The sequence below is a fragment of the Pinus tabuliformis genome, chromosome X (assembly GCF_031772625.1).
Source record: "Pinus tabuliformis cultivar Carrire ecotype Pingquan chromosome X, CPIR1, whole genome shotgun sequence".
Lineage (NCBI taxonomy): Eukaryota > Viridiplantae > Streptophyta > Pinopsida > Pinales > Pinaceae > Pinus > Pinus tabuliformis.
The window spans coordinates 760,859,423-761,003,601 of NC_142308.1; the positions used below are offsets into that span (position 1 = coordinate 760,859,423).

At 37.5% G+C, this 144,179-nt stretch overlaps 1 protein-coding gene across 1 annotated transcript; it reads right to left on the reverse strand.

The window, feature by feature from the left end:
- Positions 1-53,764: 53,764 nt before the first annotated feature.
- On the reverse strand, positions 53,765-90,402 carry LOC149142084 (formate dehydrogenase 1, mitochondrial-like). Its single transcript, XM_089450122.1, has 3 exons — positions 90,259-90,402; positions 55,665-55,874; positions 53,765-54,098 (listed from the first exon to the last, which is right to left on the reverse strand). Exons 1-3 carry the CDS (start codon positions 90,385-90,387, stop codon positions 53,901-53,903), a joined length of 537 nt encoding a protein of 178 aa, XP_089306248.1. The 5' UTR covers positions 90,388-90,402; the 3' UTR covers positions 53,765-53,900.
- Positions 90,403-144,179: the final 53,777 nt, after the last annotated feature.

The window sequence follows — 144,179 nt, forward strand, 5'->3', positions numbered from 1 at the left end:
ACTGGCTATATTTGCTCAACTATGGAACAAAATGTTCTTGAAAGAATGGAATGCCTCTTCCTCCTAGTGGCATGTTATAACACAACCCAATAGCCTACTAATGGTTAAGCTTGACTACATCAAATCTTAACTAGAGTTAAAAAATAGAATCTTCTAGATTCTTTTACATCACAAACATGTGGCTAGTCTCTTTTCCATAACAATGGAGGCTGATGTGGCATCCTCCTTAACTATAGGTGTGAAAACATGAAGGTCAACTTTTGAGTGGCATAACTTTTGTATAATGACTCTAATTAACATACTTATTATGCTATTGTAAAGGTCTATGTGATCTGGATTTAAATAGGAACGCAAAAAATTACAGATATAACCATAAATATAGAGATTCAACATAAATAATACTTCATTTCATTAATGTAAAACACTGAAATATGCTTACAAACAGGAATGGAAATAAACTAGCTAGGGCGATGGTAGCTTATCTCTGAGAAGAGATGTGGTGGCTACATGCCTCTGAACTGTCTTACAGTGAGGCTTGAAGGCCTATTTATTGTTGAGAAATAATGGAAAACTCTAAACATCCAAAAACCTAACCCTAGGAGATGAAGCACCAAACTAGGGGCCCCGTTTTGGGTAAATTGGTACATCAACTACTCGGGGTCGTAACTTTGGCATACGATCTCCATTTGATGCGTACAATATATCGTTAGAAAGATCTATCCAAGGAATATAACTTTGGGAAAAGAAACATAATCTGTTGACCCAAGTTTTCCCAAAAAACATCGTTTAGGACCTCAAAATGGCTCCAAAATTTTAGGACCCGAAAAACTACTAAAAATAGTAAACTATGATACAATTAAGGAAATTGAAAAACTGAAAGAGACAGTTGTGAGAGTCCAAGTGGGATAGGTGTGTGGCCACCAATCATCCACCTAGATCATTTCTCCCCCCTTAGGAAGAAATGGTCCCCATTGCATTGAGTTCCTCCATGAGATGAGGAAACTTGTGCTGAACTTGGTCCTTGGTGAGCTGTTCTGCAACCTCTGATGTGTCCAGTAATGGTGGGAAGCATGGTCAATGACAATCCACATTGAACAATTGATGCAAGTGAAGGAATGGGAGCATTGTTTCCCACAACCTTGGTACTGGTGTACGGACCATATCAGAGTGGTCTGAACTTCTGATGGGCTCTTGTAAGGAGTTCTTTCTGTAGATGCAACCAAACTTTGTCACCCACTTGAAACTTGTGTGGTACCCAATGTTGATCATGTCGCTGCTTGTACTTGTCATTTTTCAGAATGGAGCGGTGATATATCAGCCTATTGGGTAGAGGTGCTCCAAAAGTCAAATCAGATGAATGTTTGACCTGACAGTGCAACGATACCCCTGTGGGTGAGGAGAAGATGTCCCTGTATTCTTTCATGACCCTATCCCTCTGCTACTGCTTCTGAGTGGAGGAATGCTTCACGAGGGTCATGGATGTGGAAACAATCTTCCCCTTACTTTGGGAGTGAACCAGACAGAAAATAAATGTCCTAGTTTGGGAGATGAGCTTGCTGCATTTCTTAGCTGTGATCAAAGAGGTGGCGGTAGGTGGGGATACCTTTGGTATCTTATACAATGAATTACCCAAAGAAATAATAATAGCGTAAGGCCTTGACTTATACACAGCATGTCACCTCCATATGTATGGTTGGCCTAATAGTACATCAAAAACATCAAGAGGTGCAACATCACACAATACCTCATCTGTGAAGGGTTTCATGCTATAGGGAAGGTGGCACTGCTGGCGGACTCGAAGATCTCGTCCTTAGTGAAGCCAATCAATATTGTATGACTGCAGGTGTGGTGTAGTTGGTAGTCCCAGCCACTTCATGACCTCTACTAAAATGAGGTTCTTTTGGCTCCCATTGTTAACAATGAATTGCAACGGCGAACCCCTCACCCACATCTGTGAGTGGAAAAGAAGCTTCCCCTCCTCTGGATCTTCAGGCTCATTCTTCTGGATCATGGCAGTGGCAATAATGGCACTGGGATTCACATCAATGATCTGATTCCCTTTTCCATTCCCCTTGTTGGTTTCTGACTCAGGGTCAAAACATGCATCTGAATCTGAAGCCTTCAACTCAACCACCAGTGACTTCTTAGTTCGACACTCACTTGTGTTGTGAGTGGGGCTCTTATGGAACTCACACCACTTCCATGTGTCCTTATTTGACTTCATGATGTTTTTCTTTTCTTGTAGATTCGACGGGTTGCCTTGGGTCACCCTGCCTTAGCTTTGTCTATTGTTCTTCAGATTCATAGATCCAAAGTCTCACTTTTATTTTTTAAACTTCTGCTCAATTTTGATAGCGTATCGGTACATCATGCCGAGAGAGGAGATGTTCAAGACCTCCATCTCATCCTGGATGTATTTGTGTAGGCAGCCACGGTATTTGAGTACCAAAAGCAGCTCAGAATCCTTGATACCCATCTGTGTGCGAAGGGTATGAAAAATGTTTGTGAACTCCAGCACATCTTGGTCCCTTCCCTGCCGCAGTGTGGTCCACTTTATGTATTTGTCCTCATAGCTTTTGACAGGGTAGTACTACTCCTTGATGGCATCCCAGAATGAATTCCTAGTGGGTGTGGCTGAAAATAGTGAGCCCATACTTTCATCCTTCTACACATAGTAGGTTTCCCACCAATCCTTGATGTGCGGGGTTGCTTTGAGAAGAGTGAAAATAATCTTTTCCCGACTAGAGAAATCATGAACAGAAAAATACCCTTCTATCATATTTAACCATTTATCTACGACATCTGCATTTATCTGACCCTCAAATATGGGTATTTCAAAGTTAACTTGTACCTTAAAAGGTGTGGCATTTCCAGAGTAGCTGTTAGAAGTCGATGCATCACCTCTAGGTAGCCGCTGAAGGATCTGAGCAAATTTTTCCATCATCATGTTCCTTTGTCGCTCGAGGGCTTCTTCGAGCAATATTTTGATAGGATCTCCCGCCCCTCGTCTTTCTTGTCTTCCGCCATGGGAGGTCATCGGGATTTGCAAGGCTGGTCTTACAAAGGTTCAACTAGTTCAAGCCCTAACTCCTTATATCCCAACCTCGTCGGAGATATGCAAAGAAAAAAAAAAAAGAGCAGACCCCTCTGATACCACTGATCCAGATTTAAACAGGAACACAACAAATTATAGATATAGCCATAAACACAGAGATGCGGTAGAAATAATACTTCATTTCATTAATGTAAAATATTGAAATATGCTTGCAAATAGAAATGGAAATAAACTAGCTAGGGCAATGGTAGCTTGTCTCTGAGAAGAGATGTGGTGGCTACATGCCTCTGAACTCTCTTATAATGAGGCTTGAAGGCTGATTTATTGTTGAGAAACAATGGAAAACCCTAAACATCCAAAAACCTAACCCTAGGAGATGAAGCACCAAACTAGGGGTCATGTTTTGGGTCAATTGGTACATCAATTACCCGGGGTCGTAACTTTGGCATATGATCTCCATTTGATGCATACACTATCTCGTTAGAAATATCTATTCGAGGAATACGACTTTTGGAAGAGCAACATGGGTCCATAGACCCATGTTGCTCCCAATTTTCCCAAAAAACATCGTTTAGGGCCTCAAAACAGCTTTGTAAGTTCAAGACTCGAAAAACTGCTAAAAATAGTAAATTGTGCAACACTTAAGGAAACTAAAAAACTGAAAGAGACAATTGTGGGGGTCCACATGGGATAGGTGAGTGGCCACCAATCATTCACCTGGATCACTATGCGTGTAGAATAGCATGAAAACATGCTACATTAAAGCATCAAATCTTTACCCCAAAAACATGTCGTTTGATGCCTCAAAATGCTACCAGAAGGTTTCAGACCTCATTTCGCCAAACTAGGTCATGTTGGTAAAAACATCCCCATAAGCTAATTCCTCCACTTTTTCCACTCCCAATGCATCAACATGGATGAAAAACAATATAATGGTCAAATTCAAATCAATCATCAAGATAATTCAGCAAAGAAGATCACAATGCAAACAAGGACATTGGAAATAAGCTCTAGGCCAAGGAAAAATCCCTCCACAAGGGAAAAACCCAAAAACTTCTATTCTTATAGAAATTCAAGGAATACTTCCAAGAGCTTTGATCAAGATAACTCACCAAGTAATAGTCCAACCAACTAAAAAATAATTCTTCTCTATATAACTCATTTTGCTTCTCTTCTCTAGCTCAAAATCTAAAGAAAGATAATTTTTTCCCATATGTACGAACTTTCCAAACAAATAATTGATGCTCATGACAAATAAATATATCTTCTTTCTTTCCTTACTAACCTTCACCTATTTATTTCTCTAAATTTTCCTTAGACTTATTGAAGACACCGAATTACTTGTGTGACTTAAAGGAGGTCCAATACCTCTCCATTGTTTAGAAATCTAGGGCATTATGTGAGTTAGATTCTTCAATTTGATTTCTCTTATCTTGACATTTACTTGTGAAATTATATGTTTATTATGTTAGCGTTCCTTTCATCAAATAAATGGCAACATGAATATCACAAAGATAAGAACACAATGTGTAGGCACACAAGTAGGGAAAAGCCCCTATGAAGGGGAAAGACCAATCAACTCTTTCTCTAGTAGATTAAATCACGTTGAGACACACTTGATCCTTTTACTAAAGAAATATACTTACTCCAACCACCAGACCAATTCCTGCTGCAATTGTCTCTATAATAATTGTTCTTGGATCGTTTTGTTTCAACTTTAAAATTTTGACCCTCCTTTTGCAATAGTCTCAACCCTCCTACTTCAAAAATCTCAACCCTCCTTTTGCAATAATGTTTGCAACCTGGAACTTTGGTCTCCCTATATTTTCTTTCCAATTCACATTTTTCAACTTCCTTTCTATAATAGTCTTCTAGGATTCTCAACTTCCTCTCCATTTCTCAGTCTTGTAATAGTTTCTCTTTCTCATTGAATGAATTCTTCACTTCTCTCCAAATGGTGAAATAGTAGGCTATTTATATTGATTGGTCACTATGCATTTGAGCCGACATGAACAATTTGACTTGAAGCCGACTTGAAGGTTGACTATATTATCTTATATTTGGAGGCCAGCTTTGAAGGATGCATGGAAATCCTTTTGGGAGAAAAATTTGATTTTGTGGAGGAGATATTTAGACACAAAAACATTTTTCCTTTCTTGTCCTTAAGGAGCCCAAGAAGAGTCTCTTACAAAAATGAATTTGACTTTGACTCAAAAAAAATCTTAGAAGCCTACAATTGAGGGTTGACCTATTGACCATTAACCCAAGCACGAAACCCATGCTTTAATAAGTCAATAAAAATAATTGTATTTTCTTTCTTACGACTCAAATAAAATTATGAATACCGACACTAGTTACATTCTTCAACACTCCCCCTTAACTAGGGATGTATTCATAATTTTTACATATAGGTACAAGGATGAACTCAAAATGAAATTATATACAAAGATAAAGAGTCATACATCGCCACAATGTTTTCAAATTAGATACTTGACTAGGGTATCTAAATGGGTGGGACTAAGGTTTGTTTCAAGCTTCAACCACTATAGGTACCACCAAGATTCCACTCTAACCAACCTTGGGATGTAGGTGCATATCCAAGGGCAAATCTCTATGACCAACACCACCCTCCCTACTTCAGGATCTAGACATCAATACATGGTCCAACTAGATGTCCTCCTAAGCATCAGGAACCTAGCCCCATATTTTTACATATCTCCCTATAAACTAGATATATATCCATTAGTCAAGCATGCTTCCAAAAATTCTCATTTTATCATGTAGATATCATGCACAAACACAACCCCAATTAGCAATAACATTTTGACACATATATATGTTAATACAAACCTGAGGGGCCTTCAATTATTCTGATGCTACTCATATATCTTGTTGCATTTTTCAAAAAAACATTCAAATTTTCTTCAACTTTATTATCAACATCTTATGAACTCATGTAGGGTAAACAAGCTCCCCCTTAACTCAATAATAGACTTTATCAGGTTCTTATTTTCATCATGCTCATCATTAAGTCATTTCCAAGATAGGTGAACATCTTCAACATTTTGAAGATTGTGTGCCTGCAAATCTAGTAACTGAATATGAATATACAGGAGTATGAGATCAATACAGGGTTTCCATATTAACATGAAGAGAGTACTAATCATAAGTAGTCAAACTTTCATAGCTTAAACTTGAATAATCTTTCATATCCAACTCGAGATATTCTACTAGTGTTTTTGACATAATCCCTAGATTCGAAAGTCAAATATTAGGTATTAACAACTTAATAGTGAAAGAAATTCTTTCAGTCCCAGAAACCAGACTCAATACCCAAAAAATAAAATATTGTACATTAAGGGTTTCATCAATATGCTTTTTAGAATTTCATGACAGAATTTACTATGTATTGTTATAAACCCTAGAACTAGCAAGTTTACATCTAGGGTTTCATTCATACTAATCTTTAACATGGATACAAACATTAAACCTTAGCAATTTTGACTAGGGTCTTAATAATTCACCAAAATTTAAAAGTTTTGGGTTTTATGACAACCCTAAAAGAGTAGGTTTTACCAAAGTATTACCAAAAAACCTAAATATTGTTAGATTTACAAACCCTAAGTAGCTTAGGGTTTCAATATTATCATCAATATATTAAAAGCATCAACAAGTTATAGTTTTATAGTGAACCCTAAAAAATAAGGTTTCCACAAAAATGAATAAACGAAAAGAGATATGACAGAGGTAGATTAAATCTAGTGATTTATATTCCTAACAATAATCTTTTACGATTCAAATAATAAACATAGAATAGTTAGTAATACAAGGAAATTTTAAAATAATTTTAATAAATAATTTTTTTCAAATAGACATACCTAGATTTGCTCCTTTTACAAAACTTGTATAGATTTTCCTTGGAGCGATCTCTCTCATGAATCACAACTTACACCTACAATATACTCAATGAAAATTACAACAAAGTAAACTATATGATACCAAAAACTATGAAGTCAATCTAGGGTTTCCTAGGCAATTAAAGTTTAAATTACAAACTTTGAAAATCAAAATATCTTTTACAAACCCTATGACTAGGGTTCTTCATGAGTTACCTAGGGTTTTACACTATTTTATAGAAACTACCAATATTAAATTTTCTAAACCCTAGGATGGCTCAAATCTTGATCATACCCTTGTTTCCCATTGCAAACTAAAGACAAGTTATTGGATAACCAAAACGTAAACAATAAAGGTAATACTTACCTGAGATAAGTGAGGTATTGGTTCCACATATGCTAGAGAGAATTCCTCATAACAGTTTCATGATCTACATCGCTTACTTGTAAAATTTTATCCTTCTAATTGTTTGGTCCATGGTGTTTTCTACCTATTTATATAAATACATAAGTTTTATTCATTACTGATTAGAATTGGACTTCATGAACATGACAGTAAGATGTATTCTTTGTCAGCATATCTTTACTACTACAGAACTTGACGTTTCCTCTCACCAAACAAAGGAAATAGTTCCTTCTTAGAGACTGTATATTTTTCTTTTATGATCGTGGGGATTGTTGCTAGGCTTGCTCCTACATGCCATGATCAGAAAATATGTCTTCAAGGGGTATAATATTAATGTCATGCGAAGAACTATAACTGTATAAATCCTTCCTATTTGGTTATGTGGTGTACATGCCTTAAGTTATCAACTACTTTCATAAAAAATTCTTTGTATATATCTTCGTGAGAGACACTTGTAGCTTTGCTTGGCTCAATGTCATGTATAGACTTGAGTTGTGTATACATATATACCAATCCTGGCATTGCAAATACGCATATAACTCATACTACAAATTTTATCATCTAAGGTGATTGTAGTTAGATGATAGGCCTAATGAGCCTTTGTTCTCAGTCTTCTTTATGCTCAGAAATAATGGTGAAAATCTAGGTTCCTGTGATTGAATCCTTTTAATATACTTATGCTTAGATGGTGGTGTTATGGTGACTAATGTCACTTCTTATAGTATTCAAAATAATACTATGTATATATATATGCCTAGAACAAAGGGTATTTACCACCAAATTTGATGTGACATACTACTATAATATCGGTGAAATACTTGCTCCAAGATGATGAAGTGAAGGGGAGTGATAGATCAGTTTAGAAGTCTTGACCTTGAGTTTCCTTTATGCATAGAATGTGTTTCTATCCTCTTGAAACAACATAGAACATGAATTTATGAAACAACACATAATTTATATATTTTGGAGTGATTTTCAAACCATGTCAAGTGTTGTGTGTGGAGCCTGATTATATTTTGTATTCAAAGGTATCGTCGCATTGGACCCCAACTTGTAATGGGGCAGCGGCGCAACCCGTAAAATATTTGCTGCAAGGGGGGTCTAGAGGGGGGGGCCAAAGCTAAAAATATACGTAAAATTTGCTTTTAAAATGTTGTAATTTCGTAGTCAATCTGGGTCATTCATTAGGTGGAGATTTGACTGTAGAAGATATGTTTAATTTAGGGTTTTTTTCCCTAGAAGGCAACCCCTCACTATATAAGAGGGAATTATATTGTGTCTATGTAGATCTATATTTTGAGTGAAGAAGAGGGAGGAGATTGAGAGCGAAGAGGGAATTACATCGATCTGCTATAGGTTGTATCTATTTAGTTTGCTGGATAAAACAAAAGGAAGGACTAGCTATTTCTCCATGGACATAGCCCAAACTGGGTGAACCATGTATATCTGTGTCTCTCTTGTTTTATGTGTTTTCTGTGTTTATATTTCTGCAATATTTTATGTGTTCCATTGCTCTGTAATATATAATTTTCTAACAACTGGAATCAGATTCAAAGGTCTAATTGGCTGATAAACTCATAGGAGAGAAGGGTTCCTGGTTCGAGCGGGAGCAATGGCAGAAGATGGTAGGTTTAGGATCGAAAAATTTAACAGCCAAAATTAACAACTATGGAAGATGCAGATGGAAGATTATCTGTATCACAGAGATCTATACCAACCATTAAGAGAAAAGGCAAAGAAGCCAATGAGTATGATAGACACAGAAAGGGATATTCTCGACAGAAAGGCACTTGGAACAATACGATTGTTCCTAGCATCATCGGTAGCATTTCATATTTCAACGGAAATGAAAACAAAGGGTTTAATGTTGACATTGGCCAAACTATATGAAAAACCCTCAGCCTCAAATAAGTTAGTTATTATGAAGCATTTATTTAATATGAAAACGTATGAAGGTGGATCTGTTGCTGAAGATTTAAATGAATTTAATACAGTTACCAGTCAGTTAAGTTCTGTAGGGGTAACTTTTGATGATGAAGTTAGGGCTCTGTTATTTTTGTGCTCATTGCCAGAAAGTTGGGATGGTTTAGTTATGGCCATTAGTAATTCTATCTCTGGATCTAGTACTTTAATGTTTGATGATGTTGTCGATGCAATCCTTAGCAAGGAAATGCGATGAAAAAGCTCTGGTGAGACATCAGGTAATTCTTTGACTATAGAGACTAGGGGAAGAAAAATGGAAAGAGGAAAGAGCCATGGATATCGAAGTAAGTCAAGGAAACATAGATCTAAGTCCAGATCGGGGATAGTGTGCTAGAAATGTGGGAAGAAAGGACACCTGAAGAAAGACTACAAGTCTTGGAAGGGAAAATAAGGAGACACGCAACAAGAAAATAATCATGAAGCGAATGTAACAGGTGATGTGTTGCAAGATGCTTTGATTCTTTCTTTAGAAAATATTATTGATGCCTAGGTGGTAGATTCAAGGGCCTCATTCGATGCCACACCTGATAGGAAACATTTTCATGATTATGTTCAAGGAGATTTTGGACAGGTTCGAGTGATGATAAACCTTATAAAATAATTGGAATGGGTACAGTTTTCATAAAATAGCAGAATGGAAATCAATGGCTATTGATGGAGGTAAGGCATGTTCCAGATCTGAAGAAAAATCCTATTTCAACAAGGAAGTTGGGAGGTGAAGGTTGTGTGACTACTTTTACAGATAAAACTTGGAAGGTCACTAAAGGATCCTTGGTAATAACAAAAAGAGAAAAGGTTGGTAAATTGTATTTATGCAATGGCATTTCTAATTCTATTAATACTTTAACCTCTACAGGAGAAGATACGACATTGTGGCATCATAGGCTCGAGCACATGAGTGAGAATGGGATGCAAATTATTCACTCAAGAAATTTGTTGCAAGGTTTGAAGCATGTTGATTTAAAATTCTGTGAGAATTGTGTTTGTGGAAAACATAAGAGAGTCAGATTCCTCAGAGTTGGGAAAGAAAAGAAGAACGAAAAATTAGAGCTTGTGCATACAAATGTATGGGGACTTGCTCAGGTATCATCTTGGTGGATCTCCTTATTTTGTTACTTTTATTGATGATGCAACCAAAAAAACCTGGATTTATTGTATTCGAAATAAATCTGATGTATTTGATACTTGCAAGAAATGGAAAGCTTTGGTTGAAAATGAGACATGAAAAAGGTTGAAGTGTCTCAGATCAGACAATGGAGGTGAATATTGCAGCAAAGAGTTTTATAGGTATTATTCAGAGAATGGAATTCTCAGAGAGAAGACAGTTACAGGAACACCGCAAGAAAATGGTGTCCTAGAAAGGATGAATAGGACAATCATGGAAAGTACAAGGTGCATGAGATTGCACGCATGATTGCCGTTACAATTTTGGGCAGATGTTGTAGATACTGTTGTTTATCTAATTAATAGGAGGGCCTTCAAGTTCCTTGGATGGTGGTATTCTAGAGGAGGCATGGAAAGGTAAAAAGGTAACTACTCATTTTTAAAAACTTTTGGTTGTGAAGCCTTTGTCCACATTAATAAAGAAAATAGAACAAAGCTTGAGGCAAATTCAAAGAAAAGTACCTTTATTGGATATGGTGTTAATGATTTTAATTATCTCTTTTATGATTATGAAAAACAAAAATCATTAGGAGAAAAAATGTCATATTCAATGAAAAGGTTTTGTATAAGGATCAACTGCAGGAAAAGCAACAAGAAAAAGAAAACGAAGAATACACAGTTCTTGACGAGATCACAGAAAAAGCAATGGTGCTTGAAAATCATAATGATCAACATCCAGAACAACAACCACAACAACCAAAATCACCTCAAACACCTGAAAGTGGTGTTAGAAGATCTACTAGGATAAGTAGACGCCCTGAACAATACTCTCCTTCATTATATTATGTATTGTCGATTGATTCTGCTGAACCAGAATGTTATGAAGAAGTAGTATAGGTAGAAACTAGGAAGAAGTGGGAGCTAGCCATGAAAGAAGAGATGGACTCATTAGCACATAACCAGACATGGGACTTAGTTAGGTTGCCTGCAGGTAAAACAACATTGCAAAATAAATGGGTTTACAAGTTGAAGGAAGAAGATGGAGGTAGAAAAAGGTATAAAGCTAGACTTGTGATGAAAGGGTTTGAACAGAAAAAGGGTATAGACTTTGATGAGATATTTTCTCATGTTGTTAAAATGACTTCAATTAGAACTTTTTAAATCTAGTAAAATTTGAAGATTTGCATCTTTAGCAGTTAGATGTAAAGACAACCTTTCTCCATGGGGATTTGGAGGGAGAGATATATATGCAACAACCACGAGGATAGGAGGTAAAAGGGAAGGAGAAGCTAGTGTGCAAGTTGAAGAAGAGCTTGTATGGCTTAAAACAAGCTCCAAGGTTGTGGTATCTAAAATTTGACAAATTTATATATGAACAAGGTTATACTAGATTTCACTCTAATCATTGTGTTTATCTCAAAAGGTAAAATGATTGCAGCTATATTATATCGTTATTGTATGTAGATGACATTCTTGTTGCAGGTTCTAACATGCAGGAAATAAATGTGCTCAAAAGAAAAATGGTGAGCTCACTTGCAATGAAGGATTTGGGTGTTGCAAAATAAATCCTTGGTATGAGAATAACTAGAGATGAGAAGGATCGCAAATTAATATTGTCTCAAAGTGAGTAATAGAAAAGGTGTTGAAAAGGTTTAATATGTAGAATGCAAAACTGGTTAGTATACCTTTGGCTAGCCATTTCAAATTAAGTAAGGAGGAGTGTCCCAAGACTCAGGCAGAAATAGCTCATATGCCTAAAGTTCCATATGCATCAGCAGTTGGAAGCTTAATGTATGCAATGTTCTGCACAAGGCCTGATATTGCACATGCAGTGGGAGTTGTAAGTAGGTACATGAACAATCCAGGAAAAGAACATTGGATGGCAGTGAAGTGGATTCTCAAGTATTTGAGAGGTACCACAAATCAATCATTATGATTTGGTGGTTCAAACATTGCTCTATAGCGATATTTTGATGCAGATATGGTGGGTGATGGAGATAACAGGATGAGCAAAATAGTGTATTTGTTTACTGTAGGTGGAACAACTATCAGTTGGGTCTCAAAACTGCAAAGTGTTTTTGTACTCTCAACAATAGAAGCAGAGTATGTTTTTGCTATAGAGGCTAGTAAAGAAATGATTTGGTTACAAAGGTTTCTGGATGAATTGGGTAAGAAGAAGGAGTTGGGCAGTTTATACAGTGATAGCCAGAGTGCCATACATCTTGCAAAGAACTATGCATTTCATTCCAAGACTAAACATATACATCTTAGGTACCATTTCATACGGTCAGCGTTGGAAGATCGACAGTTGAAGTTGGAAAAGATACACATTAGCCAGAATCCTGCAGATATGTTGACAAAAGTCGTAACTAGGGAGAAACTAAGAATCTGTTCAATTTCAATTGGTCTTCAAGTATGATGAAGATGAGAAATAGTCGGGTCCAAAGTGGAGTCATTGTCCAGTAAATGAAACAGTGGTGGAGTTGCTATAATCAGTCTCCAAGTGGGAGATTGTTGGGTGTGGAGCCTGATTATCTTCTATATTCAAAGGTATCACTGCATTGGACCCCAAGTTGTAATGGGGCGGAAAAACTGCCCGTAAAATATTCACTACAGGGGGGATCCAGAAGGGGCCCCCCGAAGCTAAAAATACATGTAAAATTGCCTTGTAAAATGTTGTAATTTCGTAGTAAATTTGGGTCGTTCATTAGGCGGAGATCTGACGGTAGAAGTTATGTTTAATTTAGGGTTTTTTTCCCTAGAAGGCAACCCCTCGCTATATATGAGGGAATTGTATTGCGTCTATGTAGATCTGTATTCTGAGTGAAGAAGAGAGAGGAGATTGAGAGCAAAGAGGGAATTACAACGGATCTTCTGTAGGTTGTATCTCTTCAGTTTATTGGATAATATAAAAGGAAGGACTAGTTGTTTCTCCGTGGACGTAGCCCAAACTAGGTGAACCACGTATATCTATGTCTTTCTTGTTTTATGCATTTTCTGTGTTTATATTTCTGCAATATTTTATGTGTTCCATTGCTCTTTAATATATAATTTTCTAACATCAAGTGTGCTCAGAACTTCGGTCTATAGCCTAGGAATTTCGATCTATAGAGAGATTATTTTCCACCTATTCAAATTATTCTAATGGATATTACACTAGGACCTTCGTTGTTCCACCTTAGGTTACCAAATTACCCTTTCAGTCCTCTAGAACATAAAATATATCTGTTATTTGTGCTAGTGTATGTGCCTAGAATAATTGAGCCTTTAGCCTCACAAATTCATTCTAGAGTAGTCCATTTCCTTGAGATGAAATGATGCCAAAACAATCATCTTTCTACCCTCTTCCCTCTTTTCAAAGACCTACATCTAATACCATGTTGAGAAATCTAGAGCAACATGTGAGTTAGATTCTTCAATTTTATTTCTTGTACCTTGACATTTACTTGTGAAATTATATGTTGATTATGTTAATGTTCCTTTCATTGAATAAATGCCAACATGAAGATCACAAAGACAAGAACACAAGATGTAGGCACACAAGATGTAGTATTTCTTATGACTCAAATACAATTATGAAGACCGACACTAGTTACATTCTTCAACATCCTTTATATAGTCTTTTGGTGGGGTTCAAGTGCCTCTTGTGGGGCTGACTTGATGGGTTGGCTGACCACACTCAGGGAAAACATTTTTCCCTTAAGAACACTAAGTTATGTGGGATCAACAAAGAACTAGAATAAAACCAACAATATAATATGTTTTAGTAGATGGTTTTTCTCACCTACTATACTTTTCATCCTTTGACAAGGGAGTTTATTTTTGAATTACTCAACCTCCTTCTAGAGCTAACTAACATAGTGACTCAAACTTCACTATGCTTTAATGGAATTTCAATAGTATTTCTATATAATGTTATTTCCCCATCCAAAAAAACTCCCATGGAGGTATCATCTATATGTAAAATATATAAGTCTAGAAATCTAACCCCTCACAAAAAAATTATATTTTCTAATTTCCTAAAATTAGTCATTATTAACCACCTATGTGGCATCCTTTCCTTTTTTTCAATGTAGTTTTTAACAAAGGATTACTCAATATTTGTATGTGTCACCCTTTTGAAATTTCAAAATAAATATTCTTCCTAATTACCAATTAAATAATAATATATTAATTTTCACTCCAAAAGTGGGTAATTTTTAAGTGAATTAATATCAACAAGTCCACTTACATTTGTACTAGTTTAAGTAGAATTTGGAAGGATTAGCATTAGGGAGTCGGGATTACACACCACTAATGCATGTCCTACACCATAAGTATGAAATAAGGACTCCATCCCCTTACTCCCATTATTTCTAAGGTGGAGGTATTCAACTCACATATTTTACAAATTCGGACTATTTCACTTGTTGGCCCATTATATTACTTGTCAACGTTGTCATTGTCAATCTCACAGTCAAATGAGTTAAGTCAAAGCAAGAAAATTATCATAGTAATTGTCATGTTAAGAAATCAATGTTGGGTCTATCAATTCATATTTGCATAGCACAATATTCTATATTACAACAAAGTCCAAAGCAAGGAAAATTTTAAGGATGGAAAATTTTCTTGAAGTTTAAAAACATTGGCGAATCTCACTAATCCCTAATATGCAAACTATAAATTTTTAATGATATATTTGAAAAATTATTCAAATTTATAATGATTTTATATATGGTATCTATATAATGTTGGCGATTTTTAAGGTAAAATAATTTTATATTCTAAAATTTGGGCGAATCATCTTTTATAAAAATTGGAAATTAGCGAATCGTTTTTTGGAAAAATCATGGAAAATTAGCCCACTGGGCGAACATTAGCCCCTAAAATTTTCCATGGTCCAAAGGTGTTGTTGCTTCATGCACTATGGTTGTGACATTAACACAAGATGATATCAATGTACAATTGTCCAAGACGTTGTCATGTGTGCATATCTATACTTAGAAACTAATTTTACAACTCATAAGGTCACTGTGTTAAGTTATCAATTGTCTTGAAGTTACTGTTTCTATGTCAAGTTTAATAGATTAAGGTCATTGTGCAATAAGTCAAAATATCAAGTAAATAGTAATGTATCACTATCATAAAGTGTCAAATTCAAACATATTATCATAGCATGCTCACTATGTCAACCAAGGTGTTGTTTGTAACATTGTTATATTACAATAATGAGCTAAGATATAAGATAAAACTGAGGTCTTAACAAGCTATAGGATAAGTAGGTTCGCTGAGATTAGAATACTAGTCAATAGACTGCATTGACAATTAGGACTCAAGGTCATATAGTTGTTTTATTAATATGTCAAGTCGTATGAGTCAAACTAACATGTCATGTCATTTTTTTCACTAGGAAAATACATCACTTTTTAAGTTTGTATATTACATCACATAAAAAATAATGTTCAAAGTTAATTATTGGGTTATTGTCTTTGGTTCTTGAAGTTATTCAAGTTATAAAAAATGAGATTGAGGCGTGAATCGTTGTCATATATTCACCACTTTTGGTGAAGATTATATTTTTTTCCAATGCATAAAAAGTATATATTTATTCTATTCTATTTATTTGCGTGTATTTTCTAATTATGATATGTTTTATTTTTTTTGGGAAAACTTACATGCATGGCACAATAAAATGTTGGCTTGTACTATGGTATAAGCCTATCCACTCTGCTATAGGAACACATACACAAATATCAACACTAGGTTCAATACACTCATTAGGATTATAGCTACTGTTACATCTATAGTTGTTATTGAATTTTACATTTGCAGGAGAGAAATAAACACAGGCATGCACCCATGGGCCATATATCAAAGACCTAATATAAAGTGGAAACCTATGGCAAGGAAAACCACACAAAGATATATTCATTACCCTTGGCCAATCCAGTGAACACCAGTCACTTGAGGCTGTTTACAATGGAGACAATATGATAGTTAAATGGGCCTCCTTCACATGAATATCATGTACCACTGTAAATCACTTACGATGAACTATCCCTTGATTGAAGTAAGGTTAACTTAAGAATCCCACATTTAAGTTTATCTGAGAACCTGGGATTGTTATAATAGCCCCCTTACTTATATCACCTAAATTCAAGTCTTACAACTTAATTCCATGACACATGACCCATTCCATGAAAAAAAAACTTGAAATTGAGGTCATATGTATTTGTTATAGAAGCCATAATTCTCAAAGAAGACATACCATATGAACTATATAAATAACTGATGCCAAGGTTGTATGCAGGCTTCCATCACATAACCAAACCAAAATTTATATTGGGGTCATATGGAACTATATAAATAATCGATGCCAAGATTGTATGCAAACTTCCATCATAGAGCCAAAACAAACTTTATATTGATATCAAAGGCATTTTGTATAGAATCCATAATTCTCATAGAAGATGAACCATACGAACTGTATAAATAATCAATGCCAATAGTGTATTATATATATATATATATATATATATATATATATATATATATATATATATATATATATATTCATATTCGATGGCACATGCTATTTTTCTTAAAAACATAGACCTCCATCAAATATTCGACAACACAAGCCGACCATCAAATATTCGACTCCATATCAATAGACGTGCTCGTTGGATAATTGATGCTAGAATCAAAGGACATAAGGTTTGGTGTTTAACACTCCTGTCAGCTAGAACTCTCATCTGTCGAATATATGATGTGTCATCGTTGGCTGGCGAGTATCAGAGTGTTAACACTCATGTCGTACAATTTAACTATACCGTCGATTACCTAATGCATAAAAGTTGGTTTTTTCCATCAAACAAAATGACCTATGCATCGAATATACAATGGAAGATTGGCGGGAGACCTATTGGATCTTCAATGTTTGGTCTGTCAGATATCTGATGATTTGTAGCATCGCTAAAATGACTTCAAAATGTCAGGTTTTTAATGACCATTTTGGAATTTTCTTATGTCATATCATCGACATCTATACCATTGTATATTCGACGATTACTAAAATGTCTACTATTCAACAAAATTCCAGCGATGATTTTATGAGCACGAATGTGTCAGATAACCAACACCAATAAGTCACATATTTGACTAATAGACATCCGATTTTGGCCCCATTTCTACTAGTGGCTAAAGGGTTAGGGCTTCCAGTGAGCATGTCGTGGGTTGCATATTCATGGTGTAATGGCATCCTTCAGGTATTGGCTTGAGAACTTGGGATTGGTGGATTCAATCTAGTGGTGGTTGGGCGATACTTATTAGGAGTGGTATCTTCTAGTAGGCAGTGGCCAACAAAGTCGAGGGAGTAGTGGTTGACTATAGGTGGTGGTATGAAAATTTCATACATGTTGTTTGGAGCGAGTAGTGGCTCGCATGATTAGTAAGTGGTGGCTTGCACATTGGTGGTGGCTAGTGAAATAGATGTAAAATAATTTTATGATAATAGAATAGATGATGACGAAGACTATTTGCCATGGTGGTTTTCACCCTTGTGTTTCCAACTTACATCTAGTGTCCCCTTGTGTGATGTGATTATTGATGTGTTGTTGTTATATGTCTTGATATTTATGGTTTATGCATTGTTGATATCATGATATATGTTTGTTAGTATTGCTGCTCATATGATCATGGTTATAGACATGTTAGTTGCTGCTAATACATTGTGATACACTGTTAATTTAGTGCATGATTCATTGGTTGAATAAAAGAGGTTTAAATTGGTATAAATTGGTCATATGTTACACTACCTATTCAACCCACCCTCTTAGTAGTTCTCATGGTTTCTAACAATTTTAATTTTATCTCTCCTCGGAGTACTAGAAGTTGTCCTTTCATCCTAGTATGCCAAAGGTCATATTGACCTTATCTTGTAATTGTAGACTTCTTCTGTAAAAGTGTGTCTTCTCCCAACTTTTTTGAGAGTTCAAAGATAAGTCCTCTATGGTAGGTAGGACATGCTCCTCCTTCTGATCCAACATGGGAGGGTTGTAGAGTCTAAAATTATCCACATTGACTATTATATAAATTTTCATGTATGTAAGTAGACTGAGTCTATATGGATTATCTTCCATGTTCTCCAATACTTCAAACATAGTATACCATATATTCTTCATCTTCTCACTAGGACCCTATCACCTTCCGTTATTCAACTCTAGCCAAGCTATGTCTCCTAGTTTGAAATATTTCTCTATTCTATGTTGATCACATCAAGCCTTGTACCTTTTCTGTGACTTTATCAATGTCTCCTATACTTGCGAATGGATCACCCTAATATTTTTAATAAACTTCCTTGCTAGTGTATATTTTCATAATTAGTCATATTGTTATAACAATATTTTAGGAATAAACTTTATCTGAAGCTTTGGAATTTCCAACATTTCAAGTGGACACTCCACCCACCATTAGGGACAAAAGAAGCTATAATGTTTGAAATAAGTATTAATAAGTGAATATAAATGTAAGGTTAAAAAGAGCACTGTTAAAGAAGCTAACATAGGTCAAAATATTGGGAGAAGATTTAATTGATAGAAAACTAGCCATGCAAAGAATAAAATAGATATTAAGAGAAAAAAAAAAGTTACAAAGGATTCCAAAATATGTTATGAAAAATAATATATAATTAGGATAATGGTTATGTAATTTATTATAAATTACAAATATTATCAAAGTATTATTAATATTAAACTAATATGTTATTAAAAATTTTAATATGAGATTAAAACTAATTTATTTATTAATGACTAAACCATTATGAAAATGAGTAGAGTTAAGCAGGGAACAAATAAAAATAAAATATAGGATTAAAATAGTGGAAGGACAAGCTAAGAAATGGATGCTAGGGTGTTACTGGGAATAGTGTCTATCCAGAACTGCTAATCCCACTAAGGCTGGTAGCTACCTTAGAAACAAACAAAGTAAAACTACTTTCGTTTTCCTTTATGAGAGATAGATGAGAGAAGAATAAAGGAGACCAACCTCTGTCTTGCGTTTGGTTCCTTGCTCGATTCCTCTCTCTTCTGATAGTCCTTTGCTACTTGCTTTCTTGTATACCCAGTTGCACAGAGTACCTGTAGAATCAAAGCATCATAACACTATACGAGAACATAGATATATTATCATAAACAATTTAGGATCAGATGTAAATTGACCATACAAATGCATAAAACATAAATCACACAAGAGTATGGAGGAAAACTTGAATAGCTTTATTGATAATCAAGAAAGAGCCAAGAGAGTTACAACCAATTGTTCTGACCCAGCATCATCCTCTCAGCAAGAAGCCCTTCTTCACCTCATGAAAAGCTTAGATCACCCAACACTATGATGTTGCGTCAAGAAACCAACAACAATTCCTTACAAGATGCAAAATTCCAGCCTCCTGGATCTCTGGGATGAGGGATCCATATATAGATGTCTGCAAGGGAGATGAGTCAGCTTGTGATTTGATTAGTGTCTCCCCTCTAATAGTTATTGATTCCAATTGGAGATTGATGATCTCTTACTCATCCCTAGTCGAATTCAGAGAGGCAAGTGTCACAGGAGAAGTTTCTGGAAGATTCCATGCTTCTCCACCTTGCAGATTGACCCTGCCATTTGTCCCTTCTTGCCCATCGCACCCCATATAAGGGCTTTTTGAAATGCAATGCACCTACTGTGTGTATTTAGGTGGGATGCAATGCACTTTGCCTATGGAGCAGGTGAAATGGTCCAGTTTTGACCAGTTCTGAGTAGTTTTTCATGGAGAACTTCTGGGAGAAGCTGTAATCAGTTGACGTTGTTCTTTTAGGGGTTGGAACAACACCTTTAGGGACTTAGGAGCCCTTAGTTGGTGGACATTTATGCTTCGGGTTGTAGTGCCCAAAAATGTCTATAACAGTTTCCCCTTAAAGCATGAGGTCGTTAATCTTTTTTATGTCGGGTGAAATGCTTTATCATGAGGATCCGAAGTTCTTTCAAGCTGGAAGGAGACCTATAATAAGATACAATACAATACATTATCTTCATAATATTTTCATGATCTAGCTGAGGTGGGCATTCCCATGCTCAGCTTTATAAATTCATTTTCATGTACATAGGAGAGACAATCATCTCAGTGTAGACTGATGATTCTGGTAGAGCCATCATCCCTTGGATTGGATGATTATCTGTGCAGCAATGATGTACATTTGATGTTTTTATTTTCTTGAATATATATCGCAGCCCGGATGGATGAAACTAGATTCGGGGTCTTCAATCTCGTTCGATCTTCACTCAAAGTACAAGTCGATCCATGTGAGAGATGTTCTGGAGTCGAACATGGAAAGACATCGCCTGATTACCAACCAATGATGTAAGTTGTTAACATGCGTGAGAGGAATCACCAATAATGATAATGATCCTCAAGGTACTATAGTATAATTCACATGGTGTGAATAAGGGACTTGGCATCGAACACCACGAAAAATATTTCGGTCGAAGGCCATTGATGTAAACCTATCGCCGGAAGTGAGAAACTTTCCATTGAGGCGTGCAAGCTTCAAAGTACTAAAAGGGGTGTTCCTAGATCGACTTCTTGGATAATGAGTTTATGTCGACAAGAAGCGATCCGTCATAGGAGGGCCTTAATGAATCCCACATCGATGACATGGAACAGAGCAAATGATTTTAATGGAGGTGAAAACGATCTAGTGATATATGGTTCAGGGTGGCGGTCATGAAAGAATGGAGCGTAAATGTATTGCAGTGGGTGAGACACAGGTGAATTCTCTGAGTGACTTCTCTTGAACATATCGGCGACATTAACATGATGGATTGGTAGCATTAACCCCAAATGTGGATGGTGTGATGGGACCATGGTGATGTGACCAGTGAATGGAACAACCCAACCCGACTTGGATGCGGAGAGAAAGTGTCATGTTCAAGAGCGACTTGCTACCAAAAAAGTTTGTTTAAGTTTTCTTCCCAATTTTTCCCCAGTCATTGCTGACCAATACCTCTTTATTTTTGTCAAGCTTGAGGAGGATAACATATGCTTATTCTATAATTTTCCCTTCGGGCAAACCCATCGCTATGTTTTAACGAGCCTAGCGATAGTGACACTCGTTCTTGTCTGTTATGGACAAGTTTATCGCTATTAGATTTTAACGAGTTTAACAAAAAAGATAACTACGTCCTTTTCAATTTTAGAGAGTCTGAAAAGGGACGCAAAGGAAACTCCAAAAATCCTTTTTCATCATCTAATCCCTTAGGTCCGAAAAAGTATAAAACAATACAAAAGGGATGAATTTTTGGTACTTTTAACGAGCCGAACAAAACAAGCGCTCGATCTTTTTGTGTAATAATCCCTCAGGTCCAAAAAGATTAAAATATAAAGGAGAGATAGCACTTCCGATCACTTTAATGAGCTGGAGAGGCCAATGGCTCGACAATCTTTTCATATTTTACAAGTCAGTTGAAAAGAGCTTAAAGGAGACTCGTCTTTGAGGAACGAGTGATAAATTCGGGTAGCAGCTGATTCCAGGTAAGGTTTGGAATTTCCCAATCACGGCAGTGTTACAAGGATGGCTAACAGAATCACTGTTCGCAACTGTTCCTCAAAAGGGGTAAACAATTAAGTGGAGGTGAATGATCGGCCAATACAAAGTGGAGGTGATGATGAGAACACGACCAAGGCTTCAAAGGTTGAAGTACTACATTCACGATGGTTATTTACTGGAAATTGGTTCATTTTTTAATGAGCTTAAACGCTGGGGGAAACATTTGCTCATTGCTTATGTTTATTTTTTAATGAGCATGAAGTCCGCGTTAAAACTGCTCGATGGCAGGTTTATTTTTTAACGAGCTTGAACCCTGCAGTAACACTGCTCATATTCAGTTTCAAGTTTTCACAAGCTTGAAACGAAAAACTATGCTTGTTATAAGTTTGCATGCCCCCAGTATAATAACACAAATCGATGGGGGAAACATTTGCTCATTGCTTATGTTTATTTTTTAACGAGCATGAAGTCCACGTTAAAACTTCTCGATGGCGGGTTTATTTTTTAACGAGCTTGAACCCTGCGGTAACACTGCTCATATTCAGTTTCATGTTTTCACAAGCTTGAAATGAAAAATTATGCTTGTTATAAGTTTGCATGCCCCCAGTATAATAACACAAATCGAGGTGCATGCCCCCCAAGCTTCATTGCATTCAACGAGGTGGTTGGAATGATGGTTCACCTTCAAGATCTTCGAAAGACTCGATTTGGAAAGGCAGTCGTTTCATTTTTTAATGAGTTTTTTACAGTAAAAGAACTATCCTCATAATCCACTGTATTTACAGTATTTGATAGAAAATCAAAAACTAAAGGATGATTAAGGTCACTGGAATAATCTTCGTGGTAATCCGGAAGATGGGAATGATGGTGGTAATCTTCCCATGGTGCCTCTCCTAACATCATTGACTGAATGATTCCTTTGTCTGTAGAATGTACATGCGACCAAGGATCTGAAGAGGTACCATATTCCTTAGACCTATCTATCCAAACACTTGATGAGCGTTGATTTCGGTTTTCCCCCCAGGCCAAGAAAATTGATTGCTACAATATTTCTATTAGGGCGATGATCCATGCTGACAAAATGTTCAGGAATCTTCTGAATCTAGAAGATATCATATTGCAGGTTCCCACCGTTGCCACTTCTGCCAGATTGTTTGGAGGCGGTAGGGCAAAAGTCCCCATCAATGTAGGGTCTTTTAGTAGGCCTACTCCAATATTTTGGAGTGAATTAGGGCTTCCGTGGATCATCGGAATGCTTCCCGTAACTTGTGAACTATTGGGGAGAAATGTTTGTTGGTCGACGATCGTAATTCCTCCTTGAAAGGGAAATGCAATCTTCCTGAAGTATGTCGACACAACTGCAGCCATAGCATAAATCCAGGGCCTTCCCAGTAGGATGTTGTAATCAAGGTTTTCATCGATAACCTCAACATCAATTTCTATTGTTTTGCCCCCCAGTTCAACTTGCAAGTTACTTAAAATCCCGTATGGAGTGTATGATCGTCCATCAAATGCTTTTAACGTCATTGACGATCTCGACAAGGGTGGTGAGCCTAAATTTTTCTAGCAACTCATCAACATAATACATGTAGATGCCCCCTCATCAATAATTGTTCGATGAATAGTTTTGTTGAGGGCTTTCACTTGAATAAGGAAAGCTATTTGAGCCGGTAATTGAGGGTCATATCCTTTATGATCAAAGGCCACAAGATTGGAATCCATTGGGTCAATCCCACCTATTGCTGATAATAAAGCTTGATTTTGGGAGGGGAAATTTTGCGGTACCTCAAGTGTCGACATAGGTGACGGCGATTGGGCCAAGTCCCCTACTATATTATAATACTGTGCTACTCCAGCATGAGGATTAAATGTCGATTTGTGTACTACTCCCTTTGGCGGCTTTATCGTTAGCTCAAGAATGATGGATGGCACAACTTCGGTCGAAGTTGTTGTCGAACTACTAGGTTGATCATTAGCCTTGTTGTTTGACAGTTGTGGATTCCCGTAATCTTTATTCTTTGTCGATATCAAAGAATCATTTTGGTGCTTTGAAACGGACAGCATAAGTACTTGGGATCGGGAAGCATTGTCCCTAGCAAACATATTTGTTCCTGGATTCGGAAACGGATCAATTAATACTGCAGAGGTTTTTGTATTCTTGAAGAATTTTCTAAGCTCAGCTTTATATGGACAATATGATGTCCAATGATCCTCATCGCATATAAAGCATGGATGATTTGGTTTCCTATTTCTAGAAGGGTTTACAGAAGATTTTTCAGGAGACGACTCCTCCTATTCCTTCTTCTTCCCTTTCTTCTTGACCCCTGGTTGCTTCAGTTGTTTGCCCTTGTTGGTCGACACGAAATTTACTTCCGAGGCGAGAAGTTCTTCTTTTTCATTTTGACTGGAAATCTTACGGGCCTTTTTAGATGTAGCCTTTGTCGATTTCGTGTCTGTCGCACCAATCACGCCATCGCTGACATGAGAGTCATTGTTTGATTTAGGAGGAGGAGGGACCGAGAATTCCAGCCTGGAAGCGTCAGGTATTTTATCGTAGAGCATGCCAGACTGAGTGTAAATCAAGTCTAAATATTCTGCATGAGCAATAACTTGCTCTTCGGTGATGACCCCCCCTTTTTCCACATCTTCTGTAATGGAAGGTAAAAAAGACTTAATAAACCATTCAGCTAAAAGTTGATCAGGAACATACATTTTTGCCATTCTACGATGACATCGCCACTCATGAATATGATCAGATATGTGAGTGGCCGTTGTTTTCTTGAAATTGGTAAGAAGTTCTGTTCCCATTTCGTACCTTATTGGTAACTGAAAATGGGTTAAAAAGGTTGTGGCTAGGGTACTGAAGTTGTCAAACGAAGCTCTGGGAAATTTGATATACCATTTTGCTGTTGGACCAGTTAACGTCCTCTGAAAAGGGCGAAGCCTAATCGAATCATCATTTAGGGTGTTTGATGAACACCATAGATGAAAGGTCATCACATGATTCGACGAATCTTCACCCGGATTTCCATTAAATTTAGGAATGTCTGACGGAAGTTTATGCGGAATTGCTGGCCACCAAGGGGCGTAGGCAATTGGATCGTTTGTTAACCGATTTATATCCGGTAACTCTAAAGTCGCCACGAAGGGTAACTATTGATTCAGGTTAGGTGAAGCATACCTAGGATAAGATGGAATCACCTGAGCAGTTGGTCTCTGCATACCAGCATAATGCATTTGATGTTGGTAACTTTGGTAAGGTTGATGGGCATAACCATTATAGAATGGTTGATTCTGACCATTTTGAATATACAGTTGCCCACTATTGGCAAAGATTTGTTGCTCAAATCCTTGGTATACCTGTTGGAATTGCGGTTGTTGGTATTGCACCAGACATGGTTGTGAAGCCATGTGCTGTTGCCCGACACTAACTGTTTGACCAAGATGAGGGGTAATTGTACCCGTTTGGGCCTGTGTCATTCCACCAGTCGGCGATTATGGTTGAGTCGCAGGGTCAAGAGGCTGTTGCATTACAACCTGAGAAACCTGAGGTTGACATACAATAAGCAGCGCTTGTACTTGCGACACTATCACAATAGCTGGCGTAGTTGGTATATTTGACATAGGTAAACATTATTGCATTGAATATACAACTCTTGGTTGTTGAGGCAGTATCGGCACCCAACCGCTAGATGTAATTCCAGCATAACCTGAATTTTGTTGTGACCCCGTATGGTTGTTGATCAGGTGCTCAAGTCCTAGGTGTTGTAAAAATGCTCAAAATTAAAAGTGCTCATAACTGGTTCATAGCTGAACGACTGGAAAGTGCTTTCCCTCCCGATTCCGGTGCCGCAAACGGTTCGGAAAACGGTCGCTGTATGAGGGAGATATGGCCAAAACAATATCTTGCCCAAAACATTAGAAAATTGATTTTTTTTTTTTAAATTTAAAAAGGAATATTCCGCAAAATATTCCAAGGAATATTCCAGAGAATATTCCCTCTGCAGCAGCCAATCACAGGCCAACACGTGGCAGGCCTGGAGGGCGCCACGTGGCCGCCAGATGACGTCAGCAAACAATGGCATATGTAAAATTGTTTTGGCCTCGGTCGGGTTCGAACACGAGACCTCCTACAAGTAAACGCACAGACTTACCGTTGCACCAATGCTGCCTCATTTAACATGTGAATGGCACAAAATTTATTTGAAGTTTAAAATGTGTTATGGGCGGGAAAGAAGGGGGCCAGCCCCGCCCTCCATGTGACTTTGGCCCGGGAACCGTGGGCTTAACCCAACCGCCAACACAAACTGCTGGCACGAAATCCGAGGCGGCCATTACCAAACATTTATTGTAACTGCAGTTTTGGCGGATTATTTGGCGGCGGCCCCATAATTGGCGGACTTATCTGGCCATAACTAAAGTTAGCTGGAGTTTTGTTAGGGGAAACGGGCAGTCTGGAGTAAATGGCCATAACTTTGGCCCAGAAAGTCGGTTTTGGACGAATTTTTTTTTGGATAATTTCGACCTTCTGAAGCCATTGGTGCAGGTCTTACAGCCATCAGAGGTCATTTGAATACGTTTTGGAGCCATGAAAGTTCTAGGAGCCACCAGGGGCCAGTATTGGGAAGACTGTACAGGGTTGCAGGTATCCATTGGAGGTGATCCAATAGTCAATCCTGAAGGATTCATGTGTTCTGAATCCATTTCTACCATCTATTTCTCCTGTAGATGCTTCTATTCAGCTGTATTTTCAATTTGAGCATTTAATAAAAACAAGGACAAGCCCATTTGGAGGCTTTGGACCCAGCAGACGTAGCCCTAGAGGGGGTGAACTGCTTTATCAACTTCTTTTGCATATGTGGTTGATTTATTTTGCAGAAAAAATTCGTTTTTATGTGTTAAACAGTAAAAGGAAATAATTCTGCTATGCTTAAATGGGTTGTATTCAGCTGAAAAGTTCATGTGTTTCATTTCTGCAAGACATGGGAAGCTTTTAAATATGTTTATTTCTGAATTGAATACCTTGCAAACGAATTTCAAGTAGTTTCATATTCAGATCAGTTGTCCTCCCGGAGGAGACAATGAAAGGGTATATTGCCCCCCATATGGTGGTAATCTGGTACTTAAAGGAATTGTTTTCCCTTGAGGACCGAACTGCCCAAATCGACACCCTAAAGGATCAATTTTTTGACACTCAACATAAGAGTTTCCGGATACTATTCTGGATGAACAAATAGGAACAGACCATACTGTCGAAATAGCCCCTGAGTGGGCCCCTTCTAGCGATTGAGAACTAGTTGAGACAAATGGTATACCAGCGAACATTGTTGGAGTGACGGCAGGAGGTTCTGTTGTCGTTGTGTCAGACGACACAGTCCTAGATGTCGACAGTTGTTCAGACATTTCTAGTCTATCCAAAAGATCGCCTAGCGATTCTACAGGAGCTTCCGCTGGTGGTTGACTAATTTCTAACGAAGAAGGATACAGAATGATCCCGACTCCAAATTGCAATGGATTACTAGATGTAGGATCCTCCACAATCTCTTCTATAGCAATCCGACCAGGTGGAAGAGGTAGACCGTCAGGTCCGTAAAATATTTCTAGTGCCGAAGAGGTATAGAATCTACAGTGACAGATGTTTGGGGAACAACACCTTCTGAATCAGCTATAGATGGAACTAGTTCAATAATACAAGTGTTTACCCTCAGACTAGGATCAGTGCTACTGTCCTTCGGTGGCTACTGAACTTCTTCTTTAAAGGCAGGGATACCAGAAATGTTTGGAGTAACCGCAGTCTCCGATGGTGTTGGAACACTTGTTCTAACTTTACCAGGGGATTTGGAACCGGTTAAACGAGTTCGCTTTGTCCGTAATAGTTTTGATTCCGGAGACAAAGATGGTTGACTCATAAGCCTCCGCGAATGACGGGGTTTCAATTGACTTTCTTCCACGATTGCGGATTACTCGATCAACTAGAAATCAAAGGGAAGTATGTTTCCGAATTAGATGAATTTTAGACGCTTTGACACAACTTGTTTTTTCAATTTTTAAGACTCGAGAAAAAACAAAAGATGACTCTAGTCGCCTTCGATTTTTAATGAGCCTGAAGTGACAAGTGCTCAGATGGACCCTTTCCATTAAGGAGTCTGAAAAGGAACGAAAGGGACTGCTCTGGAAATCTAGACAGAGGGATTACCAAACCAATTGCAAAACTGCAGAATACTTTTTACGGTACGGCAGTCAATCTTCCTGAATGTTGTGTTCAATGCATTGCGATCAATAAGGCGGCAGACACGGCTTCCTATGGATAAAGGATTAAGCCTATTGTGGTCTCCCAAAATATACTCGACGATACGTGGGAACACAAGTCCGTACTGGCACTTATCATCTCAAAGCGGAGGAATCACCCAACCAACAGTGAAAACAACAGTTACCAGGCTTTACGACGCCGGAATACGTCTCTAGCCTAGACTTCTAGATGTTGTGCGTTAGGTTCCAAAGCGTTGTTAGATTCATTAAATTTATTTTATAGTTGATCTTGCTTAAGAAATTTTCCTTTTAGGTTCACCACGTGATGTAGATGTACAATTACTAAAATGCAATCTTAGATGATAAACAACCGTTTTATCTTCTTTGTGCAATGAAAATCCTAGATACTAAGGAAAGAGAGACAGTATTCTTTCAACAAAGAGCAAAGAGCACACACTATATGCACTGTCCTAAATCAAACCAATCAAACAGTCTAAATGCAAATGCACTTGCATGTATTTTTTTTCAGCCTTCTTAATATGTGAATGATAAAAAGAAAGCTAATGCGCAAATCTGAATTATTTTTCAAAGCGACAATTACTAACAAGTTTCTTTTCAAAATCAAAATGAAGACAATGACAACACTTTGCGATTTGGAATTGAAAACTTGCTTTCGACATTAGAAAAACTACTAATTCAGATCAAATACAATAGTAACAGGGTAATCGACTATCAAGAGCAATCAGACTCTGTTCTATGACTGAAAACGACACTTGCGACACTTTCAAATCAAGGAACGACAGTACAATTACGCTACTTCTTTGTAAAGGAGAACTGAAAATGACTCAAAAAATACATAAAAACATTTACAGTTCTTTGCACAATGGAGGTGGAATAACAACAAGGAAAGGGGTTTCAAACAGAGGTGTACTGACTACAGGTAGCAAAACTCTTGAATAGATCTGAAAAGAGTGAACACAGAAACCAAAATTTAGGAACAATGCCTAGTCTGATCAGCACACCTGTAACACAGAGAAACTGAAATGCAACGCACCTACTACACTCGGGAAGTGCACTGAATTTGAGATTCACAGAACAGATAGTGTGCTAGACCAAAGACGAGACTTTGATTGGGTTCTGGGTCACAGTTTGCAGTTCAGTTCAGGGATTTTGGCCGAGCAAGTGGTAATCGGTAAATCAATCACAGGGGTAGATCTAAGGAGGTTACTAGAGCCACCACAAGCGCAATTAGAGAGCTTGTAAATCAATTGTTTAAATCATAAACAAAACCCAGAGATTGACTGAAGAAGCGTTGATCTACTTTGCACTTGCATAGAAAATGCAGTTTGAAGGCTAGCTGGCTTAACTTCAGGCTCTGTCTGTAAGTTTATAAAGTAAACAAATATAGGTGAACAAACAATCTACTCGCTCCCCAGCGGAGTCGCCATTTTGTTACCGGGAATAGTGTCTATGCAGAACTGCTAATCCCACTAAGGCTAGTAGCTGCCTTAGAAACAAACAAAGTAAAACTACTTTCGTTTTCCTTTATGATAGATAGATGAGAGAAGAATAAAGGAGACGAACCTCTGTCTTGTGTTTGGTTCCTTGCTTGATTCCTCTCTCTTCTGATAGTCCTTTGCTACTTGCTTTTTTGTATACCTAGCTTCACAGAGTACCTGTAGAATCAAAGAATCATAACACTATGCGAGAACATAGATCTATTATCATAAACAATTTAGGATCAGATGTAAATTGACCATACAAATGCATAAAACGTAAATCACACAAGAGTATGGAGGAAAACTTGAATAGCTTTATTGATAATCAAGAAAGAGCCAAGAGAGTTACAACCAATTGTTCTGACCCAGCATCATCCTCTCAGCAAGAAGCCCTTCTTCACCTCATGAAAAGCTTAGATCACCCAACACTATGATGTTGCCTCAAGAAACCAACAGCAATTCCTTACAGGATGCAAAATTCCAGCCTCCTGGATCTCTGGGATGAGGGATCCATATATAGATGTCTGCAAGGGAGATGAGTCAGCTTGTGATTTGATTAGTGTCTCCCCTCTGATAGTTCTTGATTCCACTTGGATATTGATGATCTCTTACTCATCCCTGGTCAAATTGAGAGAGCAAGTATCACAGGAGAAGTTTCTGGAAGATTCCATGCTTCTCCACCTTGCAGATTGACCCTACCATTTGTCCCTTCTCGCTCATCACACCCCATAGAAGGGATTTTTGAAATGCAATTCACCTACTGTGTGTATTTAGGTGGGATGCAACGCACTTTGCCTATGTAGCAGGTGAAATGGTCCTGTTTTGACCAGTTCTAAGTAGTTTTTCATGGAGAACTTCTAGGAGAAGTTGTAATCAGTTGACCTTGTTCTTTTAGGGGTTGGAACAACACCTTTAGGGACTTAGGAGCCCTTAGTTGATGGACATTTATGCTTGGGGTTGTAGTGCCCAAAAATGTCTATAACATAGGGGGTTATAAGGAATGATTTTTTTCCATTTTTTTTAATTAATAATTGTCAATGATCAAAGTGAAAGGCTAGAGAAAGAGAGGAGGGTGGATTTAAATTGAAAAAAAAATGTAAAGAAGATGGGTTTAATGGTTTAAGTGAAGAATAATAGGATTCCAAGATAGGCTAAGTTTATATCCATATTCTTGATTTAAATTATCATGGTGTTTTTCAATTTCCAGAGTTTCCCAAATAATGCATGAAGTGTAATAGGAACCAAAGGCCATGATTTTAGTTTGGTCGAATAAAATGAGATTTTTTTGTTGAAAAGAGTTTTCAACAATGCATCTAGAGATGTGGTTGTGGTTCGTGTTAGTGATATGTTTTTTGAGACAACCCTTATATAAACAATCAATTCGGCCATTGTATGATTTTCCAGTAAATTAAGGAATTTGGTAAACCCTTGATCCCAATATAGGGTTCGACTTATCGTTAAAATTTCACAATAATTGTGTAAGAGTTTTATAGAGTTTAAAGAGTATTTTGATATTCATTTTGGATAAAATTTTGAAGATAATATTGGTGGTGCCTTGGATATATGGAATAAAAGTGAGGGCCAAGGGTGGAGAGGAGGTGGAAATTTTAGAGTTAGGATTCTAGAAAACAAGAGAAGAATTGTTGATTTCAGAGATAGTGTAACCATTAGCTATAAGGGTTTTAGTCAAATGGGATTTTTGATCATCTAGGAATTGAGTAGAAATTCCAATAACCCATGTATTAATCTTTTAGAACAATGAATTTTTGAGCTAGGCATTGATGGGATTGAGCATGAAGGTATTGGTTTGTGTGGATAGTTTTTAAATAAACTTGGTGGGTGAGGTTGCCATAAAGAAGACGAAATGTGAGAACATCTAAAAAGGAGGGATTTTTCTTGATTTTTTCCATAGTAAATTGAATATAGGGGGAAATAATATTCATATAATTACGAAAAAGGATCATGGAGGAATAACCATGAGATAAAATGACAAAGGTATCATCTGCAAAATGATAACAAAATTTTCATTTTAGATGCCAAGATTTTAAGACCAATGCTTTCATGTGTTCCATTAAAATATAAGTGACCATGGGAGATAAGGAGGACCCATGGTTGTACCTTCTGTCCATTTACGACAAGTCCTTCTAATGGTAAATAAAGTATATGAAATATAGATTTTAATGAGGTTGAGGGTTTCAGGGTCAACCAATTTAGAGATCATTTCAATAGCTTCAGGAATTGGGATTTTGGTGAATAAAGACATAAAATTAAAACTAATCATAATGTATTGTCCATCCAGGTGAAAGTTCCTCATGTTTTAAATAACATGAAAGGAGCCCCTAATGAAGGAGGGAGTTTTACGATGAATGATTAACGTTCGTTAGCATGAAAGCGACCAAGGGTGTGAGTGGGTGCTCCTATAGAAAAAATAATTGGTTTGAGGGGTATGTTGGTTTTATGAATTTTAGGTTCTCCATAGGTCCTTGGGGTTTGGGGGTTATGAGGAATAAGTCATTTTTGTACATTGGTGTCTACAGAGGAGGATTTTATAGTTATCATTTAAATAAAAATTATGATAATTATATATTGTTTTTCATAGCATATATTTTAAACCTTTGTAACTCTTTTTTCTCTTAACATCAATTTTATTATTTTATTCTTTACATAATGAATTTTCTATCAATTAACTTTTCTCCCAATCTATTGACCTATGTTTATCTTCTTCATTAGTTCTATTTTTTTATATTGATTTTACATTCATTTCTTAGCACTTTCTTCAAACATTATAGATTATTTTTCCGTAATGATGGGTTGAATGTCTACTCAAAACATTTGGACATTTCAAAAATTTGGGCATAGTTTATTTTCAAAACACTCTTATAAAAAAATTCTCTGCTTTCAATGCTTCTCTTGTGATGTCATCCCTTACTCCTCCTTAATTTCCATGTAAAAAATCCAAAGGTGAAGGCGGAAAATACCAAAAACAAGTTTCAAAAGGTGACTTATGAGTAGAAGTGTGGATTTCTCTATTATGAGATTTCTAACTATTAAGTATATTTTGATCCCAAGTCTTTAGATGGTTTTGATTATAACCTTTCAAAAGTCACACCAAGGTGTTGTTGACTACTTCTATCTATCCATCTATTTGTTGATGGAATGTTGTAGAAATCTTCAATTTAGTGTCCATCTTCTCCCAAAATGTATTCCAAAAGGCAATAAGAAATATTTTATCCATGTTTGAGATAATGCTTCTTGTTATCCCAAAGTGCACCCAAACCAATTCAAGGAGCATATTTACTACTTCTCATCCTTTAATGGTCTTTTTAGGAGGCATCAAAATGCACATTTTTATGAAGTTTTAAAATACTACAAATAAATAATCATACTCCTTCCTTGTTGTTGGTAAACAACCCAAAAATCCATGGAAATTCTTTCCTAAGGTTGAGTAGGTATATGTAAGGGATAGTATAGACATTGTTTTCTATTACTTAGCTAGTTGGTGTTGAGAAATGGCAACAAGAAATTCCAGTTTAATTTGCCCTTGAATTAAATTGTGAATTAAAATTGAACTCTATTTTCATAGCAACTTGTAAATAGTTAATTAAGTTAAATTGACTTAATTAACTTAGGAATATCAAGTTGGAAGTCTTTTTGTAGTAATGTATGTATGATCCCTAAATTATAGGGGTCCAAGATGACTTTATTTGAGTTGTAATTAGATAACTCAATTTGACTGAGTTATGGCCAGTTAAACTAGTTCCAAATGTTGGAGGAAATAGTAGAGGTCTACTAGTGAGTTGGTGCATTGGTGCATCCTCAGTGCTACCCCATCTAACTAGAGATTCACTCAAGAGAAACTCATGCATGTCAGTTCAGAGAAAGACCTAGTTGAGTCTAGCGTGTAGGGACATTGTACTATTAGTTGTATGATTTTCAGAGTTGTACAGATCATGTATGTAATTAGTTATGGACCTAAGTTTGGATTGCATAGTTTTGGAAGAAGGAATTCCCAATTAAATATGGGATGATCCTTTTAGGAATTGCACAAGAAAATAGGGGCTTGGAAAAAATAAAAATTAGTTAAGTGTTGGCTATAGTGGGCTAGTGAGGCAGAGAATTGAATATACTTGTGCAGGGATTGTTATAGTGAGAACATGCATTGTACTTTATTATTGGATTTTTAATTAATGCAATATAGATAGTCGGGGTTTTTGAGCAGTTTATTTACCCACAGAAATATTGTGTTATGTGTAATTGATATTATTCCTCTTGTTGATTATCTTTTTTATTGTTTTATTGATTTCCATTGTTGAAAGTACAATAGATTCCTGGCTTGTGTTTTAGAAAATTGCATGAGTTGTTGAATATACAGAAAAATTTATGCAGTATCAGAGTTTAAGACATCATACGAGAGGATATTTCAAGTTTTGGGTTACAGGTGAAATTTGAATTTGTACTCCATACTTCAAGATCGGAAAATGGATTTCTATGGTTTGAGACTTAAGTATGCCTTGGAAGGATGCTCAAATTACATAGCCTAGAAGAACAGAATGGAATTAGTGTTGGAACACAATGGTCTCAAGGAGTTCATTGATCAAGACATTACTAAGCCTCCAACATTGGATGCTAATGATCTGGTCAAATGGAAGAAGTGGGTGGTGAAGGTGAGGCAGATAAGGGATTTGGAGACCACATTGTCTCGATTTGCCATGGCAAGGAAACTTTGTATGCTATGTGGAAAGAATTTACAGACCTATTTCAGAATAACAATGATCATAGGAAGTTGGCACTGAAGCACAAAATCAAAAAGATTAAGATGGAGAAGGGCAACTCGATTCCAAAATACTTGACCAAGTTCACTCATTGTCGAGATGAGCTTGGAAGTGTTGGAATCATTGTTTCCAAGGATAATATGGTGATCCTAGCTCTTATATGACTCTGCAAGGGTTGGCATAGTTATTAGGAAAGAATCAATGGGAGGGAGAATCTTCCATATCGGGAACGATTGTGGTCGGATTTGGCACAGGAAGAGATTCAGAGGAGCACCAAGGACGGATCCTCATCAAAGACTGATGATGATGAAAATTGCACCTTAGAAGGTAAGGAAAAGAAAGAGAAGGGGAATACATCCCATTCCAAATCAGATTCTTGTCATGGAGGCAAGAAGAAGAGCATGTAGAAAGTCAAGTTCTTTCATTTCATGATCTGGGACATTTTGCTACAAATTTTCTACTCAAGAAGTCCAAGAAGAAGTCATCAGGAGGAGCGGCGGGCGAGGTTATTTCCTCTTAATTCAAATTGGACTTTACCCTGATTGCATGAATGGTGTCATAAATGATGGGTAGTGTATGGTACTTAGACAATGGAGCTTCATTCCACATGACTAGAAACAAGGATCTCTTAAGTGACCTAGAGGAGAAGGATCTCCAAATGCATATCGAGGTTTAGTGTTGTTGGATTGGGTACAATTACCTTTTAGAGGGAGTCAGGTGCTCCTCTCCCCTTGAGAGATATTATGTATGTTCCCAGGTTGAAGAAGAACTTAGTATCCATTTCCATGGTGGAGGATAGAAACTATGGTGTGATATTTAGTAAGGTAAATGCATTCCTTCATCACATAGCCATGGGATAGGTAAAGAGGATAGGGATTAGGGTGAAGAATCTCTATAAGTTGGAGGTAGAAGATTGTACTGCCTTGAGCACGAAAGTAGATAAGGTGCAGAGCTGAGACATTAGTGAGTTTTGGCATAGGCAGTTGGGTCACTTGCATCATGGTGCTTTGAAAATCATGTAAGAGATTTCTACCGGTCTTCCCAAAGTTACACTAGAGAAAGTTGACACATGCAAAGGGTGTACTTTGGGAAAATTTACCAAAGCTTCCATTCATGACAGACACAATCGAACATATGAGATTCTAGAGTGAGTCCATTCATATGTGTATGGAACATTTTCGACAACAACCACGACCAAACAAAAGTATTATGTTATATTTGTTGACGATTTTTCTTGTAAATGATGGATTTTTTTCATACAGAAGAAAGATCAAAGTTTTGCAAAGTTTTGTAATTTTGAAGCACTGGTCGAGAAAGGGTTTGGCAAGAAGGTTAAAGCTCTAAGGAGTGATAATGGTGGTGAGTATGTCTCAAATGTGTCTAAGAACTTTTGTGTGCCAAAACGTATTAAATAGGAATTAACAACACCCCATAATCGATAGAAGAATGGGGTGGCCGAAAGGAAGGACAAAAACATTATAGGGTGAACACGGGTGATGTTTCATGAGTAGGGCCTATCACTACACTTATGGGCCGAGGCATGCACCACAACTATTTATTTGCAGAACAAAAGCTCGCATCAGATTCTTGGGATGAATACACCAGAGGAGGCTTTCTCAAGGAAGAGACCAGATGTTGGTAATTTTAAGATTTTTGGGTCATTGGTATATTTCCATGTGACCAAAGATGCATAGAAGAAGCTTGAGGAAACAAAAAAGTTGGAGATATTTTTGGGTTAGAGTGATATAGCTCACAACTATCAGATCTATCTACCAACCAACATGATGACAATGGTTCGCAGGGATGTCAAATTCGATGAGGAGAAGGCAATGTGATGTTCCCTTGAGAGGGAGCTTCAACTACAGGTAGTTTAGGAGCCTTAGATTGATGTGGAGTAGCCATATGTAGAGGATCTTAGAGTGGAGACATCCACTCAGGCAGAGTCTTAAAGAAATGTAAGAAATCGCACCATAGAGGCTGACAAGTTATTGTAAGATGCGAGAGAGAATGTGGGAGCACCCACATCATAGCACAGGCAGAGGAGGTCACCTAAGAGGTACACTGGATACATGGATCTTATGAGCATATGTGTTGAGATAGAGCCATCTTCCTTTGAGGAGGTAGTGCAACAACCAGTTTGGGTTGATGTCATGGTGGAGGAGTATGACTCCATTGTTTGTAAAAATGTTTGGGATGTTGTCCCCAGACCAAAAGACAATTCAATGGTGAGCTCTTGATGGCTTTACAAGGTAAAAGCAAGAATCAGATGGTAGTGTGGAGAAACATAAGGCCAATTTTGTGGCCCGTGGCTTTTCACAAGTAGAGGGAATTGACTATGATGAGACCTTTGCTCCTATTTCAAGGTACTCATCGATCAAATCCATATTGGAACTATCAAAGTAGATGGGTTGGAAGATACAAAAAATGGATGTAAAGACAACCTTCATTAATGGAAATATTGAGGAAGAGGTGTCAATTAAGAAGCCTGAAGGTTTTGAGACCTTTGACCATGAGTCACATGTGTTCTGACTCAAGCGAGCATTGTATGGGCTAAAGCAAGGACCTTGTGCTTGGTACACTAGGATCAATAGCTACTTCCCTAGGTTGGGCTTCATCAAAAGTGAAGCAGATGCGAAACTATACCACATTGTGGTGGAAGGAAAATTGTTTATCATTGTTTTATATGTCGACAATTTGATTATGATAGGTGATGATAGGATTATCAAGTCTTGCAAGGAGGATATTGCAAGAGAGTTTGAGGTGAAGGACTTGGGGCTCATGCATTACTTTTTGGGCATGAAAGTATGGCAAGGTGATGGGGAAATTTTTGTCTCCTAGGGAAAGTATGCCAAAGAGATACTAAAAGGCTCCACATGGAGAGTAGTAAACCCATGGAGACTCCTTTATCAGGTAACTAGAGGAAGGAGGATGCTACTTCGACTGAAGTAGTGGAAGCTACGGTTTACAAGCAGCTTGTGGGTTTACTCATGTATTTAGTGAACACATAACCATACATGTGCTATGAATTTAAACAACTTAGTCAAGCGATGGTTAGGCCTACCAATATGTATTTGAAGGCGACCAAGCATGTGTTGAGATACCTCAGAAGCACTACTCAGTATGGATAGTGGTACAGATGGACAGAGGGAGTGAAGTTAAAGGCTTCACTGATGTAGATTGGGTAGGGAGTCCATCCAATAGGAAGAGCACATTAGGAGGGATCTTTAGTATTGGGTGAACAATTGTTTCTTGGTACAATAGGAAACAGAGACCGGCTTCACTCAGTTTGGCAGAGGCATAGTACATGGTTGTAAGTTAATCAACACGTGAGGCCACCTGGATGAGGACAATTCTGGTTGGTTTGTTTGGTCAGTAGATGGATCTAGCTGTGAATTACTGTGATAATCATAGTTGTATCAAACTCTATGAAAATCCATTTTTTCATGATCCGTCCAAGCATATTTATAGATGATATCATCATCTTCGAGATTGTGTATTGAGGTGGATTATGTTGTTGGAAGACATTCCCACAGAGGAGTCAAATGCTAACATTTTGACAAAGGCATTGTCAAGATGTAAATTTGAGTTTCACAAAGATAGGATTAGGGTAGTTGATAATCCCTTTCTTGTTGAGAGGGAGTGTTGAGAAATGACAATAAGAAATTCTAGTTTAATTTTTCCTTGAATTAATTTGTGAATTAAAATAAAATTCTATTCTCATAACAACTTGTAAATAGTTAATTAAGTTAAACTGACTTAATTAACTTAGGAATTTTGAGTTGGAAGTCTTTACGTAGTCATGTATGTGCGATCCCTAAATTTTATGGGTCTAGGATGAGTTTATTTGAGTTGTAATTAGATAACTCATTTTGACTGAGTTATGGTCAGTTAAACTAGTTCTAACTGTTGGAGGAACTAGTAGAGGTCTAGTAGTGAGTTGGTGCATTGGTGCATCCTCAGTGCTACTACAACTAACTAGAGATTCACTAAGGGAAACACATGCATGTTAGTTTAGAGAAAGACCCAGTTGAGTGTAGAGTGTAAGGACAATGTACTATTAGTTATATGATTTTCCGAGTTGTATAGATCATGCATGCAACTGGTTATGGACCTAAGTTTGGATTGCACAGTTTTGGAAGAAAGATTTCCCAATTAAATATGAGCTAGTCCTCTTAGGAATTGTGGAAGGAAATAGGGGCTTGGTAGATACACATAATTTGCTAAGTGTTGGCTAGAGCAAGTTTGTGAGGCAAAGAGTTGAATATACTTGTGCATGGATTATTCTAGTGAGAACAAACATTGTATTTTATTCTTGGATTTCTGATGAATGCGATATAGGTAGTCAAGGTTTTGAGCATTTTCATTCCCCAAAGAAATATTTTTTTTTATGTGCGATCGATATTCTTCATCTTGTTGATTATTTTTTTCATCAATCTATTGGTTTCCGCTATTGAAAGTAGAGTATATTTTTGTCTTGTGTTTTAGAAAACTACATAAGCTATTGAATCTACAGAAAAATCTATAGTTGGTACAACAAAGTATGCATCCTATAATATATCATGCTACATCTTCTTCCATTATATGCTAGTAAACATACCTTTGTAGGTTATCAATTGTATTCCCAACACCAAAATGTCTTGCAACCTTAGAAGTGTGAGCCTCTCTAATAAACTATAATCTTTCACCTTTAGGGACAAAGCTTGTCAAAATTGTAGAGTAAACCATTCTATAGATGATAGTTAGATTTTTTTCACCTCCTCATACGTGAATTTGGCCTTATGGTTACAAGAATACCTCCATGAAGTCCTCATATTCTATGTATATTTGAGCAATTTATTTCCCCATAGAAATATTGTGTTATGTGTGATTGATATTCTTCCTCTTGTTGATTATTTTTTTTATCATTTTATTGATTTCCACCGTTGAAAGTACAGTAGATTCTTGGCTTGTGTTTTAGAAAATTGCATGAGTTGTTGAATATACAGAAGAATTTATGTCGTATCAGAGTTTAAGACAACATACTAGAGGATATTTCGAGTTTGTGGTTACAGGTGAAATTTGAATTTGTAAGCCATACATCAAGATCAGAAAATGGATTTCTATGGTTTGAGACTTGAGTATGCCTTGGAAGGAAGCTCAAATTACAAAGCCTGGAAGAACAGAATGGAAGCAGTGTTGGAAGACAATGGCCTCAAGGAATTCATTGATCAATACATTACTAAGACTCCAACATTGGATGCTAATGATTTGGTCGAATGGAAGAAGTGGGTGGTGAAGGTGAGGTAGATAATCCTTGAGGGATTTTGAGACCACATTGTCTCAATTTGCCATGGCAAGTAAACTCTGTATGCTATGTGGAAATAATTTACGGACTTGTTTCATAATAACAATGATCATAGGAAGTTGGAACTAAAGGACAAACTCAAAAAGATTAAGATGGAAAAGGGAAACTCAATTCTGAAATACTTGACCAAGTTCACTCATTGTCGAGATGAACTTGGAAGTGTTGGAATCACCATTTCTAAGGACAATATGGTGATCCTAGCTCTTCTATGACTCCAAAAGAGTTGGCATAGTTATTAGGAAAGAATCAATGGGAGGGAGAATCTTCCATATCGGGAACGACTGTGGTCGGATTTGGCACAGGAAGAGATTCAGAGGAGCACCAAGGACAGATCCTCATCAAAGACTGATGATGACAAAAATTGCGCCTTAGCAGGTAAGGAAAAGAAAGAGAAGGGGAATACATCCCATTGAAAATTGGATTCTTGTCATGGAGGCAAGAAGAAGAGCATGTGGAAAGTCAAGTGCTTTCATTTTCATGATCTGGGACATTTTGCTACAAATTTTCTGCTCAAGAAGTCCAAGAAGAAGTCGTCAGGAGGAGCGGCGGGTGAGGCTCTTTCCTCTTAATTCAAGTTGGACTTTACCCTCATTGCATGAATGGTGTCATAAATGATGGGTAGTGTATGGTAATTAGACTGTGGAGCTTCATTCCACATGAGTGGAAACAAGGATCTCTTAAGTGACCTGGAGGAGAAGGATCTCCAAATGCATATCGAGGTATAGTGCTATTGGATTGGGTACAATTAACTTTTAAAGGGAGCCAGGTGCTCCTCTCACCTTGAGAGATATTATGTATGTTCCCAGGTTGAAGAAGAACTTAGTATCCATTGCCATGGTGGAGGATAGAAACTATGATGTGATCTTTAGTAAGGTAAATGCGTTCCTTCATCACATATCCACAGGATAGGTAAAGAGGCTAGGGATTAGGGTGAAGAATCTATACAAGTTGGAGGTAGAATATTGTACTACCTTGAGCAAGAAAGTAGATAAGGCGCAGAGCTGAGACATCAGTGAGTTTTGGCATAGGCAGTTGGGTCACTTGCATCATGGCGCTTTGAAAATCATGCAATAGATTTCTACCGGTCTTCCCAAAGTTACACTAGAGCAAGTTGACACATGCAAAGGGTGTACTTTGGGAAAATTTACCAAAGCTTCCTTTCATGACAGACACAATCAAACATATGAGATTCTAGAGTGATTCCATTCATATGTGTATGGAACATTCTCGACAACAACCATGACCAAACAAAAGTATTATGTTATATTTGTTGACTATATTTCTTGTAAATGATGGATCTTTTTCATGTAGAAGAAAGATCAAACTTTCGCAAAGTTTTGTAATTTTAAAGCATTGGTCGAGAAAGGGTCTGGCAAGAAGGTTAAAGCTCTAAGGAGTGATAATGGTGGTGAGTATGTCTCAAATGTGTCTAAGAACTTTTATGCACCAAAAGGTATTAAATAGGAATTACAACACCCCATAACCGACAAAAGAATGGGGTGGCCGAAAGGAAGGACAGAACCATTGTAGGGGCAACACGAGCGATGCTTCATGGTCAGGGCCTATCACTACACTTGTGGGCTGAGTCATGCAACACAACTATTTATTTTCAAAACAAAAGCTCGCATCGGATCCATGGGATGAATACACCAGAGGAGGCTTTCTCAAGGAAGAGACCAGATGTTGGTAATTTCAAGATTTTTGGGTCATTGGTATATTTCCATGTGACCAAAGATGCATAGAAGAAGCTTGAGGAAACAACAAAGTTGGAGATATTTTTGGGTTACAGTGATATACCTCACAACTATCGAGAGTATCTGCCAACCAACATGATGACAATGGTTCGCAGGGATGTCAAATTCGATGAAGAGAAGGCAATGTGATGTTCCCTTGAGAGGGAGCTTCAGCTACATGCAGTTGAGGAGTCTTAGATTGATGTGGAGCAGCCACATGTAGAGGATCTTAGAGTGGAGTCATCCACTCAGGCAGAGTCTTCCAGAGATGTAAGAAATCACACCAGAGAGGCTGATAAGTTATTGCAAGATGCGAGAGAGAATGTGGGATCACCCACATCATAACACAGGCATAGGAGGTCACCTAAGAGGTACACTGGATACATGGATCTTATGAGCAGATGTGTTGAGACAGAGCCATCTTCCTTTGAGGAGGCAGTGCAACAACTGTTTTGGGTTGATGTCATGGTGGAGGAGTATGACTCCATTGTTTGCAAAAATGTTTGGAATGTGGTCCCAAGACCAGAAGACAATTCAGTGTTGAGCTCTTGATGGCTTTACAAGGTAAAAGCAAGAATCAGATGGTAGTGTGGAGAAACATAAGGCCAATTTTGTGGCCCATGACTTTTCACAGGTAGAGGGAATTGATTATGATGAGACCTTTGCTCCTGTTTCAAGGTACTCATCGATCAAATCCATATTGTAACTATCAAAGCAGATGGGTTGGAAGATACAAAAAATGGATGTAAATACAACCTTCATTAATGGAAATATTGAGGAAGACGTGTCAATTGATAAGCCTGAAGGTTTTGAGACCTTTGACCATGAGTCACATGTGTACTAACTCAAGCGAGCATTGTATGGGCTAAAGCAAGGACCTTGTGCTCAGTACACTAGGATCAATAGCTGCTTCACTAGGTTGGGCTTCATCAAAAGTGAAGCAGATGCGAAACTGTACCACATTGTGGTGGAAGGAAAATTGTTGATCATTGTTTTATATGTCGACGATTTGATTATGACAGGTTATGATATGACTATCAAGTCTTGCAAGGAGGATATTGCACGAGAGTTTGAGATGAAGGACTTGGGGCTCATGCATTACTTTTTGGGCATGAAAGCATGGAAAGGTGATGGGGAAATTTTTGCCTCTCAGGGAAAGTATGCCAAAGAGATACTAAAAGGTTCCACATGGAGAGTAGTAAACCCATGGAGACTCCTTTATCAGGTAACTAGAGGAAGGAGGATGCTACTTTGAGTGAAGTAGTGGAAGCTATGGTTTACAGGTAGCTTGTGGGTTCACTCATGTATTTGGTGAAAACACAACCATACATGTGCTATGAATTTAAACAACTTGGTCAAGCGATGGTTAGGCCTACCATGATGTATTTGAAGGCGACCAAACATGTGTTGAGATACCTCAGAGGCACTACTCAGTATGGATAGTGGTACAGATGGACAGAGGGAGTGAAGTTAAAGTCTTCACTGATGTAGATTGGGTAGGGAGTCCATCCAATAGGAAGAGCACATTAGGAGCGATCTTTAGTATTGTGTGAGCAATTGTTTCTTGGTACAATAGGAAACAGAGACCGGTTTCACTCAGTATATATAATTTTATATTTATAATGTGGTATAGGCATAGTGCATGGTTGTAAGTTAATCAACATGTGAGACCATCTGGATGAGGAAAATTTTGGTTGCTTTGTTTGGTCAGTAGATGGATCCAGCTGTGATTTACTGTGATAATCAGAGTTGTATCAAACTCTATGAAAATCCATTTTTTCATGATCCATCCAAGCATATTTATAGATGATACCATCATCTTTGAGATTGTGTATTGAGATGGATTATGTTGTTAGAAGACATTCCCATAGAGGAGTCGGATGCTAACATTTTGACAAAGGCATTGTTAAGATGTAAATTTGAGTTTCATAAAGATAGGATCAGGGTAGCTAATAATCCCTTTCTTGTTGAGAGGGAGTGTTGAGAAATGACAACAAGAAATTTTAGTTTAATTTTTCCTTGAATTAATTTGTGAATTAAAATCAAATTCTATTCTCATAACCACTTGTAAATAGTTAATTAAGTTAAACTGACTTAATTAACTTAGGAATTTTGAGTTGGAAGTCTTTACGTAGTCATGTATGTGTGATCCCTAAATTTTATGGGTCTAGGATGAGTTTATTTGAGTTGTAATTAGATAACTTGGTTGGACTGAGTTATGGTCAGTTAAACTAGTTCTAACTATTGGAGGAACTAGTAGAGGTCTAGTAGTGAGTTGGTGCATTTGTGCATCCTCAATGCTACTACAACTAACTAGAGATTCACTAAGAGAAACTCATGCATGTTAGTTTAGAGAAAGACCCAATTGAGTGTAGAGTGCAGGGACAATGTACTATCAGTTATATGATTTTCCGAGTTGTATAGATCATGCATGCAACTGGTTATGGACCTAAGTTTGGATTACACAGTTTTGGAAGAAAGATTTCCCAATTAAATATGGGCTAGTCCTCTTAGGAATTGTGGAAGGAAATAGGGGCTTGGTAGATACACATAATTGGCTAAGTGTTGGCTAGAGCAAGTTTGTGAGGCAAAGAGTTGAATAAACTTGTGCATGGATTATTCTAGTGAGAACAAACATTTTATTTTCTTCTTGGATTTCTAATGAATGCGTTATAGGTAGTCAAGGTTTTGAGCAATTTCTTTCCCCAAAGAAATATTTTTTTTATGTGTGATTGATATTCTTCATCTTGCTGATTATTTTTTTCATCGATCTATTGGTTTACGCTATTGAAAGTAGAGTAGATTCTTGTCTTGTGTTTTAGAAAACTACATAAGCTATTGAATCTATAGAAAAATCTATAGTTGGTACAACAAAGTATGCATCCTCTAATATATCATGCTACATCTTCTTCCATTATAGGCTAGTACACATACCTTTGTAGGTTATCAAATGTATTCCCAACACAAAAATGTCTTGCAACCTTAGAAGTGTAAGCCTCTCTAACAAGCTATAATCTTTCACCTTTAGGGACAAAGCTTGTCAAAATTGTAGAGTAAACCATTCTATAGATGATAGTTAACTTTCTTTTCACCTCCTCCTACATGAATTTGGCCTTATGGTTACAAGACTACCTCCATGAAGTCCTAATATTCTATGTATGTCTCCTCATATGAAAAATGGGTAAGTGGCACTATGTGTATAAGAGTTTCCAAAGCTATAATCTTGGTTGTGGGTCATGTAATCTTGGATACGTGAACCTATTTGATAAAATGCAATATTTTACCTTTAGAGATGGAGGGCATGTGCAACTTGTGGAGCAACCAATTCTAGAGATCATAGTCAACCTTGTGGTCACCTTCATCTACATGAATTTGGCATTGTAGTTGTTGAAAAACTTCCTTATACTCCTTATCTTCTATGTATGCGTCTCCATAAGCATAAGAGTTCCTAGAGTTGTAATCTGTTGAAAAGTGTAACTAGGTTCGGTCTTCATAATGACAAGTAATTATGATTTTATATAATGTGATGTAAAGAAGAAAATTAAATTTATTGTATTACTTGCTTCATGGGTTACATGAGCAAGAGATTTTATTTTTGAGTCAAGACTCCCATTGAGAGCCTTTAGGAATTATTTTTCATATAGCCATAAAATGGTAGAGTCATTGTTATTTAATGAAGTCATGTTAAACTTTGCAAAAGGCCAATATTGTCTATGTAAAGTATCCTCCAAGTCCTTGTCACTTATACTCTTCAAGTCACCATACAATGATGGAAGAACATGCTAGAATAAGTCGGCTTAACTCTTGTGATCATGTTGGCCTAAAGGACATGATATGAAGTGTATACATAGCCACACTCAACCTCACTCAAATATAAGTAACTCAACAAGAATTCGTTGAAGAAGAAGTATGAAAAAGAGGCTACCAAGTGAAGTGCCAAAAGGGATAAGAAAAGTTTCTTCTAGGGAAATGAAGAGAAGCTTCTTTTGGGGCATAGAAGAGAATTTTCTTCTGGAGCAACAAAGGAGGTTTCTTCTGGGTAGTGCAAAGGAGGATTCTTCTAGGGTCAATGAAGGAAGGCTTCTTCTGGGATATTTGTTTTGGGTAGAAAAGAAGAAGGATCGAAGGAATCAAGTAAAGATCGAAGAGAAGCAGCATAGAGGCTAGGGTTTTTGATCTAGAGATTGACATTCTCTAGAGATAGCAAAGAAGAGACATAGTGTGGAGACTAGAGACTGTGATTCTCTAGGGAAAGTTGAAACGAAGTAGTGTGAAGTATAGAGATCGGGTTTCTCTAGAAGGATCTAAGGAAAGCAGTTCAAGATCAAGAAGAAAGGAGAGAAAGCAAAGAGGCAAAGTGTCAAGGTCAGTGACAAATTTCTTGGGAGGATACTAGAGTCAAGGGTCTGTGTCATGGTCTTGGTACTCATCAATTGAAGATATAGAAGTGTTGGGTGTGGAGCCTGATTATCTTCTTTATTCAGAGGTATCGCCGCATTGTACCCTAGTTCATAATGGGGTGGAAACGTCGCCCGTTTGTTCACTGCCAGGGGGGTCTAGGGGGGTGACAACAAAGAATAACTAGAGACAGGAAAAATAAAAAATCAACATTGTCTCAGAGTTAGTACATACAAAAGGTGCTAGAAAGATTTAATATGCAGAACGAAAAACCAGTTACTAGAACTTTGGCTAGCCATTTCAAACTAAGTAAGGATATGTGTCCCAAGACTTAGGAAGAGATGGATTATATGTCTAAAGTTCCATATGCATCAGCTGTTGGAAGCTTAATGTGTGTAATGGTTTGCATAAGGCCTAATATTGCACATGCAGTGGGAGTTGTAAGTAGGTACATAAACAATCCAGGAAAAGAACATTCAATGGTGGTGAAGTGGATTCTCAGGTATTTGAGAGGTACCACATATCAAGCATTATGCTTTAGTTGTTCAAACATTGCTCTACAGGGATATGTTGATGCAAATATGGCAAGTGATAGAGATAACAAGAGGAGCACCACAAGGTATGTGTTTACTGTAGGTGGAACAACTATCGGTTGGATTTCAAAATTGTGTAGTGTTGTTTCACTCTCAACGAAATAAGTAGATTATGTTGCTACTATAGAGACTATTAAAGAAATGATTTGACTACAAAGGTTTCTATTTGAATTAGGTAAGAAGCAGGAGTTGGGCAGGTTATACAGTGACATCCAGAGTTCCATTCATCTTGCAAAGAACTCAGTATTTCATTCCAAGACTAAACATATAAAAATCAAGTACCATTTCATATGGTAAGTGTTGGAAGATGGACAGTTGGAGCTGGAAAATATAGACACTAGCCAGAATCCTGCAGATATGTTAACAAAAGTTGTAACCAGGGAGAAACTAAGATTCTGCTTGGTTTCAATTGGTCTTCAAGTATGATGATGAAGATAAGCAACTACTAGGTCTAAATTGGAGTCATTTTCCAGCAAATGAAGCAGCAATGGAGTTTCGATAATCAGTATCCAAGTGGAAGATTGTTGGGTGTAGAGCCTGATTATCTTATTTATTCAAAGGTATCATTGCATTGGAACCTAGTTCATAATGGGGTGGCAACGCTGCCCATTTTTTTGCTGCGAGGGGGGGCGATGATGATTTTTATGAGCCCCCCCCCCCCCCCCCCCCCCGACCCTTGCAAGGGTTCAAGGTTAGCACCCCAGAAGCTAAAAATATATGTAAACTTTCCTTTTATAATATTGTAATTTCGTAGTCAATCTAGGCCGTTCATTAGGCAGACGATCTGATGGTAGAATTTATGTTTAATTTAGGGTTTTTTTCCTAGAAGGTAACCCCTCACTATATACGAGGGAATTGTATTATGGCCAAAGATATGTGTATACTGAGTGAGAAAGAGAGAGGAGATTGTGTGAGAGTGAAGAGGAAATTAAAGTGGATCTGTTATAGGTTGTATCTCTTCATTTTGCTGGATAATATAAAAGGAAGGACTGGCTATTTCTCTGTGGACATAGCCCAAGTTGGGTGAACCACATATATCTGTGTCTCTCTTGTTTTATTCATTTTCTATGTTTGTGTTTCTACAATATTTTATGTGTTCGATTTCTCTGTAATATATATTTTTCTAACAACTGGTATCAGAGTTGAAGGTTTGTTTGGCTGATAAACTCATAGGAGAGAAGGGTTCCTAGTTCGAGTGGGAACAATGGTAGAAGATGGTAGGTCTAGGGTCGAAAAATTTAATGACCAAAACTACTAACTGTGGAAGATGCAGATGGAAGATTATCTGTATCAGAAAGATCTATACCTACCATTAAGCAGAAAGACAAAGAAGCTTATGAGTATAACAGACAAAAAATGGGATGCTCTAAACAAAAAGGCACTTGGAACAATACGGTTGTGCCTAGCGGCATCAGTAGCCTTTACTATTTCAAAGGAAACGATAACCGAGGGTTTAATGTCGGCATTGGCCAAACTATATAAAAAATCCTCCACCTAAAATAAGGTATTTATTACGAAACATTTATTTAATATGAAGATTTCAGAAGGTGGATCTGTCGCTGATCATTTAAATGAATTTAATATGGCTACTAGTCGGTTAAGTTCTGTAGGGGTAACTTTTGATGATGAAGTTAGGGATCTGTTATTTCTGTGCTCATTGCCAGAAAGTTTGAATGGTTTAGTTATGGACATTAAACATTGTCTTTGGATCTAGTACTTTAAAGTTTGATGATGTTTTCGGTGCAATTCTTAGTGAGGAAATGCGATGGAAAAGCTTCGGTGAGATATCAGGTAATGATTTGACAGCAAAGAATAGGGGAAGAAAAATGGAAGAGGAAAGAGCCCAGGATATCACAGTAAGTCAAGAAAAGGTAAATTCAAGTCTAGATCGGGGATAATATGTTCGAAATGTGGGAAGAAAGGACACCTAAATAAATACTGTAAGTCTCGGAAGGGAAAAGAAGGAGACGCACATCAAGAAAACAATTATGAAGCAAATGTGATAGGTGATGTGTTGCAAGGTGCTTTGATTATTTCTTTAGAAAATATTGTTGATGTCTGAGTGGTAAATTTACGGGCCTCATTCCATGCCACACCTGATAGAAAACATTTTCATGATTATATTCAAGGAGATTTTGGACAGGTTCATTTGGGTGATGATAAGCCCTATAAAATCATTGGAATGTGTAGTTTTCATAAAACAATAGAATGGAAACCAATAGCTATTGAAGGAGGTAAGGCATGTTCCATATCTGAAGAAAAATCTAATTTCAACAAGGCAATTGGGAGGTGAAGGCTGTGTAACTAATTTTACAGATAAAACCTGCAAGGTCACTAAAGGAGCCCTGGTAATAGCAAAAGGAGAAATGGTTGGTACATTGTATTTGTGCAATGGTATTTCTAATTCTATTAATGCTTTAATGTCTACAGGAGAAGATACAACATTGTGGCATCATAGGCTCGGGAACATGAGTGAGAAGGGGATGCAGATTCTTCACTCAAGAAATTTGTTGTGAGGTTTGAAGCATGTTGATTTGGAATTCTGTGAGAATTGTGTTTATGGAAAATAGAAGAGAGTCACATTACTCAGAGTTGGGAAAGAAAAGAAGAGCAGAAAATTAGAGCTTTTGCATACATATGTATGGGCACCTGCTTAGGTATCATCTCTCGGTGGCTCTCGTTATTATGTCACTTTTATTGATGATGCAACCAGAAAAACCTAGATTTATTGTTTTCAAAATAAATCTAATGTATTTGATACTTTCAAGAAATGGAAAGCTTTGGTTCAAAATGAGACAGGAAAAAGGTTGAAGTGTCTCAAATCAGACAATGGAGGTGGATATTGCAGCAAAGATTTTGATAAGTACAGTTCAGAGCATGGAATTTGCAGAGAGAAGATAGTTCCAAGAACACCACAAGAAAATGGTGTGTCAGAAAGGATGAACAAGATAATCATTGAGGATGCAACGTGCATGTTGCATGCAGGATTTCCTTTACAATTTTGGGCAAATGTTATAGATGATGTTGTTTATATAATAAATAAAAGGCCTTCAATTTCCTTGGATGGAGGTATTCCAAAGGAGGCATGGACATGTAAAAAGGTAAACTACTCATTTTTAAAGACTTTTGGTTGTGAAGCCTTTGTCCACATTAATAAAGAAAATAGAACAAAGCTTGAGGCAAAATAAAAAAAAAAAAAATTCCTTTATTGGATATGGTGTTAATGATTTTGGCTATCGCTTATATGATTATGAAAATCACAAAATCATTAGGAGTAGAGATGTTATATTCAATGAAAATGTTTTGTATAAGGATTAGATGTAGAAAAAGAAACATGAAAAGTAAAATAGAGAATACACAGTGCTTGATGAGATCACATAAAAAGTAAAAGGTGCCTGAAAATCATAATGATCAATGGACAGAACAACAACATCAACCACAACGGCAATAGGCACCTCAAACACTTGAAAATGGTGTTAGAAGATCTACCAGGATAAGTAGACCCCCTAAATGATACTCTCCTTCATTATATTATGTATTATTGATTGATTCTATTGAACTAGAATGTTATGAAGAAGCAGTGCAGGTAGAAACCAAGAAGAAGTGGGAGATATCCATGAAAGAAGAGATGGATTCCTTGGTACATAACCAAACTTAGGACTTATTCAAGTTTCCTATAGGTAAAACAAAATTTCAAAATAAATGGGTTTACAAGTTGAAGGAAGAAGATGGAGGTAGAAAAAGGTATAAAGATAGACTTGTGGTGAAGGGGTTTGCATTAGAAAAAAGGTATAGACTTTGTTGAGATATTTTCTCTTGTTGTTAAAATGATTTCAATCAGAACTATTTTAATTCTAGTAGCAATAGAATATTTGTATCTTGAGAAGTTAGATGTAAAGACGGACTTTATCCATGGGGATTTGGAGGAAGATATATATATATATATATATATATATATATATATATATATATATATATATATATATATATATATATATATATATATATATATATATATATATATATATATATATATATATATAGAACAACCACATGGATATGAGGTCAAAGGGAAGGAGAAACTAGTGTGCAGGTTGAAGAAGAGCTTGTATGGCTTAAAATAGGCTCTAAGTTATCTAAAATTTGATAGGTTTATGTCTGAATAAGGTTATAGTAGATGTCACACTGATCATTGTGTTTCTCTCAAAAGGAAAAATGATGGAAGCTATACTATATTATTATTGTATGTAGATGACATGCTTGTTGCAGGGTCTAACATGTAGGAAATAAATGTGCTCAAAGGAAAATTGGAAAATTCATTTGCAATGAAGGATTTGGGTGCTGCAAAACAAATCCTTGGTATGAGAATAACTAGAGACATGAAAAATCACAAATTAACATTGTCTCGGAGTGAGTACATACAAAAGGCATTGGAAAGATTTAATATGCAGAATGCAAAACCAGTTACTACACCTTTGGCTAGTCATTTCAAACTAAGTAAGGAGATGTGTCCCAAGACTTAGGAAGAGATGGATTATATGTCTAAAGTTCCATATGCTTCAGCAATTGGAAGCTTAATGTATGCAATGATCAGAACAAGGCTTGATATTTCACATGGAGTGGGAGTTGTAAGCAGGGGCATGAACAATCCCAGAAAAGAACAATGGATGGTAGTGAAGTGGATTCTGAGGTATTTGAGAGGTACCACATATCAAGCATTATGATTTGGTGGTTCAAACATTTCTCTACAAGGATATGTTGATGTAGATATGACAGGTGATAAAGATAACATGAGGAGCACCACAAGGTATGTGTTTATTGTAAGTGGAACAACTATCATTTAGGTTTCAAAATTGCAGATTGTTGTTGCACTCTCAATTACAAAAGCAGAGTATGCTGCTACTATAGAGGCTAGTAAAGAAATGATTTGGTTACAAAGGTTCCTGGATGAATTAGGTAAGAAGCAGGAGTTGATTAGCTTATAAAGTGATAACCAGAGTGTTTTTCATCTTGCACATAACTTAGCATTCCATTCCAATACTAAACATATACAACTCAAGTACCATTTCATACAGTCGCTATTGGAAGATGGACAATTAAGGATGGAAAAGATAAACACTAGCTAGAATCCTGCAAATATGTTAACAAAAGTTGTAACCAAAGAGAAACTGAGATTTTTCTTATTTTCAATTGGTCTTCAACTATGATGATTAAGATGAGAAACAAATAGATCGAAAGTGGAGTCATTGTCCAACAAATGAAGCAATAGTGGAGTTACTATAATGAGTATCCAAGTGGGAGATTCACTACAACAAAACCAACGATTTGCGCCAGATTTAGCGCCAGATTTTAGTGCATTTTTTTTGTAATTATGATGAGCAACCTGGCGCTAAATCTGGCTCTATTGTACAATTTTTAAAGCGTCCTTTTTTGCACCTGATTTTGCATCCTTTTTCACGCTAGATTTTGCATCATTTTTTACACCAAACTATGCATCATTTTTTGCGTCAAATTTTGAACCAAGATTTGCATCTTATTTTATGACAGGTTTTGCTTCTAGTTTTGTGTCATTTTTTGCATCTATTTTTCATTCTCTTTTGCTTCCTATTTTGTGTCATTCTTTGCTTCCATTTTTGCACCATCATTTGCATCAAGTTTACACTGTATTTTGAATCCAATTTAACGTCTTTTTATGCATCCATTTTGTGTCAGTTTTTGCATCTAGTCTTACGCTAGGTTTTGTATCTAGTCTTACACTAGTTTTTGCTTCTATTTTTGCACCAGCTTTGGTGCGTATCTTTGCACCATGTGTTGAATTTGATTTAGCACCAAATTTTGCATCAATTTTTGTGCCCATTTTTGCATCTTTTTTTGGACCATTTTTTACATCCACATTTACGTTTGATTTGTCTCCATTTTTCCCATCTCATTTTGCACCATATTTTGCGTCATTTGTTTCATCCAATTTTGAATCATTTTTAACACCATCTCTTGCATCTAATGTTACATCATTTTGAGCATCCAAATTTGCATTTATATTTGCATCTTATGTTGAGTCATGTGTTGTGTCCACCTTTGCATCTTATTTTGTGTCTAATGGTACATTCAATTTAGAGCCTTTTTTTACGTCTACTTCTGTATTTGTTTTTGCACCAAGTTTTGCATCCAATTTTAAGCTATTTTATGCCCCTTTTTGCACCATTTTTTTGTGTCTACTTGTGTCCAATGTTGCACCATTATTTACACCGACTTTTTCATCCAATTTTGCATTTTTTTGGTGTCTAGTTTTACATCGTTTTCACCATCCAAATTTGCATCTTTTTTTGCCTCATTTTGTGTCCACATTTGCATATAATTTTGTGTCTGAGTTCGAGCCTAAATTTGCATGTGATTAGGAATCATTTTTTACATCCAATATGGCATCCTTGGTTTCACCTTTTTTTAGCCCCATTTTTCATCTTGTTTTATGTCTTTTCTTACATCTTTTTTTTTCCTTTTTTGCACCCAAGTTTGCATCCCAAATTTACACCATTATTTGCATCATCATTTGGCATATTAATTTGTAACGTTTTTTTCTTCTTTTTAACGCTCAACTTTGCATCTTATTTTACATCTAGTTGTTGTCTTTTTTTGCATCTAATTTGGTGCCCATTTATGTGTCCTTGTTTTTGCCCAATTTGATATCCTTTTGTATGCCATGTTTTGTTCCCTTCTTTGTGTCAACTATTGCACAATTTTTCACTTCTAATTTAAAACACTTTGTATGTCAATTGTTTGCATTTTGTATTAATTCCTAGTTTAACATCCAATTTTACTCTCAATTTTGCATCCATGGTTACATCCGCATTTGACTTCTTATATAGAGTATATTTTTCTTTACATATATGACCCCCTTTATAGATTCATAGTGAAATATATGATAGTTTCTAAATATCATTAAAGCATATATCACAATTCAAAATCATTTGTAAAGAAATTTAAGAGAAATTGACAACATCCATCCAAAAAATAACAATGTGTCATTAACAATTTTCAAAACATGTATAAAATAGCAACATAATACTAATAAAATCAGTATTATTTTTAATCAAAACAAGTAAAATTCAAATATGATTAACAAATCAAAATATTTCATGAATATCGTTATTCTACGATAAATTAACAACATACATAAATCAAACTCATCGTATGACTACAAAATCAAAATGTCTCATTGATATAGGGTAAATTCACAACACCCATCTAAACATAACAATGTCATTCTACACAATAATTTCTTCATAAAAAACAATGCATGTGCATGCCTAGCTACCACCACCAAGATCATCCTCATGATCATCTTGACCATCCTCATTACTCTGATCCACATCATCACCAACACCGCAACTATCATCATCATCTCCTCCTTCACCACCATCATCCTCATCCTCATCCTCATCATCTCCTAATATATGTTGAACATAATTTGGATCATCGTCTTGGCAATCATTACCTATAGCATTCTGACAAAAAAAATCAATATTACATGTTAGTATTAATTACATAACACAACGCATGTTTTTGTTATACAATGTTAACCATAAAATGAGGTAAGATATACTAGCATTTGCACCAGATGTTGCAAAGGAAACGCCGTAAGGCATAAATTGAAAAATACAAATACAACAAAAGAATACTTTGATAAAGAATAAAAATATATTGAATGCTCAAATCAATGCCCCATTAACTGGAAGCATTTAGTAAACATATCTATCAACATTAGGATTATACACAATGATCAAGAAATTTTCCATATACAAACAACAACTTCCACAACAACCTTTTGTCACATCCACATTTTAAGAAATGCCTTGGAACGTGATCAGAATCTTCCATATTGCCTTTTTCATTATGCAGATAAATCTTCCATATTGCTATTTTCATCATGAATATTGTTAGTTCATTGTTGTAAAGTGTTAGTGTGTTAAATTCAATACTATAAGTTCGACAAGTGAAAAACATTCCTCAATTAGCATAATATACATTTTTCTCTCACCGTGTATTTTTCAGTCAAAGAGCACAAGTAACATATTAACATGTATTTTCCCTTCATTATTTTCATCATAGAGCCAAGAAATCTACGCCTTATCTATAAAGTAACAAAAACATTTTGAAATAAGTTTAATATTTCAAGCCAGTGTCTAACCTATAAAGTAACAAAAACTTTTTGAAATAAATTTAATATTTTAAGCAATTGACTAACCTACTTTAATAATTGAAAAATTCTCAAAGATGAATTATACTCCATAATAAGAGAGCCAACATTGGAGCCCATACAACCACTTGTTAAGAAGAAATTCAAGTAATAATAATAAAACAAAAATAATAAACCTTAAAGTATAAAATGGTATTTCCAACACACAAGTATAAATATACATGCTCTATGTCCATTGTTAGATTAAATGGGTGTGGAGAAAATTAGTAGAGAACCCAAAATTGTATTTCTAATTAGGATGGGTGGAGAAATGCTTTAAATTCGGGTTGTTGTCATTCTAATGAAACTCTTTGCAAAGGGGATGTTAAGATTCTGAGAGAAAAGCTAGGCTTGGTAGAGAACACCTTCCTTGTTAAACATTCCCCTACTGTAACCAAAAGGAAAGGGCAAGAGAAACAATAATTAGGTTTTTGTTCACAAGTTGTACAAAATATGTAGGTGCTATTGATGTTTGAGTGAATAATGGGAGAGATTATTTATGAAATTGTGATAAGGCGCACCTAGTTTTGTTAGAAAGAGGCATATTAATGACAAGTACATCACATTTAGGTAGCATTTCGTCAAGATTTGTCTCAATGTTGCTCCAGTTTCCTTTTCCAATTCGGGTCCAATAGAAAGACGGTCATGGTAAAGAAGCTTACAATTGAAGGGCTGTACAAAGGAACGCAATTCAATTCAACATCATGTAATGTTTATTATTATTAGATTGAAATTTTGAAACAAACAGCATGCATGCGTAAGAATTATGGAGCACTGATTTTTGAAAAGAAGTTTGCAACATCATGAAGTAGTACTAGATCCTAAGAATGAATACCTTCAAACGCTTAAGTAGTTCTTTGCCAATACGCCCTGCACCAATAGAACCAATAGTTTTCCCTTCTAGATCATATGACCTGTAAGAAATCGCTGCCACTTTCCAATCACCCTCAACAATTTGCTTATATCCAGGCACAAAGTTTCGCATCAATATGAGAATGCGCATTAGCTCATCTTCTGCCACGGACACCACATTACTTTCGTTGATCTTCAACCAATGATGATACAAACAAATCAATGGAACTAAAAAATATATCCAATATAAATAAAATGCGTTTAAAAGTAACTCTCTGTTTTATTTACAGGAAAATAAAGAGAGTGTTAGTCTATCTGTGTTTCTCGAGATATAATGCCCCATATCCAAAATACGAAAGCTACAGGAGAACAGTTATTACACAGTACAATCTCACCATTACAAAGGAGTCGATAAAAGACCAAATGCATTAAAGCTTTCCAAGAAATTGCAAAAACATACAATAACACAAGTGAAGATCAAGGTAAATCTGCAGTACATGTTGGATTGGGGATAAAGCCAATATCATAGCATGAGATTGACAATTAAATGAGTTGTAAATAATAATGGAATGATATGGAATTGAATAGCCTACAGGCTGAATATAAACAAGAGAGTTATTATTTCATTGTTATTAATTTATTATAAAATCACATTTTTTAAAACAATAACTATTTTTATTTCAATACCAACCATTAACTAATTTCTAAGAATAATTCTAATTATTGTTGTCCACTTCATCTTCTTTCCATTTATGTACCATGAGGGAAAAACCCAATACCATTCCTATATCTTAAAATTAACATTAAATATGTCAAAATAGCTCAAGCATATTTTTGCAAGCATATTTTGGAAAACAATCATTACAGACGGATTAAACAAAGAAGAGCGCTTTGAGATCTTCCGCAAATCTTTCATGAATGTAATAAGAGAAAAATAAAACCCATGGGTAAGTACAGCCAAAAGGATAATGAATCAATCTAGTCACAGTAAATATCAATATGATAATCCAGGTAAGATGTATTGTCACTTTTCCTGATTTCAGCCCTCTTGACACCGATAGGTTACCTATATCCTCACCCAAAACCAAAGTAGAAGCAGGCCTGGCTGGGAGACTATCTTTCAAAATTGACAAGGTATTATTTCTATCAATTAGAATGCACATCCTCAGGTGTTCAAGAATAATTAATAGAACAGTTAGCTAGATGAGCAGATCCAATTTAGAGAATCTCACTCAGATCTACTTGACATCACCTCCATGATTTAAATAATGATTGGAGGAGTCTTAATACTCCAGAGTCCAGATCAATTAACATACAGAAACTAAGGTAGCCAAAGAACAATATCCCATCACTCCCATGCCACATCTATATGTTTAGGTATAGTTGGAAGGACACATACCTTTCCTGTAACTAATTCAGCAAGGTTGTCATTACAAGTTTTGGGCTATGTTCACTGCCCTGGTATTGAAAGGTATACAGGTTGTTCACCTTAATTACACACATCAATGCATATGTATGTTCAGGGTTTAAGCTCATAGGCCTGTAGCTATTACAACAAAACTACAAGTGTAAATATATAATACAGTGAATTCATTTCTGAGCAAATTCCAAGTCCAGCGTTTGTTCAAGCCAAACAGTCATAAGGTTCTGAGTATCTTATGGTCAAACATCTCATCAAAAATGCATTCCATCACATTTTATCAATACCCATGCACTATCAAAAGACACGACTATGTTCCTTCTCCTTGTTATCAAAGGACACGACTTTCTATATGTTAATTTATACAATCTTAATTCTTATTCTATTCTCTATGTACTTTCTAAATCCTAATCCAACATATCCTAGATCCAACTTCTGCATATCCAAGGATCTTCATACTTCCACCTTCATACGTTTCTCACAACAAGACCCAAATATAAACCAAGGCTCTGGAGGAGAAACAAGAAGAGAGGAGTGTAGTGACCAACCTGATTTGATCTGCTAATAATACAACAAACTAAAAGATAACTCTCACTTTATTGTTTGTAGCTTCTTGGGGGTGAATGTGACAATGCTATATATATCATAAGGATCTAGAATCTGATATCTCCTCTTTGTTGTGGGTTGCTGGTTCCAGGGTGAGAAAAAGTGGTATAACAGTCCTCTAAAAACGAAGGTGAAGGGTGTCATAGTGAGGTGGTTTTCCAGTTGCTTGTATCTATATAAACTATAAATGGATCTTTACTATAAAGTATTCTAAAGAGTTTCTTCAACTTACTTTAATATCCTTTTAAATTAACTCGTCCTCTTCTCAAAGACCCATATATAAATAAAGCATTGTTCATCTTTTCAAAGCTCATGTCTTAAGCATTCCATTAATACCAATAATAAAAAGAAGGATGATGATTCTGATGTATGTAATTTGTAGTTCTTGTTGCCTATGAAGTCTAAGGAGCTTAATCCCTCAAGAGTAAAACAGTAAAAGGAATTTAAGTCTCGGTCATATTGTTAGTTCCTAATCTCCTACTAATAAAGACATTCCGCTATCTTTTTTCAGGAGTCAAGACTAAACTGTATGTAATCCAAAACATACTTTCTTTGTCCAAGATTTCCCTACTTGTAATAGATTACTACAACCACATATACTACAAAAAGAAACCAATAACTCCTAATTATTATTCTGATGCCTTTGCGAGTTACTGATTAGATAATATAAACAAAGGAGTTATTCTTTATTCCAAGTGATACTAAACTAATAAGAAGACTAATCATACTATTCTTGTTTGTATTATCTGTTGTTGGGAAAAGTATCCAATACGGAATGACCCTATCCCACTCTAAGGGTGATAGTACCTCAGCAACAATCAAAGCAAAGCTATCTAAGATTACTTCTTTATGAGATGTAAAATAGGGGAGAAAGAGATCCACTAACCGATGTCTTTCGCTAATGATTGATCCAATCTCCTCTCCTTGCTGCTTTCCCCCAGCTCCTTACTCTTTCACTGGCCCAGCTACACCAAGATCCTGCAAAATAGCAAGAGAGGGAAACTACAAGAAGCATACATTCATAATTGATTCAAGGATTAGAATAAATCAAATACACAAGTACAACAATACATCATTGAGACACATGCATATAGAAGAACCTCAAATGCTTTATTAATAGAAGAAGTAAAGTTCAGGAAGTGATACAACCATAAGAGGCCCAATCCAACATCACCTTCCCAGTGGAAAGAAATCTCCTCTTCACCTCCTTCAAAGCAAATCACCCAATAGTTCTAAACTCAAACCAACAACAATTCTTTACATTCACAAGATTCCAGCCTCTGGATCTCATGGGAGAGAGATCCATATATAGGAGTTTGGAGAGAGGATGAGTCAGCCTGAGACGTGACTAGTGTCCTCTCCTACTCCAGTTCTTCTTCAGTTCTTGAGTCCACTTGGAGGTTCTTGCTTCCACTTGGAGATCTAGAACCACTTACTCATCACCAGTCGAATTCCCTGATCCAAGTGTCATTTTGGAAGCTTCCTGGGCATTGACACCTTGAGGAATGACTGTGCCACATGTCCAAACTCGCCCAGCGCAGGTAGCCTTCTTTGCAGTTGACATTCAACGCAGGTAGACAGTGGAGCACTTGACATTCAGCGCAGATGGTCAGTGTAGCAGTTGACATGATCCAGAATTGCCTTGTTTTTGAGTGTTTTCAGGTGGAGAACTTTTGTTCAGTGCTGTGGTTTGCTGACCTTGTTCCTCTAGGGGTAGGAACAACATGTTTAGGGACTTTGGATCCCTTAGATTATGGACATTTCATGCTTCATGCTGTAAGGCACAAAAATGTCTATAACAGTTGCCCCCTAAAGTATGAGGTCGTTTATCGGGTGAAATGCTTTATCAAGAGGATCCGAAGTTCATTCAATCGCTGAGAGGTGACCTGTAATAAGGTACAATACAATACATTATTTTTCATACTGCTTTCATGATCTAGCTGAGGCGGGCATTCCCATGCTCAGCTTTATAAATACATTTTTCTGTACATAGAACAGACAATCGTCTGATGGTAGACTGATAATTCTCTGCTGAAATTATCATCCTTGGAGTAGGATGATTATCTGCTGCACATGTCAATGTTTTTATTTCCTGAATATATATCGCAGCCCGGATGGATGAAACTAGATCCGGGGTCTTCAAACTCGTCCGATCTTCACTCTAAGTACAAGTCGATCCATGTGAGAATTTCTTGGAGTCGAACATGGAAAGACATCGCTTGATTACCAGTCAATGATGTAAACCGTTAACAAGCACGAGAGGAATCACCGATAATGATGATGACCCTCAAGGTACGGCAGTACAATCTACGTGGTGTGAATAAAGGACTTGGCGTCGAACACCACACAGAATCTTTCAGTCGAAGGTCATTGATGTATACCTGTCGCCGGAAGTGAGAAACTTGCCATTGAGGCATGCAAGCTTCAAAGTACTGAGGGGGGTGTTCCTAGATCAATTTCTTGGATAATGAGCTGAAGTCGACAAGAAGCGATCCGTCAAAGGAGGGCCTTAATGAATCCCACATCAGTGACACGGAATGAAGCTAATGATTGTGATGAAGTTGAAAACGATCTGTGAAATATGATTCAGGGTGGTGGTCATGAAAGGATGAAAGATGATGTATGGTAGTGGATGGGACACGGTTGACTCTTTCTGAACAACATCTCTTGAACATATAATGACACTGATGCGATGGATCGATAGCATTACCCCAAATGTGGATGGTTTGGAGAGACCATGGTGATGAGACCGGTGAATGAAACAACCCAACCCGATGTGGTACGGAGGAAAAGTGTCATGTTCAAGAGTGACTTGCTACCATTAAAGCTTTGAGGTTCTCCCAATTTTTCCTTAGTCATTTCTGACCAGTACCTCTTTATTTTTGTCAAGCTTGAGGAGGATAACATATGCTTGTTCTATAACCTGCCCTTCGGGCAAGCCCATCGCTATGTTTTAACGAGCCTAGTGATAGGGAAACTCGTTCTCGTCTAAAGACAAGTTTGTCGCTATTTAATCATTTTAACAAGTCTAACGACAAGGAAAACTCTGTCCTTTTCATTTTTAGAGAGTCTGAAAAGGTACATAAAGTTAACTCCACAATTCCTTTTTCGTCATCTAATCCCTTAAGTCTGAAAAAGTATAAAACAATACAAAAGGGACGAGTTTTTGATATCTTTAACGAGCCGAACAAAACAAGCGCTCGATCTTTTTGTGCAATAATCCCTCAGGTCCAAAAAGATTAAAATCTAGAGGAGGGATAGCTCTTCCGGTCATTTTAATGAGCTGGAAGGCCAAAACTCGGCAAACTTTTCATATTTTACGAGTCAGTTGAAAAGAGCTTAAAGAAGACTCGTCTTTTGAGGAACGAGTGATAAACAGGGATAGCAACTGATTCCAGGTACAGGTTGGAATTTTCCAATCACGGCAGTGTCACAAGGATGGCTAGGTGAAATCACTCTTCGCAGCTGTTCCTCAAAATGGGTAAACAATCATATGGAGGTGAACGATCGGCCAAATGAAAGTGGAGGTGGTGGGTGCAAACACGACCAAGGCTTTTATGGCTGATAAATTTACGATCACAGTGGTTATTTACCGGGGTAGGTTCATTTTTTAGTTAAAAATGAGCTTAAACTCTGGAGGAAACATTGCTCACTGCTTATATTTATTTTTTAACGAGCATAAAGACCGTGTTAAAACTTCTCGGATCTTGCATTTATTTTTTAACGAGCATGAACTTTATGCTAAAACTGCTCGATTATATAGTCAAATTTTGATTTTTACCATAAATAGCTTTTCTCTTTTCAAGGATAGTACTGCATTCTCAATTGCTGCAACAAACTTTGTTAGAAATACATAATCATGAGATGAAAACCTTAATATTTTTCTTTGAACTACGTAAAAAGCTATTAAAAAGTGTTTTTACCTCTCATTTTACCATTTCATTTGCATTTGGTTTGTTGGAGCTCTGGAGGTGCCTCTTGTTATAGACATTTTTGTGCCTTACAGCATAGAGCATGAAATGTCAATAATCTGAGGGATCCAAAGTCCCTAAACATGTTGTTCCTACCCCTAGAGGAACAAGGTCAGCAAACCACAGCACTACAGTTCAGTTCTCCACTGAAAAACACTCAAAAACAGGTCAGTTTTGGATCATTGCAGCTGCTCCACTAGGCATTTGCACTGCATAGCAAGTACAACAAAGGCTACCTGCGTTGCATAGCAGGTGGAACAAAGGCTACCTGTACTGAGCGTACTTGGACATGTGGAGGAATCTTTTCTCAATGTGCCAGTGCCCAGGAAGCTTCTAAATTGACACTTGGATCAAAAGATTCGCCTAATGATGAGTTAAGAGGTTCTAAAACTCCAAGTGGAAGGCAGAAACTCTGAGGGAAGGACTGAAGAACAACTGGAGTTGAAGAGGACAACAAGTCACACATCAAGCTGACTTATCTTCACTCCAAAACTCTATATAAGGATCTCATCCCATGGGATCTGGAGGCCGGAATTTTGTGCAGAGAATTGCTGTTGGTTTCGGAATTTTTGTGCAGAGAATTGCTGTTGGTTTACAGTTGAGGGTATTGGGTGATTGCTTGAGGGAGGTGAAGAAGAGATTTCTCTCCGTCAGGAAGGTGATGCTGGATTGGACCTCTCATGGTTGTATCACCGCCTGAACCTTACTTCCATATATTAATAAAGCATTTGAGGTTTCTTCTATTCGCATGTGTTTCAATAGTGTATTGTCTTACTTGCATCTTTGATTTATGCTAATCCTTGAATCGATTATGAATGCATGCTTCTTGTAGTTTCCTTTTCTTGTCTTATTTGCAGGATCTCGTGTAGCTGGGCCCGTGAAAAGACTTGGAGCTGGGAGCAAGCGGCAATCAAAGGAGATTGGATCGACCATTTGCGCAAGACATCGGTAAGTGGATCTCTTCCTTTTATCTCTTGCATGTCATAAAGAAGAAACTTTAGATAGCTTTGCTTTCAGCTGTTGCTAAGGAACTGTCACCCTTAGAGTGGGATAGGGTCATTCCGTGTTGGATACTTTTCCCCACAACAGACTGGCGACTCCACTGGGGATCGTGTCTTGTTGGTAGCTTGTGTATTCTTGCTATTTATCTCTTGAACAAAGGGAGTACCGAATCAAACTGCATTCGAATCCTTCGAATGCAAAGTAGAGGGCAGCTACTCTAGCCCAGTGCTGGGCATGTTCATGATTTAAAGAGCTGATCCACAAGGACTCTTTTTAGCTCTTTGTGATAGTGTTCATCTTCCTCAATCATCCTCTAGTGTATACTTGTCTGATAGCTTCTGATTTGGCCAAAAACCGCTCATTTTTTAGCAAACTGTGACCCGGAATCTGAGAGAGACGTGAGTTGTCTCATCAGTGCAGCTGCAACAAAGGCTACCTGCACTGCAACACAGGTCCCGAAGGGGCTACCTACGCTGCATCTCAGATTGACAGTGCAGCACCTGCGCTGATCCAGTTTTGCTTTGTGCAATTTGGATTCTCCACTGTCTGTTGCCCAGTTTTCAGTATTGTTTTTGCAGCCTGTTGTCAACCTGTGTACCCAGCTGAAACTACCTTTCTTTGCCCTCATTCCGCCTCAGTTGTATGTTGAAACCGTGATTGTTCTTATTGTATTTCTTGCTTGCATTCACAGTTTCCCATAGCGAAAGTGAACTAGTCTTGCTGTGACCTCTTGGATCTAGACCTGTGAGAAAGTGTCATTGTGATTCTAAGAGTTAGTTTATTGCTGTTCATAGCTGCTTGAGCATTTTCTTTCGTTATATGGTTCGAATTTCAGTATTTCTTGTGTCGAAACGAGTGAATCTTAAGGTGTTCTTTTGATTATTGGACAATACTTGTTTGCTTTCGCTTGAAGTTGAATTCGAAATCGTACAACAGCTTTCTTTTTGTCATACACCAAACATTAAGAGAGAAGAAAAGAAATACTTGCATTGTGCATGTGCATTTTGACAGTTTGCATGTCGATTTAGGAAAAGTGCATCAGTTTGTGCTCTATGATCTGTTTGAAAAGATGATGTCTTTCTTTTCCTTCAGTAGTTAAGGTTTTCATAAGTTGAAAGAATTGAAAAAGCTTGCTTATCATTCTTAGACTGCATTTAGGAGTTGTCTCATACATCACGTGGTGATCCATAAAGGCAAACTGCTAAGCAAGATCAACCTAAAAAGAACTGAATTTATCTAACAACGCTTTGAAACATAACGAAACACAGTAGAGGTCTAGGTAGAGATGTGAACCGGCGTCGTTAAACATAGTGACTGTTGATCTCTACGAAGGTGGGTGATTCCTCCTGAGGGACGATAGCACTAATACGGACTTGTGCCCCGCGTACCGTCGCGTATATTGGGGAACCCCTATAGGAACAAAGCCTTTATCCATAGGAAGCCGTGTCGGCCGCCCTACTGATCGCGATGCAGTGAACACAGCATTCACGAAGATCGACCACTCGTACCGTAAAACGTATTCTGTGGTTTCGCGAAAGGTTTGGCACACCCTTGCCTAGAACTCCAGAGTAGTTTCTTTTGGCCTTTTTCAAACTCTATAACTGAAAAATTCCATCCGAGCATTTGTCACTTTGGGCTCGTTAATACATCGAAGGAGACTAGAGTCATCTTTAGCTTTTTCTCGACTCTTAAAACATGAAAAAGCAAGTTGTGTCTTAAAAAGCGTCTAAAATTAATTCAATTCGAAAACACATTTACCCTGTGCATTGTTGGTTGATAAAGTAATCCGCAATCGTGGAAGAAAGTCAATCGATGAACCGTCGTTCGCGGAGGAATACGAGACAAACGTCTTTGTCCCCAGAATCGAAAACAACCCGGGCAAAGCGACCTCGTTCAACTGGTTCCAAATCTCCTGTCAAAGTTGGAACAAGTGTTCCGAAGACATCAGAGGTTCCGGTTACTCCAAACATTTCTGGAAACCCTGCCCCTATTGAAGAAGTTCAACAGCCCCAGAAGGACAGTAACACTGATCCTAGTCTGAGAGCAAATACTTGTGTTACTGAATCAGTTCCATCAGTGATCGGTTCAGAGAGTCTTGCTCCTCAAACAATTGTCGCTGTCGAAACAACCCCTTCTTCGGCACCAGAAATATTCTACGGACCTGACGGTCTTCCTCTTCCACCCGGTCTGATCGCAATAGAAGAAATTGTAGAAAATCCGCAAGCAACTACTCCAACACATTTTGGAGCAGGGATCACTCTACTTCCTACTGCATCAGAAGCTAGCCTATCACCCAGAGAAGTTCCTGAAGAATCACTAGGCAATCTACTGGATAGACTAAAAATGTCTGAACAACCGTCGACATCTAGGACTGTGCCAAATGACACAGCGACAGCAGAACTCCCTACTGTCATTCCGACAATGTTCGCCGGCATACCATCTGTCCCTAACTCTCAACAGCTGGAGAGAGTCCCTTCGGGGGCCATGGCGACAAAATGGTCTGTTCCTGTTTGTTCTCCCGGGATAATACCCAGTAACTCATATGTTGGAACTCAACAAATTGATCCTTTCGGGAATCAACTTGGGCAATCCGGTCCTCGAGGTGTAATAAATCCTCTCGGTTCCGGACCACCACCGTATGGGGGGCAACATGCTTTCTCATTACCCCCTCCGGGGGGTTACCCATACGGGAGTTCACAACCATACCCAAGTTATACTGGAATAACTACCAGTGGTTGGATACCTATGCTACCCCAGCAACCAAGAGTTGTGTATTCTATGCAACAACAGATGCCTGTGACGAACATCCCGACGACACCAGCTATTGTGACTGTGTCGCAAGTTCAAACAATACCTGTTGCATGTCAACCTCAGTTTTCTCAGGTTGTAATGCAACAACCCTTTGACCCTGCGACTCAACCACAATCGCCAACTGCCGGGGCGACACAAGCACAAACGGGTACCCCTACCCCTCATCTTGGCCCAGTGGTAAGCATAGCACAACAACCAATGGCGTCACAACCATGGTTGGTGCAGTATCAACAACCGCAGTTCCAGCAAGTGTAGCAAGGTACCGAGCAGCAGATTTTTGCGAACAATGGACAACCATACCTACAGTACGGTCAAAACCAACCACTATATAGTGGAGTAGTCCATCAACCGTATCAATCATATCAGCATCAATTACATTATGCTGGTATGCAAAGACCAACTGCTCAGGCGATTCCGTCGTATCCTGGGTACGCTTCACCTAACTTGAGTCAGCAGCTGCCATTCGTGGCAACTCTGGAGTTACCCGATCTACATCGGTTGACAAACGATCCTATCGCCTATGCCCCTTGGTGGCCAATGATTCCTCACAAACTTCCATCAGACATTCCTAAATTCAATGGAAATCCAGGTGAAGACCCGTCGAATCACGTCATGACCTTTCATCTGTGGTGTTCGTCGAACACTCTGAACGATGATTCGATAAGACTTCGCCTCTTCCAGAGGACATTGACAGGTCCGGCGGCTAAATGGTATATAGAATTGTCGAGAGCCTCTTTCGACAATTTCAGCTTCTTAGCCACGACTTTCTTAACCCATTTTCAATTACCAATTAGGTATGAAACAGGAACCGAAATACTGACCAACTTCAAACAAATGACAGCTACTCACATATCAGATCATATACATGAGTGGCGTCGCCGTCGTAGGATGGTAAAAACATACGTTCCTAATCAGCTGTTAGCTGAATGGTTTATAAAGTCATTACTTCCGGCTATAACGGAAGATGTGGCCAAGGGAGGAGTCGTAACAGAGGAGCAAGTAATCGCTCGTGCTCAATATTTAGACTTGGTATATACTCAGTCTGGCACGCTCTACGACAAAATACCTGATGCCCCTAGACCTGAATTTTCAATTCCTCCCCCTCCTAAATCGAATATTGACTCTCATGTCGGAGATGGCATGATTCGCACTGCAAGCGCGAAGTCGAAAAAGGCTTCACCTCAGAAAGCCCGTAAGACTTCAGATCGAAATGCCCATGAAGAGATTCTTGCTTCGGAAGTAAATGCCATATCTGCGGATAAAGGCAAAGAAACCATTCAACCAGGAAGCAAGAAGAAACAAAACAAAGGGAAGAAGAAGAAACAAGATGATCCGTCACCTGAGAAAGCTTCTTCAAGCTCTCCTAGGAAAGGGAAACCGAAATGGCCATGTCAGATATGTGATGATGAAAATCACAAGACACAAAATTGTCCATACAAAGCTGAGCTCAAGAGATTTTTTAAAAGTCCAAAGAACCCAGCTGTGTTGACTGACCCGTTTCCCAACCCAGGTCAAAATATGGTTGATAGTGGAAACGCTTCCCCGTCGCAAGTGCTAATGTTGTCGATCTCTAAGCAGCAAAATGATGCTTTGATTTCGACAAGGAACAAAGATTACGGAAATCCGCAACTGTCAAACGAAAAAGGTAAAGATCAACCTAGTAGTTCGACAACAACTTCGACAGAAGTTGTCCCACCCATAATGCCAGAATTAACGATAAAACCACCTAAGGGTGTAGTCCACAAGTCGACGTTTAATCCTCGTGCCAGAGCGGCGCAGCATTATAACATAGTAGAAGATTTGGCTCAATCTCCATCCGCTATGTCGACTCTAGAAGTACTACAAAATTGTCCATCCCAAAGGCAGGCATTGTTATCAGCAATAGGGGGGGTTGATCCTAAGGATTCCAATCTTGTGTCCTTTGATCACAAAGGGTATGACCCTCAGTTACCAGCTCAGCTAGCTTTCCTGATTCAAGTGAAGGCCCTCAACAAAACTGTTCACAGAACAATTATTGACTAGGGGGCATCGACATGTATTATGTCGATGAGCTGCTGGAAAACGCTAGGGTCACCAAACTTGTCGAGATCTTCGACAACACTAAAGGCTTTCGACGGTAGGACATATACCCCCTACGGTATCCTAAGTAACTTGAAGGTTGAACTAGGTGGAAAAACAGTAGAAATTGATGTTGAATTCATAGATGGGAATCTGGATTACAACATCCTACTGGGAAGACCATGGATTTATGCCATGGCAGCTGTCGTGTCGACTTATTTTAGGAAGATCGCATTCCCGTTTGAAGGAGGGATTACGGTCGTCGACCAACAGAACTTCCTCCTTAATGGTTCACAAGTTACGGGAAGCATTCCCATGATCCATGAAAGCGACCATTCAATTCAAGATATAGGAGTAGGCCTGTTGAAAGACCCCACGATGATGGGGACTTTCTCGCTACCAAATCATATGTACATAGGAAATGTACCATTGGTGGCTACCTGCAACATGATATCTTCCACGAAGGTCGCAAAAGACAAAGTCGTCATGGATCGGGCAATGGTCTTGCACCCGAGCCCAATCGATATATTGTAGCAATCAATGTTTCAGGCATGGGAGGCGAGCCCAAATCAATGCTCGTCAAGCGTTTGGGTAGATAGGTCAGGAGAATGTGGTACCCCTTTAGATCCTTGGTCACGAGTGCATGCAAGCGACGAAGGAATCCTGCAATCAATGTTGATTGAGGGGGCACCATGGGATGATAACCAACATCATTCCCTTCCAAAGGAAGATACTCAAGGCGACCTGTATCACCCTTCAGTATTTGAATTCCTAACGAATACTGTAAATACGGTGGATTCCGAGAGAAACCTATCCAATATAGAAGAGACTATAGCCATAAATATCTCGACCAAGACAGACATTGTAGAGAATATTTATGTCGGCAAAGGTTGTTCCCCTCAGAACAAGAAATATATAAAGCTCTTTTCCGCGAATTTAGAGATGTCTTTGCTTGGTCGTATGATGAAATGCCAGGCATTGACTCGAGTATCGTTGAACATGAAATTAAGATGTATCCTGATGTCAAACCAGTAAGACAACGGCTTCGGCAGGTGCACCCCAAGAAAGCCGCTGCCATTAAGGCAGAAGTTGAAAAACTTCTCCATGCTGGTTTCATCTACCCGGTTCCTCTAACCGATTGGGTATCGAATATTGTCCCTGTTATGAAAAAACAGGGAACAATACGAGTGTGTGTCGATTATAGGGATGTAAATCAAGCTTGTCCAAAGGACAACTACCTTGCACCCTTCATCGACCAGATAATTGATGAATGCGTCGGATGTGAAATCTTTTCATTTATGGACGGATTTTCTGGGTATAATCAAATTAATATCCGCCCACAGGACCAGTCAAAGAATGCTTTTATTTGTCCGTGGGGCACATTCGCTTATCGAAAATCACCCTTTGGTTTAAAGAACGCAGGGGCGACGTTTCAGAGAGCAATGAATTATGCTTTCCATGACATCAAGAACATCGTTCAACCTTATCTCGACGATCTTCCGGCTCATTCGCAAAAGCGGACTGATCATCCACAACATTTAAGAGCAATATTTCTACGATGCCGACACTACAAGATAAGACTCAATCCGCACAAATGTGTGTTTTGCGTCGGTTCTAGTCGTTTACTTGGCTTTATAGTCTCCAAGGATGGGATTCGTCTCGACCCTTGCAAGGTGCAAGCAATCATTAATTTGCCTCCACCTTCGAACTTGCTTCAGATTCAGAAACTCCAAGGGAAAGCAAACTTTCTGAGGAGGTTCATTCCAAATTACGCAGAACTTGCTAAAGGTTATACCCGTCTCCTGAAAAAGGATGTACCTTTCGTCTGGGACCAGGTCGCACAAGCTTCCTTTGATGCTTTGAAAGAAGCGCTAATCAAGGCATCATTAATGTACGCCCCAGACTATCTTAGGGATTTTAACCTGTATCTGGCTGCAGCAGATACGACCATTGCAATGGTTTTAGTTCAAGAAGTCGATGGAAGTGAACACCCTATATATTATTTAAGTAAAAACTTAAATGATACAGAAAGTAAATATTCTCATGTTGAAAAGCTAGCATTGGCAGCTGTTCAAGCGATACAAAGATTTCGGCACTACGTCCTCTTTAGGAAGACCACTGTATTGTCAGATTGCAACCCCATGACTTATATACTGTCGCGACAGTTGCTTGGGGGCAAATATTCAAAGTGGATAGCTATCCTTCAAGAGTTTGATCTGGAATTTGTGAAATCCAAATCAAAGAAAGCTTTAGTGTTCGCAGAATTATTATGCGATTTCCCATCATCGTCAAACGATGAAACGTCTAAAGAATCGATCGTGGACGGAAGTTTGTTTCTGATATCAGCAAGTGATGAGTGGTATGGGGATATAATAGTTTATCTCCAAACCCAAAAATTTCAACCAGACACCTCTCACTCAGAAAAAAAACGCATTCGATACCAAGCAAAAGACTACATGATCGTCGGTGATACACTTTACCGTCGCGGTGTCGATACGGTCCTGAGAAGGTGTCTAACCCATGAGGAAGCCGAAAAAGCCCTGAATGAATGTCATTCAGGCACCTGTGGGGGGCATCAATCTGGATATGCTACAGCACAAAGAATCTTACGAGCAGGATACTTCTGGCCAACCATGTTCAAAGATTGCATAACCGCAGTTAGAAGTTGCCATGCATGTCAGATTTTTTATAGCAAAACCAGAAGACCCCCCGCTCCTTTACAGCCAATAATAGCTGTGGGGCCTTTCGCCAAGTGGGGCATCGACTTCATGCAATGTAACCCCACCTCGACCGGGGGGCATGGGTATATTATAGTCGCAGTTGACTATTTTACCAAATGGGCCGAGGCGATGCCTACATTGGATAACACTGGTGAAACAGCAGCCCTATTCTTTTTTAATCATGTAGTCGCCAGATTCGGCGTACCACAAGCCATAGTAACAGATCATGGATTGCATTTTCGCAATCACATGATGGTTGAATTAACTGCCAAACTAGGATTGTCTCACGACAGCTCTACTCCGTACTATCCACAAGCTAACGGACAAGTTGAAGCGATCAACAAGGTCCTGAAGCGCATGCTGCAAAGGATGGTGGGGGTTCACAAAAGAAGATGGCATTTGATCCTGTACTTGGCTTTGTGGGCCTACCGAACATCGGTAAGGAATGCCACTGGGTTCACACCGTTTCAACTGGTGTATGGCCTGGAGGCGATCCTACCAATCCAGTGTGAAATTTCGTCCCTTAAACTCGCAATTGATCTCCTCCCCAGAACTTCGGAAGAAGAGGCTCGTTTCTTGGAGTTAATCCAGTTGGATGAAACCCGTCGTGATGCCGCTTTGGCTAACGAAGCCCATAAGAAACAAGTCAAGGCGCAGTTCGACAAAAATGTCAAACCTCGTGTCTTCTCAGAAGGTGATTTGGTCTTGCTTTATGACCAAGAATCCGATAAATTGGGAGCTGGGAAATTCAAGTCCTTATGGATGGGCCCTTATATTGTTAAAAGTGTGTTAGCAAAGGGTGCCTACGAGTTGGTAGATTATGACGGAATTCCACTGGCGCAACCCCGTAACGGGTTGTACCTTAAGCGTTACTATGCCTAATAGTAACCTGTGTGCTTTTGTTACATTTTTGTTTTCGCTAAAGCGTTTGTTCCGGTTTAAGTAATCCACTTTCTACACTTATTGCAGATGTCAAATCCATTGGAACCGTGGGTTGGATATGCTGACGGAGCGAGTCGTAGTTCGAGGAACCTATCCTCTGCAGCATGGGCCATTTTTAACCCAAGCGGCGAGTTAGTGAGTTTCAGGGGGGTATGTATTGGTCAATCAACAAATAATATCGCTGAGTATAGCGCGTTGATAGAGCTCCTCTCTGATGCCATCACCCATGGCATACGCCGGCTAGTCGTCAGGCTAGACTCACAGCTCGTGGTACTACAGCTCAATGGTACCTACTCTATCCGAAATCCAGCTATTTATCGCAAGTTCCTAAGAGTTAAAATCTTGGAAAGACAGTTTGATTTTATCCAATATCAACACATTTCCAGAAACTTAAACACATTAACCGACTCATTAGCAAACTATGTGTTAGATAGACATTTGCAAAATTGGTAAAAAGAGAAGCATCATCGATGTTTCATACATGGATCACATAAAAACTGGAATAAACCCGAAAATCAAAAATATATATAACTGTTTACGGTTTACATATAATGTTCTGTAACCAAGACAAAATCGGTCATATGACCCCAAAACTCAAAAATGGCTGGGGGGCACCCTAGCCTAGTGATGCTCATGATAACATGCCACGGCCTGTGCAATCATGCGCAGAAGACGAGACCATCGTCTAGGAACACCAGTAGTATGTCGCTGCAATCGTAGAGGCAGCTCGTCGATCCGTACATCCGGAATCCCAAGGGTAAGACCCTCGACCTGTTCCTGCACAGCTGTAAGAGTCTCGGCCAAGTCAAGGTCACGGAGAATAGCTCTCCCAGGAGCCTCCCCTGTAGGGGCAGCGGCCGGAACTCTCGGACGAACTGCTGGACGGACGGGGCCCACATCTGCATGCACACATGAGTTTGATTAGAGTCTTGATAGAGTAAAGCACAAGGACATTACAAATAAAAACGGTAAACAGTGATAAGGTCAAGATTTTACCAAGATCACCCCACTGCTCGCCATCCGGTAGTATCAGATCCGGATCACCTCGGAAATCCATGCCAACATATGGATACTCGGAAAAGGCCATATCCTGCCGCTCGAACCACCTAAAGAAAGCATCGGTGAAAGTAATCTTAGATTGACCTGCATGTCTAGCCATGTGGTCAACCCACCTCTGCATGCGTGGCTCAGTAGGAGATGGCAAGTCGAGGACAATGTACTGAGGTTGCATCAGGGGTATCTTCTCCAAAGCGAAGGCAGTCAAAACTGAACCAAAGCCAAAATTCTTCAGTCTCCTGTCCTTTACTTTGGTCAACTGGTTTTTCATCTGAACCAGTACTGCATCACACCAGTTAAAAACTTTCGGCTGAAGACACTCCAGGGCATGCTGCACATATGACCTGTTGGCAACATGAGGGGATGCACTACCGGCCATCCTATAAATCGTGTACAGAATAGACCTGAGAGACCTGTCAGTAATATCACAGATAGAAATCTTGCCGTCTCTGCTCGGCTGGGATCCCTCTCTGCAATACTGACGGATATAATCTTTCACGGAATCACTCCCTCGGGCCGAACCAGACAAGGAAATGGGGGCACCCCGCCTTGACAACCCGGTCAAGAAGTAAATGTCCATGATGGTCAAGGGGATGGACTTGCCCCTAATCTGGAACACTTGGTTAACAGGATCCCAAGCATCAAGCAGGTACTGCAGTAAACGTATCTGTGCCCTCATGCTAGATATGCGAAAGAATTTTAGCAAGCCACAGTTCCGCAACGCGCTCACGGTAACAAGATCATGGAGGGCAATCATGTCCTCCTCTTCATGCTCTCGTTCTCGCCACGTAAGAGTCATTCTGCTCCAATAAACTCTGCAAAACAAACAAGAGGAGGAGTAAGACCCCTGACTCAGTAAAGAAAATGGCAAAAATCTCATGAAAATTATGCAACCAAGATGTTTTCTGCGCCCAACGCAGGTAGGGAAGGGTCTCACCTGCGTTGGGGCACAAACTGCCTTTGAAAATGAGAACCCCAATGCAGGTTTCGATATAGGGAACCTGCGCTGATGGCAGAGCGCCCTAGAGAAACCCCAGGGGCTCATGGGGGCAGGAAAACAAGCATAAAACTGAGAAATTAAACCATGAAAAGATAGAGCTAGGGTTTAGCTCCTACCTGGTGGAAACGGCGCTGAAAATCGTCCACAGAATCTCCCGAAATCAGCTGGTGAAAAATCAAGAGGAAGAGGCACCTCCAAAGCTCCAACAAACCAAATGCACATGAAATGGTAAAATGAGAGGTAAAAACATCTTTTAATTGCTTTTTACGTAGTTCAAAGTGAAATATTAGTATTTTTACTTCATATTATCCGTTTCTAACAAAGTTTGTTGCAGCAATTGATGATACAATACTATTTCTAAAAAAGAAAAAGCTAGTCATGGTAAAATATGAATTTGATCTTATCAAACGAGCAGTTTTGGCAAAGTTCATGCTCGTTAAAAAATAAACGCAAGATCCGAGCAGTTTTAATGCGGAAGTTCATGGTCGTTAAAAAATAAATGTTAAGCTTATGAGCAAGCTTCCCCCAGTGTTCAAGCTCATTCAAAAAAATGAACCGGTAAATAACCATTTGAGACCGTAAATTCATCAGCCATAAAAGCCTTGGTCGTGTTTGCACCGTCGCCTCCACTTTTCATTTGGCTGATCATTCACATCCACTTGATTTTTTACCTATTTTGAGGAACAGCTGCGAAGAGTGATTTCACTTAGCCATCCTTGTAATACTGCCGTGATTGGAAAATTCCAACCTGTACCTGGAATCTGCTGCTATCCCTGTTTATCACTCGTTCCTCAAAAGACGAGTCTTCTTTGAGCTCTTTTCAATGACTCGTAAAATATGAAAAGTTTGCTGAGTTTTGGCCTTCCAGCTCGTTAAAAGGACCGGAAGAGCTATCCCTCCTCTAGATTTTAATCTTTTTGGACTTGAGGGATTATTGCACAAAAAGATCGAGCGCTTGTCTAGTTCAGCTCGATAAAGATATCGAACATTCATCCCTTCTGTATTGTTTTATACTTTTTCGGACTTAAGGGATTAGATGACGAAAAAGGACCCCTGGAGTCCACTTTATGTACCCTTTTCAGACTCTCTAAAAATGAAAAGGACCGAGTTGTCGTTGTCGCTGGGCTCGTTAAAAATAGTAGATAGCGACAAACTTGTCTTTAGACGAGAACGAGTTTCCCTATCGCTAAGCTCATTAAAAACATAGCGATGGGCTTGCCCGAAGGGCAGGTTATAGATCAAGCATATGTTATCCTCCTCAAGCTTGACAAAAATAAAGAGGTACTGGTCAGAAATGACTGGGGAAAAATTGGGAAGAACCTCAAAGCTTAATGGTAGCAGGTCACTCTTGAACATGACACTTTTGCCTCCGTAAATATCGGGTTGGGTTATTATCATTCACCGGTCCCTTCACCATGGTCTCGCCATACCATCCATACATGGGGTAATGCTACCGATCCATCACATCAGTGTCGTTATATGTTCAAGAGATGTCATTCAGAAAGTGTCAACCGAGTCCCATCCACTACCATACATCATCTTTCATCCTTCCATGACCACCACCCTGAATCATATTTCACAGATCGTTTTCACCATCATCACTAGCTCTGTTCCGTGTCACTGATGTGGGATTCATTAAGGCCCTCCTTTGACGGATCACTTCTTGTCGACATCAGCTCATTATCCAAGAAGTTGATCTAGGAACACCCCCTCAGTACTTTGAAGCTTGCATGCCTCAATGGCAAGTTTCTCACTTCTGGCGATAGGTATACATTAATGACCTTCGACCAGAAGACTTTGCGTGGTGTTCGACGTCAGATCCTATATTCACGCCACGTGAATTGTGCTGCAGTACCTTGAGGGTCATCATCATTATCGGTGATTCCTCTCGTGCTTGTTAACAGTTTACATTATTGACTGGTAATCAAGCGATGTCTTTCCATGTTCGACTTCAAGAAATTCTCACATGGATCGACTTGTACTTAGTGTGAAGATCGGAAGTTTGAAGACCCCGGATCTAGTTTCATCCATCCGGGCTGCGATATATATTCAGGAGATAAAGACATAGACATGTGCAGCAGATGGTCATCCTACTAAAAGGATGATAATTAAAAGCAGAGAATTATCAGTCTATTATCAGACGATCGTCTGTTTATGTGCAGCAAATGTATTTATAAAGCTGAGCATGGGAAATGCCCGCGTCAGCTAGATCATGAAAAGAAAGTATGAAAAGATAATGTATTGTATTGTATTTTGTTACAGGTCACCTCCCGACGATTGAATGAACTTCGGATCCTCCTAATAAAGCATTTCACCCGATAAACGACCTCATACTTTAGGGGGCAACTGTTATAGACATTTTTGTGCCTTACAGCATAGAGCATGAAATGTCAATAATCTGAGGGATCCAAAGTCCCTAAACATGTTGTTCCTACCCCTAGAGGAACAAGGTCAGCAAACCACAGCACTACAGTTCAGTTCTCCACTGAAAAACACTCAAAAACAGGTCAGTTTTGGATCATTGCAGCTGCTCCACTAGGCATCTGCGCTGCATAGCAGGTACAACAAAGGCTACCTGCGTTGCATAGCAGGTAGAACAAAGGCTACCTGCGCTGAGCGTACTTGGACATGTGGAGGAATCTTTTCTCAATGTGCCAGTGCCCAGGAAGCTTCTAAATTGACACTTGGATCAAAAGATTCGCCTAATGATGAGTTAAGAGGTTCTAAAACTCCAAGTGGAAGGCAGAAACTCTGAGGGAAGGACTGAAGAACAACTGGAGTTGAAGAGGACAACAAGTCACACATCAAGCTGACTTATCTTCACTCCAAAACTCTATATAAGGATCTCATCCCATGGGATCTGGAGGCTGGAATTTTGTGCAGAGAATTGTTGTTGGTTTCGAAATTTTTGTGCAGAGAATTGCTGTTGGTTTACAGTTGAGGGTATTGGGTGATTGCTTGAGGGAGGTGAAGAAGAGATTTCTCTCTGTCGGGAAGGTGATGCTGGATTGGACCTCTCATGGTTGTATCACCGCCTGAACCTTACTTCCATATATTAATAAAGCATTTGAGGTTTCTTCTATTCGCATGTGTTTCAATAGTGTATTGTCTTACTTGCGTCTTTGATTTATGCTAATCCTTGAATCGATTATGAATGCATGCTTCTTGTAGTTTCCTTTTCTTGTCTTATTTGCAGGATCTCGTGTAGCTGGGCCCGTGAAAAGACTTGGAGCTGGGAGCAAGCGGCAATCAAAGGAGATTGGATCGACCATTTGCGCAAGACATCGGTAAGTGGATCTCTTCCTTTTATCTCTTGCATGTCATAAAGAAGAAACTTTAGATAGCTTTGCTTTCAGCTGTTGCTAAGGAACTGTCACCCTTAGAGTGGGATAGGGTCATTCCGTGTTGGATACTTTTCCCCACAACACCTCTTCCCGCTTGATTTTCACCAGTTGATTCCGGGAGATTCTGCGGACGATTTTCAGCACCGTCTGGACCAGGTAGGAGCTAAACCCTAGCTCTTTCTTTTCATGGTTTCCTTTTTCAGTTTTGTTCCTGTTTTCCAGCTTTTCTGGGCCTCAGGGGTTTTTCCAGGGCGCCCTAACTTCAGAGCAGGTTTCCCATTCGAAACCTGCTTTGAATGTCAAGCTGCCTTAACGCAGCCTGACCTTCAACACAGGTGGGACACTCTCTGCCTGCGTTGGGCTCAGAAAACTGAGTTTTTGGCACATTTTTTGATGAATTTTTGCCAGTTTTTCATCAAATTCAGGAACTTACTCCTTCTCTTGTTTTTTTTGCAGGGAACTTTGAACAAAATGTCCCTTACATGGCGAGAACGAGAACATGAAGAGGTGGACATGATTACCCTCCATGACCTTGTCACGGTGAACGCACTGCGGAACTGTGGCCTGCTGAAGTTTTTCCGTATCTCTAGCATGAGAGCACAGATCACTTTGCTGCAGTATATGCTTGATGCTTGGGATCCCATTAACCAAGTATTCCAGATTAGGGGAAAATCCATCCCTTTGACCATAGAGGAAATTTACTTCTTGACTGGATTGTCAAGGCGAGGTGCCCTCATTTCTTTGTCAGGTTCAGCCCGGGAGACTGACTCCGTGAGAGATTATGTCTGCCAATATTGCAGGGAAGGTTCCCAGCCAAGCAGAGACGGCAAGGTTGTTATCCGTGAGATTACTGACAGGTCTCTCAGGTCCATTCTGTATACCATTGGTAGGATGGCCGGTAGCGCAGCTCTACATGTTGCCAACAGATCTTATGTGCAGCACGCCTTGGAGTGTCTCCAACCGAAAGTATTCAACTGGTGTGATGCAGTACTTGTTCAGATGAAAAGTCAGTTGACCAAGGTGAAGGACGGGAAGCTGAAGAACTTTGGATTTGGTTCTATTCTGACTGCCTTCGCCTTGGAGAAAATCCCACTGATGCAGCCTCAGTATATTATACTCGACTTGCCTTCTCCGACCGAGCCACTCATGCAGAGGTGGGTCGATCACATGTCTAGGCATGCTGGTCAACCTCAGATTACTTTTACTGATGCCTTCTTTAGGTGGTTCGAGCGCCAGGAGATGGTTTTTTCTGAGTATCCATATGTGGGTATGGATTTCCGAGGTGATCCAGATTTGGTGCTACCGGATGGCGAACAGTGGGGCGCTATTGGTAAACTCTTTGACCATATAACTGTTTACTGCTCTTATTCATAATGTTGCTGTGCTATATTCTATCGAGACTTTTAATCATACTCTTGGGTGCATGCAGATGTTGGTCCTGTTCGTCCAGAAGTTCGTCCGAGACCGCCAGTTGCTGCCCTGGCAGTGGAGCCTGTTGGGAGAGTTATTCTTCGCGACCTTGATGATACTGAGACCCTTACAGCTGTGCAGGAGCAGGTTGAGAACCTTACTCTCGGTATTCCGGATGTACGGATCGATGAGTTACCTTTACAGTTGCAGCGGCATACTACTAGCGTGCCTAGACGATGGACTCGTCTCTTGCGCATGATTGCACAGGCCGTGACGTGCTATCATGAGCACCACTAGGCTAGGGTGCCCCCTAGCACTTTTTGAGTTTTAGGTCATATGACCAATTTTTGTCTTGGTTCCAGAACATTACGTATGAACTATAAACAACTTATATATATTTTGATTTTCGAGTTTTATTTTGGTTGAGTTATATGATCCATATGTACAATCATTGATGATGTGTCTCTTTTTACAAATGTCGCAAATGTCTATCTAACACATAATTTTCTAATGAGTCGGTTAATGTGTTTAAGTTTCTGGAAATATGCTGGTATTGAATTGAATCAAATTGTCTTTCCAAAATCTTAACCTTTAGGAACATGCGATAAATAGCTGGATTGCGAACGGAATATATACCATTGAGTTGTAGTATTACGAGCTGTGAGTCTAGCCTAACAATTAGTCGGCATATGCCACGTGTGATGGCATCAGAGAGTAGTTCTATCAATGCGCTATACTCAGCGATGTTATTCGTTGATTGCCCAATACACACACCTCTGAAACTTACTAACTCGCCGCTTGGATCAAAAATGGCCCAGGCTACGGAGGATAGGTTCCGCGAACTACGACTCGCTCCGTCGGCATATCCAACACATGTCTCCAGAAGGTTCGACATCTGCAAAAAAATGAAAAAGGTGGATCACTCGACCAGAACAAATACTTTGGCGAAAACAAAATACAACAAAAGCATGCAGGTTACTATTTAAGCATAGTAACGCTTGAGGTACAGCCCGTTACGGGGCTGCGCCAGTGGAATTCCATCGTAATCCATTAACTCGTAGGCTCCTTTTGCTAACACCCTTTTAACAATATAGGGGCCCATCCATAAGGACTTGAATTTACCTGCTCCCAATTTATCGGATTCTTGGTCATAGAGCAAGACCAAATCACCTTCTGAGAAGACACGGGGTTTGACACTTTTGTCGAACTGAGCCTTGACTTGTTTCTTATGGGCTTCATTAGCCAGAGCGGCATCACGACGGGTTTCATCCAACTGGATTATTTCCAAGAAACGAGCCTCTTCTTCTGAAGTTCCGGGGAGGAGATCAATTGCGAGTTTAAGCGACGAAATTTCGCACTGGATTGGCAAGACTGCTTCCAGGCCATACACCAGTTGAAAAGGTGTGAACCCGGTTGCATTCTTTACCGACATTCGGTAAGCCCACAAGGCTGAGTACAGGATTAGGTGCCATCTTCTTTTATGAGCCCCGATCATCCTTTGCAACATACGCTTCAGGACCTTTTTGATTGCTTCAACTTGTCCGTTGGCTTGCGGATAATACGGGGTAGAGCTGTCGTGAGATAGCCCTAGCTTGGCAGCTAATTCGACCATCATGTGATTGCGAAAATGCGACCCATGATCTGTAACTATAGCCCGTGGTACGCCGAACCTAGCGACTACATGATTGAAAAAGAAAAGGGCAGCTGTTTCACCAGTGTTATCCAATGTAGGCATCGCCTCGGCCCATTTGGTAAAATAGTCAACAGCGACTATAATATACCCATGCCCCCCGGTCGAGGTGGGGTTACATTGCATGAAATCGATGCCCCATTTGGCGAAAGGCCCAACTGCAACTATTGGCTGTAAAGGTGTGGGTGGTCTTCTGGTTTTGCTATCAAAAATTTGACAAGCATGGCAACTTCTGACTGCGATTATGCAATCTTTGAACATGGTTGGCCAGAAGTATCCTGCTCGTAAGATTTTTTGTGCTGTTGCATATCCAGATTGATGCCCCCCACACGCGCCTGAATGACACTCATTCAGGGCTTTTTCGGCCTCCTCATGGGTAAGGCACCTTCTCAGAACTGTATCGATACCACGACGGTAAAGTGTATCACCGACGATCATGTAGTCTTTTGCTTGGTATCGTATTCGTTTTTGTTCTGAGTGAGAGGTGTTTGGCCTGAATTTTTGGGTTTGGAGATAAACTATGATATCTCCATACCACTCATCGCTTGTAGATATCAGAAACAAACTTTCGTCCACGATTGACTCTTCTGATGTTTCATCGTTGGACGACGATGGGAGATCGCATAATAATTCCGCGAAAACTAGAGCTTTCTTTGATTTGGATTTTACAAATTCCAGATCAAACTCTTGAAGGATCAATATCCATTTTGAATATTTGCCCCCCAGCAACTTTCGCGACAGTATATAAGTCATGGGGTTGCAATCTGACAATATGGTAGTTTTCCGAAAGAGGACATAATGTCGAAACCTTTGAATCGCTTGAACAGCTGCAAGCGCTAGTTTTTCAACATAAGAATATTTGATTTCTGTATCATTTAAGTTTTTACTCAAATAATATATAGGATGTTCAATTCCATCGACTTCTTGAACTAAAACCATCGTAATGGTCGTATCCGTTGCAGCCAGATACAGGTTAAAATCTCTTTGATAGTCTGGGGCGTACATTAATGATGCTTTTACTAGACAATCTTTCAGAGCATCAAAGGAAGCTTGCACCACCTGGTCCCAGACGAAAGGTACATCCTTTTTCAAAAGACGAGTATAACCTTTAGCAAGTTCTGCGTAATTTGGAATGAACCTCCTCAGAAAGTTCGCTTTCCCTTGGAGTTTCTGAATCTGAAGCAAATTTGAAGGTGGAGGCAAATTAATGATTGCCTGAACCTTGCAGGGGTCGAGACGAATCCCATCCTTAGAGACTACAAAGCCAAGTAAACGACCAGAACCGACACAAAACACACATTTGTGTGGATTGAGTCTTATCTTGTAGTGTCGGCAACATAGAAATATCGCTCTTAAATGCTGCGGATGATCAGTCCGCTTTCGCGAATGAGCCGGAAGGTCATCGAGGTAAGGTTGAACAATGTTCTTGATGTCATGGAAGGCATAATTCATTGCCCTCTGAAACGTCGCCCCTATGTTCTTTAAACCAAAGGGTAATTTTCGATAAGCGAATGTGCCCCACAGACAAATAAATGCAGTCTTTGACTGGTCCTGTGGGCGGATATTTATTTGATTATACCCGGAAAATCCATCCATAAATGAAAAGATTTCACATCCGGCGCATTCATCAATTATCTGGTCGATGAAGGGTGTAGGGTAGTTGTCCTTCGGACAAGCTTGGTTTACATCCCTATAATCGACACACACTCTAATCGTCCCTTGTTTCTTCATAACAGGGACAATATTCGATACCCAATCGGTTAGAGGAACCGGGTAGATGAATCCAGCATGGAGAAGTTTTTCAACTTCTGCCTTAATGGCAGCGGCTTTCTTGGGGTGCACCTGCCGAAGCCGTTGTCTTACTGGTTTGACATCAGGATACATTTTAATTTCATGTTCAACGATACTCGAGTCAATGCCTGGCATTTCATCATATGACCAAGCAAAGACATCTCTAAATTCGTGAAAAAGAGCGTTATATATTTCCAGTTCTGAAGGGGAACAACCTTTGCCGACATAAATATTCTCTACAACATCTGTTTTAGTCGAGATATTTATGGCTATAGTCTCTTCAATATTGGATAAGTTTCGCTCGGAATCCACCGTATTTACAGTATTTGTTAGGAATTCAAAAACTGAAGGGTGATAAAGGTCACTTTGAGTATCTTCTTCATATTCTGGAAGAAGGGAACGATGGTGGTGATCATTCCATGGTGTCCCCTCAATCAACATTGATTGTAAGATTCCTTCGTCAGTCCCATGTACTTTCGACCAAGGATCTAATGAGGTACCATATTCTCTAGACCTATCTACCCAAACGCTTGACGAGCGTTGACTTGGGTTCACCTCCCATGCTTGAAACATTGATTGCTACAATATTTCTAAAGGGCTTGGGGGCAAAACAACTGCATGATCCATGTTGACATTGTCTTTTGCGACCTTCGTAGAAGATATCATGTTGCAGGTTGCTACAAATGGTATATTTCCTATGTAAATAGGAGGTGGTAGCGTGAAAGTTCCCATCAATGTGGGGTCTTTCAATAATCCTACTCCGATATCTTGAAGCGAATGGTTGCTCTCATGGATCATGGGAATGCTTCCTGTAACTTGTGAACCATTAGGGAGGAAGTTCTGTTGGTCGACGACCGTAATCCCTCCTTCAAATGGGAATGCGATCTTCCTAAAATAAGTCGACACGACAGCTGCCATGGCATAAATCCATGGTCTTCCCAGTAGGATGTTGTAGTCAATATTTCCATCGATGACCTCAACATCAATTTCTACTGTTTTTCCTCCCAGTTCAACCTTCAAGTTATTGAGGATACCGTACGGGGTATAAGTCCTTCCGTCGAAAGCTTTTAATGTCGTCGAAGATCGCGACAAGGTTGGAGATCCTAAAGTTTTCCAGCAACTCATCGACATAATACATGTTGATGCTCCCTCATCAATAATTGTTCTATGAACAGTTTTGTTGAGGGCTTTCACTTGAATAAGGAAAGCTAGTTGAGCTGGTAACTGAGGATCGTATCCTTTGTGATCAAAGGATACAAGATTGGAATCCTTAGGATCAACCCCACCAATTGCTGATAACAACGCCTGCCTTTGGGATGGACAATTTTGTAGTACCTCAAGAGTCGACATAGCGGATGGCGATTGTGCCAAATCTTCCACTATGTTATAATGCTGCGCCGCCCTGGCGCGAGGATTAAATGTTGACTTGTGTACTACACCCTTTGGCGGTTTGATTGTTAATTCAGGAATTATGGGTGGCACAACTTCGGTTGAAGTTGTTGTTGAACTACTTGGTTGATCTTTACCTTTGTCGTTCGACAGCTGAGGATTCCCATAATCTTTGTTCCTTGTCGAAATCAAAGCATCATTCTGCTGTTTTGAAACAGACAACATAAGTACTTGCGACGGGGAAGCATTTCCACTATCAACCAAATTTTTACCTGGATTAGGAAATGGATCAGTTAACACAGCTGGATTTTTCGGACTCTTAAAGAATCTTTTTAACTCAGCTTTGTACGGGCAATTTGCTGTCCGATGATCCTCCTCATCACATATTAAACATGGATATTTCCTATTTCCAGGAGGGTTCGAAGAATTCTTTCCAGGAGATGACTCACCCTGTTTCTTCTTCTTCCCTTTGTTTTGCTTTTTCTTGCTTCCTGGTTGATTGGTTTCTTTGCCTTTATCTGCTGAGACGGCATTTACTTCCGAAGCAAGAATTTCTTCTTTTGCATTTTGATCCGAATTCTTACGGGCTTTCTTAGACGAAGCCTTTATCGATTTCGTGTTTTCTGTGCCAATCACGCCATCGCCGGCATGAGAGTCACTATTGGATTTAGGAGGAGGAGGAATTGAAAATTTCGGTCTAGGGGCGTCAAGTATTTTGTCGTAGAGCGTGCCAGACTGAGTATAAACTAAGTCTAGATACTGCGCAGAGCGATAACTTGCTCCTCTGTTATGACTCCCCCCTTTGCCACATCTTCCGTTATAGCCGGAAGTAACGACTTTATAAACCATTCAGCTAACAGCTGATCGGGAACGTATGTTTTCACCATCCTACGACGACGACGCCACTCATGTATATGATCAGATATATGGGTGGCAGTTGTCTGCTTGAAGTTGGTTAATATTTCTGTTCCCGTTTCATACCTTATCGGTAATTGGAAATGGGTTAAGAAAGTCGTGGCTAGGGAGCTAAAATTGTCGAAAGAGGCTCTAGGTAATTCAATATACCATTTAGCCGCTGGACCTGTCAATGTCCTCTGAAAAAGGCGAAGCCTTATCGAATCGTCGTTTAGGGTGTTCGACGAACACCACAGATGAAAAGTCATCACGTGATTCAATGGGTCTTCACCTGGATTTCCATTGAATTTAGGAATGTCAGATGGAAGTTTATGAGGAATCGCTGGCCACCAAGGGGCATAAGCAATCGGATCGTTGGTTAACCGGTGTAAATCGGGTAACTCTAAAGTTGCCACGAATGGTAACTGTTGATTCAGGTTGGGCGAAGCATAACCAGGGTACGATGGAATCGCTTGAGCAGTGGGCCTTTGCATACCGGCATAATGTAATTGATGTTGGTATGACTGATACGGTTGGTGGACTTGACCACTGTAAAGTGGTTGGTTTTGACCGTTTTGGATATACGGTTGTCCACTGTTCGCAAAGATCTGCTGCTCAGAACCTTGGTACACCTGCTGGAATTGTGGTTGTTGGTATTGCACTAGCCATGGTTGTGAAGCCATGTTGTGTTGCGCTATGCTAACCATTGGACCAAGGTGTGGGGTAATGGTACCCGTTTGGACCTGTGTCGCCCCACCAGTTGGCGATTGTGGTTATGACCCATGGTCAAGGGGCTGTTGCATTACAACCTAAGAAATCTGAGGTTGACATGCAACAGGCATTGCTTGAACTTGTGACACTGTTACAATAGCCGGTGTGGTTGGGATGTTCGTCATAGGTACACACTTTTGCATAGAATATACAACCCTTGGTTGTTGAGGTAGCATAGGTACCCAACCACTTGATGTAATTCCAGTATAACCTGAATACTGTTGAGAACTGCCGTAGGGATATCCTCCCGGAGGAGGTAATGAAAGGGCATACTGCCCCCCATATGGTAGCAATCTGGAACTCAAAGGGATTGTTTGCCCTTGGGGACTGGATGGCCCAAATTGACCTCCATGAGGATCAATCTGTCGAGTCTCAATATAAGAGTTGCCAGATATTATTCCGGATGAACAAACTGGAACAGACCACACTATCGTCATAGTCCCTTGGTGGACTCCTTCTAGCGGTTGTGAGCTAGTCGGGACAGATGGTATGCCGGCAAACATTGTCGGAGTGACGACAGGGACTTCTGTTGTCGCTGTGTCGTTTGACACAGTCCTAGATGTTGACGGTTGTTCAGACATTTTAAGTCTATCCAATAGATTGCCTAGCGATTCTACAGGAACCTCCACTTGTGGTGGATTAACTTCTGATGAGGGAAATAGAGTGACCCCGACCCCAAAATGAGTTGGAGTACTTGCTTGCGGATCCTCTACAATTTCCTCTATTGCAATCAAACCTGGTGGAAGAGGAAGACCGTCAGGTCCGTAAAATATTTTTGGTGCCAAAGAAGTGGTTGTTTCGACCGCGACAGTTGTTTGAGGAACAAAACTCTCTGGACCGGTTACAGATGGAACTGGTTCAGTTATACAAGTATTTGCCCCCAGACTAGGATCAGTATTACTGTCCTTCTGTGGCTGTTGAACTTCTTCTATAGAGGCAGGGTTTCCAGAAATGTTTGGAGTAACCGGAACCTCCGATGTAGTTGGAACACTTGTTCTAACTTTTAAAGGTGATTTTGAACCGGTTAAATGAGTTCGCTTTGTCCGTACTGTTTTCGATTCCGGAGACAAAGACGGTTGACTCGTAAGCCTCCGCGAACGATGGGGTTTCAATTGACTTTCTTGCACGATTGCGGATTACTCGATCAACCAAAATACAAAAGGGGAAATTTGTGTTTCCGAATTGAATGAATTTTATTAGACGCTTTTAGACATAACTTGCTTTTTCACTTTTTAAGAGTTAAGAAAAAGCTAAAGATGACTCTAGTCTCCTTCGATGTTTTAACGAGCCCGAAGTGACAAATGCTCGGATGGAATTTTTCAGTTATAGAGTTTGAAAAAGGCCAAAAGAAACTACTCTGGAGATCTAGGCAGAGGGTGTGCCAAACCTTTCGCAAAACCACAGAATACGTTTTACGGTACGGGTGGTCGTTCTTCGTGAATGCTGTGTTCACTGCATTGCGATCAGTAGGGCGGGCGACACGGCTTCCTAAGGATAAAAGATATATGCCTATAGGGGTCTCCCAATATATACGCGACGGTACGTGGGAGCACAAGTCTGTATTAGTGCCACCGACTCTCAGGAGGAATCACCCACCTTCTTCGAGATCGACGGTCACTACGTTTAACAACGCCGGAACACGTCTCTACCTAGACCTCTACGATGAGTGTTATGTTGCAAAGCGTTGTTAGGTTCATTCAATATATTTTAAGTTGATCTTTTTAAAGTTTTCCTTTCAAGGTTCACCACGAGATGTATGATACAAATTCCTAAATGCAGTCTAAAGATGAGAAGCAAGCTTTTTCAATCTTTTCAACTTATGAAAATATTAACTACTGAGGGAAAAGAAAGACATCATCTTTTCACACAGATCGTAGAGCACACACTAATGAACTTTTTCCTAAATCAACATGCAAACTTATCAAATGCAAAATCCACAATGCAGGCATTTCTTTTCTCTTTCTTAATGTTGATGTACTACAAAAAGAAAGCTGTTGTATAACTTTGAATTCAATTTCAAGTGAAAGCAAACAAGCTTTTGTCCAGCATCAAAAGACACCTTAAGATTTACTTGTTTCAACACTAGAAATACGTAAATTCAAACCATATGACAAAAACAAAAGCTCAATCAGCTATGAACAGCAAACAAACTAACTCTTAAGATCAGAACGACACTTATCACAGGTCTAGATCTAAGAGGCCACAGCAAGACTAGTTCACTTTCGTTATGGGAAACTGCAAATGATGTAAGAAATACACAAAGAACAAATACAGTTTCTTTATACAACCGAGGCGGAATAGTGGCAAAGAAAGGTGGTTTCAGATAGGTACATTGACTGATAACAGGCTGCAAAAACAGGGATGAAAACAGGGCAACAGAAAGCAGAGAACCCCAGTTGCACAAGGCCACACTGGTTCAGCGCAGGTAGCCCCTTCGGGACCTGCGATGAAATGCAGACTGCCTTCACAGTGCCTGCAATGAAGAGAGAAACTCTCGTTTTTCTCAGGTTCTGGGTCACAGATTGCTCAAAAATCAACAGTTTTTGGCCAAATCAAAGCTATCAATCAAGTACACACTAAAGGATGATTCAAAGGAGGATGAAAAGCTATCACTAAGAGCTGTTCAGAGTCCTTGTGGATCAGCTCTTCAAATCATAAACATGCCCAGAAACTGAGCTAGAGTAGTTGCCCTCTACTTTGCATTTGAAAGACCCAAATGCAGTTCGATTCGGTACTCCTTGTGTTTAGGAAATGAATAGCAAAAACACAAACAACCAACAAGATACGATCCCCAGTGGAGTCGCCAATTTGTTGTTGGGAAAAGTATCCAATACGGAATGACCCTATCCCACTCTAAGGGTGATAGTACCTCAGCAACAATCAAAGCAAAGCTATCTAAGATTACTTCTTTATGAGATGTAAAAGGGGGGAGAAAGAGATCCACTAACCGATGTCTTTCGCTAATGATTGATCCAATCTCCTCTCCTTGCTGCTTGCCCCCAGCTCCTTGCTCTTTCACTGGCCCAGCTACACCAAGATCCTGCAAAATAGCAAGAGAGGGAAACTACAAGAAGCATACATTCATAATTGATTCAAGGATTAGAATAAATCAAATACACAAGTACAACAATACATCATTGAGACACATGCATATAGAAGAACCTCAAATGCTTTATTAATAGAAGAAGTAAAGTTCAGGAAGTGATACAACCATAAGAGGCCCAATCCAGCATCACCTTCCCAGCGGAAAGAAATCTCCTCTTCACCTCCTTCAAAGCAAATCACCCAATAGTTCTAAACTCAAACCAACAACAATTCTTTACATTCACAAGATTCCAGCCTCTGGATCTCATGGGAGAGAGATCCATATATAGGAGTTTGGAGAGAGCATGAGTCAGCCTGAGACGTGACTAGTGTCCTCTCCTACTCCAGTTCTTCTTTAGTTCTTGAGTCCACTTGGAGGTTCTTGCTTCCACTTGGAGATCTAGAACCTCTTACTCATCACCAGTCGAATTCCCTGATCCAAGTGTCATTTTGGAAGCTTCCTGGGCATTGACACCTTGAGGAATGACTGCGCCACATGTCCAAACTCGCCCAGCGCAGGTAGCCTTCTTTGCAGTTGACATTCAACGCAGGTAGACAGTGGAGCACTTGACATTCAGCGCAGATGCTCGGTGTAGCAGTTGACATGATCCAGAATTGCCTTGTTTTTGAGTGTTTTCAGGTGGAGAACTTTTGTTCAGTGCTGTGGTTTGCTGACCTTGTTCCTCTAGGGGTAGGAACAACATGTTTAGGGACTTTGGATCCCTTAGATTATGGAAATTTCATGCTTCATGCTGTAAGGCACAAAAATGTCTATAACATTATCTCTGTATCTTTTCTATCTAAAGTAAACCTAAAGAGGAAGAATTGCTTGTCCTAATCAAGTGGGGTGAGGATCTAGGGCGACCAATGGGAGAGGAAGGCCTAAATGAGGCACACACTTCTTCTGCTGCTAGGGCCTGGGTTTTTAATAGGATAACCACAGGGATATGTTGCAAGGACAGGGGAATAATTGGTTCTATGCAATGCCATGATCTTCTTTACAAGAGTCGCTGCTAATCCCTTGAATGTATCTTGTTTTTTTTTTTTTTTGCTTCTAGGATGGACCTACTTAGTCCTTCAACAACTAGAAGAAATAAATAATAAATAAGGAGACAAGGTACAACCTTGTTTTAAGTTTTAACCCTCTTGAGGGTCTTAAGAAATTAGAGGCTGAACCATTTATAAAAAATGCATAAGAAGCTTAAATTACACATCCCATAATCTAATTTACCAGTGGTAAGTTGAAACTAATATGGATAAAAAGAAGTATCAGAAAGAGCCAAGACACCCTTTATAAGCCTTGGAGAGGTTCAACTTGATCACCATTATTGTAACATTTTTGACTTGAATAATATGGAGGCCCTCTTGTGCTGAAACAATTGCTTCATGGATCTGACGATCCTCTAGAGAACCAAGCGGTTCTGTTATATGAACTTACAAAGTAGTGCTTTCAATCTGACAGCCAAAACCTTAGCCATTATCTTATAAATACAATTAGACAAAGAAGTGGGTCTAAAAGCATAAAAAGACTCAGTTTGATCCACCTTTGGAATGAGTGCAATAGAGGTCCAGATGAAGGAGCCAGGGAGCCTTACCAAAGCTTCTCATTTCTTCCACTACCTGAAGTAAGTTGTCTCCCAACACTTCAACAAATCCCAGGTAGAACTCCACAGTCCACCCATAGGGATTGGGACTCTTTTCCTTATGGAAAGTGGACAAACACATTTAAAAGTGCTTTTCTGGACAAATCACCATTGCTGGAACTTTGTTGACTTGAATAGTGTAGAGGCCCTCTTGTGCTGAAACAATTGTGTCATAGATTTGACAAACTGTTCTGGTTAGATGAAGTTAGAAAGTAGTGATTTTAATCTCACAGACAAAACCAGTGGGTCTAAAAGCATCAAAATGTTCAGTCTCAAAACTCTGAAGTAAATTTGTAAAGAATGTAGCATTAGCTTTCTTGGCTTAGTGAAATCCCTAATTTTCTATCCTATTTGCCTGTCTTAAAAATCTCACGAAAACCTGTAAAGATTGTGCCATTGTGTACACTTAGCCTCTAAAAGCCCTAGCTTCCTATCTTCTTTTGTGTAATTTGAATAGAACACCATCAAATACCAGAATTATCAATTCCCATTCTCCAAAACTTTTAAATGTGCTGAACTGAGACAGAAATCATTCAATCAAACCACTCGAAATGCATCTGAATGCTGATCCATTAACTTAAAGAACTTCTTCCCAAACTCTGCCATTTTTTAAACAAAATTTTGAGCACAACCTTGTCTAGTCCATTTATAGAGAGCGTTAGTTTATGAAATCTTGCCTGTAAGCCAAAATAGAGTCAAAATTTTCCATTGAAAGCTCAAAATAACTGAACCAGAAATAACCCTTATGAAATTTTCTGCTTAAAACATTGTTTTGAGCACGACCTCTTTCTTCAGATTTATTTTAGATAATACGGTAGCTTATTTAATGAAATATTTCCAGAAAGTTGAAATATGGCAAATTTTTCCAATCAAGAACTCTAAATAATTTCATTAGGACAAGGCGTAGAGGATTCATGACGGCGACAAGAAAATAATGGCGCTTTGCAATTTTAGCACTCTCTTGCAGAAAAATACCTTTTCTGAAATCGTTTTGACCACGAAGAAACGCAGATGAACTGTTGGAAGTCGTGCAGAGAGAGATCTGGTGGCTCGTGGATCGATTCTGGGGCAATGTTTATGCGATTGCAAACCATGATTGTTCATATGCGAGCTACTGAGCTCATTGAGAGGGATACGCGCAATGGCGCCAAACTACCAAGAGGATTTGAATTTAAAGGCGGGATAGAATATCTATCGTCCGATCATGTCATCAGCCATATATTTGTGTTTCAGTAAAACGGATTTTCAAAGAATTTGAAATATTATACATTTTATAGAATTTGAAATATTATACATTCTATTATTTAAGCTGAATAATAGTTTTACTTTGGAAAAATAATTGGGCACATCAAATAAAATATTGATGCGACGGACATAGAACTCCGAAACAATAATTCACCCTTCTCTTACTCCAAAACAATAATGCACCCTTCTCTAGCTGATGTGTGAATGCTTTCTTTGAAGTGGAACTTAAAGAATTAAGTAATTATTCATTATTAAATTGGGATTTTATATAAATTAATTGATTATTTATTAATGTTAATTAAATTTTATAATTTTATAGTAATTTTTAATAGATTTTTGTTAAAGATAATTATTTGAGCTATTATTGTATCAAGATTTTTGTTGTGTCTTTTATTATTATATTTTAATCCACTTTAAAAATGCTCAAAATATGTTTTCATCTTCATTTGTGGAGATTATCTACTTGCATATTCAAAAAGTTTTGATGTAGTTTTTGCCTTGAAAAATGATTATTGTGATTGTAATGGTGAGAAATTATTCTATAAACAGTGTTAAGTGTTATTTAGAATAAATGAGAAATTCTTTTTGAATATATAAGACTAATCTTTGAGAGAATAGATATATATTCCCTAATTATCACATAAACAAGGGGTTAATCTTGCATTTAGTGCTTTATCTCTGTAGAGTTTCGCTAAACAAAGGGAATACCTCCTCCTACGTGACTTCGATTGTCCCTCCCTCTTACAGGATTGCAAAGCATTAAGAATTGAATCTTCTTTATTTTAAAGATGTAGTCTTGTCGAATATACCAAAAACATAGTAGGATTCTTTCATTATTGACAAAATCAAGAACATGTGCAAGGGAAGTATTCATCTATGGATGGTTAACAAGTTCATTAATAACTACAAGCAAACACTTCAAACTATGTATTTAATGATCTGTAGTCATCATCTAAAGAGTTCAAGAATCAAATCAATTCCAACCTAAGTTCTAAGTATATGGTAAACCTCTACTCTAGAGGTTCTATTATTGTAAAATTTCACAACTATGGAAGTTGTGGCAAGGTCTCAAAGGAGGGACTTTCTTTTTGGGGCAAAACTAACCTTTTTTCAAAAGATAGTTTCTATAATTGAATCCATCTTCAATATCCATTTCTTCAACCCCACTCTGCCGGATTTGAATATTGAATCCCCCCTACTTATTTTGGGATGAGATGATCTTTCAAAAGCCAACATAAATATATTGGGGACTTACAACAATATACAAACTAAGCAAGGAAGGGTATACACACATGTGTTAGAATTTGAATTGAAGTTGACTTGAGCAAAGGTATAACAATGCATATTTAATTAAATATTGGTGATTTTAACAACCACGTCCATTAGATTAAAATAATGATACTTTATGTGTATCTATATGCAAAGACAAAATACTTGAAAGGCACCTTCTCAACAACAAAGGTCATTATAAGAAAAATGGAAAAATAACAAGTTGATGGGTGGTATGATTGAATGAAGAATCAAAGGGCAAGAAAGAAGAGACATCCAAGTTTAGTCCTAATAAAATATTTTATGGCCCCTTCCAAGGAGTGCGTTATTAAGAGGGACACAAACATGATCATGGAGTCTGTGCTAAAGTCTTATGGGAGAAATAGGAAGCATGTGAATGAGATATTATGGATTTCAAAAGAGAAATCATGTTATTCAATCCAATAGAAGCAAGGGGATTGGTGCTACTTGAGACTCCATAAGCTCTAAATCAATTGGTGAAAGCAAGAAGTCTAAAAGATAAATGCAAAGAAAGGAATATCCATCTATGTACAAATCTACAATAAATAAATTCAAAATTATACATTGTTTCCATATAGACAATGTTAGGTCCCTATAACACTAGTGATTCCCCCATTACTAGTGTCATTGTGGCCCTTATTGTTATTGTTGTGCCCTTATTGTCCCCATATTGTTATTATTGTGCCCCATAGAAGCCCACTATTGTTATTTTTGTGCCCTTATATTATTATTGTTATGTTGACTTTGATTATATTGTGACCCCTTAGACTCCTATATATAGAAACGAGGCTTTGTCATTTGTATCATCCAATAATTGTTCTTTTGTGTAATGTAAAGGAGGTTTCCCCCTCGAAGAGGCTGATTTCTAAGTTGTTGATCTATCTTTTCTATCTTTTTGTGAGTTGGTTTCATAACAGAAAACCTAGGTTCGAACCCTAAAAAGTGTAGGGTCTTTGTGAGTGTTTGTGAGGGAATGTGTTTGACATCACATAATTGGATTCCCTTCATCATCAAAGAGACATGTGTCCCAAAAGTCAATTTGGTTTAAGTGGATGTTAATATGATACATTGTATATTTTCTGAGGGTAGTAGCACAATTGGAAAAAAGCATGTTGGCAAGCCCTTGTGTATCCAAGTGATTGAAAGTTCAATCCCCCAGACATATCTCACCAATTGAACTTAAAAAAAATATGATACATTGTATATTGCAAAGCCATTAAGTTAAGTAATGACCTTGGCTAACCCAAATATTTAATTAGAATTTAAGCTCAAACACAACATTAGAAATGAAACCTTCACTCTAGATCTAAGGATATAGGGGTCAACATTGGATATTGGATACAAGACAAGGTGATCAATTGTATCTCTTGGACTAGCATTTTTTACAAAGGAATACAAATTTTAATGCTTATATTAACATGTATGTATAATATAATAATGAAATAGTCACTCTTTAGTTCATGGATAAAAGTGTTGGTGTGGAAGGAAATCTCGAGGGATGTGTCACTATAGTCATAAAAATTGCATTTATTGTGGCACATGGAGAACTTATTAATTGGGTGTAGCTTTAAAAATGGATAGGAGTGTTATCCTCCCCACCTAACTGCAATTCCTACAAATGACATATTTAGTGATTAATGAGTATATTGTTGTAATAATTTTGAACCCTATGTTAAGAAATCCCTATGCAATCCAATTTAACTTAGGTACCATCCTCAAAATGAGGAGAATTCATTTGTGGGTTTCCTTAGAATGTGTATTTCAAGGAAGAATGTGTACTTTGTCGATATGTTGAAAGGTTTTACGGTCTTTTTGTTTTAGTGTACCATGTCATGTTTGGCATTGAGCGTTGGGTGTGTTGGAAGCCAACTCTTGGTAAACTCAAATACACTTGTCCTAAGGAGGGAGTTGGGGTTTTAAGGTTCTCTGGTTGTAAAAGCTTTCAAAGTCAATGTTTTTCATCCTCTTCTTGCATATTGCAGCCTCAAGGCCATTCGATGAGTTGGTGGTCATGCTTAAGGTTTTCATCCTATTCTTGCATTGTGCTTAAGGTTGATTGGTACCTTGTTCCATGAATTATGATCAACTTTGGGTCCTCTTTCAGTAGAAACCTCCTAGCCACAGTATTAAAGGCAACATATTGGTTTCCTTTACTAATTTTAGCTTGTAATAAATTTAGATGTAATGGTTGTCACACGCGTTCATATACAACTACCTCATAACAAAGCTAACACAAGCACTTCTACCCATGCCTACATCACATCACAGAGGAGGAATCAATCAATATTATTCAATATCCCGCATTCGAGTATCCCTCCTTTGAGGATTCAATCCAACATTTATGGAGATCAGGTCATCCATTTACAATAACTAGCTTTGCCATATAGCATGTTCATATTCCTATTGTCATGGCCTAAAGTACCACCGACATATATCTTATGCAATACGAATAAATAATTAGAACGCCTCAATGGATGCAATTCATCCTATAATGCATAATGCATATATTAGATAACCCGAACCATAGGCTCTACCGTTTCAAAACAAAATCATTTATCATACATAATCAATAATCCGTCTGCCACAGTTGCATGACACGTTAACATGTGTATCTTAGGGATTATGCACAATTAATCAGAAGCGCGACATTGGATGCATAGCACAAATAACTTGTACCATAGTTTATACAGTCGAGCCTTAACCACAGTTAACAAATTTGCATAGCGGCTCAAGCACGACTATTCACTATCTTAACAAAAGACAGGTTAACACCAATTCTACATAAGATCCACATACTGTGACTGTAATTAGAATTTCATTTATGTGCATCCATAAAATCATCTCATTAACGCCACATGCAGTGCATTTAAAACTCAAGCAAATTCTCTCATATGCTAAGGAATTTATAACATAGAGGGTAAGAAACCAACATACAGAACAATCCACGCAAGTGAGTCAAACTAGATCAAAAGAGAGAACGACACTTGGAAAACAGAGCACCGCTACCCAACCTAGAAATGACTCTTCAGTTCACCACCGAGTCGAGGTTCTTTCCATGGATCAACCACCTCCAATTGATCTATGCAATGGGTATTTAATACCTTCTTTCATGATATGGTTTCCATTAGCGGTGTCTCGCTTTTATGGATCTTTTTATCCATTTGCGTAGGCTTATCTCATAAAAGCTCACCTTTCTCTCCCATGAGGATTTTCCTCATAGAAGATTGCCTTTCTCTCTCGCACAACTTTTATGTTTTTCTCAATGGATATTTATCTCCAATCCATCCAACTTATCTAGAATTAAATCGAGAAGCTTTACCATGAAAGAATTATCCTTTCCCATTCACCAATGTGATTTGGCAAGAATCTCATCTCTTGGTGTCTTGCTTTTCCAAGTGATTAATTTATTAATAATGTATTTACTTTTTATATTACACATCATACCTAGCTTTTCTCAGCTTAGGTTTGCAAAGTTTGACACACAAGGGAGGGGTGTTACATTTTGGATCCCTCTCTTTCCTTAAGATCCCTCCAACTGCAGCTAGAGTTCTTAGATGACTGTAAGGAGGAAGCCCCTATTGGAAAGGGACAAACAGTTTGAAGGTGTCTATCTTGTTGGCAATTCCTATATCGAAAAGTTGTATTTTCATAGTCCAGGGGCTGGGAATACACAATTCCCATCCACTTGAGCTCAATTTTATCTCGCAAAACTTCATTGCGATCTACCTAAACACATATGCAAACATAGGTGAAAATGCCTTTCAAAAGTCTTTCCTTGTCTACTTTGACGAATCTTCCAATAAAATTTCCCACTTTTTCTAAGAGATCTAGATGGGTAAAGTGAATGGGAAAACTGGGAATCTTACCCATACTAGAGTAGTCATCGGCAACATAGTGAGAGGATTGAAGTTGGGAAACCATGGCTTCACTAGAAGACCAACTCATCCCCAAAACCATGGACCTTGGTCAAGGATTTTTTTCTTTTCCTCAAGACATTTGAAGATCACCACAAAAAAACATGGGTCTACATCCACCCAAACCGGCGTTCATCCAATCCTATCATAATCGAACAAAAAAATGCTACTTTTTCAATAGAAAATGGGGAATAAAAGTATCATCCAAGGATAATGACCATCGCATCAAGCGCTCAATCATAAGGGAGGAGCAATAATTTGACAATCACACGTCCTTGATTTCTGTTGATTTAACTCTGAACACTCACGTAATATTCTCTTGCTTGGCGAATTAAACACCACTGCATGGAATGGACGAGGATTGAGCCGAACCCTGGATGAAGCCCACTTCATTCTCATCTAAACACAAAACTATATATACGTCAAAGCTATTACAATAGATTCTGACTGTTAACACCTCGAGGTTCTGTTTATATGTGGCTACCTTTTATGGTTACTATTGAATGTGTGATTGGCAATAGTAATGGCAACTTAGGGCTGCCAAATTTCCTTCGATTCCCTCACTACATCCTAACGCAAATAGTTGTTCAATGCCTTGGTTGTCTTTCAAAACTGGTAGGCAGCATCTTCTTTGATATTTCTCGATGGTTTTAATTCCACTACAATCACAACTTTCATTTACATAAACTTCATGTTTTCGCACGAGCGACAATTGTTCCAAGGTGAAATGTCACTTGGATGGTTTCAATGTTGTTGACCCATCATAACTAACTAACGGATATGCCCATTACAATTTTATACCACCCCATTATCAATATCAAATATGCATGGGAACCAATTAAAGCAAATTTTCACATTAATTTTATATGAGCATGAGAACATGTGTTAACAAGCAGCCCATAAAGCCTCATTTTGAATGCCATAGTCACTTAGAAGGAATTCCTCTTGTAGTAGCATCCTCCCTACTAAACTTTGCTAGTGCTAACATTAGAACCACCATTACAACAAGATATCTTTCTAGTGTTGACAACACCATTATAGTAAGATACCTCAAGAGAGACAGAAAATTTAAAAAGTATGATAGTAATACGTATCCAGAAGATGGTATTGAAACTAGTAATTGTTCACGAATCCATAATATTGTAAGGTCATTCTCATTATCATAATCATTGTCATCATCATCACCATCATCCTTTTCATTGTTCTTGCCATCATTACATTATCATCATAATCACCATTCATGCCATCATCATCATCATTATGGACATTGTTTGCAATTGTTCATAATTGTAGACGTTGTAAGAAATATCATCATCATCACCACCATTATCATCGTCATTGTCATTTTTATCATCCCCATCATCATCATTAATGTAATTTCTATCGACATTGTTGTAATCATGCATCATCATCATTCATGCCATTATTGTTTTTTATGATGACCTAGATGAAAATGATGATCATGACACCAAAGATAATGCTTATGATTATGACAATGACAACATCTAAAATTGGGAAGATTCGCCAACGTCATTAGCATCGTCATCATCATAATCATTGCCATCATCATCATTGTCATTGCAACCACTATCGTCTTTATCATCATAATCACAATTCATGTCATCGCCATCATCTTCATTTTCATCATTGTCAATATTATTGACATTGTCATCAATTTTTCATAATTGTCAATGCCATAAGGAATATCATCAATGCAGAAAATATGATGAGTGTTGGAAAAGGGATGCAAAAGCGAACATAGAAATGGGGGCAACAATAGCAGTAAAATTGGATGAAAAGTGGATACAACATAAGTAGATGCACAACAACATGAAAAACCTGACACAAAAGTGGATACAAAAGAAGATGCAGTTGTCAATGCAAACTTGGATGCAAACATGAAGGCAAAAGTGGAAGCAAACATGGGTCCAATGGTAGGTGTAAAACTTGGCACAAATTGTGGTGAAACAAATGTGGATGCAACAACGGAAACAAAAGTATATGCAAAAATGGATGAAACAAAAGTGGATGCAATAGGGGATGCAAACGTGGAAGCAAATGTGGTTGCAATGGTAGGCGCAAGATATGGTGCAACAAAAGTGGATGTAACAATAGACAAAAAATATGCAAAATAAGATGCAAAAATGGATGTAAAAGTGGAAGCAAACATTGATGCAACAGGCAAAACAAAATTGGATGCAAAAAATGGATATAATGTAAGTAGATGCAAAAGTAGATACAAAACGAGATGCAAAACCCAATGCATAAACCTGACATAAAAGTGGATGCAAAAATAGATGCAATATTTGATGCAAAAGAGGATGTGAACATGGATGCAAAATTGGAAGCAAACGTGGATACAACAGTGAGTGCAAAACATGGTGCAAATTGTAGCATAACAAAAGTGGATGTAATGATAGATGCAAAAAAAGAATCAAAGTATGATGCAAATGAAGATGTAAAAAGGGATGCAAAAAGTGAAATTTAAAATGGGTGCAACAGTGGATGCAAAATTGTGTGCAAAAGTGGATGCAATAGAAGTCGATGCAAAAGTAGATGCCAAACGAGACACAAAACCCGATGCAAATCCCGGTCCAAATTTGGATACAAAAAGGGATGCAAAAATAGATGTAGTAGTTGATGAAAACCTAGACGCAAATGAGGATGCAAACGTGGATGCAAAATTATAATCAAAAGTGGGTGCAAAAGGATGTGCCAAACTAGGCGCTAATTGTGGCACAAAAATATTAGATGCAATAGTGGGTACAATAATAGATGCAAAAGAGGATGTAAATATGGATGCCAAACAAGAGGGAAAAGTGGATGCAACAAAAGTAGATGCAAAATTTTATGCAAAACTAGACACAAAACACGTTGTAAAACTTGGCACAAAAGGGATGCACAAATGGATGAAAAAATGGATGCAAAAAATGATTTAAAAAAGGATGCAAAAGTCGATGCAAGTGTAGGTGCAAAAAGTGGATGCAAATGAGGATGCAAAAGTATGTCAAACAAAATTAGGTGCCAAACTTGATGCAAAACCTGGAGCAAAACCTGGTGTAAAGGATGACACAAAACTTGGCATAAAATTTGGTGCAAAACGTGGTGCAAAACCTATTGCAATACCTGGTGCTAAACTTGGTGTAAGATTTGGTGCAAAACTTGATGCAAATTTTGTGTCAAGTTTTGCACCATATTTGATAAGTGGATGCAAATAGCACCAAAAATGGGCTCTAGATGCAAAAAAAGAAGTAAAAAGGGACGCTAATCGCTGGTTTTGTTGTAGTGATTGTTGGGTGTGGAGCCTGATTATCTTCTTTATTCATAGGTATCACCACATTAGACCCCAGTTCATAATGAGGTGACAATGCCACCTACTTTTACACTGCTAGGGGGTGACGATGATTTTTATGAGCCCCCCCTGGCGAGGGTTTGGGGGCAGTGCCCTTGAAGCTAAAAATAGATGTAAAATTGCCTTCTCAATCTGGGTCATTCATTATGTGGATGATCTGATGATAGAATTTATGTTTAATTTAGGGTTCTTTTTCCTTAGAATGAAACCCCTTGCTATGTATGAGGGAATTATATTGCGGCTGAAGATATGTGTATTCAAAGCGACAAAGAGAGAGGAGATTGTGTGAGAGTGAAGAGGAAATTACATCGGATATATTGTAGGTTGTATCTCTTCATTTTACTGGATAATATAAAAGGAAGGACTAGCTATTTCTCCATGGACGTAGACCAAATTGGGTGAACCATGTATATCTGTTTCTCTCTTGTTTTATGCATTTTATGCGTTTATGTTTCTGCAATATTTTATGTGTTCCATTGCTCTGTAATATATAATTTTCTAACAAAAAGAATAATTTTGATCAGGTTTTCCTCTCAAGAAGTGAGAGATTTTGGCCCTAGTAGATAAGCCTACATACTGTGTCACTTATCTTTTATTATGCATATCAGTAATTGTCTTGATGAAAAAAGAACAATAATAACATAACAAAGATAAGACTATAAGCCAAGAAGTAAAAGTATATCACGAGAAATTATTAAGCAGAGAAATTATTTAACTATTCACGCCCTAGATTTCTTAACATGTTATTAGATCTTAGGTATTGAAGTCAAGAAGGGGCATTCAAAGCAAGTTGACACACGAGAATTGAACTTCAAAGAAGGATCAAAGAATGAAGCAAGAAATCTAGATTAGCAAAACCCTAGATCGAAGAAATATACTTTAGCAAGACCTTGAAATTATCTTCAAGAAGGAAGCAAGAAGAAATACCGAAACCCTAGAAGCACTTCAGAGATCATCACTCATACATCTAAATAAACACCAAATAAGTGGAATCTCTTCAAATATAAGGAATGTTAGATCGAAAGGAAATCTCCTCTTTATTGAAGCAAGGCTCTAAAATAAGGCAGTCTTCTCTCACCGAAGTAAGAACCCTTCTTAAAAGGATCATCTAAAGAAACAAGTTCATCATCAGGTTGAAGATTCTATATTCACAAGTAAGTACCTTTTTTATAATCTAATCTAGTCAAAATGACATCATGTTTCAAGGAGAACCATAAGCTGGCTAGGATATCAAACTTCCTTGTTTGGAAAAGAAGGATAGGCATAGTCCTTGAAGTAAATGAAGTCATTGATCATATCCATGGAAGGGTCTCCAATCCATACAAAGAACAAGAATGATATGATTACATGGAAAGGGATCTCAAGGCTCAAAATATTCTTAAGGAATCTATCAAAGATCCTCTCATTTCCTATGTAGCCGAGATGGAGACATCTAAAGAAATATATGATAAAATGGTAGAACTTTTCTCTAAAAGCACGATAGAGAAATTCATATCACCTAGCCTTGATCTATATAAATTGAAAATGTCAAAGGATGAAGGGATATCATCATGCCTCTCAAAAGTATCTCAAATAAAAGGTCAATTGTAGGATCTAGGAGAAATGGTATCTGATAACGAAATGATCTTTGTCATTCTAAATGCATTGATTGATGAACAAGGTAATATCATATCTACTAAGGAAGGAGAACCTATCCCATTCATAAAAGTATGGTCTCTCTGCAAGGTAGATAAGATAGGTTGAAGAAATAAAGTAACAAAAGATTAGATAGAAGAGATCAATAAGTGACAAGAAGAAAAGGGAAATTTGGAAAGTTTGGTCCTCCAAAGAAAAATAAGAACATGGCTAAGGAAAGATGATATGGTTGTCAGAAACTTGGTCACTATAGAAGGGATTTTCCTAAACATAATAGGGATAGGGAAGAAGCCCATACTACTAAGGAAGTGAAAGACCTCGAGACAAAGAAGCTTAAGGAAGAAGTAAAAATATCTCTACTATGACTGAGATGATCTTCTTCACTAGAAGGTACTTTACACTTGTAATTTATAAATAAGAGGCGGTGTAAATAAGATAGGATGCATCAGATTAGAAAATAACATTCTCATAGAAGCATTAGAAGTAAGAGCTCTTGACATGGGAAACCGAAAGGATTTCTAGAATAAATTCTATTAATTACAAAGAATGGGAGCTCTTGGAAACCACATTGAAATCCAAAAAGAAGTAGAGGTCATCATCGACGGGGATCATCATACTATAGTCAATAAGGAAACATATAACAAGTGAGGACATGAAAGATCCTCAAGTTTCTCTGATGGAATCCTTATCAAATGATTCACCAATATAGAAAGGAAGCAAGATTTTCATCAAGAATTCTAACTCATGGGATTCAAGGTATGATGGTATGATGACATATCAGGAAAGAAGGTTTAAAGGATAAAGTTATTTCATTCAAATGAATCTACTATAGGAAGTCTTGATGACCGAGGAAAGATGAGGTAAGTATGCTTACATAGGTTTTTATGAAAGTCATTTCATATGGTTGCAGATAATATGGATCATTATTTAAATCTTGGGAAATATGATCAAAAGAAGAAAGGATCTCCTCCTCTAAAAGATTACAGAAAATCATAAGTCATGCTAGATGAAATCAACATAATATGTTCTCATATGAATCATGAGGAAGCCAACTACAATAAAGGAACTCTAATTGGAAGCTCCTCGGAATGAAGTGTGAAAATAAAGGAAGATATCATGAAAATATGAAACAAAGGTAGAAGGAATTCAACATCCGAGACCAATAAGAGTTAGCTATAATATCTCCCCCAAAGATATGAAGACTCTGATAGGAGCCATAAAAAGATGGCAACCCTTGAAAATGGATATCTTTGGGAAATGTGTCAATCTGCATAAATGATGTTGATACCTACAAGAAGATGTCATGATGAAATACCATCACAAAGGTAATTTTGATTTAAGAGTTCATATCTTATTTTTGAACTAATATCTAGATGGGCTTATGTAGGACTACCAAAGGGAATATCTGTAGATGACTTCCAAGATGACCATATTGAAGGACGTAAGATCCTTTCGGAAAATATGGTATGAAGAAAGTAGCATGACATGAAGCAAAGCTAGATGGAAAAATGATGGATTAGTTTCTGATGAAATGAGGACATGACTAACTCATGGATGTAAGTGATGGATGGTATATGCCCTATGAAGAAGTCCTCGAAATATGAAGACTCCATGACAAAATAAATTTATGACATCGAAGAAGAGAGGTTTTCTTCAAGCAACTAGTTGTCTCATGTTCTCTACATGAGGAGCCGTTGTAGGTCCCTAGTTAAGAGGGATCTTGAAAAGAAGTGCCTTTCTGAGAAGAAACTTGGAAATTCGTAATCCAAGAGGGAGGTTAGGTACATTCCTTTTATAGGAATGAGTACATACCTTTATTGGAATATGTCCTCCCTATTTGAAAGGGAGAGATAGAAATGCCATTTTGATCTTCATTTGGGAAGACAAAATGGAGGATTGGTTAATAATTTGGCATTCGATACTCTTTGAGGATGAGATAGGGCATCCAATAGAAGAGTATTCATGGAGGACCGAAATTATTTGACGGTTAGGGAGTCTAAGATAATAATAATCCTCATGGAAAACACCCTGAGTACCCGGGTAGGGGATGTTCCGAGAGAGACAATGATGAGAGTGTCTATAAATCATTGGTCTCGCCAGCATTGAGCTCAGATCTTGTGGAGAGATGGATTTGTTAGTCTAGGCCTTTCTACGTAACAATGTTGGTTGATATGATGCTATACAAATGAGTTACCAATCCAAATTCTTCTTATGAGAAATTCTTTAGATTGAGAAAGTCCAAGTACCATTATGAATACCTGCTTAGTTAAGAGGGATTGTTGAAAAGTGTAACTAGGTTTGGTCTTCATAATGACATGTAATTATGATTTTATGTAATGTGATGTAAAGAAGAAAAATAAATTTATTGTATTACTTTCTTCATGGGTTTTTATTTTGAGTCAAGACTCCCGTTGAGAGTCTTTAGGAATTATTGTCATCTAGTCATAAAATGATAGAGTCATTCTGATTTAATGAATTCATGTTACACTTTATAAAAGGTCAATCTTGTCTATGTAAAGTATCCTCCAATACCTTGTCACTTATCCTCTTCAAGTCAGCATATAATGATGGAATACCATGCTAGCAGAAGTCGGCCTAACTCTTGTGATCATGTCAACCTAAAGGACATGAGATGAAGTGTATATATAGCCACATTCGGCCTCACTCAAAGATAAGTAAGTCAACAAAAATTCATTGAAGAAGAAGTGCGAAAAGGAATAAGATAAGTTTATTCGGGGGTAGCGAAGAGAAGTTTCTTTTGGGGCAGTGAAGAGAAGTTTCTTCTGGAGAAGTGAAGGAGTTTTCATCTAGGTAGTGCGAAGTAGGATTCTTCTAGGGTCAATGAAGGAAGGTTTCTTCTGGGGTATTTGTTTTGGGTACAAAGTAACAAGGATCGAAGGCATCAGTAAAGATCAAAGAGAAGAAATATAAAGACTACGGTTTCTAATCTAGAGACCTAGATTCTCTAGAGATAGCCTAGAAGAGTAGTGTGGAGACTATAGACTGAGACTCTCTAGGGAAAGATGAAAAGAAGCAGTGTGAAGTATATATATCGAGTTTCTCTAGAAGGAGTCGAGGAAAGCAGTTCAAGATCGCAAAGAAAGGTGAGAAAGGGAAGAGGCAAAGCATCAAGGCTAGTGACAATGCTCTTGGGAGGATACTAGATTCAAGGGTCTGTGTCATGGTCTTGGTACTAATTAATTAAAGATCTAGAAGAAGAATTTTGATTGGGTTTTTCTCTCAAGAGGTGAGAGGTTTTGGCCCTAGATGACAAGCCTACATACTGTGACACTTGTATTTTATTGTGCATATTAGTAGTTTTCTTGATGAAAAGAACACAATAATAACACAACAAAGAAAAAGATATAAGCCAAGAAGTACAAGTATATCACAAGCAATTATCAAGCAGAGAAATATTTTAACTATTCATGCCCTAGATTTCTTAACATAATCTTGGCTATGGACAACCTTGAGAGTATGCATGCCAACTTATTAGTGCCACCCTTATTTTACTTGATGTCTAGATGAAATTTATATAAGGACCATATCCATTTGTATTTTATAGTTTATCTTGGAAATACTAGAATGGTTGATGATTTATGTGGATGCTTGTTTCCTTTCCCATAAGAAGCGCTTCCACTTATTAAAAACTTGTACCAATCCATGTAGTCCCTTATCATAGGTAAGGTAATTTAATATTCCTCCATGAAACATTTTCAAATGTAGAAAACCAACTTACATCCTTACATCATGTCTACTCCCATAACATACCCACTTTCATCTGTCTCCAATTCAAAAGGATTTTGTAGTTTGGTAATGTAAGAATTTGTGCATGACTAATCTTCCATTTTGACTTGTTGAAAGATTTTTTTTTATATTTTCCCCACTAGAAACTCTTGTTTCTTACTGTTATGGCATGGAGTGGTGCATATACAAATACAAAAGCTTTTATGAACTTTTGTAGGTACTGTGATGCTCCATAAAAGTTCCTAATTGTAGTGACATTTATAGAAATTTCCCATTTTTTAATGTTCTACATCTTTGTGGTGTCTTGAGTTCCCCTCTACCAATCACATACCCCAAATACACTAATGACTACCAAAAAAATCACATTTCTTAAGGTTAGAAAGTGGCTAGTGAAATTTTATAGCATCTACATGAGACGTGAGATGTGCTCCTCCTTGGTAGAGATACAAGCGAACATTTCATCTAAATATACAATAACAAATGAATCTAAATACGAGCATAATACATCATTTATTAATCTCATAAATTTATTCCATGTGTTACATAAACCAAATGGCATTACACGCCATCCATACAAACCTTTCCTTATCTTCAACATGGTCCTCTAGGCATATTTTTCTTTGAGACATACCTAGTAGTATCTCAATTTAGATCTAACTTGTTGAAGTACTTGGCATGCTACAACTAGTCCAACAAATAATTGATCTTTGGTAGAGGGTACCATTTCTTGCATGTAATCTTATTCAAAGCTCTAAAGTGTATACACATTCACCAAGTCCCATCCTTCTTGGGCATGATTATCATAGGTGACCCACAAGGCGAGGTATTTGGATTAATCACTCCCCACTCCAACAACTATTACAATTTCTTCTTCACTTCATTTTCTTCTAGAAAATAATGTCTTTATGGCCCAATATTTGGTAATGGGGAGTTAGGAAATAATTATATCTCGTGCTCCACTTCCCTCTTAGGTGGTAGCCCCTTATTCTTCTAGAACAACCCTCTATATGTGTGAAGTAATTCCTCCAATTTATACCTTTTCTCTTTAGTAAATCCCTCCAAGCAAGCATTTTTCCTTACCAATTCATCACATGGTAGATTCTTTCTTAAGAAAAGTAACTCATATTTCTTAGTGGAACTAAATAGTTTCTTAGCTTTGTTAGCACTTATTAATGAGATCTTGGATTTACCTTTGCGTGCATTGATGGTGTAGGATTTCCTATCCTTTATCAAGTAGTACTAGTTTTTATCTCCACGTGAATATTGCACCCCTCATATACATGCATGAGCTTCTAAACACTACACCAAAAACCTTAATGGGCATTTTATCTAAATCAACTTCATCAATAAGCTCTGCATTGACAATAAATTTGATCTTACACTATTTCACGACCTTAATTTATCTATCCTTATTCACCCACCCCAATGGGTATGGGCATGAATGATCATGAACCTTGAACCCAAGATTTCTAACTATTTTGGGCCTTATGAGATTAGCCTATGAACTAGAATCAAATAGGGAATTTACCTTAGTATTCTTAACCTGGATCTTAACATGCAATTTTTTTTTCATCTCCTTCCCTTCCTTGTGATGAAGGCTACTTAGATTCACCTCCTTTTGCATTGAAGTGTAGGAAATATTATCATCCACTTCTAATATTCTCTATACCTAATTTCTTGAATCCATGCCTAGAAGGTTCTTCTTCTTGGCATCCTTCTTATGATTCTTCAGGTTCAACTTTGGATGTAGTTTTCAAAACTTATCTTCACTATGACCATTAATATTGCAATGATTGTAGATAATTTCACTAATGTGAAGCAGTTATTTTCTTCTTCTCTTTCCCTTTACACTTCTTCTTCCCCTCCTTGGAGGCATCTTGGTGCTCTTTTTATTTGGAGCCACTTGGTTCCCCCCTTTTATGGCCTTTTCTAGATATTATCGTAGCATACATGCCTCATCAAGTATCCTTAGCTGGAAGAGCATCACTTTCTTCCACAAATGACGATGTAGAGCCCCAATATGCTTGAGTACATATTCATTCTTAGGAGAGATACCTAGCATTATTTCCATATTCTTGAATCTAGTGGTTTACTCTTGCATGCTACACCCATGCTTTTGCCTGAAGTAATCCCAAGGGATCCCCTAGTCCTCGAAATACCCAATAGAGTAGAATTGGGACTTAATGGGGTTTTAAACAATATCCCACTTAATCTTTATCAAATAAGTCTCCAACCTAAGTGTCTTTATGCGACTTTCCCATCAGGTTAACTCACAACCCTTCAACTTCATTCTGGTAAATGAAATTTTATGCTATCATTTTATGTGGTGGACAATAAAATAGACCTCTAACTATTGCAATCAATGATTCTTTTTTATTGCATTGATATCACCTTTGTAATGCTTGATATCCACTTTATGTTCCATTTTAATTAAGGACAATTATGGGGTGATGGACCTAGAACTTGGCTACCCTTTCATGGGCTCTTTCCTCGACTCTTTTTATGGGTCTTCATTTTCTCCTGGCTTCATCTCAAATTCAATATTTGAGTTAGATCCTTCAACTTTCCCTAATATTTTAACCTTGTTTGTTATATTTTCCATGAGGAGAGATACATTCGAGAGACATCAACAACTTTCTCTTTTATCCTTTCAGATGTATCTTTTGTTGGATCTCGAGAGTTGTTGTGAGTAGACTCATATGCCAATGCTAGGGTTTTGTGACATTTTTTCTTAACCCAATTCATGGATCCTATGAGTTCCCAAAAATACTCTAAATAAAATTGTTCTTGGATAAAAATATGGTATATAAATTGTCATGGTTATTCCATTGAAACAAATCACCACAGAAATATATCTCACAATATTTTGAAATATTAGATTATTCAAATTAGTTTTCTTGAGATCCTAGATTAATTAGATATTAGCTTTAATCTAATTTATGAAATGAATTTAAAAAAATAATGGAATAACATGCACATAAAAACACCATCCACACAAATAATAACAATATTTATCTTAGGAAACCCAAGGTGGGAGAAAAATTGGCTAGAAGGCGAGGCTTTTTGTCTCCTCTCTTTGCTTCAGTTATGAAAATGCATATGCAGAGGAATGAATAGTTCTATTGTGTTAAATTTGATTTTTTGCTATGAACAAATACCATAGAACCCACCTTTTCCTTTTTTGTGGTTCCAATATACCACTGTTGGACACCTAATCCTCAATGGGTTAGTGTGGAAGCCGAATAGACAAAAGGAGTCCAAGAGACCTTGGGATGTGAAAACCAATGGTCACAATATGTACTATAAATGTATATCTCTTGTTAATAAAAATTAGTCTCATGTTTTATCTTTCATATTTGTTTCTGCCATGTATGTGTTTAACATGGTATTAAAGCAGGTACCTTCCTGACCTACTCAAATCTTGTGTGAGCCACAAGTTTTGTGGCATTTGTGTGCATTTCATCTCTCCCATCTATTACTTTACTGCCATTCTCAGCCTGGCATGAAAAACGCTTAGAGCGGCATGTGAATTCGTGCATTTCCATTCGTGACCCATCGATTCAATGCATGATAATCGATATTCCTTTGAAATAGAGCTGTGACTCCCAAGGGGAGATTGTTTCCTCTTGTTCCCATAATATGTGAAGTACAATACAACTGTTAATGCCAGCGCAAATCCTCCACTGGAGCAACCTATTATTATAATGGCCGACTTCTTTAGACCGTGGGGAAAATGTTTGCTACGAGGTCCATCGTTGCAATAACATACCAACGGCTCAGTTGAATCTGAAACGTTGTAACCGCATATCCCTCCACTCGCAGCCAAATATTAAATCCACCAGGCATCTTGTTGGGATATCTAGGAAGAGCAGTCATATCCAAGGGTTGGAAAGAATAGATATTGCCTGAATTTTGTGCTGAGCTTCCTACAATTGAGTCTCAGCTTTTGAAATAGAAGCTTCATGTTCCGTCTCTTTCTTGCAAGTTCTTTTCTGAAATCTTTTTCAACTTTCTTTGACTTATCTGACAAAATAGTCTTTTCATCTCTTAAGCTTTTGATTTCATTAAGAAGGATTTGATTAAGATTCTGCAACTTCGATGTCTGATCATATTCTGTCTTTGGAGAGCACAATTCGTTCGAGGAAGCACGTCCGTCTGGAATTTCAAGATTCATTGTCTCCCTAGTTCTTTGCCACCTCTTCATCTTTGTCCACTAGGGTGAACTGTATTTTCGACGCAGATGACAAAATGAAGGGCTTTTGCTCGGAAAAATTGTTATTCTGGTCCCTAACAATAAAGAACTTGTTGGTATGACAAGAGAACTTCAATATTGTGTAATTCCCGTCATGAATCACAATTACTAGACTTGAGTTATGTTTACAGTCAATCTGAAAGTTGGGGAGACCGACCGCATCCATGATTCCCTATACTGAAAGGATACCAGATAGTCTTGGTGACATTGGCACAGCGAAAGCGTGGAGACCAAGCAGTGAACATGAAACAATTTGAAAGTTGTGGAGGATTGAACGCTGGTGCACTTAGGAGTGATTGTCGAAGGCTCAAAATAAGGTAATATCGCTCCTCCTACGAGCATGGATTACACATTGTTGGCCTGACTGTGTTTTGGCAAACCATCATTGTTCTGGCATCGTGGCATCAAACCACCATACCACCCATCGTGGCTCCACCGAACAGTTTCTACCAGTCTACAGTTTACATAACCCCAATACGCTACTCTCTGTACCTGTCAGATTGCAGGACCTAAATTTGGCTCTGCCCGGCGAAATCCTGGTATATACGTTGGATTTCTCTGTGCGTTATACATTGGCTATTGTCAAATCTCATCATTAGCTGAATTAGGCGTTACTTTCACCTGATGTAGACCATCGCTTGAGGCATTCATATCCTTTTTGAACCCTCTTCTGCTCTAAATACTCTGTCTGTTACGGACCAGGGTCCATCTCAAAACCCGTGGACGTAGTTCACACTCGCACCATTTTGTGTGACTTGAGTTCCAGACTATGTAAGACTTAAAGAACAGAGGCCAATTTTTTGAGTGTCAAAGTCATCCAGCGGAGCAATAAATTCCTCACGCAGCACCTCTGTTCGACCGAAGTCATTCTGGGGAGAGCTGAACATCTGTTACGACATTATCAGCACCAGTGCCGACCAAAACGGCATCGGGGAGACCTGAGTTAAATTCTGGGTAGAGTTGAACATCTGTTACGACATTATCAGCACCAGTGCCAACCAAAACAGCATCGGCGAGACCTGAGTCAAACCCGGCTCCCAAATCCAGGCCCGCTAATTTCTGCAAAGATGCCGCCATAGTTGGATCCGAGGTCGAGACTGCCTTTCTAACGACCATATCACATACGGACTCCTTACATAACCTCCATTCTCAGGTTCAGTATAGCACCATGTACAGCAATGAAAATAAAACAAAACAAAATCTTCGCAGGTAAGCATCGTATTAAAATCATGTCTGTACTCCTCACTAGTAGGTCGTAGGTTCAACAAATGCCGCTATTTGTTGCATATCACAATATGATAGCAGGTATCTCATCAACTGCCACTAATTCCATGGAACGCAATGGAGCTTCAGAATATCTATAATAACTCACAAAAAGGGAAGAGAATGATGTAAGAACAGGACAATCTTCTAGAGCTTATATCAACATGTTGATTCTTACAAGAAAATGACTCTACATCGACTGATTTGAGATAGGATTTCAACATCTTCTAAGACCCTGATCTGAACACTTGAGAGGATAATGACATTATATCTTTGAAGGAAAGAGGTATTGACTTCTTGATTCCAGAGTTGTTGATTACTTGCTATATTGACTGCTGCATAAGTATATATGGTTCATGAAAGAAGTGTTCGTTTAGCATCACAGTGATTGCTGTTGGTTGATTGGAACATTGATTGTTAAAGCCAAAAAAAAATGGCTTTAATGTATGATCTATTAGATTTATTAAATACTTTGATACAGTCTAATGATGGTGGGATGGTAAACATTAACAAAGACACTCTCTATGACATTCAGACCTGCCTGCATAATGCACAGGAAAAGATCGATTTTTTGCAGCTTGAATCACAGCTACAACAAGAAGAGCTACATAAAAATAGACATCATTTTGAACCTATTTCTGTTCAGATTATTGAGACAAAAACCCATCAGCAGCAAGTCAATAATGTTACAGTTAATTTAGATTTAGTACCCGACAAAGCAGCAAGGTTACATGCAGATGCAGAAGTTCAGCTTGCACTTCCTAAGCCCATCATCAGACCTTGGGAAGAGCTTGTCCACAATAAGCACAGAATTGGTCTTGGATATGACATGGACTTGTCCTTTCATATTCCAGACTACTCAAAGCCCATTCAGTTTCAGAGTGCTGGATTCATTCATGACAGCTCACATTCAGCTGTTCCAGATTTTGCCCCTCTTCCACAACAGCAACAACAACAACAAATTTTAAAATGCCAACATTGTGACCGAGTTAGCCATTTGAAAGATCACTATTTTGATCTTCATCCATGTAAGTACTGTCATAAAACCACCCATTCTTCACACAGATGCTTCAGAAACAAACGTCCTGCAAGAACAAAGATTCATCTTGTATGGATCACTTCCTGGCAATGGGCATCAACAGCCAAGAAGATATTCCAAACACATGTCAGAACTTGTTCCAGAGTATTGAGCAGTCTTGCAATTGAGTTTTCTCCATCATCTCACCTTGTATCTGACAGGAGGGGAAATGATGGTCATCTACAGGCTTTAAAGTCACATCAAGCGAGCCTGAGCCACAACCTGCCATACTAGATTCAGAGTTGTAACCAGAAACAAAGATGCCCCTGAGCATGCCTTCAGTTGGTAATTTGAGACACTTCCTCTAGCAGAAGACTTTAGCTTCTTGCCAGTTTTGGAAGAATTCCAGGAACAAAATTGAGAACACTTCCTTTAGCAGAAGACTTCATCTTCTCGCCAGATTTGGAAGAGTTCCAGGAATTGCATTAAGCATTCCAGAGTTGTTGGTCATCCTTAAACCATCACAGGTTGAGACTTCCCTTTTCAGGTTGAAGTTCTCCCTTTATGCGGGGTGAGACCTCCCTTTCATGGTTGAAGGTTTCCCTCTTCAAAACAATAGGAGCACTTCCTCCAGCAGAAGACTTCAGTTTCTTGCTAGTTTTGGAAGAGTTTCGGGAATTGCACTAAGCATTCCAGTGTTGGTGGTTATCCTTAAACCATCGCCCTTTATACCAACATTTCAGAGAGCACATTCAACCTAGTGCTGCCATGCATTTTTTCACATTTTATATTACAGCTATCTTCTTGGACTCATACATAATCCTTCAGTTTAGGGGGGGAATGTTGGACACCTAATCCTCAATGAGTTAGTGTGGAAGCCGAATAGACAAAAGGAGTCCAAGAGACCTTGGGATGTGAAACCCAATGGTCACAATATGTACTATAAATGTATATCTCTTGTTAATAAAAATTGATTCTCATGTTTTATCTTTAATATTTGTTGCTTCCATGTATGTGTTTAACAACCACTCTCCAACGTTTTTCTTAGATATGGAACAAGTACAATACAAAAGAATGGAACCCCTTCTCCTCCTAGTAGGTGAACATTTAACATAGCTTGATAGCCATCTATAGTTAGGGGTTTTATTTCCTCAATATTGAATATGATAAGGCTTTGGATCTTCTAGAATCTTCTTGAAATTCCTCACATGGCTAGCCCCACATGTGTGAGTAATGGGGGTTGATGTGGCATCCACTCATACCATAGTGGTCAACTTTTGGGAGGCTTAACTTCCTCATACAAGCATCAATTGAGGTGATATTTGGATCATTGATAAGGAATTAGAGTGTATATAAAGGTCCCAAGTGTGCACATTAGTTTTTAATATTGCAGCCTTAAAAAACACCATTTTATGCCTCAAAATAACTCTAGAAGGTTTTATAATTTAATTTTCCAAACTGGGGCGTGCCAATAAATGAGCTCTACAAGTAAATCCTCCAAACTTTGCACCCAAAATTTATTGAGATAGATGTAAAATAGTATTATGTTCCATTATAGACCATACTTCCTCATTTAGGGAGGAATTTGGACCCAAAAATCTCTATTGAATGAAGTGAGGAAAATTTTCTTTTATCTTCTCCTTGGAGTACCATTTTTCTTTGCCTAGAATTTGTACATTCAACCCAATTTTTAAGGGGCTAGTTGACTCATTCGACTAGACCCGAAAGTTGGATCTTTTCAATTATTTAGTTGAAGAGTCAGTTGATCAACCCATGTAGTTAGACAATTATAACTACTTGCCAACAAAAAGTATAACATATAAATAGACATGATGTAATATGAGAACGAGAAATTATTATGTAATAATTGTGGCATACTAATATGAGTTTTTATTTTGTTGATCTCTCATTACTTGTGCTATCCTTCCATTCTCTCATCTCTGTGTGCATATTTGTACATTTATTGCTTGAGGTTTCATTGCTGGTAACTATGTAGAATTCTCTAGATTACAACATTGGTTCCATTGTTGGTAGTATACAAACCCAAGTACTGAGAAAAACATGCATACATATAGGTTGAGTTTGGAAGATATTTGTGAGTGGTGGGAGCATAATATTGACAATTATCTAAATAATTACACATGAAGAAATCACCAACATTAGTAGAATCCAGAGGATTTTTTTTTTTTTTTTTACAGATACATGATAAATTTCTAGAAGCCATTGTTGAAGAAATCATCAAAAACATCATTAAAATTGTTAATGGATAAACCACTTGACGTAAAGAAGCTATCAATTAAAATTATTAAGGATGGTCAAACAAATCTCTATGAATTGGTCGAAAAAAGTGTAAAGATTATTGTGAGGAGCCAACCCGGGAGGATGATGTATCAATGAATCATATTAAAATAAAATTCCATGGAAATTTTCATCGCGGTTTTCTTAATAACATTCCATTCCTTTTGCACTAGTTTTTGTTAGATAAAGGCATAGGTGATATCATCGAATTTCGACTGTGACTATACCACCCTCCTAAAAATATTAACTGGGATGAAAGAATTAAAAAGTGAAATGATTTTTTTAGAATCTAACTATAAACACTACATAAGACGCATGGGACTATTTTTTGAGCAAGTGACTTTTTCTAGTATGATGCTTGTTGCTGACTTCGAGTAGGTCAACAAATAACCAGGAGAAAAATTGAGAGGATACGACAATAAATATAAGGATTTGTTAATTCAAATCCCTTTCCCTATTCAAGAAGAACTAAAGTGTAGTGGTACATTTCATGAGCATAAAAATGAATTAAAGGAACACTATGGATTCATTACATTAAGTCATGTGAATAAGCGCTCTAGAAAGCACAACACATAGAAGCTTATGAGAACTGGCCTTGAACCTCATCATTGATAGCCAATAAGCATCTCGAGGAGAAATTAGAATAGCTTCAACAATTTCTGAGGAGTTTGGTAAAAATTATTTATGGTGTACAAATTGTAAAAACAAATGTCATACAAAAAATACTTGTAAATATGTTGATTTCTTCGAGAAACAAACAGATTTCCACATAGTTCAAGTAGAAGTTTTCTGTGAAATTTTTCAAACCTTAAAAACCCATTATAGGAGAGATTATTTGCACAATTTAAACAACATAAAGTTGAAATGCTGCACAATATGTAAGGAATCCACTCACTCAATCTAGGAGTGTCATTAAATGGTTGAAATAAGTGTAACTATCATACAATCTAGCATGCACAAGATGCTAACCCAAATATGTAATCGAATAATTCAAATGGTTACCAAAGATGCAAAGGATATCAAGGAAGAGGATGACGATAAGGAGGAATTGGAAATGGTTGTAGAGGTAGGGGATGTGGTTGAATATATTTATTTATATGGTGGAAAGATGATCATTTCCCTCTTAACTATCCATTAAAAGAACAAATAGGCTTAAAATTCTATAACATATGTGGTGTAGCGTATCATTCTTTATAATATTTCCAAAGCATGTTGGACAAAATAAATAATAGATGAAATTCCAACCCAATACATACAACATCAAAGAAATATATTCTTTATCTTAAAAATTTGCATGTTGTGACATGGTCAGGAGAGGCACAACCAATTAATACAAAAAAGGAATCTCTTGTTTGAGATTTAAGAAACAAAATTATATACCTACACCCTGACCAAGAGAGAAGAACAATAAATGAACCCCTGGAAAACTTCAAAATAGGGAGTATGATAATAATATAAACCAAGTGGTTACCATAGAATAAATCCTCCAACTACTTAAAGAGAAATAGTCACTTGGTTGACTTCTTAAACTTATGAATATTTTGAATCATGATAAGGAGAACAAAAGACATTTAAAACGATTTGGAAATTATCACAGAATGAGATCCATGATGACTATGATCCACATGTCAACATGGAAATAAATGGATATATGATAAATCATTGTTGATTTTGGCTCCCACGTAAACTTCATTTCGAGGGAAACATGGATCAAGCTCAACATATGATGACTAAGTTGTACAATGAATTATTAAAAACTTACAGATCAAAGTTGTGTAGAATCCATTGATACACTATGTAATATTTAGATTGTCATAATGGGTATTATCGTTGAAGTTGATTTCAAAATAATCAACTTATTCAAATGAATTCTAGCATATCCAACATTGATTAGCAGGCCTTGGGGATGAAAATGAAGACTACTATCTCGCTTGAGAGAGATAGGGTTAATTTCAAAGGAAAAGGTTGTAAAATAATTATACCTGTTGATACCAAGGATGGTAATACTTTGGTAGAAACCCAAGATGAAGACAAAGAAATCAAAGAATTCTATAAATTTATTGTAAGGTCTACCATTGTCTATATGACAAAATGCAAATATTGCATTATAAGAATCACAAATAGGAAACTATGAATCAATTGCAAAATTTTGTTGGTCGATTGAAGTAGATGACCCGATTCATGTTTTTCTATAAAAGAAGTACTGACTGTATATGAAGATAAGTGCAAACAAACACACACTCTTCTCCCATCAAAATTAAATTTAGGACTGACGCATCCTGACTCATCCAGTGAGATTTAGAGAACACGATTGAATGTAGAACTTGGTACAATATTTTATTGGTCAAGAAATGAGGTGGTGGAAGGCACATGCCTTGCATTTGCAAACTTGGAGAATGCAACAACATACCTTGTAGAAATATTCAAGGGTCACAGACTATCTATTGAAGCTAATATCCCAATATTTAGAACTAGCCATGATCCTTTAGAACCATATACAACAATGTGAAAGAAAATGGAAAATGATAAGGCATAAATATGAATGTGTTTGGCCTCATATGTTCCTAGATACCCTCAATGAGATATCTTATAAATGGTATAAATTTGAAGAGGTATGAGGTGCCACATTCACCTGGTTATAAATCAAGGCAAAGTTTATCAAATATTTAAACAGTGTGAGAAAAGGAAAAATTGGAAGCAATGCAAGAAATAAAGGATTTATTAGAAAAATAGAATCCCAAGAAATAATAAAAAAATTTAAGTCTAAGTTCAACATGGTGTCGATTTCAAATTGTAACAATGTCAAGTCATGCGAAATTGACAAATTTTCATATTGATATTGAAAACGTTATTTTTCTTCCAATCAACTTTAGATGGGTAAAGGATCATAACAAGGTGAATAAACAAATCAAAATAGTTTTACGCATATCCAATAATGAAATGACATGTCATAAAAACTTGAATTTCCTCTAGTCTGTAATAAATTTCTTGAAGGAAAAATAGGATTGGATGAATCAAAGTCACATGAATGGATGGACGCAATGATAAAAATGACATAATTTAACATTTCTAAATTTGAATTACCCAAGATATCTTGGATAGGCCCCCATTGGTCCGAAAAGAAAACAACAAAAATAATCAACCTTCTCTATGAATATCAAGATGTTTTTTCAAAATAATATAAAAACCTGAAGATCTAGTTAAGGAAATGGGGTAGATGAAGTTTGACCTCATTTCAAACACTAAACCAATGAAAAAACACCCATACAATCTAGCACATAAATATAATCCTATTAATGCAAAAAAACATTGAAGGAATGCTAGATATAGGCATAATCTTTCCTGTGAACAAATCAAAATAGGAAAGCCCAATAGTCATTCAATCGAAGAAGAAAAAACCCCAAAAGTTAAAAATTTGTGTCAATTTACGAGGTTTAAATAAGCTAACTGTCACTGATCCATTCTCAACTCGATTTGTCGGTGAAATAATTAATGAAGTTAGTGGTCATGAATATTATTCTTTCACAGATACGTTTTTAGGGCATAGTCAAGTACCCATAACTATTAAAAAACAAGAAAAAAATGACATTTATATTTGAACTTGGATCATTTTCATACAGTGAGATGTCATTTGGTATAACCAAAAATATTCTTTAGAGTCATTGTAAAAGCTTTTAAAGAATACATTTACAATACCATGGCTATGCACTTTAATGATTGGACTATATATATATATTATAGTCTATTAAAGGAAAATATACTCACCCACATCATAATAAAGGAAGGGCCTGATGAATTAATGTGGTGCCTCACAAACAACGAAATCTATTCCCCAAAGGATGGATACCTAGGTCTGATAATCAATAGAAAGCTTGTGCATCTCAATGACTAGTGGCAAGGCATATGGAAATTAAATTCTCCGCCAAGAACCAAACTGTTTTTTTGGTGCATTCTTAGTCACAAAATCCCCATGGGGGATGCACTAACCCACAAAGCCATTCATGGACCACACTGGTGTGTCCTTTGCAAACGAGCTTATGAAACTATTGATCATCTCTTCATAAAATGTGAAACATTGGTAAATATTTGGAGATCCATTACACCTGTGATTCATTATAATGGTAGCTGGGAAGGAGACGGCATCGTACAAGCTTGGAAATCCTGGTACAGATCTCATTTGGGTTCCAATATGCTCTGCCTCCCCTTGATTATTTTCTAGTCCATCTGGCTAGCCAAGAACAAAATCATTTTTGAAGACCGAACTGTCAGGTGGGAAATTGTCATTGCTAAAATTATTTCTACATATCAGGAGCTCCCCGAATTCACTTAGCCCAGGTTGCGAAGACCATTTGCACCTGAACCTATCAATCATTCCACTCCTTGGGCTTTCCTTGATGGTGCAGCCTAAGAACATGGATGTGGGGGATTATTTATATTGCATATCACTAATTAGCACCATTTTAGAGTAAAGATGGGACTTGGAGAAGGGACAAACAACTATGTTGAATTAATCTCCCTTTGTCATTTACTGCACTTTGCATTCAGTCATGATTGCATAAATTTACAAATCTTTGGGGACTCAAAAATCACCATAAATTGGTTTAATAATGTCACCTCATGCCACTCACACACACTCAGAAACATATTGGATGAAGTTAACATTTTCAGATCCGAGTTTAACCCTATCACATGTCGCTATATTTATAGGGAGTATAATGACAGTGCTGACAGGCTTTCCAAGGTGGCCACGATACTCCCCAAAGGTCATGCATAATACAGGAGCAAAGGGGCACGAATCAGTACCAATTTTACCACAGACCTTACATAGACTAGGATTATCATAGGGTTGGACAACCCTAATTTTTGCTGCATAATAACACAGGACTATTACTTTGTTTATTTATTTTGAATATATTTGCAGAACTTTTAAAGATGTCACCCTGCATGGTGTACATATTGTAAAAAACACAGATGTTTCTCTTTTTCAGAATCTATCAGGAAGTCACCTTACATGGTGTACTTGTCATTTTGTTTTCAACAGACAATTCAGGAAATATCCTGGAAATTTTCAAGATAGATTCCTAGATAAGATGAAAAGCAAATAAGGAATATGCTGATAAGCATCTACTATATGTAATTTTTCACAATCTAATGAAAGATTACAATTTTTCAAAAAGAAAAAAAATAAGGAAAATATACTCTGGTTAAGAATGATGCTAGAAATATGCAATCAAATACACATTTCTCTTAATATTAAGAAGTGTATTTTTGCAATGCCATTCAGAGTAATGTTGAGGCATATCTTATGTAAGGATGGTATCAAGGTTGATATGGCTAAAATCAAAATAATCCTTGATCTCAAACCCCTAGTACATCAAAAGGAATTTTTTTTTGAGACATGTTGGATATGATTGGAATTTCATTCGCTATTATTCATATATAAATTTTACCATCAATGAGCTGTTGAGAAAAAACTTGAATATGATTCGAGTAATGAATGCAATGCATCACTTGAATTGTTAAAAAGAAAGTAGGTAGAGGCGCCAATCCCAATATTTTTGACCTTTTCAAAGAAATTTCATGTCCATGTTAATGCCTCAAATGTGGTAGTTAGAGCGGTATTAGCTCAAACCAAAGAGGAGATGATATACCATCCTAATGCATTCAATAGTCAGAAGATCAATAAAATTGAATGTATTGTTTGACGATAGAAAGAGAAGGCTTATCCATGATATTTTCCCTATAAAAGTTTCAACACTACTTATTGGAAAATCCATTCACATTTTATACATATTACTAGGAACTAAAATATTTAGTGAACAAACCTATCCATCAAGTCAGGATTTTTTAGTGGATTTTATTATTTCAAGGATTTGAATTTGATATTGTAGTCCATCTAGGAAAATAATGTTGGACCCAACCATCTGTCATGATTCAACACATGCAAATAACCTACGAGGATCAATGATGACCTTCCATGTGCTCACATATTCAGAGTTGAGGAAGTTATAGAAGATTTAGCCAAAATATCACATTTAATAGAAAAGGGAAGGACTCCTTATCAACTTCCCAAGAAAAAGAATATCATGGCAATGAAAGAAATGCCATTCACAATAATGAATGGATTTCTATATAATCTAGTACATGATGATTTCCCTATAAGATATGCCTTGGATCATGAAAGAGAAGTAATAATTGACAAGGCACACACAAGAGAGGTGGACATAGAGTTTCAATCAGATAACATGGAAAGGAACATTCTTCAAGATAGAATTTGATGGCCAACATTACATCTAGATTATCTAATAATGGAAAAGAAATGCAATATTTTCCAGAGAATGGGCTAACTTCTTTAGAAAGGAAAAATGCATATGCACTCAATAAACCCATGTTTATTGTTTAATATTTGGGAACTAGATTTTATTGGTCCATTCCAACAATGAGCAAAAAGAATTGAATCAAAATATATTATTACCATTGTCAAATTTTTAACAAAGTGGAAGAAGAAATGTCAGTCAAATCATGCACCAACGAGGTAGAAACCAAGTTTATATATGAAAACATCATTATAATATTTGGGTGCCCCCTCACTAGTATAAGAGACCAAGGGCCACACTTTGTGAATGAAATAGGAGTCATCGAGTATATTTTTAACTGATCATTAAAAAAAAAAGCATACCATCCACAAGAAAATGGCATAGTTAAGGTATTTAATAAAACTATAGACAAAGAATTGACAAAAATATGTAGAATCAACCGCGATGAATAAGATGACACAATACCAATAATGCTCTAGGAATATGGGATAACTTACAAACAAGTAACCTTATAAATACCTTTTAAGCTAGTATGGATAGAAAGTTCTAATTCCACTATGTTTTTTACCAATGCTTTCAAAATGTTCTATGTACTTATTTATGATATTGGTAGAGCTATGAAACAAAGTTTCTATCAAATGAATTAATTAGAAGAAGAATGAGTGATTTAAAATCACATTAGGAAACCCAAAATAAATAATACAAAGCTTGGCACAACCGACATGTGAAAAAGGAATATGTAAATGAAGGGGAATTGGTTCCTCTTTATGACAATATAATCAAAAGAAAACCAAAAAAAATAGAAACAATGTGATTAGTTCCATATATTGTCAAATACATTTGACCATTCGATGCAGTATAATTAAGGACACTACAACGGTACCTACTCAAAAAAGTGGTAAATGGTGCCTAGATTTAAAATTACTACAATTGATAGCTCCGAGTGGGTCTAAGGGTGTAAGATCATTAGGGGGAACCATTAGCATTGCACTCAGTCAAAACTAGCTTGGTGGAAATCAATAATTTCTTTTGTTATTACAAATAACTTATTAAAGTCACATAATAATAAGTAGCAATAAAGTTGGTTATGAGAAGTTATATTAAGAATAGCTAGAATGAGTTGCTTCATCTCTCTATCTCATTGTATTAACTTAGTTGTTCACATCAAATATTTGGGTATATATATCTTCTATCAATCCTAATCTGTTCACCTAAATTATATTGCAAACCAAATTCCTTAACTAGGATTATATTACAATGTGCCAAAATATTGGCCTAAATAACACATAATGGACCAAAAAAAAAATCCTTGGGGGTTCCACCCGAAAATCCTAGAACATGACTAAGTCTACCTGTAAAGGACACAACACAGACCCAACATACTCCAACTTGTTAAATAATTTATAAAAATTGGGGCCAAGTGTAAGGCATTGTTGTAACCCGTTTATAAGGGAATCAATGTGTTATCTTTCCAAGTTACTCCAAAAGTGTCTACACCATGTTTGAGAGTGCTTCATATAAGTAGATTTGTATTTATTGTACAAATGGCTCTCACCTTCTTATATTTATACACATATTTCTATTTATATTACATCAATTAACCACTTGTGATTGCAAGCAAGCTATAAGTTGAAGGAATTTTGCTAGAGGGGTGAGAGAGCATGTATGTTATAGGTTTTTTTTCTAGAGATATAAGATTTGTGTATTCTAATGAAAAATTGGATGATCCCTCAATAATTAAGAAGGATCATGTAGAGCATGCATGGAAATATGCCATGGAGATAGGCTTTTAACCTATTATGGAATCAAGGATTGATTCTATGTTTGTACATGATGGTAGTGTTGTGGAGTATAAGGATAGGGTTGTTGGATCCTCACTAGTGGAGGGAGTTGACCTTGATGATACACTTGCTTCAAGATTCTCTCTGGAAGAGGGAATTGGCTTAGTTAATTTAAATAAGTTACCAAATTTTTTGAGGAACATGGGAAAGTTACCCATGATTAGAGGTTGTTGACAATGTTGGCCCATGACAATGACTTGAAGGATGACGGATTTTGGCAGGTTGTTGATGATCCAGAGTTAATTTCCTTTAGATTAATATGTATCCAATGTTTCTTTGATGTATAAGATCTTTCCAAAGCATATTTTCTTGATGGATGTAATGATATTCTTTCATCTTATATGATCTAATGGGCCTCCATGTTGTTTGTCTTAGATGCCTATTAATGACACTTTTTTTACCACTTTTTATACCTATGGGACATGTATTTTGACTTCACCTAATATAAAATATGATTTATGTACTCACTTCATGAGTTTATTGAGATTGTTGATTAGATAGGATACACTTATGATCACATTTTTTTTCTTTGTACCATGCGCATACTAACATGGTAGCTTGAATCACGAAGGATCCTATGCCCCAAAACCTTGAGAAAAATAAGGAAGTCTATCTCCTCAACTACTAACAACTCATTTCCAAACATTAAAGAATATTCTCCAACTTACCTTCTTGAAGTCAAATTCGATGGAATAAAAGGAAAACCCTGAAAGTGTGACCAAAGCTCTAAAATACCTCCTTGGTTGAAAGGATAAGGTAATCCCAACTAGTAGTGTAAATAAATCCCAAGGGATATCCCTATGGTGACAACAAATCAGCCTTGAAATCATTTTGTAATTTATTCTTTTGCTTGCAAACCCTTAAGAACTTGGAGCATTGCTCCACTACTATACAATGTTTTGATAAATCAATGAAGAAGATTTTTTCTTGCACTCATTAGTTTTCTGTAAGGATCATTGTGTTATCTGGGTAGGGCCCACTCAAGATGGATCAAGGACCCTTTTTTACCTTTAATTTTATACCTTTCAATTCTTATATCAATATTTTATTGCTACATAATAGTTAGAATGCTTAAAATACAAATTTTCCATCTTTCCCATACATCAGTTACAATCTTATAGAATATTGTTTCAATTGTGTTTCTTGTCATTGGAACTCCATTTCATCATTATTAATCATGTTTTTCTTATCGTATGTCATGTTGCATCAATGTTAAGAAGAATAACATGATGCATATATTTTTTGGAAACCTTCTTGTAGTCTTATAGGTTCTTCTATAGGTTTGTTATAGTTTCTATAGACAACACAATTTTAATTTTTTTTTTCATATTCACTCAATAATTGATTTATTTTAGGTGTCACAATGATCATATTTATCTATAGTTATCTAGAATGGGTTCAGATCTTAGTTAGAAGTCTTGAACGTTTGTACAATAGTTCAATTGCTTTGTTTTCAAACTTTATGTAATAGTTTCTAGGGTTTTCTAGGGTTTATTCACCTTTCTCAGTCCTCACTCTCAACCCTTCTCCATGGTTTCCCCATGGGGTGGGGGTAAAACCCCCTTCTTCTAAAACATTGTTTCTCCCTAGACAACTAATCAATTTTCAAGAAGATATGATAGGCCCCCTGTAGCCAAAGTGACCCTATAATCAGTAGCCACTTATGCACAAGCCACCAAAGCTCTCGTTGCCACTCCATAACATTAGTCTGCCACTTTCATCAATAGAGATGGTACACGTCTTCCACAATTGATAAAAATACCCCTTCTAGATATTCCCCAAGAAAAACATGTGCAACCATTGAGCATATGTGGAAGCATACCCTAATCTATATTTTTTTCAAATTGTGGCCAGTGAAAAAAATGCTAATTAGTTGTATAAGGAAAAGTTGGGTGCTCAAAGTGGATATGGAACTTAATCTAAGCACAAAAAAAATCTTTATAGCTATATTCAACAATGCAGGTGATAGGGATCAAATATTTTAGGGAGGGCCGTATTTTATGAATTCAGTCGGTTTGAAGCCTTGGATTCAAAAATTCAACCCAAAAAAAAAGATTCCTCTTCATTGACAATATGGATCCATATTTAATCATTACTTCAAGGATAATAGGACCACAATATTCTAGTGGGAATAGAAAATTCCATCAACAAATTTGTAATGCTATTGGACAAAACAAAGTATGAATTTTACACTTCGTATGCCCATATATACACCTACCTAGATCTCTCACGAACACTCCAAACAAAAATAGTATTAAGTTGAGAAGAAGAACTATGGGAACAATCTATTGACTATGATCAAACCCCATTCAAATGTTGTAAATGTCACGAATATAGACACATATTCAAAGAATACACCACAAATAAAAATCTCAATACTTCCCAGACCACTCAAGATCAAGAAGGATTCACCAAAGTATCAAACGAGAAGAAGACCAGAAATAAAGGTATGACTAGACAACCTTCTAACACTATAGAATATTATAATAAATACACAGTACTATGAAACCTTGTAGAGATAGAATCACAGCAAGACCCAGAATAACCACGATTCACCACAAATGGATGTGGGGTAGAGTAATCACCCTACTGTTGTGGCCAGCAACAACCCCCCTTCTTATTTAGTGTTATTCCTAAAACTAAATAAGTGGGGACCCTTAGCTAAAATTTCAAAATCAATTAGTGCTTAAATTTCCGTTTCGAATAAAAGCTTACCAACATAAGCTTAGGAAACCCCCTTGCAAAATCTAGAAAAACTAAGTTTTATGATAAGGTAAGACAAAATCTTTCCTTAGGAAATATCGCATCGCATACATCATGCACAACTTACATTGAAACATCTTCAATTGCCGATATGCGATGACCCATATCGCAAATCGCATTTCGCAGAAAATGGAATAACGAAGATTGTCATATATCACGTGCATGCGATATGCGATATTGCGATATTGCGATTTCGCGATATCAGTGACAATGTGATAATGCGATGTCACGAGTGATCAACTCTGCGATGTTACGATTCTGCGATGTTGTGATTCCGCGATATTGCGATCTGCGATATTCCGAAGCAAATCGCAAAATCGCTTCATCACAGATCTTTCGGGCTCGTTATTCAAAAAAGTATTTTTCATAAACTGACACCTCGTTATGCGCTTTAATGCTAACAAATGAGTTAGTTGCCAGTTATTAATGGAATATGGTTTCGTGCTTATCGAAAAATCATCTCATGTAAGGTGGTATACTTTATGCATCTTCGGCATTTAAAACTTTCCCATCACCCTTCCTTGTCATTATTTTCACTTCACTTGTGAATTGCAGGAACAGAGAACAGAAAATGATACAAAACAATACGCAGGATATTATGGGAAATAAAAGCAAAGCTCCGAGATCTGAAGAGAAAGAAATGGAACCCTTGTATAAAGACACGCCCTGTAATAGAGACGCAGGAATTGCTACATGGCAAGGCATGTATAATCTGCTTGAAGAGGAAAATCCCATAGTATTGGAAGTTACTGCTACTACGGGCTCACATAGTTCTTTTGAGGCATCCATCATAGAGCTAGCTTGCTCATTCTTGCACCGGATAGTAGCAAGGCCCAAAATTCTCCCATACACGGACATGGTTAAGTGGATACTAGACAGCGCTGATATCAGAAATAGACAATTTAAAACTCAGGGTCAAGAGCTTACGGAATCATTTTTTCACAAAATTTGAACTTTATATCCGCTAAAATAAAAAAGTGCAAAAGGAAAAAAAATCATCAAGGAAACCCAGTTTAAAACCCAGATCGCTGAGAAAAATTTCTCGAAAAGGAAAGCTTCTAATTGTTCAGTTACCTGCAAGCCCCGAAAATTGTAAGAAAGAAAACAGTATTATTGATTGTGTAAATGAAAATTTGCACAGGGCAAATTTGATCGCAGAAACCACTCCAGGGTATTTACCTAACATACAACAATTACAAATAGATTGGAGACAGAAGGCTCAAGAAAAGGCACAAGAAATCCAAGGGTTAACCAAGTTGAACTAGAGTTATTACTGGGCATACTTGGTAAAGCCACATAGCCAGTGGATGACTATCAAGTGTATTATTAATTTGGCAAAAAAGATGGCGCCAGCTCTTGTCGATTCTGTTTTCTCAGCTCAGCTAAAATCGGAAGTCGGCCAGCCGACTCTTCTCAAACAGATGCTGCATGCATGCAATTTCAAGGAGCAGATACAGAAGTAGTTTTAATTTTAGATGCAATTTTAGTTTTAATTTTGTTTTATTTTTCCTAAAATAAGGACGGTAATTTAAACCACATCGTACATTTTTGTAATAATTTATTTTTAGATTTAGTTAGTAGTATTTAAACCCTTCTCATGCATTTAGAGAAGGGTCCTGAAATTTGTCAAAAACTTATCCCCAGAACATGCACTTCTGTACCCTCTGAGGAGGTTTTGATGAATGAATGGAATAGGATTTATTGATATTTGCATTTGATATCTGCTACTGATGTTGCACTTTTGTACTCTTAGTAGATGTTAGATCAAGAAGAGATAAATCATTATCACTTGAAGCTCATGAGTAGGACTAGTTATAAATGGTACTTCTATCTCTTAACTATTTCTTCCTTTGTGTTAAAGTGATTTTCATGTTCAGTTATTTATATATTGATGTATGAATGCCTGAGTTATCATTTTTCACTTTTGTACGGTGATAGCTATTTATTTATGCTTAATGTATGAATAGCTTATTATGCGATATATTTTTCACAACTGTTTCGTCTAACTTTTTATGCGAAGTGGTTCATCTTTATTGAATTATTTTCTCATAATAGTTGAATGATATTTATTATCAGTTGTTATTTGAAATCATTTTAGATCGCATAAAAGAAAGGTTACACCTCGAGTTAGTATAGATTTAGATATTTCTGCTTATTAGAATACAATTTCCATATCATTAGATTAGAGTTAGAGTAAAAGTATTCCATTTAGAAACTATTAGAAAGTGAAATATCAGTCCATCACACACACACATAAATTGGGAAACTGGTCCCATATCCCCAGTTGGACCCACTATACCAAACAGAAAAGGAGCTGCTAACCAAGGTCCGGATCGGGTGGGTATCCCCCTTGTTGTAGACCCGATTTTCGGGGCTTCAACATATTTGGCGCTAGAAGGAGGGCCCTGAACTGTGAATGGAAAGAAAATCTAAATCTAAATACCATTTTGAGAGTAAATCTCCCTCACCATCTCCCACAACTTCCCCATTGCATTTAGAATCTTTAAATCAGAGTTAGAAGTCGTTGGAGCAACAGCCACTGCTACAAACCCTGACATTTCAGAACAATCTACTATTGAACCTCTTGAAGTTGAATCTTTGATTCATAAAATTTAGCGATTTTCTATATCTCCTCAAAAATCTGATAAATCTCAAGGCAGTGTGACTTCGCAATATAACCATGCTCATCCTCTTACCAGGTTAAAGAGTAAAAAAATTGGTGTTTAGCCAACCGAATTACCTCTACCTACAAGGAAGAGAGCAAGGAAGTCTCCTAAATGTTCCGATAGTGAGACTCTTTCATCCTCATCATCCATCTCAACCTCTTCACCGTGAAGTCAACCATCCACTCCTCCACTTCAGATCATTGTCCATCAGCCTACTGGAACTTCCACAACTGCTTCTCAACCATCTGGAGTCGTAATATCCTCATCTTCTCAACTGCAGGGATCATCTTCTGCACTCTCCTCTGTTAGTAGTTCAGCGATGGCCCAATCTCCATGGAATAACCCAAGGGCGGTCTTAATGCCTGCACCCTTGAGTTAGTTACCAACCCATCCTGAAAAATGGCTACCTAAGTTTAATCCTGAGGCAGGCATGCTAGCAAAAGAACATATAAATAACTTTATGCTATCGATAAATATCAATGGAGTTGTTAACGAAGATGTTGTTGTTCGACTTTTTCCTTATACTCTGCAAGGAACAGCCGGATCATGGTATTTCTCATTACCATTTGGATCTATTACTAGTTGGGACATCTTCCAAGAAAAATTCCTAACCAAGTTCGGTGATGATAGGTCTACAGCGACACTGATCAATGACTTGTCTAACCTTAAGGCTGAGTTAAGAGAACCTATCAAAGATTTCAATTTACGTTTCAATAAAATCTAAAACAAAATTCCTATTGCTTCTCAACCTAGTGAAGAAGTGCAAAGTGAATGGTACATCACCGCTTTACCATCAAACTTAGCAATCTTTGTTGATAGGGCTAACAAAACAACCTTAGTTGAAAATATGAAAGAAGCAATCGTAGTGGAGAAACGTATTATGGCCCTAGAAAAGAAAAATGTGATAGAAGAACGAAAATCGAAGAAGGTTTCTTTCAAAGAAGATCCCAAGAAAAAACAATCGAAAGATCCATTCGATTTAGAAGGATTACAAAAAGTTTTGAAGACCATGTCTAACGAAATGGTCGACATTAAGAAACAAGTAGCAGAAACTTCTTCTAAAAAGCCATACAAGCCTTTTAAATGAAATCCTTCAACCAATTCCAAACCCCTTAACACTATTACAAATGCTGAATTAGAAGAAGAAGAAGAGGAAAACGCTACTAAAGAACATACCGATGAAGAAGAAGTTGTAGAGTTACAAGGTATGTGGGATTTCATCCTCCCTGCTGAAGAGGATCAAGAGGTATTCTCGGTTAGTACTCACAACAGAAATCAACTTGATCATCCTCAACCTACACCTAAGCCAAAGAGCGCAAGCTCGATGACTAAGGATAAAGTCGCAGCCAAGAAAACTTCACTTAAAGCGACTCAAACTAGCCTAGTCCAAACAGACACATCAACTCCATCTAAAATGTTAATCATTTCAGATGAAATGGAGTATAATATCATAGAAGACATGAAAAAGACTAGGGCCAATATTACTCTTTTCGAATTGAGCAAGTTAAAACACCAGCAAAAAGTACTTTTGAAAAAATTACATGTTGTACCAGTTGCACCTTTACCAGCCGTTGTAATCTCCCAAGCTTCCCATGACATGGGAAGACCTCCAACTAATGCGATGAATAAGGTTGATCCAAACGATATTGCCTTAATTGGAGGAAGATCGAGATCTCATACTCCCCCATTTCTCCTTACTTATGAAATTTTCAATAAAAACGTGCATAATTGCTTAGTAGATTCTGGAGCTTCATCGAATATTTTACCAAGATCAATATGTGCAAAATTGAATGTTCAACCACAAAAATCCGCTGTGCGCATAGTTCAGCTAGATCGATCGCAAGTCGAAGTGATTGGCGAATTAAATCAGGTTACCATAAGGCTGTCATCCAACCCAAAGGTATGTCAAGTTATCGACATTTTAGTTGCTGATATTCCGGAATTTTATGGCTTAATTCTTAGCAGAGATTGGTCAGAAAAACTTCATGGATACTTTGCAACTGACTGGTCGCATATGTGGCTCCCTTACAATGGTAAACCAAACCAAATAAAAGTTGAACGCGAACGACATCAGAAATACATAGTAATAGAACTCGAGGGAGAAAATGAACCAGTAGCATATAATTCTAACATCATTGGCAACTATTCAGTAGATTCTTTCCTAGGAAATTTTAATGCTCATACTTCACCTTACTTAGAACATTCTATTTTATCTCAAGTAGAAAATTTCTCTCAAACAGATAGTTCTAAATGCATTAATTTTATAGATAGTCCTGTAAATAAATCTTTGTTTTGGAAACTATTTTTTGATGGTTCTAAGTCTAACGAAGGAGCAGGAGCAGGATGCGTGTTAGTAAGTCCAGGGGGAGATAAAACCATGCTAACTTGCAGAGTCAAATTTGATTGCACCAACAATACCACAGAATATGAGGCTTTAATCCAAGGGTTATACAAAGCAATCGTATTAGACGTCAAATACCTGCAAGTTTTTGGAGATTCTGAAAGTGTAATCAGACAGGTACGTAATACTATACACTGTTTATCAGGTCATTTCAAGCATTACCAATATTTAGTTCAAGATATGACTGAACACTTTATAGCATTTAATATTTCATCAATTCCCAGACTCCAGAATGCTAGCGCATACCTCTTAGCCAACGTAGCTTCTAAGCTCATTCCTTCAGAAGATTTTAGCCCTGACCGATTTTCAATTGAATTAATTTTTAGACCATCTATTCCTGATAACATTACCAATTGGAGGATTTTCAACGACGATCCTGATATCGTGAGTTTCCTCACATCTGAAGGATCCTACACCAATCAAATAATTGACGAAGACCAACATGACCAACAATTGCAACAGGATAGTACTAACAATGCTATACCTAAATCAGTAGTCAAATTAGAAGACCTTTATGATTTGAAAGATCGATTCAAAAGATCTACCAATTCAAAACTCCAAAGTTCAACTTTGAATTATGAATTAGTAAATCTAGGAACTGATGCCAAACCGCAGAATATCAACCTAGGCCTTGGCCTAGCCCCTGAAGAAAAAATAGCATATATCCATCCCTTGAGACAATAAAAAAGTGTCTTTGCTTGGAATTACGATGAACTCAAAACTTACGACACCTCCTTCATCCAACATACTATCCCAATGATCGATAATGAAAAACCTATCCAACAAAAGTTGAGAAAGATCCATCCCAATTAAGAAAATCAGATCAAAACTAAACACAATAAGTTATTGAAAGCCAAAATAATCTTTCTTGTTAGACATTCTAAATGGGTCTCCAATTTGGTACCTGTTAGAAAGAAAAACGGAGATATTAGAATCTGCATTGACTTTTGAAACCTTAACAAGGCCTGCCAAAAGGATAATTTTCCTTTGCCCCCCATGGAACAAATATTGCAGGCAGTTGCGGGTTCATAATTAATGTCATTCTTGGATGGATTCTCAGGATACAATCGAGTGTTGGTACATCCCGACGATCAATTAAAAACTACATTCAGAACTAAATGGGGTACATACACATATCAAAAGATGCCATTTGGATTGATTAATGCGGGTGCCACATTTCAGAGAGCCATGGACATCGCATTCAAGGGGTTAGTTAATAAATCAGTGGTAATCTATTTGGATGATATAACTGTTTATTCCAAGAAATGAAACAACCATCTCAGAGATTTAAAACAAATCTTCCAACGTTGTCTAAGGTATGGGATTTCGCTTAACCCGAAAAAATCCTTTTTCGCATTAAGTGAAGGAAAACTTCTAGGATTCATAGTGTCAAAATCTGGAATTCACATAGATCCTGACAGAATCAAGGAAATTTCCGCAGTACCCCTACCTCACAACAAGAAAGCCATGCAATCTTTCCTTGGCCAGATTAACTTTGTAAAGAGATTTGTTCCAGACTTTTCAAGAATCGTATCTCCTTTACAAGCAATGATTAAAAAGAACGCAAATTTTAAATGGGGCCAAGACGAACATGAGGCATTCAATCTGATCAAACAAGCAATTATCAATGCTCCATATTTAGCAACTCCAAATTTTTCCGATCCTTTTATATTGTATACATTTGCCTTGGATAGATCATATGCTGTGATACTCACTCAAGAAAATCAAGAAAAGGTGGAAGCCCCAATTGCTTTTTTCAGTTCCAATTTACAAGGAGTTGAGTTGAATTATTCAGATGTGGAGAAACAAGCTTATGCTATTTTTAAAGCAATTAAATATTTCAGACCTTTTTTACTGAAAACACATACCAAAATCATAGTACCGTTTCCAGTGGTAAGAAATCTTCTAGTACAGAAGGATGTGGGTGAGAAAAGGACCAATTGGGTTACTGCCTTACAGGAATATGATGTAGAAATCAAACCAGCAAGTATTGTAAAAGGTCAAGGCTTTTGTAAAATGCTGGCCGGAGCATCGCTAATTTCCAAAAATCCATCTACGGAGGTACAAGTGTATGAGGTAAGCCTAAACGATGTTGAGTCATTATACGCTGATATTATTTATTATCTAAAGAATGGATATGCTCCTCCAAACCTCGATCATACCAAGAAAAGAGCTATAAGGTTAAAAGCCAAACAATATCAACTCGTGAATGATGTTATTTTTAGAATAAATTATGATTCTGTTCTCCTTAGATGTCTTGAGAAATCTAAAGCTGAAAAAGTCTTGCAGGAACTCCATGATGGGCCAGCAGGCGGACACTATGCCGGAGATGCAACTACTCACAAAATCTTATGCGCAGGCTATTACTAGCCCACATTATTCAAAGACGCTCATAATTATGTAAGGAAATGTCAAGTCTTTCAAACCGCTGCTGGGAGACAAAAGAAACCATCCTTGCCACTGCAACTAGTTACCATTGAACAACCTTTCGATCAGTGGGGATTAGACGTCATAGGTGAGATCACTCCTCACTCTTCTAAACAGCATAGATATATCCTTACAGCAACAGATTACTTTACCAAATGGGTAGAAGCAGTTCCACTCAAGGCGGCTAATGCTAAAAATATCATCGAGTTCATAAATCAGTTCATAATCACCAGGTTTGGGTTGCCTTCCGCTTTAATGTTTGATAATGCAACATATTTTTCTGGTAATACGATGACTGAATTTGCACTCAAAAGGGGTTTCAAGCTTAAATACTCAGCCAATTATTACCCACAAGGGAATGGGTTAGCTGAATCTACAAATAAGAATTTAATCGGGATCATTAAGCAAACCATTGACCAAAATAATAAAAATTGGCATAAGTCTTTAATATATTCTTTATGGGCAGATCGAATAACGCAGAAGGCCTCCATCGGAACTTATCCCTTTAATTTAATTTATGGAAAAGAATTGGTTCTTCCAACACATTTGGCAATTCCCTCTTTAGCCTTGGTTCAATATATTGATGAAGCACTAACTTCTTCCTTACAACTAAGGCAGCTAGAATTAATTAAGTTAGAAGAACAACGAGAACGGGCTAAGATAACTCACGCCCATCACCAAGCATTAGTGAAGACTTATTTTGATTCCAACATGATATCCAGAAAAGACTTTCAGATGGGAGATCTAGTTTTAAAATGGGACAAGGCTCATGAGGAAAAAGGGAAACATACAAAATTTCAAAGAATGTGGCTGGGTCCTTTTCAAATCATAGAAGTCATAGGTCCGTCTACTTTCATGTTAGAAGATTTAACGCGGAAAAGAGATTCTTTACCTGTTAATGGTTGGATCCTTAAAAAATATTTTCCATAGAAGATCATTCTTCTATTCTTGTAGAGTGGTGGTTTTTCTTTCCATAATAAAATTGGTTGTAAATGGTTACATTTGAGATTCACGAAAAAGACACAAATTCTCTTTTAGATTTTGTTTTTTCACTTGTATAAATAGAATTCTTTCTGAAAAATTAATCATTACTATTGAAAGATACAGTTAAAGACTATAGGCCTAGAAATGATATTAGTTTCAACTTTATAAATTTTGATGAAAAACTACCTTTAGTTAGAAATTGTTTTATATCAATCCAATGAAAGGTATCAATAACAAAATGAAGATTCTCTGTAGAAAGGCTCTTTCCAAAAAACTCTATCATTGTCGTCGAGAGTTGTCTTAAGGAAACAATGACTTCCTCCCCACCTAGGAAACTACAATATTCAGAGAATGATCCAAAGATACACTTTAACTTAAAGAGTAAGAGGTCTCATCACGAGCTGACTTATCATGATTATAGATGTTATAGCTTGCTGACTTTGCCAAATACTACATACCACAACAGGGCAATGACTTAAGATTGTTAAAATCAAAAGATAAGGCGTCTCATCACAAGCCAGCTTGTTCATCAAAATTATAAATCAGTGAATGACTGTGTCATGAATTGGCTACCAAACCAAGACATTGTTCTTTAAGAATAAAAAGAAAATGAAATCAAAAAAGTGTGGAAATGGATTTTTCTTTGAAAAGTTGTAAATTTCTCTAAGTAGGATATAGGATCATTGCTGGACAATAGGTAACCCTGTCGAAGCTATAAACGCTTGCTGGCAGCAGAGGCTCTACCTACGACAAATGAGCATATTTAAAACTGATTTACAGATAATACTTTGTTTTTATCTTTATAAACCAAGTAATGACTGATGTAGATACAAGGACTAGCTTGAGGGAGTAAATAATTAAAGTTGGAAAAAAGAAGAAATGAAATATCATTGATAGACAAAAGTATAATGTACTTATTCTTTCTATAGTAAAGTTTAATTTTCTGGAAAATTTTCTGTTTTGGAAGTTTTGAAAATTCAAAAGAATAGCAGAGATAACTTGTTCTCCCAAGTGAATCGCCAATTGTTGTGGCCAGGGACAACCCCCCTTCTTATTAGTGTTATTCCTAATACTAAATAAGTGGGGACCCTTAGCTAAAATTTAAAAATCAATTAGTGCTTAAATTTCCTTTTCGAATAAAAGCTTACCAACATAAGCTTAGGAAACCCCCTTGCAAAATCTAAAAAATCTAAGTTTTATGATAAGGTAAGACAAAATATTTCCTTAGGAAATATCGCATTGCATACATCAAGCAAAACTTACGTTGAAACATCTTAAATTGTCGATATGCAATGACCCATATCGCAAATCGCATTTCGTAGAAAACAGAATAATGAAGATTGTCATATATCATGTTCCTGCGATCTGCGATATTACGATATTGCGATTTCGCGATATCAGCGACAATGCGATAATGCGATGTCACGAGTGATCAACTCTGCGATGTTACGATTCTGTGATGTTGTGATTCCGCGATATTGCGATCTGCGATATTGCGAAGCAAATCACAAAATCGCTTCATCACAGATCTTTCGGGCTCATTATTCAAAAAAGTATTTTTCATAAGCTGACACCTCGTTATGCGCTTTAATGCTAATAAATGAGTTAGTTTCCAGTTATTAATGGAATATGGTTTCATTCTTATCAAAAAATTATCTCACGTAAGGTGGTATAATTTATGCATCTTTGGCATTTAAAACTTTCCCATCACCCTTCCTTGTCATTATTTTCACTTCACTTGTGAATTGCAGGAACAGAGAACAGAAAACGATACAAATCAATACGTAGGATATTATGGGAAAGAAAACCAAAGCTCCAAGCTCTGAAGAGAAAGAAATGGTGCCCTTGTATACAGACACGGCTTGTAACAGAGACGCAGGAATTGCTACATGGGAAGGCATGTATAATCTGCTTGAAGAGGATAATCCCAGAGTAATGGAAGTTACTGCTACTGCGGGCTCACATAGTTCTTTTTAGGCATCCATCACAGAGCTAGCTTGCTCATTCTTGCACCAAATAGCAGCAATGCCCAAAATTCTCCCATACACGGACATGGTTAAGTGGATACTGGACAACGCTGATATCAGAAATAGACAGTTTAAAACTCAGGGTCAAGAGCTTATGGAATCATTATTTTCACAAAATTTGAACTTTATATCTGCTAAAAGAAAAAAGTGCAAAAGGAAAAAAATGCATCAAGGAAACCTGGATCAAGAAACGGAGGCAGTTTCCGAGGATCATGCATCGCTGAGAAAAATTTCTCGAAAAGGAAAGCTTATAATTGCTCATTTACCTGCAAGCCCCGAAAATTGCAAGAAAGCAAACAATATTATTGATTGTGTAAATGAAAATTTGCAGAGAGCAAATTTGATCGCAGAAACCACTCTAGGGTATTTACCTAACATACAACAATTACAAATAGATTGGAGACAGAAGGCTCAAGAAAAGGCACAAGCAATCCAAGGGTTAACCAAGTTGAACTGGGATTATTACTGGGCATACTTGGTAAAGCCACATAGCTAGTGGATGACTATCAAGTGTATCATCAATTCGGTGAAAAGATGGCACCAGATCTTACCAATTCTATTTTCTCAACTCAGCTAAAATCGGAAGTCGGCCAATCGACTCTTCTCAAACAGATGCTGCATGCGTGCGATTTCAAGGAGCGGATACAGAAGTAGTTTTAATTTTAGATGCAATTTTAGTTTTAATTTTCTTTTATTTTGCCTGAAATAAGGATGGTCATTTAAACCACATCCTACATTTTTGTAATAATTTATTTTTAGATTCAGTTAGTAGTATTTAAACCCTTCTCACGCATTTAGAGAAGGGTCCTGAAATTTGTCAAAACCTTATCCCTAAAACATGTACTTCTGTACCCTCTGAGGAGGTTTTGATGAATGAATGGAACAAGATTTATTGATATTTGCATTTGATATCTGCTACTGATGTTGCACTTTTGTACTCTTAGTAGATGTTAGATCAAGAAGAGATAAATCATTATCACTTGAAGCTCATGAGTAGGACTAGTTATAAATGGTACTTCTATCTCTTAACTATTTCTGCCTTTGCGTTAAAGTGATTTTCATGTTCAGTTATTTATATATTGATGTATGAATGCCTGAGTTATCATTTGGCACTTTTGTACGGTGATAGCTATTTATTTATGCTTAATGTATGAATAGCTTATTATGCGATATGTTTTTCACAACTGTTTCGTCTAACTTTTTATACGAAGTGGTTCATCTTTATTGAATTCTTTTCTCATAACAGTTGAATGATCTTTATTATTAGTTGTTATTTGAAATCATTTTAGATCGCATAAAAGAAAGGTTACACCCCGGGTTAGTGTAGATTTAGATATTTCTGCTTATTAGAATACAATTTCCATATTATTAGATTAGAGTTAGAGTAAAAGTATTCCATTTAGAAACTGTTAGAAAGAGAAATATCAGTCTATCACACACACACATAAATTGGGAAACTGGTCCCATATCCCCAGTCAGACCCACTATACCAAACAGAAAAGGAGCTGCTATGCAAGGTTTGGACCGGGTGGGTATCCCCCTTGTTGTAGACCCGATTTTCGGGGCTTCAACACCTACCCACTTAAACATAGGGGGGAAATCATCCATTTCATAGATGTAAAAAATATAAATGACCTGAATATGGAGGAACCCATCCAGGAGAAATTTGACTTGGAAGACACAAAGACCATGGAATTACAGAACATAAACCTATAGTTTCTAGTTGAGGAATGACACAATAAGGATCTGGCCACAATGCTAGGTAAACAAGTACAACTCATATTTTGAGGATACATCAAGAAGTAGGAAAAACTCCTTTGAAAAGATTAGGAATCAGGTCGCAATCTCATCCTTCATTTCTATTCTTCTTCTCAAGATACAAAAATAGATGCTCCAAAATATCAAGGAAACAATGTAAAAGAAAAAAGGGAAGAAAAACCAACAATCAACTTTTGCAAGCTTTCAGAGATTTCTTTGTCAACTCTTGAAGGGTAGCCACCATGGATGCCATCTTCCAACCCTCCCCCCACCTTCCCCAATGAGATTAATCACCTAGAACATAAGGGGTCTTAATGTTAAGTCCAAGCACAAACTCCTAAGGCATAAAATCTAGCAAGAACATCTATACATCCTTTTGATTCAAGAAACCAAATGATCAACAAGCTCCCTTCATCAAAACCTCAAGAAAAGTTGGAGAAATAACGAACATATAGCCCATGATGCTATGGGTGCTTCTAGTGGCCTAGACATCATATAAAATCCTTCCATTGTTACTCTTGAAAACTACTTCTCCCTTCCAACAATCCTCACAACCACCTTCAAACCCATCGGCTATGCCACCCAATGTTTAATATCCAATTTTTATGGACCCAACTCCCCACCAGACAAACACATATTCCTTCAAAATCTCCAAGGAGTGCATCAAATCATTGGGCACACATTTTGGATTCTAGTAAGATACTTCAATATGATCACAAATCTATAGGAAAAAAAGGAGGAATTCATAAAGTATAAGATGAAAAAATACTCTTCAATGATTTCATCAACAACTCCAACTTAGTAGATCTTAACACTCAAAATGGTATATGCACTTGGAGCAATAGAAGGGTAGGGAACTCTCAAATTTCTTCTAGGCTAAACATATTTCTTATTACATAATCTTTGCTAACTTCCTCCACCAACTTCAAAGCCAACATTTTCCAAGTCATGGCTCATATAATTATCTGATGCAACTTAAAATAAGTTGGCAAGGTAACTATAAAAATATACCCTTGAAATTTGAGTCATTCTGGCTTTGACATCCCAACTTCCTTCCTAAGGTGGAATTAAGGTGGAACGAATCAATCATATTCTCAAGAATGACTATGTTTTGTTTTCGATAGAGGTTAAAGTACCTTAAACAAAAATTCAAAGAATGGAATCTCAGTGTATTTTGTCACATCTAGAAAAAAAATATCTAGCTAGAGAAAGATATGGACAACATATAGCAAAAATCCATATTAGAAGGAATGAAAGAAACCAACAAGAGACTATCATCTCTCTCAAGCCGGAAGAGTGGCTAAAGCAAGAAGAAATCCTTTAGAAATAAAAATCAAGGATCCAATGGTTAAAAGGAGGAGAGAAAAATACTCGTTTTTTCCACATATTGATAATTAATCATCAACAAAGAAATTAGCTCTCCATCATCAAACCTACAACCAATCAAAAAATACAATAACATGATGCAATTACTCAAGAAGTGCTCAATCACTTCCAATCCATTCTCTTTGAGCCCATCCCAAATAGGGGACAAGCCATAAAGAAAATCACCAAAAATATACCCATGCTTATCACTAAAAGTAGAATGACATGCTCCTAAAAGAAATTACTATGCAAGAAATTGAAATTGCAGTCATGGATATGCCTAAAGGAAAATCGCTAGGTCTGTATGTTTTAATAGATGAATTCGATCAAGATTGTTGGCCTATCTTGATTCATGAAATATGGAAAATCATAGAAGATTATAAACACTCTTCCTCCATTCCTTCAATCCTAGACACTACTTTCATCACCCTCATTCCCAAAACCTCTGTTTCCAACACTTGCTCTGACTATTTCCCAAATTCTCTATGCAATCCAATATACAATATCATATCTATAGTAGTTTCCAATGGAATCAAACCCATCCTCCCCTTTCTCATTTCCCTAGAGAAATCCAGATATGTAGAAGGAAGAAAAATTATGGACAATATAATCCTTGCTCATGAGCATCTTCACACCCTCAAGAAAAGCAAAAGCCTCAACATGCTCATCAATTTTGACATGTCAAAATCCTTTGAAAAACTAAGCTAGTAGTTTATTTTTCACATACTCACATATTTTGAATTTGAAGAAAGATGGACTCATAGGATAGTGGCCCTTATCACCAAAATCTTCTTCTCTATCCTAGCCAATTGTTCTCCCTCTGCCCCTTTTGTTCCCATTAGAGGCATCAATCAAGGACATCACATCTTCCCATATAATTTTCTTCTAATGTCTGAAGGGCTAGGTTGGTCCCTCTCTATAGCTCTCCATTATGTACATCTAAAAGGCCTTCCTTTGGGATCCTCGAATCAATACTCTATGCATCAAAACTTTGTTGATGATACTTTTCTCATGGGAGCCCCCACTATCAAGGAAGCCTCCACCTTCATGAACAACTTAATACCTTTTCTAAAGCATATGAAACCTCCGTCAACCTTGTCAAATCCCAAATTTTATTTTTCCATACCCTTCTTTCGATTCAAATCACTAGACTGCTTGATTTTCAAAAACGCTTTCTTTAGGCCAAATATTTGGGTGCCTCTCTAACAACCAATCCCTTAAGGAAGGAATTGAGGAAATCCTATTAAGATTTGAAGCATGTCTCTCTACATAGACCTTTTTCCTTCAAAATCTAGCAGGGGGTTTCATCCTTCTAAAATATGTTCTTCAATCTCTGCCCATCTACCTACTCTGAGCCTTCACAACACCTAAATCCATTCCCAACATGATTCAAAACATAGAATGCTATGAGGGGGAGCCGAAGGAGTAATAAAATGGGTTGTTCTTACTTGGGACAAGTTCTATCAACCAAAATCAAAAGGTAGATTGGGATTTAGATATATTGAAATTATTAGTAAAGCTCTCAATGCCAAAACTTGGTGGAAGTGGATAAAAACTCATTAAGATCTAAGGTGCAGAATGTGGAGAAATAAATATACCCCCAATATGAAAGAATCACAACTCACCAGGCTAACAAATAACATCAAAGGGTCACACATATGGAATGTTTCATGGGCACAAAGAAATCTAATCATAAATAACATCTTTTGGGAAATAAGAGATAGTCAAAGTGCCTTATTTGGGAGGACTCATGGAAACAATGGCCACAACTCTCCCAACATAATAATATTAATTCTATCAAAGAAACCCTTCTAAGCTAGGTATTATCCACTGCTACTCAATACTATAACTCCTCATATTCTCCTTACTCACCATGGAGAACTTGGAAATAATGGGATAACAACCTTTCATTAAACCCCAACCCAGATGTATCAACCCTCCATCAAATCATCTCTGATCATAAAATCCCTACTCAAAATGGGGCTAACATTCTACACTGGGGGCATCGTCCTCAAGGAAACTATAACATTTTAGAAGCCTACAATATTGTTTCCCCTTCCAATCCTCATGAATATTGAAATAAATCGGGAAACTCTGGGAGATTAACCATTTAACAAAAATAACCCTCTACCAATGGCTTCTATCATGGAAAAAAACTTTTACCTAGAACAAACTCTAATGTCAAGGATTCATGCAACCCTCAATCTCTCTCCTATGCTTCTCTAACTCAAAATATATCAATTATCTCTTCAATAATTGTACTACATTACTTCCCTCTAGGATAATATAATCATATTGTTTCACCAATCTAACAGAAACTCCACCTACAATCTCCAAAAACTCAATTTCTAGTGAACCTCCCCCCTTCTCCAACCCTATTTTCAATACAACCTAGAATGTGATCCCAAGATTCATCCTCTAGAATAACTTGAAGGAGCGAAATCAAAGAACTTTCAAAAAAATCAGCTCCCCATCCTGTGACCTCTGTGACAAACAATTCTCAGTAACTTAAGGGAATCAGTCCTTTCTCTCTCTTGGAATGAAAAGGTTGGGAATGCAATTATGTTGAGTCCCACATCCTTTCTTTAATTTATCTATCTCATCATATTTTCGATAAACCCCCACTAGACCTCCCCCAATCCTTCTAGCCCTTCCCACTTGTGTTCCCCCCATCAATAGTGAAGGATCTAAAATAAACATACATTAAAATGTCAGAGAAATAAAAAACTAGACATGGCGGAAAAGGCCTCAGCCTTGATGTATTCCTCACATTCTTATTATTAAAAAAATGTTTATGACACATATAAATACATGAGGAGAATCTGCCTCACGATAGTGCATCTATCTTGGACACCATGGTTGAGAAAATATCTCAACCAAAAACTAATCTAGGAGCCTAACTAGATGGAGAGAATCTCTCAACCAACTAGGCCTAAACTAACTGCTAACCATGAGGAACAAATTCAATATAGAAAGGTAGGATTAATTCCAACTTTCTGGATTTTAATTAATTTAATTATTTTGGGCTTATAATTGTTTTTAACACATGAGAGTGAGACTAACATTCCCCCCCTCAATGATAAGTCTAAAATAAGAACTAGGAACCATCTTCCAAGTTCTCATGCTGAAACTGTTGATCCTCAAAAACACTGCCTTAAAAGCCACCAAAGATGGATGCTGAAAAAACTCCAATCTAAAGAGAACATGAATCAGCTGCAAGTTTGATTCATCTCTGAAAGTTGCTTGACAACTCCATCAGGTGTTAAGATGCAAAAGGATCCATTTGTCCTTCAATCAATATCCTTTTACCACTGACAAAATATTGATGGTGCCCATTGGCAAATTTGCTTGTCCACTAACAAAATGTTGATGATGCACACTGGCAAATTTGCTTGTCCACTGACAAAATGTTGAGAATGCCCACTAACTACTTTGATGTTGACTGCCCATTGGCTTCTTTGATGTTGATGATGATGATCACCCACTAGTTGAGTTGTTATGTTTATTTGGTCAAAACTTCTCATTGTTGTTGTCAAAAATTTCTCACTGCTACTGCCGAAAACTGCTCACTACTACTTTTGTTATTGACCACCTACTGGTGAATTTGTTGATTCCCACTAGCTGATTTAATGAAGACTTCCCATTGGCTCCCTTTTCTGATGTTTACGAGACTTTTAGTTTGACAACCACCTTCAATTCCATTATCATTTCCCCCTTTTTCAGTTGAAAGGAGAGACAATCATTTGCACTTGATTTCTGGACTCCCACCCTTCAGGTGTAGGAGAGTTTCACTGTTGCACTCCCGCTTTCACATGCATGAGAGTACCATCTTCATTTGACTATTTTTTGCAATGGTTGTCTTCATGTGAGACTGAATCCTTCAGTAACACATAAACAATTGTTTGAATGTTGATGACCAATTCCAAGGATCAATCCATGCATAATTGATCTTCACTCTGGGTGGTTGATTTCACTTGCATCATCTTTTGATGAATGATTTTTGTTTCCACAATGGTGACAAGGATGGAGGTCAAAGCATTTACTCTGCATATGGCCATTTGTCTTACAATGGTTACACTTAACCATATTCTAATCACTATCGAGAAAACCAGCACTTACAAACTAAACTGGTTTTGAGAAATATGGAACAAACAAAGTGTTTTCTTTGTTGTATCCTAGGCCATGTCGATATTTATTGAAGGAGATTTCTTCCCAATGTCTTATCACTTTCTTGGAAAGACTATCCTGTTGTTGTTATTCATACTTTCTGCTGTTGCTAACATCATGTCCTTGATTTATTAAACCTTTTGTGTCACACTGGGCATCAATCATTAAGAATTCATCAGTTTAACATGTTGCATCAAACTGACCAATTTGATCTTTGGTACTACTTGTTATATCATTAAGTAGTACAACTGACTAGAGGAGATCACTTGTGTAACAAATTATATCAACCTAATTGATTAGTTCATCTGTGTCACAACCTGCATCTATCTTCTTTGCACATTGTGCATCTAGTAAATCTTGCTTTTCACTTAACTTAATTTGAAGTGCATGAATGAGTTTTTCTTTCACTTCGAGCTCAATTTGAAAGTGTTTCGCTCCTTCTAATGTACTGGTCATTTGATTGATTAAGGTTTGACTTTTCTTTAACTTACATTCCAGTATTTCAATTATGCTCTGTATCTCATGATTGCAATCTTTCAACTCTTTAATCTCCAGTTCTGCACTTTGAAGACGTTTTCCTCTTTTACCCATTATGATTTTTGACACGCTCGCTTGTACTCGCTCGCTTTCTTTGTTGATTTTTCTTGATGGTTGCTTGTAACACTTACAGGATTTGAAGATCTTGCTCGCTTGAATTCTTGAACTTGTGTGCCTGATTTAGTTTATCAATGGAATGGTTGAACTCATGCTCGCTTGAAATTTATGAATGCTTCAATCAACTTGACATTTCCTTGAAATTTTTGTTAAAAATTCAATGCATGCTTGCTTGAATTTTGTACTAGGACGAGGGTGTCAGAGACCACCAAAAATGCACCCAATGTTTACAATGACAATTTAAAATGATATTGGCTAAGTGGAAGAGAATTGACTCACTTAATTAACTCAGTTGAAGATAATTGACTCAATTTACCTCCTATAAATTCACAGTTTGGGTGTCGGTTTTGACAAAGAATGCACCCTTACAATTCAACTCAATTTGACTTTCATTACAAGCTAACTTACAAATTATGGTTTGCAAGTTACAATTTTGTTTTGAGTGGACTTTTACAAAAAATTTGCAAGCGCATTGTCCAAAAGTTGGATGTTGAACTGATGCAAATATTGTTGATGTAGTTGATTGTTGATGTACATGACAACTTCATTAACTTGATTGCCTTGAGTGAATGATGTTGAATTGCTTGTTGATGTAGAATTGTTTTTGAATGTCGATGTTGACAAGCTTGATTGTATGTTGCAGTTGTTAGATTTCTTGTAGTTTTCTTATTTAAGATTGATTACATGATCATGAATGGAATTGATTATGTGCATGCAGTCATGTGTACCATATTAGAAAGATAGTGTCAAAACTAGACACAAAACAAAAACAATATCAAGAATCATGCGCTATCACAAACACACCCATGGTGTACCTAAGACCCTCTTATTCAATTTCGGGCAGATTTAGGACACATCAACACCACAAAAAATGTCTTTATTAAATATTGGAGTAAATGATCCTTCAGCTTCTCTAGAAATGATAACGTCAAACTCACAAACTCTGGAAGAAAATTGTCTTAAAAAAAATGGATATTCACTGAATCAATCTCTCTCAAAGTAAAACATTACTTCAAATTATAATAATGACTTTTTATTTTAAAAATATTCCCTTATCACTCCAAATTTACAAAACACTTATAGCTTTAAAACTACAAAAAGAATTTCACCTCATCACTCCACAAAATCACTTCAAAGAAATTCACACTTATACCTCCAATAAAAAATGCACCTTTTCACTCTATTAATAAACATTTATAAAATAATTTAATTTATTTTTAAACTCCCATTTAAAAGAATTTTATGGAGTCCTTTTAATAAATTGAATTAAAAAATGAATTCATGTTTATGGAGTTGCTTTAAAAGTGAATGAATCTCTTTTTTTGAAAAGTCAAAACACACTTAATTCATAAAGCACACCTTAATTCAACGCATTCAATTGTCCTCCACACAAGTACTCTTCCATGTTGCACATTTGTTAGGTCAACGCTGGCTCTTACTGGTTGTTGTTGGTTTACGCTGGTGCATCATAAATTATCGTCGCGAGTCTTGAACCGAATCCACAAGAAACTG

Bases quoted from the DNA above. Each gene is read 5' to 3' on its own strand.
- LOC149142084 (XM_089450122.1), bottom strand. From the start codon at position 90,387: ATGAACAATCATGGTTTGCAATCGCATAAACATTGCCCCAGAATCGAT. The intron at 55,875-90,258 runs GTATTTTTCTGC...CATTGGTTGAAG, and splicing joins TCAAAACGATTTCAGAAAAG to ATCAACGAAAGTAATGTGGT. The intron at 54,099-55,664 runs GTATTCATTCTT...TTTTTTTGTCAG, and splicing joins AACTACTTAAGCGTTTGAAG to AATGCTATAGGTAATGATTG.